General features: G+C 59.8%; 3 protein-coding genes across 9 annotated transcripts; 2 read left to right on the forward strand and 1 right to left on the reverse strand.

The window, feature by feature from the left end:
• Window positions 1-10,157: 10,157 nt before the first annotated feature.
• LOC102445639 (CYFIP-related Rac1 interactor A-like) lies at window positions 10,158-49,843 on the reverse strand. 7 transcript variants are annotated; one of them, XM_075909017.2, is made up of 13 exons: window positions 49,651-49,843; window positions 26,879-26,963; window positions 24,823-24,903; window positions 20,212-20,291; window positions 18,291-18,412; window positions 17,878-17,983; window positions 17,010-17,146; window positions 16,543-16,620; window positions 15,276-15,392; window positions 14,776-14,855; window positions 14,197-14,314; window positions 12,868-12,938; window positions 10,158-10,866 (listed from the first exon to the last, which is right to left on the reverse strand). In XM_075909017.2, the coding sequence occupies exons 4-13, from the start codon at window positions 20,282-20,284 to the stop codon at window positions 10,803-10,805; spliced, it is 966 nt and encodes a 321-aa protein (XP_075765132.2). In that variant the 5' UTR covers window positions 20,285-20,291; window positions 24,823-24,903; window positions 26,879-26,963; window positions 49,651-49,843; the 3' UTR covers window positions 10,158-10,802. The 7 variants fall into 7 exon arrangements, with proteins under 7 accessions (XP_075765132.2, XP_075765125.2, XP_075765130.2 ...); XM_075909010.2 differs by having other exon boundaries at window positions 14,197-14,323; window positions 49,651-49,841; XM_075909015.2 differs by lacking the exon at window positions 20,212-20,291 and having other exon boundaries at window positions 14,197-14,323.
• Window positions 49,844-73,678: 23,835 nt separating this feature from the next.
• Window positions 73,679-86,731, forward strand: HPCAL4 (hippocalcin like 4). Its single transcript, XM_075908740.2, has 4 exons — window positions 73,679-73,835; window positions 82,232-82,401; window positions 83,245-83,460; window positions 84,676-86,731. Exons 2-4 carry the CDS (start codon window positions 82,240-82,242, stop codon window positions 84,871-84,873), a joined length of 576 nt encoding a protein of 191 aa, XP_075764855.1. The 5' UTR covers window positions 73,679-73,835; window positions 82,232-82,239; the 3' UTR covers window positions 84,874-86,731.
• Window positions 86,732-97,256: 10,525 nt separating this feature from the next.
• On the forward strand, window positions 97,257-115,476 carry NT5C1A (5'-nucleotidase, cytosolic IA). The gene is made up of 6 exons (XM_075908550.2): window positions 97,257-97,456; window positions 108,023-108,190; window positions 109,228-109,357; window positions 110,470-110,592; window positions 111,923-112,107; window positions 113,153-115,476. Exons 1-6 carry the CDS (start codon window positions 97,322-97,324, stop codon window positions 113,516-113,518), a joined length of 1,107 nt encoding a protein of 368 aa, XP_075764665.2. The 5' UTR covers window positions 97,257-97,321; the 3' UTR covers window positions 113,519-115,476.
• The last annotated feature ends 224 nt before the right edge of the window (window positions 115,477-115,700 follow it).

The following is a 115,700-nucleotide window of genomic DNA, read 5'->3' on the forward strand; positions in this document are numbered from 1 at the left end:
GGCCCACAGGGACCGTTGTAATCATCCAGTGTCGTCTTCTACACGGCACGGGCCAGAGAACGTCCCAGGATAATTCCTGAGCCATCGTCTAGGAAACCTTCCGCTCGTGATTTGGAAACGATCCATGCTGGAGAACCCACCCTGGCCCTGGGTAACTGGCTCCAGCCCCTGTTGCTCTTGCCATTGAAAGCCAATGTCTGACTGCCAGAAGGCATCCTTCAGCCTCTGGCCTGCGTTAGCCCTTCCTCTGCTCGGCCGAAGAGCCCCAGGCCCAGTGTTGGTGGCCTGGGTACATGCTGCAGACGACAATCGTCTCTTTCTAACTCTCTTCGTGACGGGGCTGAGCCTGCGAGGTGCCCCCTGGCTTCCTGGAGCAGGTGCAAGGTTCATTTCCCGGTCACCGGAGCATCCTCCCCTCGAGCAGACAGGAAACGCCGCTCCTGTAAATTGTCCTGCCGCCGTTCACCGCGGTAGCTGAACCCCCTCCGGGTGGACTTGAGGCTGTCTTGACTCTGGCTGCTCATGTCTCCAGCTGGCCTTGAGGGAAGCAATGCCTGCTTCTCGGATCTTCCTACGCAGCTGTTACCCTGAGAGGCAGGAGAGGAGCAGCCAGCAGCTCCTCCCCTCTGGATTTAACCTGCGCATCGTGCACCTACCCCCGGAGGGGCAAAGCCAACGTCGGCTCGCTTTGTTCCCCGCGTGTCGCAAGTGCCAGCAGACAGGAGGGCAGCTGTGGCGCAAGCCCGGATGGGTTCGTGCTGCGTGACCTCTCCAGCTTTCCCTCGCTTGGCTGGGAGCAGCAAGCCCCCGTCTGCCTCTGCCCCCCAAGAGCACCGTTAAGAGTCAGCCTCCCTGCGAAGTGGTGGTGGTCTCCTGTTCCAGGCTGCCGTCAGCTGGGAGTGGGCTGAGGCTGCGGAGAGCCATTTAGCTCCATCTACCCTCCGCTAATCCCCAGACAGATGCAGCCTTCCCATCTGCGCGGCTGGAGTCTGAGCGCGCCCCTCGCGCAGGCACTTGATCTAAAGGGCTTTGGCCAACGAGAAGGTAATTAATTCCCGTGGGATTTGGAACCCCGCAGGCCCACCTAGTGCCCCCGAGAGATGCTGGCAGGAGGGGCCTGGAGAGGGGGTCAGTAGGGGAGGCAGCTCCATGAACGAGGGGAATTCTGCCTTGGTGCCCTGGTCTGTTCCCAGTACTGTGGCGGAGCCCGCCAGGAAAAGGCCATGCCTGTGCCAAGGGCCGTGGTGGCTTTTTCGTTATTCACCAGGCTGTAGACTGAGACTCCCCAAGCTCGTTTCATGGAAGCCACCAACAACCGTTCATCCCGGTGCTTCCATGGCTCAGCCACATGTTGCTGGGCTCCAGGGGTGGCCTGTGCCGCAGAAGGCCGGGCTAACACCTACGGCTCGGTGGCTTGCAGTCTCTGCATCTGTTCACTCCTGTTCTACTGGGGCTGTCCCGCCCCCTGGGCACCAGCTGACCGAGCGGCTCTTCCCGTCTCGCCATGATACCGGCTGCCCTGGCAGACCCTCCATTTTACTCCTCGGAGGGTTACGTTCCCTTCGAAGGTTTTGCTGGGGTCTTCCTCAGCACCAGCCTCTTGGCCCTGTCACGAGTCCCTCGTTCGCCTGTATGTAGCTCTCATTGGGCCCCAGGTGGCTCCGTCTAGCCCCTCGCCCGTGTCCCCTTGGCCTTGCTCAAGCGGCGCTGCAGTCGACGTTCTCGCTGCGGCGTCTTCAGAGGTGATAATTCAGCGGCTGGCGGCGCCCTGGCGGGATGGAGACAGGCCCTTGGGCGTTGTCATGGCTGAGCCGTCCCTCAGAAACTAAACTACTGACAGCCCCTAAAGCCAACTCGAGGGGGTGCAGGGCCTTGGGCAACACCCCCCCATTGCACCCCTTCCCCAAGCAGTGCAGCCCAGGGGATTACTACGGGGGGCCTGGTGCTGCAGCAGCAGGGGCTGCACCCCTCTCCCCCCCCCCACATGGGCAACGGGGGCTGAAGCGGCTTGGCCTGCTGCACCTCACTTCTCTGCAGGCGGCAGGGCCCTGGGGCAGGCGCTCTGCTTCCTGCCACCTCGGAGAAGTCGTGTGCAGCGGTGCCAGGCCCCCTCATCATCCCCTGGGCTGCCTCACTTGTGGGAGGAGCCAAGGGGGTGGAGCTTGGGAAGGGGTGGGGCCTGTGGTCCGTCAGGACAGCCCTGGTTACCGATTGCTCCTTTGCATCTTTGCTCAGTGAGCTCTGCGGTGCCGTGTTTGACTCTGTGCATGAAAGTGACCAGGCGGAAAGGCAGCTGGGACCTGTCAGCGGGTGAACGAAGCGTCCGGAGAGGGCCCCGCGTTGCTGTAGCAGAGCCGGGCTGCTGGGGGGGCACCTGGCTAGTCTGTCAGGTTTGGGACCGGCCGAAAGTCCACGTCTCCTCCTGTTCCCACCCCCCAGCTGAGCAGCACCGGGGATTCCAGGGAGGAGGTTGCCACGGGACTGTCCTGCCTGCGTCCCCCCCTATCCCTGCAGGTCCTGATGCAGGGAATGAGTGGGGCTTGGTTCTAGCTCTTAGTCCCGGCCTGTGGTTCGGATGGCCCCTTGGACTACCTGGCCTCAGCGCAGCAGCCGGATCCTGTCCAGCCCTGCGGCAGTGCCGGCCTCATTCACAGCTGGTGGCAACCAGCAAGGGGCTCGCATGCTCTTCCCATCCCTCGTGGACATGGATTGTTTTTCAGCTCCCTGGGCTACAAACCCACATGGGGACTAGCACAGCCGTGACTGAGAGGGGGTTGCAGAAACCCCGGAGGGACTGGAACTCCAAACATGGAAACCGGACTAGACCCCGGCTGCCAGCCGTGTCTGGGTGAGAGCCACGTCGTCTGGCTGCGAACACGTGGCCGGCAGAGACACCTTCTGGTCACTACTCCAAGCTGTCTTCTCTCCCCCCGCCCCCAAGGAAAAGACCTCCGGGAAGGTGGTGGCAACAAGTGCTGGAGAAAAGAGGCCAAGAGATTGTTACATAAGCAATGCTCCGGTACCCGGCCGGCGGGTGGAGAACATCTGAAACCGAGAACAATGGAGGGGACCAACAGCTGATGGCTCGCTCCAAGCCGCGCCAGCTGGCCCTCACTCCATGTAACATGCTCCAAAGCGAGGCAGGTGCTGCCCAACGAGCTGCCTTGCTGATTCTGGGGGAAAACCCGCTTCCTTGCAGTCCCTGGGCAAAGGGGAGGGAGACCTTCTGCGTACGTTGTTTTCATGGAGCCGTTGCTGGTTTTTGTTTAAAGGCCGCGCGGGTTGTCGTTTGGCTATCGCAGGGGTCTAGTAGTCAGGAGTCAGCATCCACCCCCATTCTTTGCCACCGACTTGCTGGCTGGGCTTGGTCAAGCCACTTACCTTCTCTGTTCCTCTCTCTTCCCATCTGTGAAATGGGGCTAATACCCACCATGCCAGGAGGTGTACAGGTGGTTAACGTGTCACCACTTCCGTGGATTTTTCAGGCCAGAAGGGACAGCTGCTGAGCATCTAGTGTGACCTGAGCAGGGGCCCCTACCCAGAACTTCAGAGTTGGCAAAGTGTTGGGGAAGGGACGCTGTAGAAGACTATTGAAACACATCAGCTCCTGTGGACACCTTGTGGCGGGTCTCCGGCTGCTGTTTCTTCTGCCCCTCGCCTCGGGCCTGTCTCAGGCCTCCCGTGGGTTCTTCCAGGGAGCTGTTGCCTGCAGGAGGGATCCGCCGCGGCGGGCGGGTTTTGGTTGCTGCATTCCGGGGAGCAGAGGGCAGCAAGCCCAGCCCAGCTGCATGTTTCCGTACCGTACCCTGCTGCCTTCAAAGGAAGGAGGCTGAGAGCCCGTGCCGGTGGGTCTGCAGGAGGGGAGATGGGGCCTCAGGGCTGTTGCCTTTGGGCGCCGACTCTGGTCCTGCGATCGGAGGGATTAGCAGCTAGGGGACAACTCTTCGCTGCTGGAGGCCTTGATCTCTCTGCTGGCTGGGGGTTGCCTCTGAGCCTGGCAGAGGGTGTTTGGCCGCAGGGTCAAACAGCAGCCACCCCTCCTTCCTGCACGCACATGTGTAATCTTTGCTGGGATGTCTCTTGCCTTCTGCCCTTGTGGGAATCCACAGTCCCCAGCACCTGGGGGCAGGGCACCTCTGTTAGCACCAGCTCTTAGTGCTGAGTGAGCTCCACGCTGGGCTGGCCCGTGGTTCTCCTGACTGGCGGCAGGCACTGCTCCCTGTAAGCTGAGCGCTTGGGCGGCCACCCAGGTGGTGAGCAGCACGCCCGCAGCCGGCAGCCTGTGTTTCTACTGGCGGTGCACATCCCCACGTGCCTCGGCGCACATCACAAAATGTATTCCTCACATGGGTGGGAAATAGGGGGGAGGGTCATTGGTGCTTCTGCAAACCGTGCTTCTGCAAACCGTGCTGCTGCGCCTGGAGCTAGGACTGGCCGGGAAGAGCAGCTGCCTTCCCCCAATCAGCCTGAAATAGAGGATGCAACGGGCTGTTTACACAGGGCCGGGGAGTTTTCCGGCGGGTGCCAACTTCCCTGTAGGAACCGCTGCTTGGAGTCGCGCTTCCCCCTCCTCGCGCTGTTTTTCAGCAGCCGCCAATCACGAATCATGGTGGGAGGGGGGTGATCACCCCTCCCCCGAGGCGGTCGCCTTCTGCAGGGTGCCCTGGCGCAGCTCAGTCCCGAGCGCAGGGCACCAACCCACAGCTTGTGGGTGCCCCAGCGCAGCTCAGTCCCCCATGGCCGAGGCCACGGGCTCCGTCCTGCACTGTCGGCATCCAGCCCCCAAGCAAGGCACAGGGCTCTCCTGGCACTTGGCAGCCACAACTGCAGTCACCCCCTACCCCCGCCCTGGCGGCTGCCCAGCGTGGGCCAGACGGGCTGGCCACGATGCCCGGACGGAGGCGGCCGTATCAGTGATGGCTCCGGTGCTTTCTCCACAAGCTTTGTGGCTACCCTGGATCTCGCTGTTTCCGCCCCACCGAGCTTTGCTTCGGGGCTGGAACTTCCCTGCCAGGCCAGGATCCCAGCACCCTGTCTGGGCACTGGAGCTCCGAGTGCTCCGGGCCAGCTGCGACTGGTTGGGATGCAGCAGCAGGGGAGGCGGCCGGAGGGCAGAGTGAAGCGAAGGAGCTCGTGGCTGGGGCAGTTGCCCATCACAGGCGGGGGGTGGGTGCCGCAGTCGCGCTCAAGGCAAGTCCCGTTAGTAATTCAGACTCAGCCGTTACCTCGGTCGCGAATCGCTTTGCCAGTGAGGTCACTGCTGGGGCTGGTGACAGATTTCACCAGGCCCCGGGCAGGTGGGGGGAGAGGCAGTTATGGGGCCCCTGGAAAGGGCAGGGCCATGGCAGAAGGGGCAGGACGGGTGGGTAGCCTCCCTCGCCCAGCCCTCAGGGCTGCCCAGACCACACTATCTGGGGCTCCAGTGGCCATTTAAAGGGGCCACGGCTCTGGCTCCTACAGTAGTAGCAGCAGCTGGGAGACCAGGCCCTTTTAAATCACTGGCAGCCTGGCGAGCTGCTGCCTTTGTCTCTCCTCCCCCCCACCCCCTCACATGCTGCTGTTACTCCCATTTCACAGATGGGGAAATGGGGGCTCACAGCAGGGAAGTGACTGAGCCCTCCTGAGGCCCTCTCCAGGGCTCTGCCCCCTCATGCGCACGGGGGCTCCGGCTCCGTCAGGCCCTGCGCCAAGCATTGCAGCTGTGGCTGCGCGGCGGGGAGCGGCCGTGCCCCCGGGGGCTCCGGGCAGGGCGTCCCCGTGGGGTGTGACGCCGCGGGGGAGGGGTTCACAGAGCCCCGGGCCGAGCAGGGTTTGGCGGCAGAGCCCGCGGCGGGAATGTGGCCGCGCCCCGGATCCTGGCCACAGGCCCAGCGAGCTGCAGTTCAGGGAAGGGCCGTAACGCAGGGATTATTCTCCTCCCCCTCCCAGGGTCTCTGCTCTCCTGGGCAGCTGTTGGGAAACGTCAGCCCCCCAGGAGCCTTCAGCCCCCCCCCGCCCCCCTCTCAGGAACGGGGCCGGTCCCCTTCCCCCGTCCAACGCTGAGGTCGAGGCCTGCGGGCTGAGAACAGGCCCCAGCATTGCCAGGGGCAGTGTCATGCATCGCGGCTGCCCCCCCCCCACTTCCCCCCCCCCAGCCCTGTGCTCGGCCGGCTTTGCCCAGCTCATGCTGGGAGGGGGGGGGCAGAGCTTTGCTGGGTGTGTTGGGATTCATGGGCATCGCCCCCGGCTGCAGCTGCCCTTCCTCAGGGGCCACTAGCAGCTGCCCGGAGTGGAGGGGCAGGGGAGGCAGAACTAGGTTCTCTTGGTTGCGTCTTGCCTGGGGAAATCGTGGGGGCACCTCCACCCACCGAAGGGAGGTGTCGGAGGAGGGGGGTGGGATTCGTCCCCTCTGCTCCTGTCAGGAAGGGATTGGAGGGCATGGGTGGCAGGTGAAGTCCCACCTGGGGAAGGCTAGTCCAAGCCCCGCCCCTTCTGCCCAAAGCCACACCCCTTTTGCCAGAGACCACGCCCCCTTCAACAACCTTCCCCTCCCCCATCCCCATCTGAGGGCCTTCCTTTGCCTTCCTTCCCCGCCGCCCCGCTTGGAGAGGCACGGCGAGAGTGACCGTCGCCCTGGTGACGGGGGCAGATCACCCCTTTGAGCCCCGGGCCGCTTGGGTTCTGCACAGTTCGCACGTGGGAGGTTTTCTGCGCTGAGCCCCTCCCCGAGGATCTCCACCCCACAGAGGTGGGGGGGCTCCCGAGGCCCCCGGCTTGCAGAAGCTGAGCCACAGAGCTGTGGGATGTACGTGCCCTTCAGGTGAACCGGTTACACGGTATAATTGTAACCGGTTAACCGGGATCTGGCCCGCTTCTCCCGCCTCGGTGGGTGGGGGCTGCTCCGGCCAGCTGGGGCCCTGTGGGAGCAGGCTACACCCCCCACCGGTTAACCAGTTACTAGGTAATCATGCCAGCCAGGCTAATGCTTACCGGGGAACTAGTTCACCTTTTACTTCCTTTTCGTTATGTGCCTTGCCGGCCCGAAGACCGAGACTCCTGGTTTCCAGCCCCTTGCTCTAACCACTAGTCTCTCCACTCCAGCTTTTGGGGCCAAGTGGGGCTGGGGCGGGCGGCCGGGCTCTGTATTGGCCCCCAGAGGAACGCAGCAAGAGGGCCAGAGTGGAACGGCACTTGCCAGCCGCAGGGGCCTGGCAGGGGAGCCCGGGGGCTGCAGCTGGGCTCGCTGTGCTCAGGCTGGGGGGGCAGGACGGGCGGGAGGGAATCAGAGTGCCTGGCGGGAAGGCGCTGGAGCTTAGCGCCAGAACTGGCCGGGGGGGAGGCCCGGTTCACAATGCAAAACCTCCTGGAATGTGGACTCTGGCCCAGTGAGCGGCGCGAGTGGCGGTTGGGCGGGAGACTTGGCGGCAGGGTCCCTGGGAAAGCCGCCAGCCCCCCTGCTGCCCAAGGTGCCTGTGCAGGGGGGTGGCAGGGCTCGGGGGGGCCCAGCTGCGTTTCCCGGCAGCGCCCCTGCAGCGCCGAGCCCGGTGCCACATGCCGGTGAATTTTCCAGGGCAAGGGACTTGGAGGGGGCCCCGCAGGAGACGCCTTCCCTCACCCTGCCTCTCGGGGGCACCTGGCTTGGCTAGTCGCACGGCCCAGACAGCGGGGGGGGGGGACCCTAGGCACAGGAGCTGCAGCTGCTGCAAGGTGGCCGAGGGCTTAGCACGTAGGCCCCACGGGCTGTCCCAGCCCCCACTCTCGCCCCGGGCCCGTGGGGCTGGTTATCTGCTCTCATTTCCCCCGTCCGTCAGGGACCCGCTTTGCATGCGCCGGATCCCCGGCTTGTCTTGTGTCCCGGAGCCGCTCACTGCCGGCACGAGGCGCTGGGCCCGCCCGGCTCCCAAACCAGTCCGGGGGCAAGTCGGGGCCCAGGGTTCCCCTGCTCGGCCGGCGCGGGCCCTGGGCAGAGCCTGTCGAGGTGCCCGGACCCCAGGCCTGGTTATCTGATGGCCCATTTGGTCCGAGCCCCCCCCTTCAGCTTTGCAGAGCGCTCAGCCAACGCTGGGGGGGGCTTAGCTGCTTGAGCGCATTTCCCGCCCCAGGAGTGGGCAGTGGGCAGGGGGGGCAGGGATGCACGTGGCAGGCCCGTGGTGCTGGTGTCCCTGCCTGGGGATGGACAGCGAGGGAGGGCGAGGGGGGATGCGAAGGAGCAGCTGGGAGGTATGGGGAGGCGGGGAGCCCCGAGGGCCAGGGAAGAGGGGCTCCCTACCGGTGGATGGTAGGGGGTGGCGTGATGAGGGCAGGGGAGTGGGGCTGGGCTGGGCTGGCAGGGGCTGGAGAGGATGGGGAGGGCCGCAGTGGAGGCGCAGGGGCTGGGGGCATGGAGGGGCGACCCCGCGGGGTAATGGGGGGGTGGCCCCAAGGCTGTGCACCCAGGTGACAGAGCTCATGGGCTGTTGCCAGGCAGGGCGGGGGCTGATGGCGGCAAGTCCTGCCTGAGGTCCCGGGCAGCCAGGCGGGAGCTGGAAGCAGGAGGGTGGGTCCCGCGGGCTGGGAAAGGAGCCGCCCAGTGCGATGAGGGGGCAGGCTGGGCCGAGGCCGGGAACATGGATGGGGTCGGGGTTAAAGCTTGTCCAAGCCCTGCCCCCACCCCTCTTGGGCCCTGCTGGACATCCCGGAGCCGGGGCAGGCTCCACCACAGCCCGGAGGCTGCTGGCTCTGAGGGCGCCGGGCTGTCGTGTGGTGCCGTGGCTCAGAGCTGACGGGAGCTGGGTCGGCTACTAGGCCCGGGGTTCACTGGCTCCCGCCGTGTGGCTGCTGATGGGCCGGCGGGGTGGAAGTTCCCTCCCATGGGTCAGCAGGGAGCAGTGCACTGCGTGGCCGGGTCCCGCCCCACGGCAACGGCCCACGCTAAGGCAGGCCTGTTCCCCAGCCGCTCTCAGGCAGTTGCCCCCCGCTTCGGGGCTCGGATTTCTCTGGCACGGCTGAGACCAAGCCGGGGGCAGAGCCCGGCAAATCTGCGGATCCGCTTTCTCTCCGCAGGTAGCCGCAGCCTCCGGTACGGACGCAGAGAGCCGCAGCGCGTGTGCGGCCGGGGACGCACGTTTGGTATCTAGAGCAGTCTACGGCTCTCGCTCTCCCGCCGCGGGCGCCTGCAGCTGTGGCTTTCAATGCGGGGAACTGCGGCTCATTTTGCAGCTACAGATGTGGATTCGGGTTGAACCTCTCACGTCCGGCAGCCTCGGGGCCAGACGGGTGCTGCACGTCGGGAGGGCAGGAGTGCCTGGCAGCATTGCCAGCATGCCCGCTGCTCGTGGGGCGCTTAGAAGAGAGTCGGGGTAAATTCGAGCTAAATCGCAGCCCAGAACACCGAGAGCCAGGCCTGGGGGCTGCAAACAACCTTTACGGGGCTGCAGGGAACTCAGCCACCCCCAGCAGTGGCCGCCCGGCGAACTCCTCTCCCGCTGGACCTTGGAGGCTGCCGACCGGTGAGGTTGGACCTGTACGAATGTTCTGTCCACGGGGCGGGGCGTGGGATGGGCGCCGTGTCCGACAGTGTCGCGGCGCCACCTGCAGGACAGGAAGCACCGCACGAACGGGCCGTGGCTAGCCGGGAGCGCCTCCTGGTCCCGAAAGTCAGCGGGGGGGCGCCCAGCACGTGGCTGAGGCCAACGCCAGCTGGGAGCCAGGGTTGCGCTAGGCCAGGATCGGGAGAAGCGTTAAGTTCCTTTCACCGCTGGTTCCTGCTCCCTTGCAGCCCTCGCCCGCCTGGGCAAAGGCCCGAGGGCTTAGTGGAGGGGTCCCAGCTGTGATGGGAAGGCAGCGGGTCGGGCGCCGCCCGCAGGAGGAAGACCCAAGAGCCTGGCGTGAGGAAGACCCCAGAGGGTCCAGCCCAGAGGAGGAGGCTGGTGGGACCCTCAGCGTTTTGCCGCCAAAGGGGCCGAGCTGCGGGTGGGTCTGGGCCCTTTTTAGCTGGACCCACGGCAGGGTGGGGAATGGGCAGGCCTGGCTCCCGCATGCTCCGTTGTCTCCCTCTGCTGCACCGGAAGCTATGACCGTCGGGTGCCCCGGGGAGTGTGGCCAGCTGCTCACAGGGAGGCTGCCGGCCATGCCCCCTTCCCCCCATAAAGCGGGCCCCAGGGAGGCCGAGCGACAGAGGCGGCGCCGGACTGGCAATAAACAGAGTAAATGCTATTTTATTTCACACAAAAATGTACAAAATAACAGGTGAGTGGATTTTAATTGTTTCATATTAAAAATCTAACCGGTGTGACGAGCCGTTTCCAGTGGCCTCAGTGCAGGGTCTAGAGACGATGCTCCCTCCGCCTTCTCTTCTTCATCATCCTCAGCCTCGTCCCCGCCGCGCACGTGGTGTGATTCAGACACGCTATTTACATGTCGGGAGGGGCGGCTTCTGGCCGTCCCCACCTGGACCCCTCCCTTGGCACTTGGGGGCAGAGTCCAGGTAAAGACCCTCCACTGCCCCGCAGACACCACCCCCGGCTCCCGCCCCACGTTCAGGCAGGCTGAGAACTGGACATGTCGTGTCACCGCGGATGTGGGGAGGAGGGAGCCGGCCAGAGCCGCTGACCCTTTCTGGGGGGCGGCGGGGGGGGGGAAGGGTTGCTTCGTCGGTTGGTGTATTTCTCTCTCTTTTTATTATTATTATTATTTTTAAAAACGTTTCCCCCTTTCTTTACAAAATGGCGACGGTGATCATGGTTATTTATAGCAACATGGCAACATTGAAAATGTCCTGCCGGCGGCGCGGCGGAACCGCCAGGCCTCAGCCGGACAGGCCGCCCCCTCCCGCCCCCCGGCGCTCACTGCAGCAGGGCCCGGATCTGCTTGGACGTGGTGTCGTCGTTGAGGTGCCGGGTGGTGTACCTGCCAAGGGAAGAGGGGCGGTTATGCCACTGGTGCGGTACGAGCCATTGACCCTCAGGACCCCCCCGCCTGGACAATAAGCGGGTCCTTGACGCAGCACCGAGGACAAGACCGGAGCTGTGGTTTCCAGAGGCCGGCTCTGCCCCGAACTCCCTGTCTGGCCTGGGGCCTTATGGGAGGTGCTGGGCACCACATCCGACATGTTCGGTCCCCCTGGAAATCCCGGCCTGACCCCACGGCGGAGTGTCCCCGCTGGGCAGGGAAAGACGAGACCCCCACGGCCCCGTCTCTTGGCTGGCCGGCCGGAGGCAGCCAGCGGGGCGGCGACTCGCGCACAACCAGGACGAGTCAGGAGTCCAGCCCCAGGGCCTGGCTCCCGGTCTCCTGCTTGCGCCGAGGCCAGGTCAGGCCAGCGTCAGGCTGACGGCGTTTCAGGGCTCTCCCGTCAGGGCCCCTCTGAGCCGTGACCGCCCAGGGCAACAGGGAACCTCAAGGCACAGGCCGGAATCCCAGGCAAGCCCCGGGGTGGAACAGATCATGCGCTACGTGGCTGCTTTCCCCTGGGGCGGAGCCAGGATGGGGCCTGCAAGCCCCGGTGTGACACGAGGGCTCGTCCACGGGCTGGCCGTGGCGCACGGAGCACCGTGTCCAAGCACGCCCGAACCCCGACCCTCTCCCGGACCCGGCAGCCCCCAGAGCCACTCGCCAGAGACCAGCCACCAGAGGATCTCCCTAGTGGGAGTGGATCCCAAGCACAGCTGGGAGCAACCTAACCCCCTCTGGGAGAACGGGCCTGGAGCTTTGGATCAATGCCTCCGAGAGAGCAATTGGCAAGCACCAGAAACAGTCTTCGCTCGGGCTCACTCAGGGAACGCCCGATGGCTCTGTGTTACTGCCCTGTCCGGAGGCCTTGGCCCGTTGTGCTAGGTGTTGCACACACAGCAAGAGAACAGCCTTCCAGTCAGGCCACTGGCCTGAGCTCAGTCTACACAGGTGAGAGAAAGGGCCGTCTTATCACCCCCATTTTACAGGAGGGGAAACTGAGGCATGAAGTAACTAGAAGAGGTAGGAGTTGAACCAGCCCGTGCTTCAGCCACAAGACCAACCTGCCCGTTGAGAGGGACGAGGCGCCTTGAGTCATTAGGTCCCTGGCCCCCACCCAGTCGGTCGCTAGGGGCGACCGCCTTCCGGCTGTGTGGTGACCTCTCTGAAATGAGTTTGAGGGTCTCAGCGCTCAGGCGGCTGTTGCCACCCCAGGAAAACACCCAGCCTGACAGATGAAAATCAGCCTCCGGGTGGGCACGTCCTGCAGAAGAGCCAAGGACTGAAGACACCGTGAAGTCTGAGATGCTCCCCCGCTTCTGGGGACGCTAGGGGGTGGGGGAAGGGAGCGGTGTATCTGCCCCTGAGCCAGGTGCACGCACAAGCTAAGTGCGAGGGGCCTCTACATGCAAAGAAATCCCCCGGTTGTCGTTGCACCCTGGCCTGCGTACCGCACCGCTCTGTGTGCAAACGTCACCATTTCTATTTGCATCGCCCTTTGGGCTGCAGTTCTGCTCTGGGGTTCAAACTCCACCCAGGCCCTACTGCAAGTGGCCCTGAGCCCCCCGACTGTGAGCCTGGCCCCTGGAAAGGTTAAACAAGGGGGGGGGGTCACTGCGGCTGTTGCTGTCTCGGCGTTGAGCCCAGGCCTGGGCGAGTGGCTCACAGCCAGCAGCGCTTCCTTTCCTCGCCCGGGAAGGTCAACTGTGGGGAGAGATGGGGCGGACAAGCACCCTCCCCAGCACGTCCCCGGGGAGCGCGCTTCCTCCCGGCTCCCAGAGCGGGGGTGTCTCTAAGCTACAGCCGCTGAGATCCCTGGCGGCGGGGTGGGGTGCTCCAGCTGGCGAGGCGGCTCCTGCAAGGCGGACGTGTTTCCACGGGGAGAGGCAGCTCCTGTGACCACAGCCCCCCACCCCCCTCACGTGGAACAGGCGAAGGCAGCGGCTGGCCTGTGCCTACCTCAGCGCGTTCAGGAGCCCCTCTGTGCTGTTGGAAGGCTGCTCTTTCAAGACTTTGATGCACCCTTTCATCTGCCGGGATGGGAGAGAGAGAGCCAGGCTGGTCAGAGCGCCCGTGGGACGAGCACGTGGCAGGTGGGTGCAGGGAACGGCAGCCCCCGCCCCCGCAGATGGCACAACTCCCCTGTCCTCCGCGCGGCTTCTCCGCCCCGCTCCCTTCTGGCTGTGTCTGCGCCCAGCGCTGGGGACGGAGGGGTGAGCGTGGCACCGGCAGGCACGAGCACCCGACCCTCCGTCAGGCTAGCGTTGCGACCGCCCCCAGAGAAGACCCCGCCGCCTGAAGGCCCGTCCAGATTCCGTCCTCGCTGCCCCGCCAGGCAGACCCAAGCACCAAAAATCACAGCTGGGATTTCAGAGCTGCCCTGTTTCTGGAATCGTCCCACCGCCGGGGGGCAGCCCTGCAGGGTGGCGCTCTGGGGAAGCGCTATTCCCGAGGAGGGTGGGGAAGCCCTGGGACGGGTTCCCGGGGGGGGGAGGGTGCAGTCTACAGCCCTAGAGGTGTTAAGTTCCGGCTCCACATGGCCCCGGCTGGGCTGATGAGTCGGGGCTGGTCCTGCTTCGGGCAGGGGGCTGGACGCGCTGGCTCCTGAGGCTTCTGTGATTCTAGTCTGATTCTGCAGGGGCCTAGGTGTGTTAAGCACCGTGTCTTCTAAAACCCGGGGGGGGGGGGCAAAACCCCAGCCAGGGGCCATCCCCAGAGGTCTCACTGGGCGGTCCCCAACGGGTGGGCAAAGCTAAGCCTTGAGGCGGCCTTAGCGCCGTCCTCCATCCCTTCATGTGTCTCCGGAGCTTCCTGGGCTCTGACCTACCCCCCCGCCCCCGCCGCTGGGCCTGCCAGCTGCTCCAGTGAGCCCATGTGCGGGGCCCAGAGTCCATGTGCTGGGGCGGGTCTCCTGCACGTCCCGGCAGGCAGGGATGCAGCTGGGGGTCGGACTTCCAGCCTGGCAGGCCGGAAAGCACTGGGCGAGGCTTGGCTCTGGGGGGTGCCCCCCAGTGTCTCGCTGAGAGAGGGGACAGCAGGGGCGGTTCGCGCTCGGCTGCTTGTGACGGGGTCCTCCAGCCGGAAGAACCAGCAGAACTCGGGTGGAGGTTCAGGGTCGTCTTTCCGACGGGGCCTGATCTGGGAGGTGTCTGGCAGGATGGTCCTGCCCACTGCCAGGCCGAGGGCGGGTCCCCCGGCACCCCCCGAATCAGCCTTCCCACCTCCAGTGTTTTGCCAACGCCCCCCTGCGGGGCCCTGTGGCGTGTACTGAGACGGAGAGTCACTCACGTCGATCTTGGAGGTCTTTGCGAAGGCCCCCACGGGATGGACGTGATCGTAGAGGATGATGACGCCAACCATCACTCGCATGCAGAAGAGAAGGGTCTCTGTGTTGGTGAACCGGCTCCTGTATTCCCTGCCGCCAGAGAGGGGTCACAATGAGAAGCCGGGGGAAGAGTTTGGCAGGGTCTGATGGTGTCATTGCTGCTGGCATCTTCCGGGGTAGGGGGGTGTCACTTCTACCTGTACATGGCCCTTCTGCGTGGGTGCCTATCATGCAGCTGGGCTTAGGGACCTGCAAGGAGCTCTCAGTCACTGTGCGGATTTTTGCCATCCAGTGCGGAATAAACTTTTACACGCACCGAGGCATGTGTGAATGTGCACCACCATTGGAAACACAAACCTAGCTGTGGGCGCCCCGCTAATCAGCATGTGACTCTCACGCAGCTTCCAGGGAACGCTGCTCCCAGTGCTCGGGCACGGCAGGGACTCGCGCCTAGTCGGGCGGCTGCTTAGTCCGGCCTTCCCCGTGGCCATTGACTGACTTCCAGCCCTTTGATTTTACAAGCCCCAGGAGGAATTACTCACGGGGTCTCCAGCATCACCCGGCAGACACAGGCCATGGTGCTTAGACAGTCAGTTGTGTCCTCGATGGGGAGGGTCTTGTTCTGCAGCCAGACAAGAGACACTAGATTCGCCTCCTGCTCCCGTGTTGTCCCTCGCTGGGGAGGCATCAGTTAGGAACTGAATAACGAACTCATCTCGTTAGCTCCCCCACCCTCCCTCTGTAAACTCTCCTGCCTATTCTGCAGGGGGCTGCTCTCTCTACCTGAGGCCAGTTTCTTAGGACACAGGATCCGGGCCAGGGATGCTGGAAAAGTGCTGAATTCACGGAGGAGTCCTCCTGGGCCCACGTCCTGTTTTCTCTCGTGGTGAATCTCGGGGCCAAATGACGGCTGTTGGGCGCCGGTGGAGGGTCGCTGGTTTACCCAACAGGAGCATCAAGGGGCTGGGCTGGGTTCCTCTCCACCAGCCCCCTGCCTGCCAGCCTTTGGGGTTCTCTTTCTCTCCCTGGGGGGCTCACTCACCTCGGAAACAAACTTGGTGGTGGCGTTGCTGAGCGTTTTCAGCATGGGCGTGGCCTCGGCGTAGAAGAGCGACATCCGGTTGGCCATTTCGTTGTTCACGTCGCTCTCGGCGTCTAGCTGCAGGACGCGAGATGGTCGTGTGAACCCCAGCAGGACTGGCAAGTGCTGAGCCCATGCTCGTCTGTGCACCAGCCCTAGACTGCCCCCAGCCTGCTCTCCCGGCCCTTTTCCCGCTTGCCCAGAAAGCCCATGGGCCCATTTGCACCTGCCCTTGTTCTGGGAGGCTGTGTCTAGACTGGCCAGTTTTTCTGGAAATCAGCCACTTTTCCGGAAAAACTTGCCAGCTGTCTACACTGGCCCCTTGAATTTCCGCAAAAGCACTGACTTCCTACTGTAAGAAATCAGGGCTTCTTGCGGAAATGCTATGCTGCTCCCGTTCGGGCAAAAATCCTTTTGCGCAAAAGGGCCAGTGTAGACAGCTCAGATTTGTTTTCCGCAAAAAAGACCCGATCGCGAAAATGGCAATCGTGGCTTTTTTGCAGAAAAGCACATCTGGATTGGCACGGACGCTTTTCGGCAAAAAGTGCTTTTGTGGAAAAGCGTCTGTGCCAATCTAGACGCTCTTTTCTGAAAATGCTTTTAACGGAAAACTTTTCCGTTAAAAGCATTTCCGGAAAATCATGCCAGTCTAGACGTAGCCAGAATGTTTTGATAGCACGAGGCTCTTCCTGGCTGCCTGCCCTCTCTAAGGTTGGGCTCGCCGGGGGACGGCGTTCTGCCCGGGGACATGGCAGCGCAGAAGTTCTGTGGTAGTGGCTTGACCCAGTCGGGGTTCAGGGTGGTGCTGCCCAAGCTGTGCGGGTGGTGCAGGGAGTCTCACTCGGCAGGCGTCTGGTTCCTCCTAGGCATCCCACGGGGAGCAGCCCCCACGGAGGTCTCGTTCTGCCACCCCTCTGAGGAGCATTGTGTGACCCCCACTGCCCCTGCTAGACCCACTCTTACTTTGCTAGTGCCCTCTGGAGCTGAGTAGAGGGGCCTCTAGCCTCTGAGCTAAAAGCCAGCTGGCTCCTAGCCTATGCTGGGGAGGTCTCGTGGTCTTATCTGTTGCTGTGGTCTAGGTGTGTGGGTTACACTAGCGGTTTCGGCAGTTTTTTTACCCGGTGCAAACCCAGTTCAGAAGACCTCCAGCCATTCCACACTGGGCAAGCTCTCCACTCGGCCTGCTGAGAGGAACTCACCCCTTCCGGGAGGGGGACCTACCTCTTACCTGCAAATTGTTGATGCGATTTCGGCTGATGGTTCTTCTGTAGTAGCTAAAATCGTTCTGGATGGCAGGGTTGGTCATCTGCAGCAAACGTGGACAGAGAGGGGGTGAGGAACGCTCCCGTACGGCAGAATGGGGGCTAGATCTGGAGCGGTGAGACTGGGGGGCTACGCTTCCAAGAGATGGCTGAAAGAGGCGTGGAGGGAGGCTACCCCCGCGGCGAAGGGTGGGAGTGGCCCAGGGAGCTAATGTGGGCTAGTTTCAGCGCCATTTGCTCGCACGCCAAGCAAAGTGGAGCGAATTCGCCAAGTCCCAACTTAGCCTGAGGCGGCAGAACGGGCCAGGGCGCATCGGCTGACCAGCCTGGTTGGTGCGGGGCTGTTCCGTCGGCACGGAGCAGCGACTCGCTCGGCCGAGCGCCCGGTGCTGCGCATGCCGAGAGCCCAGGCCGCCGGCGCCAACTCCCCTACCTTGAGCTCGTCGAAGCTGAGGGTGAAGTGTAGGATTTCTGCAAACTGCTTGGCGAGGGCTTGTTCTCGTTCTAGGTGCTGAGTCGGGGCGTAGGGCGGGCAGGTCAGCGCTTCCAGCAAGCTGCGCAGGGCGTTCTCTGGGAGCAGCCGGAGAGAGAAGTGACGCGTTGCAGGGCGGCACGTCCCCCCCACCTCCCGCAAACGCAACCCCTCCCGGCCAGACTCAGGTGAATGACCTGGGTCTCGTTCCCACAGAGAGCAGCCCCCCTTGGCTCAGTGAAGGAAGGGAGGGCCGCCCTCCTGGAGCAGGGATGTGTCCTTCTCAGTCCCTTTTAGCCAATAGGCTTCTCAAGGGAGCCTGGGCTGGCCAGCGCCCTACCCTCCTGTCTCACAATCCCCATTTTACAGATGGGAAAACCGAGGCACAGAGCTTAGAAACGCAAGTCAGTGGCAGAAGCAGGACTCGCAGCCCTAACCACTAGACCATCCTCCCCTCTGGAGCCCAAGGACCAGCGCTGCCGTTCAGGCTGAGGCCCATGCTCTGGCTGGGCTGAATAAAGGACAGGTGGGTGCATCCTAGTGACAGAGTTTGGAGGGAGGGGCAGGGCACTGCCGGCAATGTTCCCTTTAGTCTTTTCCAGCCGCGTGTGGAATAATATTTGACTTGCACCGAGGCATGTGCCAATGTGCACCACCCGCTGAAACAAAAACTGTAGCTGTGGGTGCTCTGCTAATCAGGCGGGTGGAGGGGGCATCTCTCCTGAGCGCCCGCCCAAGCGCCCGGCTTCCGGGAGCACGGGCTGCGTGTGGGCTGCGGTCAGCAGGGTCTGGGCACAGAGACGGCGCACGGAGGGGCGTTCGGGCTCACCCAGGCAAAGGGAGAACTCATAGAAGCGTTTCAGCTTTGCCACGAGAGGGCACACGGCGTGCCAGGCCTTCTCCTGCAGCTGGAGGTCGTTGGGGTTTTGGATCGCCTGCAAGGAACCAAGGCGGCAAACTCAGCCTCTGGGCCCGGATCCCGGCTGGTGCTCGGGCCTGCCGGCATGGGGGGCAAAGGGACAATTGCACAGGGGCCTGGCTAACGGCGGCTGGGGCCACGGGCCCCTTTGAATGGCCGTGGGAGCACCGCTCTGCCGCTCTGTGCAGCTCTGAGGGCTGGCGGAGCCCAGCGGTCATGGCCATGCTAAGGGCTGGGTGCCGTAGGCTCTCCCGGGGGTGCGGAGCTGGGCCCCCCGTCCCTGGAGACTGCCAGCCCCATTGCTCCCAGGCCGACAGCCGTACCTCTCGAATCTCCAGGCCTGCGCCCGTGTAGGACTGCAGCTCGGCCAGGATGGTCTGCGCTTCCTCCAGCACCGCGTTGACCTGGTTCCACACGGCTGTCTCGGCTTCGGTGGGCTGCGCATCTGCAGGAGACCCCCCCCAGCAACGGGTCAGTGCACGTGGCGGCCGGCGAGGGAGCTGTGGAGGCCGGTCCCTGGGCAGCGTCCGCCCCGGGGGCCGGCGCGTCTGGGGCGCAAGGGCAGACAGAGCGCCTCCGGGCCGGGCAACCGGGCATGAGAGAACCTTCCAGGCAGCGGTCGAGAGGGCTGGGCTCCGGCAGCGGGGCCAGGCCCTGGCCTGCCCTAGGCCGCGTCTGCCTGCTAGTCGGAGCTGAACTTTCTGGAGGCCTGGCTGCCCTCTCCCCACGGGCCTAGCCCCACACCCAACGGAAAAGAAACGTGTGCAAAGGAAACAACGCAACCAAAACCAAACCAAAGCGAAGGGAGGAAACGTCTCCGGCCAAGAGACCAACCCAACTGGAATGAGATGCCTTGGGAATGGGACTCCCCTCCACCGGCCTGGGGCTGATCCCGGACCAAAGCCGGAGGCAGCGGCCCTCCGGCTGGCATACGGTGCGGCAGGACGGGGGCTCTCTCTGTCTTGACTAAGCTCAGGTCCCAGTCTGACTGCTCCTGATTGGGTCCTTCCCTCCCCACTAGGGTAGCCAGGTGTCCGGGATTTGCGCTTTTTGTCCGGTAAAAAAAATCAGAGAATACTGGACACGTGCAATGTGCAACGTGCAATGTGCAACGTGCAATGTGCAATGTCCGCTATTCTCTGATTGTTCTGGCTGCGCACTGGACGGAAACCAGGCGGGGGCGGGGGGAGTGGCTGGGAGTCCCAGCTGGGAGGCAGGGTTGCGATTGCCGCTCTGCTCGACCAAAAAAATATCGTGTGTCCGGTATTTTTTGGGAGACCATCTGGCAACCCTACTCCCCACGGCCTCCACCTGACCGTGCTCTTTCCTTTCCTGCCATCACCGTGGCGACCGGGGAAAATGGCTCCCCGCTCACCAGCCTCCTCTTGCCGGATACCAGGTGAGCCCCAGCGGGCTGAGGTGGCAGGTAACCGCTAAGAATTCAAGCGGCTGCCTGAGACCCGATTCCGCGGTGGCGCTTCTGTGGGTCAGAATTAGCAGCAGGAATGTGGGACGTCAGGGCATGGGGGGCGTTGCGCCATCCCCATGTTTTGGGCATCCCAGCCATATGCCCCTGCTGCCCTGGGTGCTGGCTGCCACGCCCCCAGTTCTCCTGTGGCTCTGCTTCCAGCCCAGAGGCTTGGCTGCTGGCCCCCTGCACAGTGGCTTGGCTGCCGGCCCTGGGTCCCACTCGGCTGCTGGCCCCCTGCACAGTGGCACGGCTGCTGGCCCCAGGTTCCACTCAGCTGCTGACTCTCCTGCCAGGACCTGGACACGGGACCCTGGGTGGCTTGCAGGGTCTTGGCCTCCAGCCCCACAGGTGGGATCCTGGCTGCTAGCCCCAGCTGTAAGGGCAGTGATGGGCATGGGCAGAGGTAAGCGGGGGTGCAGCTCAGCACCCCCTCTCTAAAAATTGCTCCTGAACCCTGGCAGAGCAGTGACTAGCAAGGGAAGGGGGGGTATCCTCACCCAGGTGTGAAGCTGAGAGAGGCAGGGCTGAGCCCCCCCTCGGCTCTGACATGTCCTGGCCAAGAGCCTGAATAACCAGTCGCCCCTGTTTGACCCCCCCCCCGACACCTGGCGGCTTCCTGCGCAGGGCCTGGCCTCCGGGTGGGCGAGTGGAGGGGGAGTACGATGGATACGGGGATGGGTCTGATGCCGTGGGGGCCTCGCTGAGATGCCAACGTAAAATGACATGAATGGGGGGGTGGGGAGGGGGAAAAGAAAATCAAAATCCCATCTCACGTTCAAAGTCAAGGAAAAAATTAGGGCCTTGTTCAAGCTCGTTATAAGTCAACACTTTAAGAAGGTTCCCCATGTGACACCTGCAAGAGAAGAGACAAGAGGGAAAAAAGTGGGATGGGCAGTGAGGTGCATTCATGGAAGGGAGCAGGGGGAGGACGGGACGCAGGGCAGCAGGAAGAGCCTCCCTGGTTTTCGGCCGGCTGCGTCGCCCCCGAGCGCCGGCGTCTTTGTGGCCGCGGGCTCGCCGCGATCCAGGGCCGACGGGGGGAGGGCCGTGGAGCCCACAGCTCGGCAGCACCCAGCGATCGCACGTTAAAGCCAGAGACTCTCCCAAAATCGGCATCTTCCTGCTCCCCGTGGAGATGAGCGTTGGCGGATGGGGGTGGGGGTGACCAACAAGAACGAGCAAAGCGAGGGAAGGAGCCGCTGTTCTCCAGGATGAGGAGGGAGCAAATTGCTCCGCAGGGCCCAGGGCTCCCTGGAGTCTCCCTGCACAGGGTGGGTGTCGCATTTCATCTCCAGAGCCACCCTTGGTCTGGCCTGGCAGGGAGGGAGGGAAGCATGGAGCAGGGTGGGGCGTGCAGCCGACTCCGGGGCCCCGGATGCAACGTGGTTCCAGGAGACCTCCCCCCCCCCCATACCCAGGCTGAAACGCCTGGTCCAGGCTCTGCTCCACACGGGCAGCGTGTTTGGAAAGGAGGCTCCTGCCTCGCGCCCCGGGGCCCTGCTCTGGGACAACCAGGACCTCCCGGCCCCGCCGCCAGCCTCACGCTGCAGGGGCCCTGTCGGTGCTGCAGAGCCCAAGGGCTATTTTGGGCTCCCCCCGGCCTGCCGGCGAGCGAGGCTCTGTGGTGGAGACAGAGGTCGCGCCTCCGCCCCCGCTCTGGCACTATTTTTACACCCCTGGGGTTTTCCTGAGCACGGCCGCTGAGGAGGGTCCGTGGCTCGCTCGCTCGCAGAGACCCTGGAAGCTTTGTGACGGCTCCGGGCAGGGGTTAGTCGCAGGCAGCTGGAGCGCTGTGGGAGTGATTCCCAGCCTGCCTTGTCCCTCCCACGGCCCTGCCCCTCCAGCGCTCTCACTGCTCCCCCTTACTCCTCAGCCCCCTTCGCGCTCCCTGCTCTGTCCCCTGGGGGTCTCTGCTCCCCTGACGCCTGCCCCCTTCCCACGCAGGGGGTGGGCAGCCCCAGCTTCAGCCCTGGGCAGCTTAGCACTGCTGCCAAGGGACGGAGCCCAAGGGAGTCAGCCTTAGCCTGTGGTTTGACCTTGGGGCTCTACCCCACGGCTGGTGGGGGGGCTTTCTCAGCTGGGTAAGCCTCTGAGATGCTCCCCTTTCAGCCTCCAGCGCTGGGGTGAGCCAGCTCGGCTCCCCGACACATGGGATTTGCCTGTGGTACATGAGGCAGCATAAATCCTTCCTTCCTCCTTCCTGGCAGCACGTGACCGGCCGTTACAGGCAGCCGGGCTGGTGGGGGGCTCGGCCTGCAGGCGCGCCAGGGTTCAGGGGCAAGAGGGCAGAGCAGGCAGCTGCCAAGGGTGCATTTCGGGGGCCGAGACCCTGCGGGCCGGGGGAAGGGCAAAGGCCTCTCCCTGCTAACTGGCCTCCAGGGGAAGGTCACTTCTCCATCGCTGCCAGCAACGGAGCCGGAAGCGGGGAGGAGCCCTGTGCTCTCACACCTGGATCCCAGAGCCGGGGCGAGAGGCTGGGTGTGTAATTACAGACAGCCAGTGGGCTGGGGCCTCTCTGCATGGCAGTGCTGGGGGCTCCAGTGTGGAGGACCCCCCCAGGATAAAACCAGCAGAGCCCCTGAGCATCATGGGCGTGCGGGGGGGGGGGGGAGGAGGGGAGGTCAAAGGGTTTCCCTCCATGGGCCTGGCTGGCGATGGAGATGGGATGTGACAGGGAAATCCTGTGGCTGTTTCACGTGAGAGTCGGTTTAATGCTCCCACCCCATCCCCCCCACTCAGTGGCCACCCGGGGCCGGCCTTAGGGAAAATGGCCCCCCGGGCAAACTTGTAGATCAGCGTTCCCGGCTCCTGCCGCCTCCCTGGGTTCCCTCCCTGTCCCCATAGCCCTCACATTTATCGCTCACCAGCTCCCATACCTCCCTGGGCTCCTTCCTCCTCTCCGCCACCTCCCCCGGCTCTCAACCCATCTATCCCCCCATCCCCACTGGCTCCCATACCTCCCTGGGCTCCTTCCTCCTCTCCCTCCTCCCCGCCACCTCCCCCGGCTCTCAACCCATCTATCCCCCATCCCCACTGGCTCCCATACCTCCCTGGGCTCCTTCCTCCTCTCCCTCCTCCCTGCCACCTCCCCCGGCTCTCAACCCATCTATCCCCCATCCCCACTGGCTCCCATACCTCCCTGGGCTCCTTCCTCCTCCCCCTTCTCCCCGTCACCTCCCCCGGCTCTCAACCCATCTATCCCCCATCACCACTGGCTCCCATACCTCCCTGGGCTCCTTCCTCCTCCCCCTTCTCCCCGTCACCTCCCCCGGCTCTCAACCCATCTATCCCCCATCACCACTGGCTCCCATACCTCCCTGGGCTCCTTCCTCCTCTCCCTCCTCCCCGCCACCTCCGCCGGCTCTCAACCCATCTATCCCCCATCCCCACTGGCTCCCATACCTCCCTGGGCTCCTTCCTCCTCTCCCTCCTCCCCGCCACCTCCCCCGGCTCTCAACCCATCTATCTCCCATCCCCACTGGCTCCCATACTTCCCTGGGCTCCTTCCTCCTCCCCCTTCTCCCCGTCACCTCCCCCGGCTCTCAACCCATCTATCCCCCCATCCCCACTGGCTCCCATACCTCCCTGGGCTCCTTCCTCCTCTCCCTCCTCCCCGCCACCTCCCCCGGCTCTCAACCCATCTATCCCCCATCCCCACTGGCTCCCATACCTCCCTGGGCTCCTTCCTCCTCCCCCTTCTCCCCGTCACCTCCCCCGACTCTCAACCCATCTATCCCCCCATCCCCACTGGCTCCCATACCTCCCTGGGCTCCTTCCTCCTCCCCCTTCTCCCCGCCACCTCCCCCAGCTCTCAACCCATCTATCCCCCCATCCCCACTGGCTCCCATACCTCCCTGGGCTCCTTCCTCCTCTCCCTCCTCCCTGCCACCTCCCCCAGCTCTCAACCCATCTATCCCCCCATCCCCACTTGCTCCCATACCTCCCTGGGCTCCTTCCTCCTCCCCCTTCTCCCCGCCACCTCCCCCAGCTCTCAACCCATCTATCCCCCCATCCCCACTGGCTCCCATACCTCCCTGGGCTCCTTCCTCCTCTCCCTCCTCCCCGCCACCTCCCCCGGCTCTCAACCCATCTATCCCCCCATCCCCACTGGCTCCCATATCTCCCTGGGCTCCTTCCTCCTCTCCCTCCTCCCCGCCACCTCCCCCGGCTCTCAACCCATCTATCCCCCCATCCCCACTGGCTCCCATACCTCCCTGGGCTCCTTCCTCCTCCCCCTTCTCCCCGCCACCTCCCCCAGCTCTCAACCCATCTATCCCCCCATCCCCACTGGCTCCCATACCTCCCTGGGCTCCTTCCTTCTCCCCCTTCTCCCCGCCACCTCCCCCAGCTCTCAACCCATCTATCCCCCCATCCCCACTGGCTCCCATACCTCCCTGGGCTCCTTCCTCCTCTCCCTCCTCCCTGCCACCTCCCCCGGCTCTCAACCCATCTATCCCCCATCCCCACTGGCTCCCATACCTCCCTGGGCTCCTTCCTCCTCCCCCTTCTCCCCGCCACCTCCCCCAGCTCTCAACCCATCTATCCCCCCATCCCCACTGGCTCCCATACCTCCCTGGGCTCCTTCCTCCTCCCCTTCTCCCCGTCACCTCCCCCAGCTCTCAACCCATCTATCTCCCATCCCCACTGGCTCCCATACCTCCCTGGGCTCCTTCCTCCTCTCCCTTCTCCCTGCCACCTCCCCCGGCTCTCAACCCATCTATCCCCCATCCCCACTGGCTCCCATACCTCCCTGGGCTCCTTCCTCCTCTCCCTCCTCCCCGCCACCTCCCCCAGCTCTCAACCCATCTATTCCCCCATCCCCACTGGCTCCCACTACCCCCCGCCCCGGGCTCTCCACCCATCGCCCCAGCCCCCGCCACCTCCCCAGGCTCCCAACCCACCCCCCATACCCCTGCCGACTCCCCATCTATTCCCCCCATACCTCCTTGCCTCTGACCCCCACTGCTTCCCATGGGCACCTCACCCATGCCCTGGGCTCCCATTGCCTCCCCTTGTTTCCCCCCTCGCCCCTGCTGCCTCTCTGGGCTCCCCACCCCACTCATCACTTCAGGGCCTCCCCTGCCCCACTGTGCCCCAAGCTCCCTTCCGCAGCCCCACATCCCAGGCCTGCCCCTCTCCTTGCCTCTTGGCCGCAGCTCCCCGCTAATCCCGGCCCCCGCCCGTAAGGCCGGCCCCGTGTGCACCTAGAGGAGCCGCCCCGGGCCAGGGGAGCGTGTCCCCCCGGTCGCTGGGCTGGGGCCGCCAGCACAAGAAGGGCCTCCCGTCAAACCCAGCGCAGCGTGTGAATGGATTGTCATCCCTCGAGAGCAGCGGCTCCCCCCTGAGCAGGCACAGACACCCCCAGCCCTGAGCGCCGGACTTACTTTCAAAATCCAGGAAAAAATGAGGACAGTTTTCTAAATCTTTGCCCAATACCTTTATCAGGTTGCCCATGGCCAGCAGACCTGAGCGAGAGAAACAGAACAGAATAGAACAGCAGAAGCCCTGAGCGCCAGCGTGCCGCCGCCTGGAGCGTGGCACTCCTCCGCCCCCCGGCCGCCAGCCAGCCCCCGCCTGCACCTCACAGCCGACTGCCCCGCCAGAGGCTCCCCCGCCGCCGCCTTACCTGCTTGCTCCAGATACACCTGGGAGCCGCGCTGCAAATACAGGTGAGTCTCCCTCTGCCTCCCCCCTATGCCCTTTGGGATGCAGGAGCAGGCGAGCGGCGGTGAAAGCCGAGCATGACCGTCTGCAGCACAGCTGTCTGCTCCGCCAGCCTCCCTCTCCCGCCGTCTGTCTGCGCGAGGACGCGGAAACGCTCCCCCCCCCCGCCCCGACTTCTGTTTTTTCTATTTTTGAGGCGGGAGGGGAAGCGGAGCACTCGTTCCGTGCCTCGAATTTCCTGTGTGAGCCTCTCGCATCTTCCCCTCCGCTCGAGCTAGCCTGCCTCTCAGGACTTCCTCCTCACCCGGCCAGACGACTGAGAACCCCCCCGCCCCTCCGGCCTCCCTGCCTCGTGCTGCTGCTCGCTCTGGCACCTGGTCAGCAGCTGGGAGAACCTGTTCCCCAGCTGGCGGGAGGCGGGTGCTCCTCTGGAGCCCAGCCAGCGCCTGTCTGCCAACCGGGGGTGTTGGGAGGGGAAAACACCTGTCCCTGATGCACCAGGGCCTTTGCACTTCCTTAAACAGAGCCGCAGGCCAGCCCTGCAGCGACAGTTCCACAAATGAACGGGAGCAGGCCTCCGGGAGCAGCCTACTCAGGTGTCCCTGGAGTGCGCCAGCTACGCGAGAGGCCTGGCTCAGGCCTGGCATGCATCAGCTGTACAGCTCCGGGCCGCTCTCATGATCCCCATTAGCCCGACGGGGCGCCTGAGCAGTGAAGTGACTTGCCCAGCATTATGCAGTGAGTCAGTGACAGAGAGGGAGTGGTGGCCACATTTCCTGAGTCCTCCTCCAAGGGGCAGTCTTGCTCCCTGTCTCACGGCATGTACGGCCGCAACACCCCCCCCAGTCTGCCTTGAAAGGGCACCAGGCTTGAGGCTGGGCTCCCTGTGGTGAGCCTTGCCCTGGTTTGCTTCACAGGGAAGAAACTCGGCAGAAAACTCCCTCGGGCTGGCGTGGAGCCCGGTGGCCAGAAAACTCCACCTGTGGCTCTCCCCACGTGCTGCAGCCCCTCTCGGGAAACCCTCAACCTCGCTCAGTGGCAGCTAGGGAAACGTAGCGCCTCGCAGCCAGGGGTCTTCGCCGCGCTCCCTCGACGCGGAGCCCCAGCAAGCCCTGGCGACTCCCTCCGTCGGATGACTCGGGAGTGGTTATTGCTGAAGAGCGGCACCGGGGCGCCCGCGCTCCCGCTAGTTCACCGTCACTGGTATTCCCCGAGGAACGCGTGAGCGCAGATTTCGAAATCCCGGGCTGGGTCATGTGGACGCTCCACTTATTAACTCGCCTGGGGGGGGGGGGTTATTTCGAAATACAACCCTTGTGCAGACCAGGGCTCAGTCCCCTTCCTGGTCTACTGCCGTCGCTGACCGCCCCCCGGCGGATGGCTGGGGGCAGAGGAGCAGTATCATCTGCTGGGTTGATAGAGTTGGGATTTGTCCTGCCTCGGGCAGGGGGCTGGACTTGGTGACCTCCTGGGAGTCTCTGATTCTACGATAGTGGGTACCACGGTCCTTCACCGGCAGGAGCCCAGGCTGGACGCTGTGTCCGGCAGTGCTACCCTGCTAGCGGGGCCACGGGGCTGCCTCGCCCGGCCAGTGCGGGAACGGAGGCGGCTCTGTGCGATTCCCATGCCCAGGGAACTGGGCTGACATGACTCCTGCAGGCTGGCTGGGAGCTCCATTAGCAGACCTCCCAACCTCCTCTCTAAGGCTGCAGCCGCCTGTAGCGGGCCTCCCGGCCGGGTTTGCACTGGACAACAAGAGACGATTGGTTTTTTTACCTTGGTTTCTGATGCTTCGGTGACGTCTCCGGCAGGAGCTGGGCGTGGGTGATGCTCCTAAATCACTTCATCAGCTGGCAGAAATCTGCGGGGCGAAGGAGGACAGAGCATCACGGGAGGCTTCTGACACGGAGCTGGGGGGCTGTTTACTCTAGTGGCCCCAGTGGGCATTCGTTGGTTGCTGTGTGGGCTGTGGGTGACCCCTACTGGCCTCTGTCTGTAAGCACGGCCCAGCGGGGGTCGCCCTGAGGGCCCTCATGTCAGGTAGTCCATGGCCCGACCGGTTCTCACCTGAGGAGGAAAGGGGCTGAACAAAGGGAGGGGGTGGCTTGGAGAAGGGAAGTCTTGGCTGGGAAAACATGAAGAGAAGAGACTAAGCTGAGTTCTGAGGGGTCAGGGGCCTGTGGACCCCACCCCAAGGGGTCTGAGGCAGCCTGGCCCTGACTCCTGTAACCACATCACGTCTGTGCTGGGCTGTACCCTGGAGAAGCAATAAGCCCTCTCTGTTCTACTGGCTGGCGGAGTCTCATCTTGCTGCGGACGGGGGTGCAGGATTGGGGGGTACCCGACACGCCGCCTCAGCTTCCCGATTGCATTCGCCATCATGAGCGAAGCAGCCCCCTCTAAAGGCCCCGACCTTGGTCTGTCGTGCAGGGAGCTCAGCCAAGGTCTGTGCAAAGCTCTCCAGACAAGTCAGGAGCGGGTCACATGGAGGAAGATAGTAGGGGAACGCCAATTAGAAATCTGCCAATTCGAAATCCAGGCTGCGTCGTGGCGGTTTGCCCAAGTCGTGGCTTCATTGGGCAGGTCTTTCATTTGTACAGGTTGAACCTCTCGGGTCCGGCACCCTCGGGACCTGCCTGGTTCTGAACCGGAGTATTTTCCAGACCCCGGGAGCTGGGGTCTAGCTATTGTCTAGTGGCATTGCCAGCACTAAGCCGTGGAAGAGGACATTTCGGGGGAAATTTGAGTGAAATCACAGCACAGAACACTGAGAGCCAGCACTGGGGGCTGCAAACAAACTTGATGGGACCCCAGGAAACAGTGCCACACCCATGAAAAGTGGGCGTCCGGCTAACTCAAATAGCTCCGGACGACGGATGCTTCTGGACCAGCGAGTTCTGGACTAGAGAGGTTCAATCCGTGCTCTGGCTCCTCCAGTTCAGATCAGCTTCTTGGCCATGCCTCCGGGCACGATGACCGTGTCTGAAAATGACCTTCCTGTCAGAGGCCTGTGACTCAAAGGGGTGACCCTGCGGTTAAGAGCTTAGCTGCTTTGGGTTGGGGCAAGTCTTTCCGCAGGAACGAAATCCAGGATGCAGGGCGGACGATGGCGCACCAGTGATGGATTTTGTGTCTTTCACAGGCCAGCTTAACTACCAGATTCCTCCTCCTCCCATCGGGACCGTCCCCGTCACTCCCGCCAGGAACTCCTGGCTGGGACCCCATGCCTTCCTACTCCCCAGGGCAGCACGGCCCGTCCGTGATGGGGAGGGCTCGGCGCTAGAGAACCAGAATTCCGAGCGGGAGAGCAAGTTGCAGTAAAGACGCTTTGTCTGCCTGGTTTCCATGCCGGTGCTGAGCTCTCACGTCACTATGGCAACAGCGAAAATCTCTTCTTAAGACAGCCTCCCCCCCCGCCCCATAGCGAGTGCATAAGGGGGCCCCTTGCTCCTCCAGCAGTCAAGAGCCACAAGGGGCAGCTGCCCGAGCTGTTGGCATTTTCAGAGGCCTTTCTCCTCACGCCAGGCCGGGGGTCGCTGCAGTCCAAGCCGTCTCTCTCTCCCCCAGGGCCGCTTCCTATCAGCCATCTCGGTTGCAAGAGGCGCATGGAAAGGCCTCGGTTACCATGCGCCCGGAGAGCAGTCGAGCAATAGTAACCGATGGCTGCCACTCTGCGGGGATGAAGAACCGCCTTCTGCAAGGTGCCCCAACCGCCTGCCCAGAGGCCCCTTCAACATCTTGCCACCTGGTACGCTGGAAGTTTGCTGCATCCGATGCTGACTCTAAAAAAGGGGCAACGGCTGTTCTGGCCTCGCAGTCTGACCCTGAGTTAGAGGCTGGAATGGAGCCGTGACGAGGCATGGACTTTCCTCTTCGCACCGATCTGTTGCTGCCAGAGGATCTGTCTGGTCTCCGGACAGCACAGCAAACCGGCCGGTTCAGCTCGGGACCTTGGCAATTAATAAAGGATAGTGGCCGCCCTGACCAAGAGAAGGGGCTGGGGGGAGGGAGAGCTCAGTGGTTTGAGCATTACCCTGATAAACCCAGGGCTGGGGGCAGAGCCGGCCCACAACATTTTGGCACCGGAGGCGGGGAGCTCAAATGACACCCCCAGGCCGCCTCGCTTGGGCCAAAACTTGGCAAGGTCTCAATTCTGCCTCCTCCCTGTTCTGCTTCTCTCATGGCCCTGCTCTGCTGCCTACATCTGCACCAGCAGCAGACACACTATTCTACACGCTGGGTCTTAGTGGTGCCCCCCACAGTCTGGGGCCAACCCCGGTTGTGAGTTCAATCCCTGAGGAGGCTATTTAGGGATCTGGGGTAAATCTGTCAGGGATGGTGCTTGGTCCTGCCATGAGGGCAGGGAACTGGACTCAATGGCCTCTCAAGGTCCCTTCCAGTCCTATGAGATAGGTTTATCTCTATTAAAAACAAAAAAAGTGATTGGTTGTCAGGAGCGGGCTATGCATGCTCCTAGGCACATTACCATTGCTACACCGGCACCCCTGTGCCCCAAGAAAGCAGCTGGAACATTGGGCCAGTCTGCAAGGGGAGGTGCAAAACTTTCCTTAGTTTTGGGTCAGGTGGGTTCAAAGCTTCCGAGGACCCTTCTGTGGTTTAAGTTTGAATCTGCCCACAAAGCCCCATGGGAAATGCAGTCAAAGCCATCCCTTCCAAGAGAAACCACGCGCCAGGGCTGAGTTTCAAACAGAGCCCGTTCATGGCGCTATGACAGTAGCAGCCCTTACCAGCCAACAGCTGGTGGCATGAAAGTTGCGAAAACATCCTGTTCTGAATACAACCCTCTTGCTGAGCCTGCAGACAGAGTGAGTCATGACTTGAGGAGTTGTGAACCGGCTCCATTCATCTCCTCCCAGCGGCAGATTGATCGTTTGGCAGAAACCTCCAGCCACACTGGGATTGTGGGTGGGACTTGGCTAGGGTTGGAATTGCGAGCAGGACTGTCTTCTACTCTGAGTCTTCTCCCATGATTTCCTCCTCAAACCCTAACTTTGCCCAGCCTTGGCAAACCGAACAGAACGTTAGGTTTGAAACCTCGCTATGAACATATGGCAGAGCTTGGCTCATTGGGTAATGAATTTAAAATACCCTTTTTCTTCTGTTTTGTCTTAAAATCATAGAATACTGGAACTGGAAGAGACCTCGGGAGGTCATCAAGTCCCATCCTCTCATGGCACGGCCAAGCACCTAGATCCCAACGCGGTGTCCGTGGGCACCATGGCACCCACCGGGGCATTTATGTGCACCCACCTAGTGACCAGGGCTGGCCCAAGCCATTCTTGAGCCCCGGGCGCATGTGCAGCCCCCGTCCCTGGGTGCCCGGCAGCCCCAAAAAGGTTGGGGACCACTGACCTAGACCATCCCTGACAGGTGTCTGTCTAACCTGCTTTTAAATATCTCCAGTGATAGAGATTCACAACCCCCCCAGGCAACTTATTCCAGTGTTTAACCACCCTGACAGGCAGGAAGCTTTTCCTAATGTCCAACCAGGGGCGGCCCGTGAGCCTAGGCAGACTCTGCAGTCGCCTAAGGCGCTGCCAGCCCGGGCGCCCGATGATGACGTCACGGCCATTGACAGCCGTGCAGGCGGGGGCGCCGATCGCACCTTCCACCTGGGGCGCCAGCTGCCACAGCCGGCCTCGGGCCGCTCCTGTGTCCAACCTAAACCTCCTTCTATTTATTTGTACCATTCCAAGTTGTCAGGGAGGATTCTACACAATATGACCCTAAGAACAGCTCTACTGGATTAGGCTAATGGTCCAGAGAGCTCAGGCTACGTCTACATTGCAGGCTTCTTGCGCAAGAAGCTTTTTGCGGAAGAGATCGAAAAAGCGCTGTGCTTTTGCATGAGAGAGCGTCCACACTGCATGGCCGCTCTCTCGAAAGAAAGCGTTGATAGCTAGCCGCAGAATGGCCACCAGGGCACCTGTGCTTTTTCCTCTTTTGTGTTTTTGAGCAAAAAAACCCTGTTCCCGTCCCCACACACCTTTCTGCGCAAGATCTCTTGCGCAAAGAGGAGTTATTCCTCATAGAAGGAGAAATACCTACACCGGAAACCCCTCTGTTTTTCATTTGACTTGTGCGAAAGTGCGCTTGAGGTGTGGACGCTCCGCTTGAGTGATCCATCCCGTTGCTTGTTCCCAGCTTCTAGCAAACAGGCTAGGAAGACTTCAGAACATGGTTTTGTACCCCTGCCTACTCCGGCTAATAGCCATTGATGGACCTATTCTTGATGAACCTATCTAGTTCTTTTTTGATCCTTATTATAGTCTTGGCCTTCACAACATTCTCTGGCAAGGAGTTCCACAGGTATGGGTACGGATGTCACTGTTCGCCCCTTGAAAACAAGGCTGCTCCCTGCTCTTTTCCTAAAGGAAATTTCCCAGTCCTGGGGAGTACACGAGCACAGGACTACCAATTCCTCATTCTTCCACAGCTCGGAGGGGAGCAAAGTCTTTCAGACTCCTCTGCACCCCCCAGCGTTTCTAAAGGAAAAAGTACAAACAGATGGAGAAAGAAGAGCTAAACTAGGGATCTTTGCCATCCCATCACACAGAGCAAACAGCTGGTGGCGACGCTTGTACGCTTCTGATCTTCAGCAACACTTTGTCAAATCTGAGGCAGAAATACACTTTGCAAAATGTCAGTCAGAAGCTCAGGCACACAGTAAGAGCTGTTCCAAACCATCAAACCTCTCCAGAGATCTGGTCTGCCACTAGCCACAAACCATCAGGTAATGTGACCCTCCCGGCAACACGTCCCGTTTGGTTTTAAGGGCCTGTGTGTCACCAGATGAATAACCCCCCGGTGAGCCTGAAAGCCAGGACAACCAAACCGTACCACACTCCCCCTTCTGGGCATGTGGGGAAAAAAGCCCCCCCCCCCCCCAATCGAGAGGCAAAAGACAGCCGCTGGCTGCAGAAGGCCGGGTGGAATTGTGGTGGAGGTGCTAGCCTCGTTTCCTAGCCCTGTCACCACCTCCTTTTTTACCTCAGCATCTTAGTTCCCCAGCTGCAAAATCAGGGCTGCCATATTGCCTCTCTCTCACCCTTCCTCTCCCTGGATTGTACATTGGGGGACGAGGGGGAGGACAGGGACTATCTCATGGACGTGTTTGTGCAGCACCTGCCATGAGCTCACATGCAGCCCCTGGGTGCTATTACAATGCAAATAATGTTGATAATGCTCCCTCTTTTCAGGTCGGAAAAGCTCAAGACGCTTAAGTTCGCAGGCTCCATTGTGAAGCGTGTGACTTTCACGGCATGTTAAACTGCAGCCAGCAGCCATGTTCCCCTTCCCAGCAGTTTTACTCCCCCCCCCCTCCCCTTCTCCATTACTTGTCCTTTTGCTAAGTTTTCAGTTTTCATATTAGGAGAGGAAATCCAACACCTATGGGAGTAGCTGCAGCTTCTTCCCTCATGGAAAGCAATAGGGCTATAAACTATCAGCACGACCAGACTTATTTTCCCTACAATTGTTTTATTTCTTATAAAATCAATTAAAAAAAAGTTCTGTGTTTTTACAGCAGCTAGGACGACAGAGCCTGGGATGCCCATGTGCTACAACACTGTGTAGCACTGAGCACTTGTGTTGCAACTTCTTTAGTTAGTGCTGGTAAAAAATACGCCATTTATTTTTTGTGGGAATCATTTTTAAAAATATGTCAGGTTGTTTAATTCTGTGTACTTTTTCTGACAAAAACCCAGAACTGGGAACTGGAAAATATTTTTGGGAACTGGAAAATGCTCTTGAAAACTTTTGTTTATTTTTTAAAATTAGTTTTCAGTAGAAATGCTCAGGCTGTGTCTAGACTACACAGTTCTTCCGGGAAAAGATACGCAAATTGAAACCGCAATGTGCATATCTTTTTCTTCTTTTTTTGGAAGAGGCTTTTCCGACATTTGGCCTGTCTATACTGGGCCAAATGTCAGGAAAAAACCCTTTTTCGGAACATCCCTTCTTCCTCATAAAACGAGGTTTATAGGGATGCCAAAAAACCCGTGTCTACTCTTCTGAAAAAAATTTCAGAAGAGCAGACGTGTTCCTTGGATGCAGCAGAGTTTTTCCAGGATATCGTATCCCGGAAAAACAGTGCAGTCTAGACATACCCTCAGTTTCTGAAACCAAACTGTTTTACTGAAAACCTATTTTTTTTCTGAAAATTGGCCATTTAGAGAACATAAACCAGAAAAGTTTCTGTTTTTCCTTTGACAACTTTGACCAAAATGAAATTTTCTGCAAAAATATTGGAGCAGAAAAGCTGGTTTTTTTCCTAAAACTGTTTCAACAAAAAAGTCAACTCACTCTAACCCTGGTGTGTCTCCTGATCACAACCGATGTGGAATGCGGTAACTCCTATGGAAATGAATGGGACTCGCGCATTGTTACCATCTCTCTTGACCACGCTTTGCAAGAGCAAATTACAAAATGCAGGTATCACATAAGCGCCCTGTCATGCTCGGTGCACAGGAGAAACCGTTTCAGCTCAGTTGCTGTCTACACCTTCCCCTGCATTTGATCCCATTGCTTCCTGAGCGTGACGCCTCTTTTATAAAGGTCACTGCCTCCCCAGGCTCAGTTCCACTCTGAGAAATGGCTCTGTGGGAGCAGCGCTGTGGAATCCGAGTGGAATTTCTCAGCAATTCCTTAGCAGAGTTATTGAGAGCACAAGAACGGCCAGACTGGGCCAGACCAAAGGACTATCCGGCCCAGTGTCCTGCCTGCTGCCAGCGGCCAATGCCAGGTGCCCCAGAGGGAACGAACAGAACAGGGAATCCTCACGTGATCCCTCCCGTCGCCCAGTCCCAGTTTCTTCAGCTTGCAGATTGCAAAGATATTTCTTTTTTTAGCTGCCGGCCCTGCCAACTCCCGCTGGAGCCTGAAAGCCAAGCCGGGTTCTCGGGGTGGGTGTATCACCGCCAGTAAGAATCGCACGGCCACTGGGACGAGCTTAACCATTCCCCGGGTGAGCCGGAATCCGCTCCTCGTCCAGGGGTTTGCAGTGGAAGCTCGTGCCAAAGGATGGTGATTCTTTGTGGCTTTCCAGATGAGTGTTTCCAGGCGCAGGGTCTCCAGGGAGGCCGGCGTGTCCCCCAGAAAATGGCATTTGGCCAGGAGGAAACCGACGAAGAATCTGACATCAGAGCTGGCTTCGGAACGTGGCCTAAGCAGCAGCCAGCGTAAGGTCGCTCTCGTATTCTGTGTTCATTAGTGTGTGTTGCAGGAGAACTCCAGGGCCTGGGACACTGCACAGCCACAGAACACACAGACTGTCTCTGCCCCAAAGAGCGGGGAGCAGTGGGTGGAGACAGACAGGAGCACAAGCGAACCAGCCTTCTCCTAGGCAGGCTCCCCTAGTGCTGTATTGACTTGAACGGGAGCAACATCTCCCTGCATAGCCCCCAGCCTGCTCGCTGCAAACGGGGATGGGTCAGGGATGCGCTGGCGGGAGCCTGGGTTAAAATTCCACCACTGGGCTTGTGTGGGGAATACACCCGGCCGCCCCCAGCCCTAGCTCCCCCCACCCCCGATCTGGATCCCTCGTCCCTGCAGAACAGACGTGCCCCTCAGGCGGCAGTGCTGGCCTACGAATGGAGCAAGCCGCCCCAGGCAGGAGGGAAGAGCGGGGAGAGGGGGGAGGAGGCACTCCCCCGGGGAACAACACTTGGTATGTTCAGCAAAAACACACAGGATGTGGCTCCAAGTTACCCTGAGCCCTGAGTCAAATTCTGCTCTCAGCGACACTGGTGCGAATGGGCTGACTTCAGCAGCATGGCCTCAGGCGGGCGTAGCCGAGGGTAGAGCAAAGCCCTCCCCTCACACCTTCCCCAGAGCTGCTTCCTCATTCATTCATTCTTGCACGCCCGGGGAAGCGGTGAAGGACGCGCCGGCCCCGAGGCAGCGGTTTCTGACTTTCATCCGAGCCACAGCGTTGCCCTCACTCACAGCTCCGCGGTGCATGTCTGAGGCGGGTTGCTCAGGCTGAATGGACGTGGCAGAAACCCCAAAGGGAAAGGGCTTGGGGGCGATCATGCCGTTCGCACCTGGCTCGCCGTGGGGAACAGCTCGCGCCGGCCTCAGGTCGAGTCCCAAGGCAGCTGTTCCTCGAACCGAGCGCCCCCCTCGGTAGACCTCTCCGCGGGCTGCACAAGAAGGGAGCCCTTCACCTCACCCTTCAAAAGCTGCTCCTGGAAAAAAAGCTCTTACTGCAGATCCTCCTTCGCCTCCGCGCCCCGACCCCTCCTCTCTCCCCGACGAGGTGACGCGAGGCTCTGCTGGTAGAGGGGCCTTGCCCGGATTGTGTGCCGGGGGCTTGCCTTAGTTCCAGCCTCTGGCTCCATATCCAAACCGCTCTCGCACAATGGAGCCCGGCTTCATTTGGCCTGGGTGCCTCGTGGTGCTGTGGTGTGGCTGGAGGAGTAAACGAGGACTTGCCAAAACCTTGAAGATGAGGCAAGTGGCTCATTCTTCCGGACACTGCCGTGGGGAGAAGGGCCTCGTCTCTCCCTGCGGTCCGGCAACCGCCTGATGTAGCGTCCCTCAGCGCCACCTGTTCCGATGCTGCTGCAATGGGGGCAGAGTGACTCCCCAGGGCCAGCGCCTCAACAGGTGTAAATGGGTGTAGCTCCGTGGCGGATCAGCCAGTTTACTCCAGGTGAGGCTCTGGCCCCAGGTGTTCCATGGCGCTGTAAGAGCCACGACGAGACGGATGTTTCCCAATCCCGGCGGTTCCTGGGCACCGTTCCGAAATACAAGGGGATCACTCGGGCTGCGCCTCAGTGCTTGTCTCCATACGACACTCTGCATTAATCTCCTTGGAGCCTGATTTTTGCCCCGCAGCCTGGGCAGAAGGCTGGTGGCACCACATTGCATCCTTCCCGCTCGAGAACGAGGGCAAAAGCCCTTCCCGGCACTTCTCTGGCTGGTCTCCAGCCACGTTATCCCAGGCAGACCGACTGCCCGTGGAAACAAGAGCGGTCCCGTAGCACCGTGGAGACTAACAACTATCCTGAGTGTTCGTGGGCGCGACTGCTTCTTCAGATGCCAAATACGGAGCCAGGGGTCAGGCCCACGAACGCTCAGGACACTATTTATATATTTCGGTTAGTCTCTCCGGTGCCACAGGACCATTAGTGTTTTGTAAGTTCCTTTAGTTGCAGACTAACACGGCTCTCCCCCCACCCCCGCTCCGTGGCTTCCCTCAGTCCTCTGCCTTCCGAATGGCATCCCACGGTGAGGGCCGTGTCGTGGGGCAGAGTATGAATGGAGACGCCTATTCCCGGGTCATCTCTCTCGCCTGGTTTTTGGTCTCAGCCGCTCACGGCTTCTTCCCTGCTCTGCCATGAAGAGGTTTCTGGGAGCCTGCGCCGTCAGCCCTTGCCCGGGTGCTGTGGCCTGCCGAACAAGAAGCCCCACGGCCATCCCGCCACCGCTCCCAGTCTCGCGCGTCTCCGTGGCCCCGTGAGCAGCTCTCCCCACGGCGGGCGGCTTTCCGGCAAGAGGCGCTTTCAAAGGCGTTGGCGTGCACCCGGCTGCCCTGGCGACGGGGCGCTCGGAAAGCCACTACGCTAGTTGAACAGGCGCCGGCCCAGTGGCGGCGCTGCGGGAGGTTGTGAATGGTTGTGAATTCTCGTGTGCTCTTGTGGCTGGCAGGCCGGCCAAAGGAATCCCTGTGGCGGCTGCCGATGTTTTGGGCTGACTGGGGCAGCCGTCCCACTTGAGGGCCCTGGACCGTAGACCGGGGTGAGCAATAATTTTATGGGGGAGCCACTTAATGAATTTTGCTATGTGGTCATGGGCCGACTCCACCCTGGAAGGGGCGTGGCCTGGGAGGCAGGGGCGTGGCCTGGGAGGCAGGGGAGTGGCCTGGGAGGAAGGGGGCATGGCCTTGGAGGCAGGGGCGTGGCCTGGGAGTCAGGGGAGTGGCCTGGGAGGAAGGGGAGTGGCCTGGGAGGAAGGGGGCATGGCCTGAGAGGAAGGAGTCTGGCCCAGGAGTAAGGGGAGTGGCCTGGGAGGCAGGGGAGTGGCCTGGGAGGAAGGGGGCGTGGCCTTGGAGGAAGGGGTGTGGCCTGGGAGGCAGGGGCGTGGCCTGGGAGGAAGGAGTGTGGCCCAGGAGTAAGGGGCGTGGCCTGAGAAGAAGGGGCGTGGCTAGGGACTCGCTTCTCCCCGGGGTTGTCTGGGGCTGGAGGCTTTGAATGACAAACATAGCAAAGGGCTCGCCGCTCCAGGCCCCACCCCTACCGTGTTGCCTGGCAGCCGCCCGGACTTGCTACGGCGACGTAAAAGACTCGCGGCTCTGGCCCCTGCCAGGGTAAGGCTGCGACCGGGAGCCCTGAGCCATTTAAACGGGATCCTGCTGCCCCCCTGGACATTCGGAGGCGCGGGACGCGCGGTATAACTAGAAAGCGGCCAGATGCAGTCGGCGGGCTGGATCCGGCCCAGCGCTGCCGCGGACAGCCTGGGGCAGCTCCCCTCCACTGCCGGGCTGCGTCTGGAAGAGCGATTCTGTGACCGAAGAGCCGCCGGCGTTTTCCAGAGTGAGGTCAAATCGAACGGACTTTGGGTTTGTTCCCTGGCCCCCGAGCCACCATCCGCCGCCGCGCGAACCCCGCCCCGTCAGAGACAATCGCACCGGCCAGGTGCCACCACCGCCCCTGCCAGCACTTCCGTCCCTGCGCCTGTGAACTCCGGTCCCTCCCCGCACACCACAACTGCCCTCAGTTACGGAACGACCGGCGCCGGCCCCCAGAGGAAGGGCCCCCTGCCCTGTGTGAAGACAGCCCGGCTGCCTGGACGCAGGCGCCCAACGGACAGAGGATGCTTCAGTGGCGAAGCAGCGCGGCTGGGGAGGAAATATCCTGGCCAGCGTTTTCACAGCGGGGTCCCGTCCGTCAGACCCCTCCCGCTGGGTGTCGTCACCGCCTGGATTTTCAGAGGTGTGGGGCACTTCCAGAGGGAGCAGCCAGTGTCCTGCACTGCTGAAAATCAAGCCCTGGGTTTCAGGACTTGAGTCTGGGGTTAGTGCTGTAAACGGACGCTCCCTGTTTGGAGGACAGACAAGGTAGCCCACGACTAGAGTTTGGGGAACAACAACAGGCAATTTACACACAGGTGCATGTGATTCACCATAAGCAGCACAGCTGAAGTGGGTCTATACAAGGCATTTTAGTGAGACCCGGACAGAGGCTCCGTGGACGAGTTCTTTGTACAGGGGATGGGTCATGTGGAACTAAGTTTTGGCACCAGCGTTCCCTGTAAGCTGTGCACGTGTGCGACTACTCTGGAGAGATTCACATGCCACCCAGCTGAGCACCCACCGCTCGGTTTTTTACTTTCCAATGGTGGTGCACATTCACACATGCCTGGGTGCACATCAGTATTATTCCACACACGAATGGAAAAGGTTAGAGGGAACATTGTCAGGCACCCAAGTTTGAGAAGGCCGGTGCTCTCAGTCCCTGTCTTTTCGTGCCCGAGGGGCGGCGCTTTGGTGAGAGAGACTTTTGGCAGAGCACTAAATTGCTCCATGGCCCTCCACGGTGTTTGGCTCCAAAGGTTCCAGTTCCAAGGGAACTGGCCTGTAGCACTCGAGTCGTCTGATTCCGATCAGGTCCCTAGCTGAGACCAGGCCCTAGCACGGCCAGCCTCACCCCAGCCGGCAGTCTTGGGCCAGCCTTTTGCTTTTGCTTTCTGAGTGGTAGACACTATCGAAACAAACCACAAGAAAAAAAAATAGCTGTGAGGTCTCTGTGTTGAAAGGGCTGCAAGTGGACGCTAGAAAAAGAGCCCAGGATGTCCCGGGTGGTTGAAAACATGATGCACTTTGTACTCCACCCCGCCTGACCGATTCTAATCCTGGTAATTTCCGAGATCCTGCCAGGCGTGAGCGTTCACCCTTCAGCCTTCAGACTGCGCACGAGAGGCCAGGGTGATGGGTGCATCATGGAAACATGACTATCTGATGGGGGGGTGGAAGTTTTCTGTTGCTCTTTCCGGTTTTGGCTTCTTTTCTTCCTCTATCTTTTCCCTTCTGTGCCTTCCTTGCATCTCTCTGAGTTGCAGTTCCCGGGGCTCTTAAAGCAGCTTCCTTGCTAGTGCACTTTTAATTACAGGGCTCTGTGTTGCCAACCAAAGTGGTGCGTCTCTCCAGCTCCTGCCATACATCAGAACGTATGGGTTCGTGAATCCCTCTGCCAAGCAAGCCAGATTCTCCTAGTTGTGCATGGTTATGACACCCTGCCAGCTGCCTCTTTCCCTGGTGTGGGCTCTGCATCTTCTGGTGATGCCCCTCACCCCTTCCAATACAGGGGGGATGGCTGAGTACCCCCTGGGGTTGAGAGGTGCCTGGATGGTTGGATCTAGGGGGAGGACTTTAGGTTTTTCCCAGTTCAAGCATCGACTCCTACTGTTTTACATCTTCAGCCAAGTGGGTCATTTTTCTGCTGAGCGGGTCGGCCCTCCGTCTGTGGTTGGTTCCTCCGGCTGCAGCAGATTTCAGGGCAGCCAACCAGGTGAAGAGCAAACTCCGCTCCGGAGCTTCCTGATCTCCCCAGCCCATTGTCCGAGTTATGAGCCCAGCTCCAAACCGTCTTGCCTCACAGACGTTCCAACCTCCTGCCCTGCGGGGCTAATGCAGCAGCGGGCAGCCTGGGGCCCATCGGGGTCTCTGTGGGGCCCACGAGATGTTTTGTTACCGTTGCCACGCGCAGGGTTGCTGGATTCAGGTGGTTTTTCCCCTCCTGGTGTGACTGGCACGCACGGAAAGCCAGGGCATGTGAAGGGAGGTGCGGGTAGATTGCACCCACCACGAACTATGAGAGCTGGGCGCGCCCCCTGCAGCCCATCCCAGTGTTGCTGCGAAGCAATTGGCACCTCCTGCAAATTCTAGATGCGCCCGCGCCGGGAGCAAATGGCCCTGTCCTGAGAGGCCGCCTTGGTTAGGACGATCTTGCCGCCGCTGAGATGGAGGAGGGCCGTACATGCGGCCCACTCGCTAATCGCTGGGCTGATGGGAAAGCAGAAGATGAGATGACCCCAGTGGTCCTCTGGGAGCAGCTACCCTGGCTTCAGAACAACAGCAGCGGGTCCAGCTCCCGCTGCTGCTCACCGAGGCTAACAGCCTCAAAGGCATTTAGGGGCACAGCCCTCCGCGGAGTTAGGCCTCAGAAGAGCCGGCCGCCCCTGTGGCCCCTTGCTACGCAGCCTCCGTATGCCCAGGGTCAGAGTCAAGCTCCTGGCTTTCATCAGAAACGCGCACTGTGGCATGGGCCTTCCCTACCGAGCAGAACATCTGTCGCTCACAGACCACATCCTCCCCTGACAGCTTTGTTTCACAGCCTCGGCGAAGCTGCAGACCCCGGGCACTGAACACAGCAGACCGAGGGCGGGGCTGTCTTGTGTGCCGGTCTGAGGCTGTGGGAACTCCCTCGGGGGAGGTGAGAAATGACCACAGATCTCTCTGCTCTCAGGGTGCAGAGCAAAGCGGGCTGCTGGGACCGAGCCTTCGCCCAGCGCCCCGCCCAGAACCGTTTCTGAGCTTTGCCAGCTGCCCCGGGAGCAGGGAAGCTGTTCACGCACGCACATGTTGCACAGATGCTGTGGGGATGAACGTGGTCTGAACTGGCAGACAGCTGACACCAGATGGCTGTTGTGCTCCCCCTTGTCTGCTTGTTGGGACCACCGGTTGTCTCTCCTCTTCAGTTATCTGTGCTTTGGGGTAAGGCCTGTCCTGTCCTTATCTGCATGTACAGCGCCTTGCACAGTGGGGCCCTCTCCCTGGACGTGTTCCCACAATACACAGGAGAAAACGTGGCGATCGCTTTCACTTCCTGCAGTGCTGGGCTGTATTTGAACGTGCAACATAGAAGGCAAAGTCTCCATGTTCCTCTCCCAGCCCCTGAGCCATCCGGTTCCTCCTTTGAGGGTCCTTTTTGTCCATCCCCGCACAGCAATTCAGAACCATGATCCTGTGCCTGAGGTTACCATGACAAACGTGGTATTTTCCAGTCTGCAGCTTGCTACGGAGGTAAAACCAGCTGAAAAAGAACAGCCGTCTCTCTGTCAAATGAGAAGCGCGGCTATTCAGAAGCGCTAAATGAATGTGAACCTTAAAGCTCCAAGAGGCCTTTTTGTTAAATCGATCCTCCACAGGCCTGTAAAGTGTCTGACACTCCTCATTAAACCGTACGGCGCCAGCTGAGGCTGCGCGTTCCGTCCCTCCCAGGGCCCGGCCCTAAGCCTTCTGTTTGGAGCTGCAGGGGTGGGGAGGGCGTTACCCGAGCTTTTCTTCAGTCCCCGAGCCAGTGGCGGGGGCTCAGCGCCTGCAGAACAAACATGTTTGGCCCCCTAAAGTGACAGAAGAAGCCCTGAGCGTAAATCCAGGATTAGCGAAACGGGAGAGCCAGGCAGCTTGGCTCCAAGGGGGGAGGCAGGTGCTTGGTCTGCGGGATGGCTCGGAGGGCAGGCAAGGGTGTGACAGGACCACATTTGGATTGTTTCTGGTTCAAAGACAGGCCACCCCCAAATCACTTCATCCAGACGGGCAGAAACCAGGGACGACTCCCCGACCCCGTCTGCTCCCCGCGCTGCTGACACCTAAGGGACGACTCCCCGACCCCGAGATTTCCCCGCGCTGCTGACACCTAAGGGACGACTCCCCGACCCCGAGATTTCCCCGCGCTGCTGACACCTAAGGGACGACTCCCCGACCCCGAGATTTCCCCGCGCTGCTGACACCTAAGGGACGACTCCCTGACCCCGAGATTTCCCCGCGCTGCTGACACCTAAGGGACGACTCCCCGACCCCGAGATTTCCCCGCGCTGCTGACACCTAAGGGACGACTCCCCGACCCCGAGATTTCCCCGTGCTGCTGACACCTAAGGGACGACTCCCCGACCCCGAGATTTCCCCGCGCTGCTGACACCTAAGGGACGACTCCCCGACCCCGAGATTTCCCCGCGCTGCTGACACCCAAGTGAATTCCCCATCGGCCTGGCACCGGGGACTTGCAGGGATTTTGCTGCTCTCGGGGCAGGTCTGGGCTGCTGCTTTCTGCCCAAGTAGCCGTTGAGAGGGGCAGGCGTAAGTCCCTGCTCACAAAACCAACCTGCTCTCTTGCCCACCAGGCTTGGGCCTACGTTAGGCCAGGTGGTTTGGGCGCGGCCCTTCTCTCCTCTTCCCATCCCAACGGGGCCAGCTTTTCATGGCCGCAACCAGAGTTGAATACTAGCACGGAATAATGTATCAGCCATCTTCAGCCTCCATCCGAAGGCAATTCCCTCCTACGCCTCTTCCAATGGACTTGTTTTCTGGAGCAAATACAAACCAGTCCGAATTCCAGCTTCTCTGGGCTTGGTAAAACTGGCCACATGGGTTTGTTTCCCTTCTGTGGTTGGAGCGGCAAGTGCATGGTTCTGTAGGAGAGATGTAACAGCCCATTTAAAAAGTTAACCGGTTGAATGTTAAGTTTAACCAGTTAACCAGGATCCTGCGGGCGGGGGGCCCGCTGGTTAACTGCTTACCCAGTAAGCATGACCCCGTGAGGATGATGCTTAGCGGGGAAGTGGTGAACCCTTTACATCCCTATTCTGTGCGCGTGCAAATTTAAAGTTTGCCGTCTGCAGGTGCTCGGGCACATGGCTCTGAATGCCTGTTCCATGGGCCATTTGTGGCCAGCAAAATATAAATGTTTAAAAGGAGCAAACGCCGCGGAAGCAAATCCCTTGAAAGGTTCAGACGAGCATCCGTGGAAACAAGCATCGGCAAGGTCTCTTTCCCTGTAAGAGACGCCCGGGTCTTTGTGGGATGGAGGGAATTGCTGGTTTGCACGGGACTGGGCTGCTGCCATCTGCTGTCTCTTGGTGGGTAAGACACCATGACCTGAGTGGCCCTTTCTGGCCTTACAACTGGTTCTCAACTCGTTTCAGTCCACGGACCACCAGGCCAATCAAAAAATTTTCGTGGACCACCTCCTTTAGAGACATGCTAAGAAAGCAACCGCTCAGCACGACGGCGGCAGCTACACTGATGCTCAGAGCCTCAGACGGAAGCTACTGGCAACACAACGCGGTGGCGTCCTAGGTGACGCTATGGATGACGCGCCACGTGCTTGTGAACAGTGTAAAACAGCCTAAAGGCAGCACCTGCCCACGCCGTGTGACTTTGGACAATGTTCCTGTGGATCACTGAAAAAGTCACCATGGACCCCCAGTTGAGAACCACAGCCTGAGAAGCTACAATTCTTTTCAGCACTTTTTCCTCGTGGTTTACTTGTTTCCTGCCTGTTAGTCTCCGTGCTTGCATGTGCCCCTCACCATTGCCTCTGGGCGCCAGCAACTGGGCGGGTGCTCGGAAGGTGCGGTGAGGAGGAAAATCTTGAGGCTACTCTGGGGTGGATGAGCAGGGAGGATTATTTATTGAGGCCTCAGGCTCAGTGCCCCCCTCCTCCAAGGTCTGTATGGGTGTGTATAGACTACATGGCTCCGTCGATGGAGGCATGTAGATTAGACAGATCGGCAGAGGGAAATGAAGCTGTGATTAAAATAATCGCGGCTTCATTTAAATTTAAATGGCTGCTGCGCTCTGCTGATCAGCTGTTTGTCGGCAGATCGGGGCAGTCTGGACGCGCCGCGTCGACAAAGAAGCCTTTCTTGATCGGCACAGGTAAACCTGGTTTCATGAGGCATACCTGCACCGATGAAGAAAGGCTTCTTTGTCGACGCGGCGCGTCCAGACTGCCCCGATCTGCCGACAAACAGCTGATCGGCAGAGCGGAGCAGCCATTTAAATTTAAATGAAGCCGCGATTATTTTAATCGCGATTATTTTAATCGCGGCTTCATTTCCCTCTGCCGATCTGTCTAATCTACATGCCTCCGTCGACGGAGGCATGTAGTTTAGACGTACCCTAACTGAGGTGAAATGGGGAAGGGTCGGGCTCCCATGTACAGGAGGCCCCGCGGCCCCGCCCGTCTCTCGGCAGCGCTGTTTCTGTGGTTTTGCTGCAGGCGATTCTTGGGCAGCACAAAGCGATGAAGAAAAAAGAGCCAGCGTGTTCCTTTTTCTTTACAGCTGAAATGTCTCTTCGGCGGCCAGCAGGCTCTGGTCTCTCCTTGGGCCATTCCTCTCGGTTGCCGTTCTTTGATCTCAAGCCGCCAGAAACAAGGGCCTAGATTCAAAAGGATTGAGGCTCCCAACCGCTGGGAATTGGGTTCTTAAATACTTCTGAGGGTCTGTGCCCAGGCATCTACGCGCTGTCCCCCTGCCGGCTCTTAGCGCCGGGTGCTGGGGGATGCAGGAGCCAGCAAGAGCCCCAGGGAATAGACAACAGTGTAAAAGGAGAAGGGGAGAGGGAAGAATGATCTCGTCTCTTGGACGGCCCTTCCGGGCCACGGAGCCATTCATAGAATCACCGAACACCTGAACCAGAAGGGACCTCGAGAGGTCGTCAAGTCCAGTCCTCTGCCCTCACGGCAGGACCAAGCTCCGTCTGGAGCATCCCTGACAGGTGTCGGACTCACCTGCTCTGAAATATCCACAACCCCCCTAGGCAACTTATCCCAGTGTTTAACCCTGACAGGCAGGACATTTTTCCTACTGTCCAACCTAAACCTCCCTTGCGGCAGTTTAAGCCCCTTGAACAGAAGAACGGCCAGACTGGGCCAGCCCCAAGGTCCATCCCGCCCGCCCAGTGTCCTGTCTCCCCACGGTGGCCAACGCCAGGTGCCCCAGAACAGGGAATCCTCCAGTGATCCCTCCCCGGTCGCCCCTTCCCAGCCCTGACAGACAATCCGTTGGAACTGCCCTACCAGTGACTCCCCCTTGAATGATTTTAGGCCCATTCAGTCTCTCCCGATCCCTGCAGGGCCCTGGAAAACAAGGGGCCTCGCTCGCCAGCCCCTCGGCTCTGCTCTCCCCACAGCTGGCTCAGTGTCTCTCCTGAGAGCTCTGTCCCAGGTGGGAGCTGAAGGAGATGCGGCTAGGAAAGCAGGGAGCTGCGGGGGGCAGAAGGGGGGGGTTCGCCACAATATTTGATCCTGGAGCAGCCACCCCCCCCCCCGTTTTCCAGCGAGTGAGCGCAGACGGCCGACTTGGCGAGGGCGGCTGAGACGCTGCGCTCTGCCTGAGGGGGGGCTGGGGGCCGGGCCGGAGCTCCAGCTGCCACGGAGGGGGCAGAATAGGGGAAGCGGGCAGGAGGGCAGCGACAGGGCTCCTCCGAAGGGTGCCCCTGCTTCTGTCCGCTGCCGTTGGGTCTCTCCCATCCTGCCCCCCACTGCCCGGTGCTGCCCCCTTGGGAAGCCCTGCAGCAGCCAGCCGGGTCATGCTGGGCATGGCAGGGGAGTGGAGGTCCCAGCTGCCGAGGACAGAGCAGGCGCCGGGAGGAAGGAGGGATCCATGGAGGGGACAGAGTGGTTTATGGAAGGGGTGTCTGGGAGGGGCAGCGGTGCCAGGTAGGGCAGGTCCTGCCCCTGCGCATGGGCGATAGGGGGGGTGTCCCTGCCTCTGGAGAGGAGAATTAAACCCCCAACGAAGGAGGGGTCTTGGGGCCTGCAGCTGTCAGCTGAGCAGGTCTGCCCTGCCCCGCCCTGCCCAGGGGCCGGAGGCACCTCGCTGAGCCAGGCACACACGGGGGCGGGGGCACTGCAGCAGGAAAGGTGCGTTGGGCGAAATCCTTTTACAAGCCCCACGTCACAAATCGCCGCTTACTTGATTTCAGGGGGTGGCCCGGGGGGACTGTTCCTCCCAGTCCTCGTGGGGCCACTCAGAATTGCTTGTGGGGAGAAGCTGAGGCTGCAATATACAGAGCGGAGGCTTTTGTCCCGGGGAGGGGGGGCGCCTGTCCTAGGAATCGGCTGTACACTGGGGGGCTCAGGACTTGCTGGAAGCTACCTCCTGGAATGGTGGGAGACCTGCCATGCCACCCCCCAGGGCCCGTGTCTGCTCCCCTGCAGGGAGTCTCTGCCGTACCGTCAGTCTGCAGGAAAGGGCTACCCGTGTGGAGTCACGGGGCTCCTCCTGCCTCTTTGTGCAGATCCCATTTTTCTCCCTCTCGGGTCCAGCCTCGCTACAGGGGCTGGATGGCGCGACAAAAAGCACCCAAAAGCAGTGTTCCCTGGAAGCTGGGTGCTTGTGCGGCCACTCAGGAGAGTTCCCAATGCCGCCCACCTGATTAGCAGAGTGCTCACAGCATGTGGTGGTGCACATCCATGTGTGTCTTGGTGCACATAACAACATTTATTCTGCACATGGATGAAAAAAATTCAAGGCACTATTGCCCAAGAACCTGGCTTGGAGAGGGCTCGCTGCAGACTGAGGATGCAGGAGTGAAACTCCCTGGAGGGTGGGGGAGGGAGAAAGAAGGGGGAAGGCGAATGAGGAGGGGGGTGAGTGCAAGAGAAGGAAAAGGGGGAGGAGAGGAGAATGGGAGTTCTGGACAGGAAGTGAGATGGGGGAGGAGCCACAGAGCCAGGGATGGGGAAGGGCAGCGTGACACTTTGCAAACCACCGAGGGATGCAGGGGATGCTCTCCGAGGGGCGAGCAGGACAGCGGATCCCCACGCGCTGCTGGGCGACCGCCCCCCTGTTCTGTCTGAGTTGCCAAACACATGATGAACAGCAGCCCCCCTGCTCTTCCTCGCCTCCAGCCATCGTCCCAGCCCCGCCCTCAGGCCCTGCAGCGAGGCAGAGGGGCTGCCAGTTTTGCAGGGAGGCCGCTCTGGTTTTCCGGGTCTGTTCTGCAACCCGCCAGCCCCAGGCAGGGTCCCCGGGAGCCGACTGCCTGGTGAAACCCTTGAGCGACACCCATGGCTGTGTTGCGCCGGGGAGGCCGCCAGGGCGGTTTCCAGGGATGGGGAGATGCCCAGACCTGCCCTTCGCTACCCACGTTGCCACTTGGCTTCCTGAGAGCTAAACCCCGCAGGGGGGCTCCAGCCGAGGGCCAGCAGCAGCCTGGCTCCCAGGCGTCGGGGCGCAGCAGACAAAGGCGCGTGAGGACAGAGCAGGCGATCAGAGCAGGCTGGTCGGGGGCAGGTCGGAGACAGGAAGGGAAGGCCGGGCATGGGAGGGGATGGGGCTTGTTGGAGGGCCATCCGGCTGGCAGGAGGGCCAGGCAGCTGGCCAGGCGTGACAGCGGGCCCCGGTCCAAGAGCAGGGTGACTTAGGAGCTCCGCGCCAGCGCCGTATGGACTCCATAGGCCCAGTCCCAAGGCAACATCGCGAGTGGGGAAGACCCATCGCCCGCTCCCCAAGGGGCGGTTCTGAGTCAGGCCCAGCCGTGCAAGCCAGGAGTGCCAGCGCCGGTGAATGCAAAGCAGCAGGTGCTGCAGCGGAGCCGGAGGGGTGGGGTGGGAGGGAGCCCCCGGGCCACCCCCTTGCAGAGCCCGAGGGAGCCCGTTCCCCATCGGCCCGGCAGGAAGGCCTAGATGTGCTGCTTGGGACTCAGCTGCCGTCCTTCCCGCTGCATCCCCGCCCGGAGCCGGCCCACTCCCTGCAGATCTAGAGGGGATCTAGCGGAGCCTTGCAAGCGTAAGGGCCTGGCCTGGAGCCGGCTGAGCGTGTCCCATTTCCGTAGTGCAGACCTGCAGCCATTGCTCACGCTCAGGGGCTGCGGCTGGATCCCCTACGGCTGCCCCCCCGCCCCCCGCGCAGCCCAGGTGAGAAGGGACAACAGCCCAGGGCTCAGTCCATAACACTCCACCAAGGACCCTCCTTTCCCGCCCGCGGCAGGGGGCTGCCCGTCCCCCACCCTGGTCAGACCCCGCTGTCCCCAGCTGCCCGGCCCGGCTCCCTCCCTGCACCACCGCTGTCTGCGGAGACCCCTGGCTCCCGGGAGGGGCCCGAAATGCCGCTCCGCTCCCGTCCGCCGGAGCCCCTGCCTGATGTGCCAGCTGTTGTGCTCTGCGGCGCTTTATGGCTGATGCTCAGGGAGATGGTGCATGGAGCCTGCCACACTGAATAGGAAGCTGGATCCCCAGGACCCTGCCAGCCAGCTGAGCCAAGCCGGGGCCCTGGGTGCCGGCCGCTAGCATGTTCCCACCGCCCCGGCGCAGGGGTGCAGAGAATCCGCAAGCCCCGAGCCCCCCGGAGAGGTGGAAGCTCAGGGTGGCCTAATTTCCCCCCGTTGCCCAATATCCCCTCTCCCAGACCCAAGGGCAGACCCAGGCTGGCCCCCCCTTCCCAGGTCTTGTTTTGCAGGAGTTCATTGCCTGCTCCTTGGCAGGCGACAGAGGAGAACATGTCACCGCGTTACCCGAAACGCCCTCCCTGGAGCTACTGACCCAGCATCACCCCCCCCCCCCCGCAAGAAGCCCCTTTGGAGCGAGAGACGCAAACCCCAGGAGGAATATCTTCCACGCTGCAGGACGGGCGGGGCGAGGGGGGCAGGATCCTGGCAGCTCTGACCTCGGGGAAATGCCCGAAAGAGGAGGTAAGGTCACAGGGCTGGGCCCGGGGGCGCTCCCCTTCCCGGCCGGCAGCCAGGCTGTGCTGGGGCCTGCCCCCCGGCCAGAGCAGGCGAAGGGCATCGCCCGGCTGCTGGTGCCCTCCAGCCTGGCCCTCCTGGGAACCTGCCCCTGGGGCCGGGTGGCAAAGCCGCTGTGTGACCCCGGCTGAAAGCTGCCCCCACGCCGGGCAAGCAGCCGGCGCCGGTGCCAAGCGGGCAGCGCCTGCTCCCTCCGCCCGCCCCGCCGGAGAACTTACCGCAGGGGATGCAGCGCCCTGCTGCCAGCAGCCCCTCCTCGCCGGGGGGGGGGGGGCACTGTTTGGGGGGAGGGGCAGCTTGCCTGCCAAGCGCACAGACTCCCCCAGCTCCTCCTGGCAGGGAGTCACCTTCAGCCCCCCCCACCCAGCGCAGGGGCAGCGGGCTGAGAGCCAGGCTTGGGGGCATGGGGGGGGGTGATGCAAGGGGCTCGGCAGTGCGGAGGGCACGGGGGGGGGGACGATGCACGAGGGGCTGATGCTTGGGGAGCAGAGGGGGTCGATGTACGGGGCGCGGGGGGGGCGGGAGTCCGGGGGGCGATGCACCGGTCTCAGAGGTGTGGTGGGCGGTGGGGGGGCCGATGCACGGGGCTCGGCGGTGCGAGGGATCCGGGGGGGGGGGGCGATGCACGGGGCTCGGCGGTGCGAGGGATCCGGGGGGGGGGGGGCGATGCACCGGGCTCAGTGGTGTGGTGGACATGGGGGGGGGGGGGCGATGCACGGGGCGCGGGGGGCTCGGCGGTGCGGGGAGTCCGGGGGGGGCGATGCACGGGGCGCGGGGGGCTCGGCGGTGCGGGGGGTCCGGGGGGGGCGATGCACGGGGCGCGGGGGGCTCGGCGGTGCGGGGGGTCCGGGGGGGGCGATGCACGGGGCGCGGGGGGCTCGGCGGTGCGGGGGGTCCGGGGGGGGCGATGCACGGGGCGCGGGGGGCTCGGCGGGGCGGGGGGGCCGGGGGGGGCGATGCACGGGGCGCGGGGGGTGCCCACGGCCAGGCGAGCTTTGGGGGCTCCGCAAACGCCACATCCCCCCCCCCCCGGCCCCGGGAGGCAACTCACCGCTCGCCAGCGCGGCTCTCGGGCGAAGCGGCCGCAGGAGGGAGGGAGGCCGGTCCCGCTGCAGCCCGGGCGGGGGTAGCGCCCAGCCCCAGCCCCTGGCGGTGCGCGAGCGCGAGGCGAGCCGAGGGAGGCGAGCTCCGTGCAGCTGCCGCGAGCAGTAGCCGGCGCATCACAAAGCCCCACCATAGACCGCGGCCCCCCCACCCGCCGCCGTGACGTGTCAGGTGCAGGGGAGCCAGGGCCGATTAACTCTCTGCTCGCCGGCCTGGCGCTTCTGCTGGCGGGGACGCTGTCAGCTCCGTGCCTCAGTTTCCCCTCTCGCCATTGGCCCGCTGGGCTTAGCTCGGTGGTGAGGGCGGCAGGGACCCAGGCGTCCTCCTCCCAGCTCTGCTCCCAGCCTGTGGCCTCGTGCCAAGAGGAGCCTGTCAGCTCCGTGCCTCAGTTTCCCCTCTCGCCATTGGCCCGCTGGGCTTAGCTCGGTGGTGAGGGCGGCAGGGCAGGGCAGGGCTGCAAATGCAACGTGACGTGGGGCTCGTCTCCAGGCCAGGCTGTGACACGGACAGTGATCGTCCCTCTCACCAACCACCAGCCTTGTCCATGGGGTGAGCAGGCCCCCTTCCGCCTGCCCCCGGGCTCCCTGTCACCCAGAGGCGCTGGGGTGGGGGTGCGTCTGGCATGAAGTGGTTTCCATCCTCTCCAGCATTTCCACTGACAGTCTGGTTCAGTGGCTCTCACCCCCCCCCCAATTGTCCCAGTCCCCTTGCTCGCAGCCAGGCTCCTGGGTCTGTCCCATAGCTTTTCCACAACCTCCCTGCACCCTCCCCACAACTCCCCCATCCTGCACCCTGCTCCTGCCCAGACCCCATCCCGCCCACTTTGCTCCTGCACCCCCTACAACCCCAGAGCCTAGGGGCACCCACAAAATCTACTAGCCTGGGCCCCTCCAGGCTCTGGTGTGCAGGGGAATGTGGAGAGCATCTTTCTGCTTCTCAGTCGGGGGCACATGGGGGGGATATTTTGTTTTGGGGGGTTTTTTGCTTCTCAGTTTGTGCGGCCCCCCCCAACTGGTTTTTCTGTGGAGCAGCAGCCCCCGGCCCAACAAAGTTCCCCACCCCCTGTTTGAAGGGAAGCAGCCACCCGGCTGGGTGTGGTGCCTGGATGCTGGACTTAGCGTGTGACTGTCCCGCGGCCGCCACTCAGCGCTGCCGGTCGCCAGCGGTTGTGCTGGGAACCGTGTCACTAAAGCAGTCACCGGGTGGGGAGCTGTCCCGCTTGGCACTGCCCGTCTGCAAAGCTAAGGGCGAAGGACGCCAGACGTGTGGCCTGTTTTCCATTGCAGGGTCCCTGTGGCTAAGTGCTGGCGCTTCGCTAGGATCTCGAGAGAGACCAACTCCCCCAAAAGCGAAGGGGGTTGGGGGAGAGGCCTGGCCTGTCTGCTCAGGGCCTGAGTCAGCGACACCCCTCCCCCTTGCACCAGATTGCTCTGCTCCGGATGGTGGCCCGGGGGTTCTGATCAGCTTTGGCCGGCCCGCATGGTTCCACACTCTGGCTCTGGCCCCAGCCCGCGCTGCGGCAGCATGCCAGTCCCCATGCCGAGAGGAGGCCGGATCCCTCCGGGCCCTTCGCCCCAAGGGGTTCACAGCCAGGGAACAGGTCGCTCCCGGGCAAGAGCCAGGAGGACACGTGTCTGGCAAACTGACAGATCGCCTCATGGAAAGAAGCCTTAAGGGTTCCCACCCCGATCCCCCTAAGGAGGGAGCATTGGACACTGGCCACACTGGGGAGGTGGAGCCTTTGGACAGGAGGGCCTCGTGCGGGACGGAAGTGCCCAAGACACGGGCCTCGTGCGGGACAGAAGTGCTCAAGGCACGGGCCTCGTGCGGGACGGAAGTGCCCAAGACACGGGCCTCGTGCGGGACGGAAGTGCCCAAGGCACGGGCCTCGTGCGGGATGGAAGTGCCCAAGGCACGGGCCTCGTGCGGGACGGAAGTGCTCAAGGCACGGGCCTCGTGCGGGACAGACGTGCCCAAGGCCCGGGCCTCGTGCGGGATGGAAGTGCCCAAGGCCCGGGCCTCGTGCAGGACGGAAGTGCCCAAGGCACGGGCCTCGTGCGGGACAGAAGTGCCCAAGGCACAGGCCTCGTGCGGGACGGAAGTGCCCAAAGCACGGGCCTCGTGCGGGATGGAAGTGCCCAAGGCACGGGCCTCGTGCAGGACGGAAGTGCCCAAGGCACGGGCCTCATGCGGGACGGAAGTGCTCAAGGCACGGGCCTCGTGCGAGACGGAAGTGCCCAAGGCCCGGGCCTCGTGCAGGATGGAAGTGCCCAAGGCATGGGCCTCATGCGGGACGGAAGTGCTCAAGGCACGGGCCTCGTGCGGGACGGAAGTGCCCAAGGCACAGGCCTCGTGCGGGATGGAAGTGCTCAAGGCACGGGCCTCGTGCGGGACGGAAGTGCCCAAGGCACAGGCCTCGTGCGGGACAGAAGTGCCCAAGGCACAGGCCTCGTGCGGGATGGAAGTGCCCAAGGCACGGGCCTCGTGCGGGATGGAAGTGCCCAAGGCACGGGCCTCGTGCGGGACGGAAGTGCCCAAGACACGGGCCTCGTGCGGGATGGAAGTGCCCAAGACACGGGCCTCGTGCGGGACAGAAGTGCTCAAGGCACGGGCCTCGTGCGGGACGGAAGTGCCCAAGACACGGGCCTCGTGCGGGACGGAAGTGCCCAAGGCACGGGCCTCGTGCGGGACGGAAGTGCTCAAGGCACGGGCCTCGTACAGGACGGAAGTGCTCAAGGCACGGGCCTCGTGCGGGACGGAAGTGCCCAAGGCATGGGCCTCGTGTGCTCACATGGCACTGGGGAAATGTACCAGCCCTCTATGCCCTGCCTCTCCCAATCACCCTGGAGGGACAGACAGAGACTGGTTGGCCTGCGTGTCACTCCCTTGCATGTCCATGGAGACAGCCAATCACAGGCACCGATTCACTTCATGCTGGGCAGGCCCCTCCCTCGTGGCTGCTCCAGCCAGGGGTGTGACGGGAGGGAAAGAACAAATTGCTGCTCCTCACGGGAGCGGAGGAGCCCAGTGAGGGCAGGCAAGGGGCATTGCCTGGGGAGGGTCTGGAGAGCAATGGGGGGGGGGGGGCAGAGGCAGGGAGGAGCAGGGGAGTTTTGCCTGGCTGCCCCGCGGGGGAGCCCAGTGTCGCGGGGGAGCCCAGGGTCGCGGGGGAGCCCAGGGTCGCGGGACTCGGCTCCGCGGGCGATGAGGCTGCGTGTGGCTGTGCCGACTCTCTGCAGAGCTGTCCGGGGTGAGGTCTCTGCGCCGGACAAGGAGGCGCGAGTCCGGCTTGCGGCAGGGCCTGCGGTGCGGGTGTCTCTGGTGAGCTGTGCGGCTATAGAAGTTGAGCCCCAGCAGGGCTGGGGATGCGGATGACTAGATACCTGCCTGTAGGCTCCACCCGGCTGTAGAGCTCAGAGCAAGCGTCCCGGGGGGCTGTACAATGTGCTGGAATGAGCGTGTAGCTGGGGGAATCTATGCAGCTTCCCAGCCCCTAGGACCTGGCAGGTGCTCAGGGTATGTCTGGCAGGGCCTGCCCTTGGCTGTGCTTTCTGTGGGCCGGTTACCTTCGTTTCCCGGTGGGAAAGCCCACAAGAACAGGAGATGGGTGGCAGCGTCTCCTAGGGCCGGGGCAGATGGGTGAGTCTCAGCCCGGGATCGCTCACAGAGGGGAACGCTGCGAGACCAGGCTTGGGGGTTCACTGTATGCTGCTCTGGCGAGTGCTGAGCCTTGGGGGCCGTTCCGCGGTGGGGAGGGCTGCCAGGGGAGGGTCGGGTTACTCCAGGGGCAATAGAAACTGTGTCTCTTCCTTGACAAGCAGCAGCAGATCCTGGAGTTGTCCTGCGTCCCATGGGCCCCGGTGTCCTTTGAACCCCGAAAACCACTGCCAGGCCTTTGGGGACGTCTGCGCTGTAGAAACCCCTCCATGAGCCACAGCAGCGAGTCTCAGAGCCCGGAGCGACTGGCGCGGGCTTGCGGGCCTGCAAATCGCCGCGTCGATGCTCCCGCTTGGGCTCTGACTCGCCCCCCGCCTCCCCACCTGGCTTCCGAGCCCGCGCAGGAACGGCTCCCTGGCTGGTTTTAGCCCCAGAGGGAGCGTTGATGCAGGGTTAGTTGGTGTTTGTAGACACACCCGTCGAGAGCCCCAGGCTATGGGTTTCGGAATGAGAATAAGATTTGCTCATGCTCAGCCGGGGGTCCCCGCGCAGCCCGCAGGCCAAGTGGGGCCCAAGGAGTGACCCACGCGACGCACTGCCATCCCCCCATCTTCGTTAGGCTGGGCCCGGGACTCGGGGGAGGGCACGGGACCAAGCGTGCAGTGAGTGCAGGACAACGGGAGGCTTGTAAAAATGTGTTGTGTTCCTAGGAGTTAATGCAGGGTCTTGCTTAGCTCCAGAGCGCCGTCTCCAGTTCACATCAGGGCACTGAAACTGCCGGCAGCGCGGTCCAGTGGTTAGAACACTGCAACCTGGGTCCCAGTGGTGGTTTTACCACTAACCTGCATTTCTTCTTTCTGTGTCCCTTTGTCTTGCCTATTTAGCTCTGTAAGCTTTCGGGGGCAGGAACCACGTCCCTGTAGCATAACTTGCACAATAGGGCCGCCCTCTTCATGCCCCCCCTCCGTGGTCGTGTAGCAGAAATCATAAGTCCTTCCTGCAGCAAGGGTGAATTTGGCCCATCATCTCTACGATGGACAGCCTGCTTCCAATCTGAACATCGTTAGCCTGACTGACTCATCATGTCAGACCTGGTCCGGTTTTGCCAACGGGCCATGTCACCGAGGTCATTCCCGTTTGGTCCCCCTGGGATTGTTTGGAGAGGATCGGGGTTGGCCGGCTTTACTGGTCTCTGGTTAACCTGGTTGCAGGTTTCCTAGCTGTGCCGTTTGCCTGCCTTCTTATTCCTGTGCTTGTCTGGGCACAAGTGCTAACAAAATACCTTCGATGCGGCAGAGTGTAGGATCCGCTGCTGCTTGCAAAGGCAGCTGGATTCCCTTGTGCGGGGAGTAACTGGCTTTCTCCTGGCACTTTCTCCTTCCAGAGCTGCCCCAAAGGGTCAGCAGCGCCCTCCAGAAGGTCAAATGCGCAACTTACAAATCCCCGTCTCATGCCAAGTGGCTCTTGGGTGGGACTGACCCAGGTGACCCAGGATGCTCACCCAGGGCCTGGGGAGGGTGCACCCCACCCCTCTTGCTTGGGAACCAGCTGATGGTGCCTCGCAAAGCTGCACAGTGACACAGAAAACTGTCCGCCGGAGACCACCCCCTCTCTGATGCTGCAGCTGAGAACAGTTCGCCTTTCACTCTCTCTCCCATATATGGTCATAACTGCACCGAGAGGCGCAGAGCAAAAGCGGCGTTTGTTGCAGTGTAGGCAGCCTATCAGGAATCCGGCTCCAAGGAAATCAGGTCATATCCTGGCAGGGCATTTACCCCATGCAGGGGTAGCAGCTCTCCGGTCTCACCTGGGTGTCACGGCCACCGGCTTGTGCTCTGGGACACAGGTGCTGGGGCGCTCCCTCGTGCAAACCCTGGGCAGAGGGAAAAGGGCTTGTTAAAGGAATCAATAGCCTGGACCAGAAGGGACTCGGGTGAGAGGAGCCCTTGATCGGGGGACAGAGCCATGGGAAGGAATCGACTTCCAGGGCATGCAGGGAAAGAATCAAAAGAAACCAAGGTTCCGATCAAGACGCCTCCCCAGATTAGTAACACTCACAAATCCCGGTTCTCCGCAAGCCACCGCGCCCTGTCGCTTGCGTGTGTGAGAGGGCCAGTCCCTGCGCAGCTGGAACGCGACGGAGCGGCGCTAATTCACACCCGGGCAGAATCTGGCCCCTGTGTGTTCTCCACCAATCCGATTTTGATGCACCAACATGATTTGGATTTTTCTTGCCTGTGTCAAGTTGCTTTCGCCTGGGGTGGCGCCTTTCCCCCTCCTGGAGCTTGGCCCCTAGGGCTCAGTTAGGAAGCTGCCGTCCCGACTCCCCGGGCTGGAGCATTGGGAAGTCACGACTCTCATTGTTTCATCAGGCTGAGTCTGTCTCTGACCCCGTCTCTGCTGATTTTCATCTCAGGAAATTATTTTGCCCCAGACAGCTGCATTCCCTCCAAAGAGCCCAAAAGCCGGCCTGGGGAGAGGGGAGCAGGAAGCCTGCGGTGGCCAGGCCGGGAGGCTGTGTGCTGGAGGGGAGGGGTCTGAGCCTGTGGTGTCTGGTTCATATTCCCTGAGTACGTGTGGACGCGCCGGGCAGAGGGGGTGGTTCTGGCTGAGGTGCCGAATAGGAATGCCCTGGTGGCAGACGTCTGAGAATGTGCCAGAAGCCATAGACCCCTGCGCGGCTACCAAAATTGGTATCCGCGGCCATATCCGCAAAAACGAGCCGGGGAGACGGCTATAAGGCGGAGGGCCCTAGATACAAAACGTGTATCTGCATCTGCAAAACTGAGCTGCGGATGCGGCTACCCGTGGCTATACAACGGATCTCCGCGGATTTGCGGGGCTCTCGAATTTGCCCTGGGGGAGAGGGGGTTGAGGTTGCATCCTAGCGGGTGCAGGCATTGGCTACACGCTCGGGAGGGCACCTGGTTGCCATGGAGTGTATGTCTGCATGGGGCTGGCATGCTCAGAGGTGCGTGCGTGTGCATGGCATGGCGTGTGCTCGGCGGTTTGTGTGCGGGGGGGGGCGCATGGTCATTGCAAAGCTCTGCTGCTTCACAGGGCATGGATTCTGCCATTGGGGCATTTGTGCTTAATTTATCGCCCCCCCCCCCATGCCCAGCTAGGACTGTCCCAGCCGATTTCCCACGAGCGAGGTGCTCTCTGCCTCCTGTGCGCACAAGTGTCCTCTGCCCACCACCCGAGTGTCATCACACCGAGCCTGCGGAGGAGCCTGCAGAGGGATTGCGGGGGCAGGGAACCAGAGAGGGGCTGGTGGGCTTGCACCAGAGGGAGAGAGGAGAGAAAGGGGCCGCGGGGGAGGGGGAGGGATGGACGGAGCCAGGCTGAGGCGCAGAGTGAAGCAGGCAGGCCGTGAGGCCGGAGTGATGCTAACTGGCCCAGTCACGTGAGACGACTCACTGGGCTGGGGGGGACAGCCACCTTGCCAACCTGCACCTAGGAAAATGCTCCAGCCCCTTCCCCCCACTGCCCACCTGAGCCCACCTCAGCCGGGATGGGAGGGACCAGCGAGCAGAGGGGACGGGGCCGAGAGCCTCTCCCTGAGGTGCCGGGGGAGGTGCTCCCAGACCTTTCCAAAAGGCAGGCTGGCGCTTCCCCGGCTCCCCTGCAGTGCAGTGCTGCAGTCGGGGGACACCCAGAAAGCCTGACGCTGCTGAAGCAGCATGTTTCCCTGGGGCTGGGTAAGAGCGGCTCAGAGGAAGCGTTAGGAGGAGGCCAGGGCTTCCGTGGAGCCAGAGGAGGTTACCCTGTCCCTTGCTGAACCTTTGCTGACCCTGTGCCCTAGACAGACAGGCGCTTAGCCTCAAGGATGCACCTCCAGGGGGACTGTGTTAGCTGCCGAGCTGGGCCCAGCCTTGGCTTGGCAGACGCCTAGGACCGGAGCAGCAGAGGGTTGCAGATTGGGATTGAGAGGTGAAAGCTTCTGTGAGACCTGCCTGGTTTGCGTTTAGCTCCAGCTTACGCTAGTAGCCCCTTGCTTGCACCAGTGCTAAATTCACGTGCCTTGAAAAACCAAGGGACCCGTCTGACTTTCTTGCCCTGGGCTGCCGGGTGCTGTTGCGGCGTGCTGTTAAAGAGTCCCTCGTTCCACCCCAGCAGTGGCTGCTTTCCAGGGTGGAGAGAAGCGATTCCTCCGGGTGTGCTGGGAGAGCCTCTGGGATGCAAGATGCTCCGTGATGACAGGGTGATGTAACGAGAGGGAGAAAATTGTCCATCGGGGGGTGCGTACGGCACGACATGTGTTTGTAAGAACTGGAGCTTAAATATTTCATGGTATTTTTTTGCAGTGCCTCAGGGAGCTATTTATAGAATCCAATTAATGTGGAATCTTTCCCCGGTGAGTGGAACGACCAGGCGCTCTGTGAATGGCTTCCTCAGGCACCGAAGCCCAGCACGACGGAGGATGCCGTGATCTCGCGATCAAGTCGGGTTCTCCCGGGAGCTGAATGCCTGGCACTGAGTGTCCACACCTTGAGCCCAGGACAAGTCGCTGAACTTTGAGGGTGGCTCTAGCTCAGGGGTGGGCAAATACCAGGCCCCCACTGCTATATTTATCCCCACAGCCGCAGGTCACAGTCACAACTCCCATTGGCCACGGATCGCTGTTCCTGGCCACTGAGAACAGCAGGAAGAGGTGTCCTGGCCCACGCTGCTTTCTAAACCTCCCTTGCTGCAAGTTAAGCCCCTTGCTTCTTGTCCTGTCATCCAGAGGCCAAGGAGAACCATTTTTCTCCCTCCTCCTTGTAACACTCTTTTGGATACTTGACAGCTGCTCTCATGTCGTAAGAACAGAAGAACATAAGAACGGCCATACTGGGTCAGACCAAAGGTCCATCTAGCCCAGTGTCCTGTCTGCCCACAGTGGCCAGCACCAGGTGCCCCAGAGAGGGAGGACCGAAGACAATGATCAAGCGATTTGTCTCCTGCCATCCCTCTCCAGCCTCTGACAAACAGAGGCCAGGGACACCATTTCTATCCCCTGGCTAATAGCCTTTTATGGACCTAACCTCCATGAAATTATCTAGCTTTTCTTTAAACTCTGTTAGGGTATGTTTACACTACCCCCCTAGTTCAAACTAGGGGGGGTAATGTAGTCATACGGAGTTGCAAATGAAGCCCGGGATTTGAATTTCCCGGGCTTCATTTACATAAAGCCGGCCGGCACCATTTTTAAATGCCGGCTAGTTCGGACTGCGTGCCGCGCGGCTACACGTGGCACGAAGTAGCTACAGATTCAACTTAAGAACAAACTTACAGTCCCTATCTTGTACGTAACCCGGGGACTGCCTGTACCTCTATCATATCCCCTCTCAGTCTCCTCTTTTCTAAACTGAAAAGTCCCAGTCGCTTTAACCTCTCCTCATATGGGACTCGTTCCAAACCCCTAATCATTTTAGTTGCCCTTTTCTGAACCCTTTCCAAGGCCAAAATATCTTTTTTGAGGCGAGGAAACCACATCTGTACACAGTATTCAAGATGTGGGCGTACCATAGTTTTATACAGGGGCAGTAAGATATTCTGTGTCTTATTTTCTATCCCTTTCTTAATAATTCCTAGCATCCTATTTGCCTTTTTGACCGCCGCTGTACACTGTGTGGAAGTTTTCAGAGAACTATCCACGATAACTCCAAGATCTCTTTCCTGATTTGTCATAGCCAAATTAGCCCCCATCATACTGTACGTATAGTTGGGTTTATTTTTCCCGATGTGCATTACTTTACACTTATCCACATTAAATTTCATTTGCCCCTCTCAGTCGTCTCCTTTCCAAACGTAACAAGCCCAATTCCTTCAGTCTTCCCTCATAGCTCATGTTCTCTAGACTGTTCATCATTCTTGTTGCTCTTCTCCGGACCTTCTCCAATTTCTTCACATCTGTCCTGAAATGTGGTGCCCAGAACTGGACACAATACTCCAACTGAGGCCTAATCGGCGCCGAGTAGAGCGGAAGAAGGACTTCTCGTGTCTTGCTCACAATACACCTGTTAATGCAGCCCAGAATCAGGTTTGCTTTTTTTGCAACAGTTACACAGTTGACTCATATTTAGCTTGTGATCCACTCTGACCCCTAGATCCCTTTCTGCCGTACTCCTTCCTAGACAGTCGCTTCCCATTCTGTATGTGTGAGACTGATTGTTCCTTCCTAAGTGGAGCACTTTGCATTTGTCCTTATTAAACTTCACCCTGTTTATCTCCAGTTTGTCTAGATCATTTTGAATTGTGACCGTATCCTCTAAAGCACTTGCAACCCCTCCAGCTTGGGGTCATCTGCACACTTAATAAGTGTCCTCTCTATGCCAGGGCTACTCAACTTTGGAAGCCCTGGGGGCCACAATGCAACTCACAGCACATGCTGAAGGCCGCAACATAAGTGTGGTTGCATATACATGCAAATCTATATGCAAATCTATATGCAAAACTATGCAAATAGCTTCTTTCACACTGACAGGCACGAACACAAAGATTGAGGCAAGACGACACAACACACGGGGTCTATTTAACTCAGTTCTGCTGATATTAATATAATTCAATATTTACCCGATTTCCACCCACCTGACAGCACGTTTCACGAGCAATGACAGTCCAGGAACGTAACTACTAAAACGCACCTCAGCGGAAGGTCGTTAGAGTGACACTGTTTTGTTTTGGGTCCCACCCGCGAGCTGCGTGTTGAGCCCCACGTAAACCAAATTGCACCATGGGCCACAAACAACCAGGCTGCGGGCCACATGTTGAGTAGCCCTGCTTCATGCCATCCTCCAGAACGTGGCTGAAGATATTGAACAGAATCGGTCTTTCCTGCTCAGGGCTGCCTGTACAACAGGGGTGGGGAACATATGGCCTGGGGGGCCACACCCAGCCCCCGGCTTGCCCAGATCTGGGCTCCGGCTTGCCTAGATCCAGCCTTGAGGCTTCTGCCCCCTCCTGCACCCCCTCCCACCCACACCCCAAGCCTGTTTCCCAACAGCCTTCTCCCACACACTGAACCCTTCATTTTTGACCCCACCCAAGAGCTTGGGGGGCCCACAAAATTTACTAGCCAGGGCCTCCCTAGGCGCTGGGGTGCAAGAGGAATGTGGGGAGCGTCTTTCTGCTTCTCAGACGGGGGCCACGTCAGTGACTTGTTCTTTGCTTCTCACTTTTGTGTGGCCCCTGACGAGTCAGCGGCTCTCGACCCAAAAAAGTTCCCCCTCCCCCGTTGTACAACGCTGATTTCCTCACGCCCAGCGGTGCTGGGGCCCACGGCTCCCTGCTGCTAACACTGTGGTTCTCAAGTGGTGGGCTATGGTGACGTTTTCGGTGGTCCATGGGAACATTGTCCAAAGTCACGCGGCGTGGGCAGGCACCAAAAATCTGTTAGTAAGAAATAAATGTCAAACCGAAATCTTCGTTGTCTGCTCTTTTTATCGTGTCTCCAAAAGGAGGTGGTCCACGAAAATGTTTTGATTGGCCTGGTGGGCCGTGGCCTGAAACGAGTTGAGAACCACGGTGCTAACAGCTCCGACAGGCCCTGCCTTTCAGACCCAGTCCCTGATCGGAGAATTCGCTGCATGTTGCCCCGTGCAGCCTGAGCAGGCTCCCTCTGCCTGGCACTCGCCATCAGCGTGTTTCCCTCCTCTGCTTGGCAGAGAGCAACGGGCTCTCCTCGGCTGGAACAGGGACCCGAGGGCGTGGCACAGCTCCGTGTCAGGGCCGGGTTTTCAAAGGCTTGCTGCTCCCATGTGGGCACCCAAATGAAAGCCAGATTCCCCAAGTCCTCAGCACATCGGGGGCGGGGGAGACACCGAGGGAGACCTTTGGGCTTTGCATGGAGCCCCAATCTCTAGTAATGATGGGCAGGATCTTCTCAGTTACTGCAGGGCCCTTTCTTCGTGGCCCGTGTGGCCTGTGTGGCCCTCCCATCACCTGTGCTATTTCTGCTGCAGACCAGCAATTTCTGCAACGCTGCAGCCAGCGGCAGCCTGTGCATGTGGCCGCTCGGCTCAGCGCGCGGATACAAATACAGCGAGGGCACCGGCCTGCTCTTCCTCAGGAACACTTTGCAGAAGGGAGCCAAGAGGGACTGCTCACGGGGGAAGCCCTCCGGGGCACAGCCCGTCCAGAGCCGCGAAGGTCCCAGTGGCAGCAGCTCAGGGACCGCTGGAGAAACCGACCCCAGCGGATGAGATAACAGCTCCTGTTCCAAGAGGCGCGGCAGCATTTGGCACAGGTGAGGCCCGATGGTTCAGATACTGTTGGGGGGGTTCTGTCCCCCGTTTCCCTCCTAAGCTTCCCTGACTGCTCCAGCGCCCGTGCAGAGCCTCTTGGCTGGGCTCCGGCGCTGCTCTCATTCCGCACAGCGGCTGCAAGGCCTTGCCAGGGCTGCCCGGGTGCTGCGTGGCGGCTGCATGTGGTTGCGAGCCCCGAGGCCCGGCTGTTGTGCTGCCATCCTGTGGCTTTTTGGACGATGCCACATTCGCTGGGCTTGGACTCCGCTGCTACAGACTCCGGGGGGTGCTGCCCCAGTGCTGCGGGGCGCTGCCGGGAGGCACAGCCCTGCTTCTCCAGCACTGCTGGCCCAACGCTGTCTGACATGGGGCGCCAGCACCCACAGAGGTACCTCCTGGGACCGTACAAACCCTGCGACCCTGCAGCACGTGGGCGTTCCCCTTCCTGTGCCGCTGGGGCCTCCGTGTCCTCCAGCCTGACCCCATGCTGGTGCCTCAAAACATCCGTGCTTCTTGTTCCTTGCAGCCCCTGGACTCTGGCGGCGGCGGAGCTCGGCAGTTCTGAAAATCGGGGCCTTGCTGTAGGTGGCTCCTTGCTCAGCAAAGAGCCCAGGATCCGGCTTCTGATGGAAGCTCCCAGCCTTGGAGAGACGTGGGGGCTCCCAGCAGGTCAGGCCTGGGCGAAGAGAGAACCTCGCCCGACTGCGCTTGATCCGTGGGGGAGCCGAGGCCTTCAGCATTCAGCCTCGCACCTTCCCCGCCCGGTGAATTCACATTCAAAATACAACCGCGCCGCTGAGTAGTTCACTGTGAAATATGCATGCCCCCTGCGCCCCCTGCTGGCGACAGACTGCACTCGGCCTCCCTCCGTGGGCCTCCCCTGCGTCTCTGGACAAGGCAGCTACACACCCACCTGTGTTCAAAGCCCCGTTTGAACAACTCGCTGCTTGCCCCTTGTCCCGGCTCCCCTTATTCAGCCTGAGGACTCGGTTGCTATGGAGACGGCTGGACTGTCATACACAGACCTGCTAGGCACCAGTCTGCAAAGCGGGGGGAGGAATTCAACCGCAGGGTCTTACGGGGTTAAACATCAAGGCTGCGTCTACATTGGCACGATTTTGTGCAAAAGCAGCCACTTTTGCGCAAAATCTTGCCGCCTGTCTACACTGGCCGCGAGTATTTGCGCAAGAACACTGACGCTGTAATGGACAAAATCAGTGGTTCTTGCGCAAATATTCTGACAGTCCCGCTCAGGGATAAGCCCTCTTGCGCAAGAGGCCAGTGTAGACAGCAACGTTAATTTCTTGCACAAGAAAGCCCGATGGTTAAAATGGCCACCGGAGCTTTCTTGCACAAGAGAGTGTCTACACTGGCACGGATGCTTTTGCGCAAAGGCACATGCCAGTGTAGACGCAGCCCAAGAGTCCAGTTCTCCATGGAAGCCAGTGGAGGCGAATCTTGCATTTGCACAGGCGAAGGACCAGGCCCAGTTATTCCCTCTGTGTGACAAATATTAACACTGTGTCACTTCAGCTTTAAACCAGGCCAGGGCCCCAGAAATCAGAGTTGCAAAGTGGGTGTAAAACTGGAGTAATGTAGTAATTCCTTCTTCATGCTGTGTGTGCTGGGACCACCCCATGGGAGGCGCAGTGGCTGAAGTTTGTGTTAGTTGTGAACACTGACAGCCACTATTCAGGGTGGCCAGTAGGGGGCACACAACACAGAGGTGAGGGCCTGTGTCATTCGGGGAGAGCAAATACCTGCCCCCGAGCCAGACCGGGGTTAGCTCCTAGCCCAGGGATGGATAATAATTTTCATGGGGGGGGGGCACTTATTGAATTTTGTTATGTGGTCCCAGGCCAGCGCCACCCCAGAAGGGGCGGGGCTGGGGACTAGCCTCCCTCCAGAGTTGTCTGGGGCCGGAGGTGTTGAAATACAAACACAGCAAAGGGCTCCTGGCCCCGCCGTTGCTGCTTTGCCTGGCAGCCACCCAGGGTTGCTGTGGCAATTTAAAAGGCTCGTGGCTCCAGCCAGTGTCGCAACCATGAGTCGTGAGCCATTTAAATAGGATCCTGCTGCCTGAGCCGTCGCCTGGAAATTCGATGACACGGGCAGCAGGAGATAAGTCCACAGGCCGGATCTGGCCCAGCCTTGTCCTAGCGGCTCTATTTACTGGTGCCTTTGCAGGTATGGGTGATTGCAGCTCCTGTTGGCTGTGGATTGCCATTCCTGGCCAATGGGAGCTCTGGGAAGCGGTGTTCTGGTCCGTGCTGCTTTCCACAGCTCCTATTGGCCGGGAACAGCGATTTGCAGCCAACGGGAGCTGCAATTACCCATACCTGCAGAGGTGCAGGTAAATATAGTGGTGGTGGCCCTCCAGGAGCTAACCATGGGAAACTGCCACCATTTTATTGCCCCCCCCCTCGATGTAAACAGAAAACAAAATCTCACATTCACCCCACCCTACTGTCCTAGTTCTCTCATCTCTCATGGTGTCAGCAGTGGGATCCAATGAAGACAAGGAAACAGACAAGAAAGCCCAGGGGTCTCTGCAAGTTCTACACACAGCATCTGGGGCTTTGTCTAGGCCTGGATTGAAAGATGTGATGTGAGATCTAATTAGCCAGTTTGGTCTGATCGATGTTTTCTAAAATCCTGGTCAAGGCCATGCCTCGGGCTGCCCTCTAGGTTTTACTTTGACCAGCTTAGCAGGTGCTAAATTTCAACTGCTTTGTCTCGATTGGAGTTTTTGGCTGCGGGAGTGGGTTTGCATGGAGACAGCTGGCGCAGTATACAATCCCAGGGGAGACAAGGCTCAAGTCGTTTTTACCTTGATGTAGCTGGTAAAAGTCAGCACCGTCTCCCATCACCCGGCGCAGAGCTCAGCCAGCCACGTGAAGGGAAAGCCTGCAATGTCTCCTCTCCACTGGGCTTTAGCTGTTCTTTAACTATTTTTGCAGCAAAGACCGCTGTAGAGGATGCTAATTAGATGGAGCTAGTTAACCCACTGTATAAACTGCATTCCAGACAAAGCCGAGTAGAAAAAGTGCAACCTCGTAACGCCAAGCCGCTTTGGCATGGCCTAGACTAGGATATAATGTGTGCTGTTAGCATGGAATCATAGTCACAGAACACGAGAACGGGAAGGGACCTCGCAGGGCCGGACCGAGCCGTTCCGGCGCCCTGGGCAGACAGTTTAATTGCGCCCCGGGTTGGGGGAGGGCGCATGCGCGGCCCCGGCCCCGCCCCTGCCTAGGGCGTGGGGAAGGGCGCGTGGAGCTGGCGGCGGCAGGATGCACGTGCCCGGCCCAGCCCAGCCCGGCTATCGCTGCTGGTGCGCAGCCTGGGGCCATCTGGGGCAGGCCGAGCCTGGCCGTGCAAGGCCCCGCGGCCGCGGGGGGAAGGGCGCTGCTTGCTGGTGCTGCAGGGGTTAATGCAGCCCCTGCCCCAGGCAGGCGCTGCAGGGTGGCCGCTGGGAGCTGCTGCAACCTGCGATCCGGGAGCCGGGCACGCGGCGCCTGATGGCAGCTATAAGGGGTGCTGCACCCCCCTTACAGCTACCATCAGGCGCCCCCCATAGGTTGGCGTCCCGGGCAGCTGCCTGGCTAGCCCATGCCTTAATCCGGCCCTGGGACCTCGAGAGCTCATCCAGCCCAGTCCCCTGCCCTCACGGCAGGACCAAGCACCGTCTAGACCATCCCTGACCAGTGTCTCTACAACCTGCTCTGAAATCTCTCCAGCGATGGAGATTCCACAACCTCCCTGGGCAATTTATTCCAGTGTTTCACCACCCGACAGTTAGGACGTTTTTCCTAATGTCCAACTTCAACCTCCCTGGCTGCAATTTAAGCCCCTTGCGTCTTGTCCTGTCTTCAGAGGGCAAGCATGTGCCATTAACACATTATAAATGTCTAATCTAGACACAGATGTGCGTCTTTAACAATTACTAAACTGGTCAAGGGTCCGGCTGCGTCTAGACTGGCATGATTTTGCGCAAATACTTTTAACAGAAAAGTTTTTCCGTTAAAAGTATTTGCGCAGGAGAGCGTCTATACTGGCACGTGCCTTTGTGAGTGGCAGTGTAGACACTCTCTTGCTCAAGAAAGCGCCGATGGCCATTTTCGCCATCAGGCTTTCTTGCGCAAGAAATTAACTTGCCTGTCTACACTGGCCCTTTTGCGCAAGAATACTTGCACAAGAGGGCTTATTCCTGAGCGGGAGCGTCGGAGTATTTGCGCAAGAACCACTGATTTTGTACACTACAAAGTCAGTGTTCTTGTGCTAATACTCGTGGCCAGTGTAGACAGGCAGCAAGATTTTGCGCAAAAGCAGTTGCTTTAGCGCAATATCATGCCAGTCTAGACGCATCCTCAGAGAGGCAGCTGTGTGAGCCTGTATCTGCAAAAACCACCAGGCGCTCTGGGGCAAATCAATCTGTTTGTCTCTAAGGCTCTTAAAACGGTTCCCACGCCTCTGGGGCCAACGTTCCCAGGGCCGTGGTGGATTTTCCACCTCTGGCAATTTTCAGATCAAGGCTGGAGGCCTCCCTGCAGCTGTGCTCAGCTGGGGCAGGTCTCTGACCTGCGCTGTCCAGGGGGTACTCGATCGGTCCCTCCCGTCCTGGGAACCAATCCCTGCTCTGTGTGCGTGAGAGAGATGGAGGGAGGCAGGCTCCGTACTTCTTGATATTCCTGGGCTCCCTCCCGCTCCCCTTTCCCAGGAGATGGTTCCTATGTCCAGGCGGCTGCTCCCCCCCCCCCCCCCCTCCCCCCCTCCCCCCCCCAGACGTGTCAATTCCTCTGGGCCAGCCCAGGCTGTGCTGCTAATTACCAGCACTGTGGGAGGAGGAGTCTGGCCTTGCCGGTGGAGGGAGGGGGGTCCAGGTCTCCCCAGGGCTCAACCATTACACGGCTGCAATTAATCGCTCATGAATTTTTCAGGCTCTGAAGAATCCTTGGAGGGAAAGAGAAAAGTTTGATGTCTTTTTAATTGACGGCTCCTCTCTTAAGTGGGCTGTAAATGGGCGAGCAGCAGAGGAGCTGCTGCTGGGGGAGACCAGCAGGGGCAGTCCCCTGCCCCTCAGCATGGCTTCTGGCTTTTCTCCCCTCTGCCAGGAAAAGAAGCGCCGCTCTTCAGAGCAGGGACAGGAGGCTTGGGCCAGAGCCCCTGCAAAGGGCTCGGTGCTCACCTCTCACAAGCGCCCTCGTCTGGCTGAGTGCAGGTTCCTGCCTCAGTTTCCCTAGCTGGAAGGCTCTTCGGCAACTCTGGGCTTAAGCCAGTCGATCTTAGGGAGCTTTTCCTACTGTCGAACCCAACCCTCCCTTAACCATAGAACCACTGAACACTAGAACTGGAAGGGACCTCGAGAGGTCATCGAGTCCCGTCCCCTGCCCTCATGGCAGGACCAAATACTGTCTAGACCATCCCTGAGAGACATTTATCCAACCTGCTCTTAAATCTCTCCAGAGATGGAGATTCCACAACCTCCCTGGGCAATTTATTCCAGTGTTTAACTGCCCTGACAGAAAGTTTTCCCTAATGTCCGACCTAACCCTCCCTTGCTGCAGGTTAAGCCCCTTGCTTCTTGTTCTATCCTCAGAGGCCAAGAAGAACAATTTTTCTCCCTCCTCCTTGTGACACTCTTTCAGGTACTTGAAAGCCGAGGGAAGGCAGCCCTGTTGCTGCCTGTAGTGTTTTCTAACGGGGCCCTTTGGTGTGTTGGGCAGACGTACAACCGCTACGCCACATACACAACCCAGGAACGCTCTCCAAGGACTCAGGCCCCTGAACCCGGAGCCTTTCCTCTCCCCTTGACAGCTACAGCAGGGCGGGTTAGATACGGGCACCCTAGCCCCGGGAACACTCAGCAGCATCTGAGGAGGAAGGACACCAGGAGCGGGAGCCGCCTGTTGCCGGCAGTCGCCATGGAAACCACTTCCATTTGTTTCTGAAATCCTTTTGTGTCTCTCTGGTTTTCTTCTCCGCAGTCCTGCTCCTCCCCACCTAAGCTGCTCTCTCCCCAGGGCAGGAAGGGGGCAGGCAGGTTGCGGAGAAAGGGTGTGTCCATCGAGCATGATCCTCCCGCTGCGAAGGTAAAGCAGAGCTACCGGCTGCCCTCTTAGGCCTGGCCTACCCCGGGAATGTCGGTCGGACTCAGCCGCATGCGGCCAGTTTTCTAAACCGTGAGTCTGCGCCACCACAGCCGGTTCCGTCGACTTTACGGGCCGTTGAAGTCGATTCCGGTGCTGCTGAGTTCAGGGGGAGGGACCACTCAGTCGGGGCTTGCGTGGTCCACTTTCCGGTAGTGCAGATGCAGGGCTGTGAAAGTCGATGTTGTTAGCCTCCAGGAGGTGTCCCACAGTGCCCTGTGGCATCCACTCTGGCCACCACTATGAACTCTACTGCTCTCCGGGTGCACAGGAGAAGCCCTGGGAAAATGTGAATTTCATTCCCCGTGTGGCCAGCGTGGCAAGCAGACCTCCGAGCCGCACAGCTGGCCACGAGCTTCATGAGTTCCTGTGGCCGCCGGCGAGCGCCAGCGTGGATCTCATTGCTGTGCAGGGAGAGGAATCTGTTCTCGCAAGGCCAAAGGAGGGCAGCTCTCTGTGCCACGGTCTCACAGGGCACGGAGGAGAAAGGCCACGCCAGGGCTGCCCAGCAGGGCTGCGTGAAAATCCAGGAGCTGAGGCAGTCGTACCAAACAACAAAGGAGGCAAACGGGCCGTCTGGAGCATCGCCGGGTCTATGACCGGCTGTGTGCGATCCTGGAGCAGGGGCGGGGGGCCGACCATCTTCCCCAGCCCGTCTGTGGGTTCCTCCCACGCACTCAGCTCCGGCCTGGCAGCAGCGTTTCAATTCGGGGTTGGTTCCCCCTTACTCCCTGCCCCACTCATCACTCCTGACCTTGAGCTGCTAACGTAGCACTGCACCTCCTGGGCAGGGCAGGGCCCTGCCGGGACTCAGCTAGAACCGCCTCTAGCCCAGGAGGCCTTGGCCAATGCACCTTGGCCTGTTCAAGACCATCCCCGAGCCGGCGGAAGGGCCGGACGCAGCGGAATGGGGGGGCGGGGATGGCCGCAGCGTGAGGCCATCGTTAGAACAAGTCCGGGTGCCGAGCAGCCAAACTGGAATCCCGGCCTCCTCGCCAGCTCGGCTTTCAGGGCGGGTGCGGAGAGCAGACTGAGCGTGACTGGCACTTCCCTGGTGACGGAGGGCAAAGCTGTTGACACGCCCCCGCCGGGCCTGCTGGCTGGGCTGTCTCCATCACGCCCCAGGCTGGGGCGGGGGGCCTGGCACTTGTGCCAATGAGCGTCTGCAGCCCTCGCTGCAGCGGGACAGTGCGACTTGCCCTGCTCCCACCCAGCTTCCTGGAGCCAAAGGGTGCGGCCCCCCGGCTCTCCGGGGGGTGGCGGGCGGAGGCCTTTGCAAATCAGGGCAAGGTGACAGGCCCAGCCTGGAACAGCTCCCAGAACGTGACTCCGAGGGGCACTCTCAACGCTCCTGACCTCAGGGCGCTCGGGGCCTGCCTGGGTCACACTGCATGGGCCTGGCTCAGGAAAGGGCAGCCATAGGGCAGACTCGCTGGTGCGAGCCAATTAGGGAACCTAAGCAGGAATATCCCCCCCCCCCCCAGTATTAAAACATGACGTTCTTAGATGAACAAGCAAAACCAGAGCGCCCCGTTCGGCTCTGTCGACGCTAGAGACCTTCCAGCGGCGCCGCGGGCAGGTCCCCTGTGGAGTCTATGCCGGGGCGAGAACTCCCCTGTTGGCATAATTAAGCCATCCCCATGGGCGGTGGGGGAAGGTAGAGCTGGGGGAGGCAAACCCTAAGCCCCACCTCAGCCCCGCCCCTTCTCCCCATGGAGCCAAGCCACCCCCCTTCCCAGCAGCACCATGGGGAGAGAGGATGGTGCATGGGCCCTGCCTCCCCAGCCCTGTAGCAGAGGGAGGGCAGGTGCTCAGGGGCGGAGTGTGGGCGGGGCCAGTTTGGGAAGGCAACACCTCCCCCTGCCTATGATACCCACCTCCCCGACCATCTCCAATGAGCAGCAGTTGTGATGTCACTGGGAGAGGGGAGCATGAGGCGTGTGCGGTCGCTTTCCCCGTATCTGGCCCCGTTCCTTATTCCTGGCCCCGCTCCAGGTTCCAGTCTCATGTCCTGGAGATTTACACAAAGTATTGTATGACCTGTTCGAACGTGAACGAGGAAAAGTTCAAACAATATTAAAAATGCCCAGGGGCGTGCATTTGTTTTGCAGAAGTAAAACGTTCCTTGCGACATATCAGGTCGGAACACGCATGTCCCTTTTACACCCAGCGCCGTAAGGGCGTCTGTCAGGTGCAGGCTGCTGCGGAAAATAGAGAGAGATGCTCCCGCTTCATGCACAGCTCACGGCCCCATGGACGATTCTGCGTCTTCATGATGTTAATGTGGTGGGACGTGGATTTAGGTAAAGTCTGACAGTGAATTTGGATTTGTTGTCTTTGTCATTTGTTTTTTACACACACACACACACACACACACACACACACACACACACACACACACACACACACACAATTTGTTGTCTTTGTCATTTGTTTTTTACACACACACACACACACACACACACACACACACACACACACACACACACACACACACGCAGACCTGACCGTAGTCTTCAGATGCCTCTTGGCGGCTCTGCACTAGAGGAAGGGTGGGAGGAGGCAGGAAGGGTTGGTGAGGCCTGCAGCAGCAGATGAACAGGAATTGTGTTTATTGCTGTATATTCCCCTCTAGACCGCCCTGGCCAGGACCGTGGGGCAACACCCCAGACTTTCTGCTGCACCAGTGCATGCCGGAGCCGGACTTTGCAGGCGTAGCAGGGATGAGCTATGCGGTTCAGAGGCATCTACCTTGCTAACAAAGTAACTTGATAAAAGCCACTGCCTGTAACTAAGGCCACCGGTGGGTTCACTGCTGAGGCACGGGGGGGCCATGTGAGGTCACATGCTCCCCCAGATGGGTCACTAGCGTGTAATTGCTGAAGAGGGGTGCCCTGTCTCTGCCGGCCTTCCCCCCAGACGTGGCTCGCTGTGTTAGCCCTTTGGAGTATTGAATGCCATGTCCCAGGAATGCAGGTGGCGCTGCTGGCCCAGGCAGACAGAGGGAGATGTCCTGGCAGGCGGGGCTGGGAGCATGTTCGGGAAGGGGGGGGCTTGTAGTTTTTTTATTGCCTCCAGGCAAGCAGGATCAATGGGGAGAGACTGCACGCTGGCGGGGGTGGGGAGGGCTGTCACTGAGAGTGCTGGGGACGGGGGGGGGGGGTCCTTTTAGGGGCTTTGTTGTGAAAGGGGATTAGCTTGAGTTTTGGCTTCTTGTCAGCGCAGGGTGCTACTTTCCAGCGGGCAACCTCCTGGGCCAGCAGGAGGGACAGGCTGTTGGAGACCCCCCTGGGGTTGCTTTGGGCAGAGCTAGTCCATGGCCGTGGAGATTTCTGCTCCCCCCTGCAGCACTTTGGGACAGTCCTTGGTGGCATCAGACAGGCCCGCTCAGAGGTCCGGAGAGGCATGGACCACATCCAGCTTTGGAGGCCCCCTAGCCAGCCTCGTCAGTGGGAGTGGAGAACAGTGATCCCTGTAAGCTGAACGCTTGGGTGACGGCCCAGGAGAGATTCAAATGCCGCCCAGCTGATTAGCAGAGCGCCCAAAGCCCCCCACAGCTGGCAGCATGTGTTTCTTTGGGTGGTGCACATCTGCACATGCCTCGGTGCACATTGCAAAATTTATTGCGCACATAGATAGAGAAAATTAGCGAGAACATTGGTGGGGAAGGGGGCAATTGCACAGAGGCCTGGCGTTTCAAGGGGGCTCAGAGCTCCAGCTGCTACTGCAGGAGCCGTGGCAGCTGGAGCCACAGGCTCCTTTGAATTGCCATGGGAGCACTGAGTGCTGGAGGGGAGGGCCCCGCACCGTGCTCCAGACAGCACTAAGGACTGACTGCCCTGGGCCCCGCCTCTTCTGCCCTCCGGGGGGTGTGGAGCAGGCCCCCCCACACTTTGCCCCTGGGCCCAGGATGGCCGTTGGCCCCACTGCAACAATAGGAATGGCCCACGGGAACAAAATAAGGCCCCTCAAAAAAGAGCGAGACATAATTTGACAATGTTTTTATTTAACAAAAGCTTTGCTAGCCTGAGAGAGGAGGTCCCAGTTCAGTCCCATAGGGATGCGGATAAAAACAAGTTGCAAAACTTACCAAATGCTAAAAGATTAACAGGTGTCTAAATTTGAGGTCCCGTGTGAGCTTGAGGCCCAGGTCAAATGGCCCTGCTGCCCTCCTCCCCTGACTGGCTCTGGCATGGGATGCTGCAGTGGGGGAGCAGGAGCACATGTGGGGGAGCTGCCAGGAGTCTTGCCCACAGAAGAGCTCAGTGTGGGCTAGAAAGCTCTGCTCTGCCACCCCAGAAGTTGGCAGCAGGTTTAAAACAACCCAAAGGAAGTTTTTCTGCACACAGTGCAGAGCCAACCTGTGGAACTCCTCGCCAGGGGATGTTGTGAAGGCCAGCACTTTAACAGGGTTGGAAAAAGAACTAGATAAACTCATGGGCTACGTCTACACTGGCACCCTTTTCCGGAAATGCTTAAAATGGAACAGTTTTCCGTTATAAGTATTTCCAGAAAAAGCGCGTCTACATTGGCAGGATGCTTTTCCGGAAAAGCACTTTTTCCGGAAAAGCGTCCATGGCCAATCTAGACACGCTTTTCCACAAAAAAGCCCCGATCGTCATTTTCGCGATCGGGGCTTTTTTGCGGAAAACACTACTGTGCTGTCTACACTGGCCCTTTTCCAGAACAGTTTTCCGGAAAAAGGACTTTTGCCCGAACGGGAGAAGCATAGTATTTCCAGAAAAGCGGCTGATTTCTTACAGTAGATCGTCAGTGCTTTTCCGGAAATTCAAGGGGCCAGTGTAGACAGCTGGCAAGTTATTCTGGAAAAGTGGCTGATTTTCCGGAATAAGTGGCCAGTGTAGACACAGCCATGGAGGTTAGGCCCATCAATGGCTATTAGCCAGGATGGGTAGGAATGGGTTCCCTAGCCTCTGTTTTTCTGGAATTGGATTACAGGGGAGGAGGGTTGAGAATTACCTGTTGTGTTTCCCTCCCATTGGACATCTGGTATCGGCAGACAGGACACTGGGCTAGATGGACCTTTGGTCTGACCCAGTCTGGCTGGTCTTATGGTCCCATGAAAGGTATCTCCCTCACCCAGCTTAACATCTCCCTGAATCCTGGGCCATGCATACTAGGGATGTCAAATAACTGGTGTAACATATTGTTTAATCCAGGGGCAGGGACCTTTTTTTGGGATAGGGGCTGCTGACCCACAGAAAAATCATTTGGGAGCTGCACACAAGAAGTACCCTCCCCCCCCCACAATCCTCTAGTACAACAGAGCCTAGGGGGGCTGGGGCTAATACATTTTGTGGTCCCCATAAACTCTGGGGTGGGGCCAAAAATGAGGGGTTCGCTGTGTGGGAGGGGGCTCCTGGGAAGCGGGCTTGGGGTGTGGGCTCTGGGCAGGAGGGAGGGTGCAGGAGCAGAGTGGGGGTGCGGGATCGGGGTGGGAGGGGGCCCGCAGAGCTGGAGTACCAGCTCCCAAATGCTGGAGGGGGAGCGCCGAGGCAAGGCGGGGGCCTGATCCGGCCCTCGGGCCGTAGGTTCCCCAACCCCGGTTTAAAGGAGGGCAAGCGGGGGGAGGAGGGGGACTCCAGCCCAGATGGAGCAGCCCCCCCCCCGCCAGAGGCAGGGGCTGATCCAGCCCCCCCCCATTAACGGGTTAACCCTTCCCATCCCCACTGCTACCGCCCCCAGCCCTTATCGTCGAGAAGGCAGAGCCCAGCCCCCCCTTGCTAAGCCCGGGGCGTGGATCGCTCTCAGCAGCGCCCCCAGCAAAGCCAGGACTGGCCCCGCGGGCCGGATGCAGCGCGGCCCGCGGGCCAGCCCGCGATCTCGCTCCGGGGCCCCACCTGTAGCCCGCCCCGCTGAGTGACACCTCCCTCTGCCAATCGGCCGGCCGGCGGAGCCAATCGGGCGCCTCCCCGCGGAGGGGGCGGGGCACCTAGTGGTACAAGAGCGGGGGCGACGCGGCGCCCGGGCACATCAGGTGGCGAGCGCGGGGCTCTCGCCGGTGCATGGGCAGCAAGCGGCTTCGCGCGACCTCGCTGGGCCACAGAGACCCGGCAGCTCCCCCTGCAGCCTCCCAGGTAAGGGGGGCCGGGGGCCAAGCGGGGCTCCCTGCAGAGTGGGGGGCAGGGGGTCCGAGCCGCCAGCTGGCGCTCTCCGGGGGTAGCTCTGGCCGCCCTTGCTCAGCTGCGGCTGGTCCCGGGCAGGTGCTGGAGAAGGAGCATCAATTGCAAAGGGGGGGGTGTGGGGGGGCGGTTACGCAGCTTCTCCCGAGGGGGAGCAGAGAGACTGGGGCTCTGGTTCACGTGCCCTGCTGCTGCCAGCTCCGGCGGCCGGTGCAGGTTGCCCTGGGCTGGCGTTGGCCCAGGACTTGTGCTGCGCCTCCTGCAAAGTTTCACACGGCGTGGGTGGGGGTGGAGGGTTCGTGCCTCATCTTATTAAATCCGTGTGGGGCTAGCAGGGATGGGGAGCCCTGCTGCTCCTGGGAAATGGCAGAGGGGCAGGAGGTGGGGGCTGGCCTGGCTCTTTGGGGGGGGTCTGGCAGGAAGCCTGGGGGAGCCCTCCAAACCCAACCTCAGTCAACCCCCCAAAGGTCTTTGGGGAGGTGTGTGCAGAGACACCCCCCCTCCCTTTGTTTGCCTCCAGGCCTGTGTGGCAGGGAGCAGGACCGGGTGGTGCTGCGGCGCCCAGCAGAGTGCATGTGGGGGATGAGGGTGGCTTGAATTGATGCTTCATTGGGGGGGGGGGGGTGAAGGAGGCTGTAGGGACCTGTTCCTGCATGTACATTAGTGGGTGCAAACACTTGCTACTGTCTATCTAGTCCCTATGCGTACCAGAGCTTTCGGTGCTCTCCCCTAGCCTCAAAGCAGCCATCTTGTCACTGCTGGGGGTGGCCGTGTGTGGGAGGGGTCTTGGTGAGTCTCCTGTGCGGCAGTTTGGGTAAGAGGGTTTGGGACTGGCCCTCGTGAGTGGCGGTGTTGCGGTGCAGGAGGCCGGTCCCTCCGGAGAACTAAGGGATTTGCAGTCCAGAGCCCCCTGTTCGGTCCCAAGAACAAGTCAGTTCCCCAGGGGTTCACCCCACCAGGCTGTCTGCCACTGTTCCCTGTAAGCTGAGCGCTTGGCCAGCCAGCCACCCCAGAGACTGAAATGCTGCCCAGCTGATTAACAGAGCGCCCACTGCTGGCAGCATGTGTTTGTCCTGGTGGTGCACATCTGCACGTGCCTCAGTGCACATAACAAATTATTCTGCACATGGATGGGGGGAAAAATAGAGGGGACGTTTGTGCCTGCCATGGGTTTTGTTTTTGTTGGGTTTTTCCTCTACTCCTCCACCCTCCCTCCAGCCTGCAATAGCTACTGTGCCCTGCTGTCTAGGCGCTGCTCGTGGGGTGACATGTTTTCATTAAGGTTTGGTCATCTTTCTACCAATCACAACTCTGGAGGCAGGCAGGGGGGAGGGGGAGGCGGTTCTCCTTCTCGGAGAACCTTCACAAAGTGCCACCGCATGACGGAAAACTAACAATACAGCACGCTCCAGCCCACGGAATGAAGAAGCCCTTTCCGAATGTCAGCCTGTGCGTGCATCGCTGTGTTGCATGCGGGTATAGACACACACTAGGCATGCGCGGTGCTTGTGTGGACAGTACACTGTGTGTACACACAATGGAACACACACGGCACGCAAGCGATGTCTTGCGGTTCTGGGTTTTGCACCGATCTGTTGCTATGGTTCTTTAACTGTTTGCGTGGCAGCTTGGGTGGGATATGGTAAATAATTCGGCAGCTCTTTTCATCCAGCTCAGGCCACCGGGAAGGTCTCCACTTCATTCCTTGTTCCAGGGATCGAGATTCCCTCCCATTCCTGGGACGATATGGGATTATCCCAGTCAGGGATGCCTTTTATCCCCTGGCTCCTAAAATTATTCAGGGAGCATGAACTCGATGGCATCAAATGGCGTCCTATATCTGAGGCTTTCAGCATCCCTCCGTGTGTAAGTGTTCTGTGTCCCCACACTCCTCTCTGCGCACACACAATGGATGAGTGCACAAACTGAGCAGTGTGGCGCAGGTGGAACTGAACCTGGGACCTCTGATGCTTAGTCTTGAGACTTAGTGACTCATCTTAGGTGCTAAGGCTGTAGAGCAAACGCACTGTTCTCTCGGAAATGGTCTAAGGGCCACTCACCCCACGGACAGTACATCACACCCACCCTTCCCTGTGTGCATGTAACTGTCTAGGTGTGATCTACACGGGCATTGGCTTGTGACTGGCGTTCCCCTCTGCCCCAGCCCACACGTTCCCCTTACAGGTTCAGGGCCCTTTTTTGCTGCTCCTAGGGCATTGGCTCTGCCCCAACCATGCAAATAACAACCGTTCCCCACGGCATCCCTCACAGCTCTCGCTGTTCTCTTATGCAAAGCGTGGTCACTCCGGCTGACATGGGGCCCTGTGTGCATCTGCTGGGAAGGCCATCCTTCCTGTCCCTGCACGCTGGTGGGGCCCTACCTGGTGCCCGGCTGTTTTTCTGCCTTTGGTTGTAGCCGTGGCTGGTGCACCAGGAAAACCCTGCCTACTCTAGGAGCACAAAGGATTAATTCTGGAGCAGTTGGAGAGCTGCCTGTGTCTAGAGTCAGTCGGACTTGTGGTGCTCTGTAGAGGATGCTGTCCTGCGAACTGGAAGGCAGAGGGACCCCAGGAGACCCCCTCTGATTGTGGGGGTCAGAGGACACTGGGGAGCAGAACAGCTGTAGCCAGGCCATGCTGTGAGGGTCAGAATAATAAATCTTTGCAGCAAGTCAGGAAAACAGCAGAAGGGAGAATTTCCCTGCACCATGTGAGTCCCAGAGAATAACTCTGGTGCTTGGCTTCTTGCGTCTAGCAAATCCTTGTGCTGCATGAGTGCAGAGGCTCAGCCCACAGCACTGCAGAGTTTTAAACAGCGTTACCAGCTGGAATGCAGCCGCTTCTGGGTTGGAACACTGCGATTCTGTCACAGCGTCCTCGTGCCAGGCTTGAGGAGGAAAACGGAGGCAGACTGGCATCTGCCCATTGTACAGATGGGAGAATTGGGGCGTGTGGCAAGGAGATGGGCCGTGCTAGTTCCAGCGGCGCAGTCTCAAGGATGGCGGAGGCCTGGATCCCAGCCGTGTGGTGTGGCCTCGGCTCTGATTAGTGCTGTGGGGAGCATTGTAAGTGGGAAGAAAGGGGCTGACCCAAATTCAGGGCTAGGGGTGTCCATGCTTAACCAGAAAGCATCACCATTACCGGGTAACTGGTGAGCTGGAGCAGCTCACCTACCCCACACCTGGGGGCTGCTCCAGCCCAGTGGGTCTGGAGGCCCCCTGGCCTGTGGGATCCCGTTTAAGCACTTACACTCATATCCTGACTAGGGATATGAAACCCCATCTAATACGTGGGGTGTGATATTTAACTGACGACTCAGTCCCCACCAGAAACCACTCGGACTCTACTAGTACAAGGAATTGGGACATCGTTTCACAAGACTGCACGTGCAAGGTGGCATCTCTCACTGCAGGGCCAAGCTGGGAGATGGCCCAGGCCAGTCCTGCTGAGCGCGTGCAGCCCTCTTAGCATCCCAGGCCTGCAGACTCGTTTGGTTTCCTGGTTCACAGAGCCCCCCCTTGTTAACTGGGTCTGGTTGCGGAGCCACAGTACCAGCATCTAAGCTTTGAGCTTTGCTGGCTGAGCCTTGGCATGAGGGGGTGGGGGTAGGTGGGATGCAGGGAGCTTCCTCTGACCCTGCTGGGCATGCAGGGTGTGACATTAAGTGCTGCCAAATTTGCCCCACTTGATCTTCCTCCTCAGGCCCAGGGGACCCACTTCCTGGAAGTGTGGGGCAGGCAGCTCTAGCGCGAAAGGTGCAGACAACTCGATGGGAGGGAGCCTAAGATCTCCAAAGTCAGATACTGCCCACCAGGGTGGGGAACCTACCAGCTGGGAGCTGGATCTGGCCCTCAGCTTGCCTGGATCTGGCCCTCAGGTTTGGGGCTCCCCTAGCATTGAGGAGCTTGTACTGGTGCTCCAGTACCCCCCACTAGCCTCCTGGAGGGCTGGAACAGTCTCCCAACCTGGGCCCCCCAGGTGGTGAGAGGAATGTGGGGAGTGTCTTTCTGCTTCTCACTCAGGGGGTGTCTCGTGCTGTGTTGCTTCTCACTCACGTGTCCCCCACTGACTCCTCTGTGGGTCAGCTGGCCCGGCCCAGGAAAGGGTTCCCCATCCCTGCTCTACACCAAGTCTCGGGACACACCCTGCTGTGGGATGAGATGGACCCTGATTTTTTTCTTTGCCCCACGTGGGGACCACTAGCCACAATGACTTCCCCTTTCTTCCCCGGAGGGGGGAGATCTCTAATCCGTTTTAATCCTGTGGGGTTTGGCGGCCACGCAAAGGCCTGCGGAAGCAAAAGGTGCAGGGAAGAATTGGCCGGTCGCTTCGGGGATGCTGCTACTGTTGGCAACCGGCGCTCCACCGTGGAGCTGTTGCCATGGCAACTCCTCAGCACCAGCTCCTAGATGTACCAGGGTAATGAGGAGTCTGTCCCTGCCCCCTCCCCTTCGGCACGAGCACAAACAGGCCTGGGGGGAGGGGAGCGCTGGGGGGCACTCAGCCTCCACCCCTTGCAGCCGGGGCTGCGCTGGGCAGGGATGTCGGAGACCAGGAATTGGGGCCCTTGGTTCTGGAGGGACTGGCTGCAACTATTTTGGGATGGTGAGGGCATCAGTTGCCAAGCTTTGGAGGGCCCCTGGCAAAGCAAGAACTCGGAGGCCGGGGTATTTTGTTGCAGCCCATTTGTGCGGTGAAAGGGTGGGAGCCAGCCAGGCCAGCAACCAAACCTCCATCCGCAGGGCGGGGTAAACGAGCTGTGAGGTGCAGCTCGGCCCTGAGGGAGATTCCCCCTCCCCCCCCCCCCAGAGCTGAGTAAACTTGCATCCTCTGGTGCCAGGGCTGGATCCCTGCCTGTCCCATGCTGCTAGCAGCTCCCCGGAATGGGTGCTCAGCCAGTGTCAGGGCCAAGCCTGCAGCTGCTGGGGTTCTGCCTTCCCTTCCCGGAAGGGGCTGCTGAATCCCCGTGTCTTCAAGCCTGGGCCCAGCCGGTTTAGTGCAAACGTCACCTCGCCTGGGCCACTGGCTAAGGTCCAAGGGGGGCCTTAAAGGCAAGGGCTGGGTAGAGCCTGTGCTCCGTCAGCAGCCTTGTCCTGGAAGCACGTGCTCTGCAAAGTGGGGCTGGGCTGCACTAGAGTGAGATTCTGGGGTGGGGGTGGACTTGGCCCCGTGCAAGTACTGAACACAAGGCGGCGATCCCAGTGGGGCTGCTCTGGCACCATCCCCAAACAGGACCCAGTGAAATCTCTCCCCGGCCCTGACCTCTGCCGGTTGAACGGGCAGCTCTTGACTCCCAGCGCTGCGACTCGCTGGAGGAGAACACGCCTGACGCACCTTCTCTTGTGCGGGGTGGGAGGGTCCCTCTGCCGGCCAGCTCTGCTCACGGGGCGCGCTCCCTCCCTGCATGCCTGGCTGCACGGTCTCCAGGACACAAATTAACATCCCAGCCAAGAGACTTAACAACCGGCCTGCGATTCCCACGGCCTGGTTCGGCCTCTGATCGTCACTGAAATCCATGGCCAAATGGCTGTGGCTTGGGCCGGGGTACTTAGTGGCTCTGTCACGTCTCTAGACAGAAGGCTGCAGGTTCGAGTCCCACCCTGGAACTGGGGGCTTGTAATTGGTGCTGGTGGCACTGAAGAGAAGCGCTCATTCTGGATGAGCATTTGGGGGGGGGGGTGGTGGTGGTGGTGGTGATGTCTCAGCCTTAGCCTGGCACAAAGAACAGGATGTCCTGGGGAAGCCATGAACAGACCAGGACGAGGCAGGCATGGAGGGCAGAGTGGGGTGCAAAGCAGGTGTCTGTAAGGACACCAGCACATCGTGCCATTAGCAGAAGCTCGTCTGTCTCCTTTTGAACTAAAATATCCAATTTTCTTTATCATTTTTTCTTTTTTGAGCTTACAAGAGAACACCCGTGTCTTCCTGGCCAGCCATCTGCCATTCAATTAACAGCAATGAACGGCCCAGGCTGTGTGGGAGCATTGCTGAAAGCGACACAGATTCTTTCTTTGCCTACGCAGTCCCTGGCTTGCCAGCGTTTGGCTCCCCTCGACAGGGTTGTGGGAGAGTCAGGGGATGAGAGGCGCTGCTTGAGGAAGTGCCTTTAGAAAAGGGCTGCTGGATGCAGACGGGCAAATGTCAGAGCTGCCCCAACAGCACCCTTTGCAGCCCCAGTGTAACGTGCTTGCTGAATGTTGTGCCCCAACCAGCAGGGGGTGGTGATGCAAGTCTACTGCTGCTACTTGTTTGTGGATTTACTCCTTTAGCTCCAGGGGTAGAAGTCTCTGGTTTAGACTCCTGTCTTGGGCACCATCCCTAATGTTGAGCTATGTCTGGGTTTGTTGTGCTGAGACAACCCTCTAGAGGTCTGTCCCTCTCCTCTTAGCGGGGGCTTGGCATCCATCGCTGGAATTCATTCCACAGGTTCCTCACTCAGGAATTCACCAGACAGTTAACACACTGCCCTTATTGCACCTGTCTTACAAAAAGCTCTTTCCAGGCACTTGTGAAAACTAACAATGTTCCACTCGGAGGGATAACAGCTGTTCTATAGATGGTGAAACTGAGGCACAAAGGCCAACCTGTCACTTGCCTGAGCTTGCAGAGAAATGCAGTGTCAGGCATCCTGCCACCTCCCCTCCTTGCTCTGACTCTTGTTCCCCTAACCGTGCCCTCTGGATCTAGTCCATTGACACCTGCTGCAAGAGGAAATAGCAGCTGAGCTTACAGGTGTGAGCTGGGTGGGGAGTGGTCAGGCTCAAATTGCTCCCTAGAGCAGTGGCGTGTTGCCAGCATGGTCCGGCATTCCTAAATGTGGCCCGAGCGCAGGTCAGTTTGGCCAAGCTAAGTGACTTGGGGGGGGGGGGGCGCTCAGGGCTGCCACCGTGGATTGTTCAGAAATCACAAATTGGCTTATACCACCAGATTTTTTTCTCCTGCTAAACACGGGCTTCTGTTCCTCTGCCGCCTTGCTTCCCTGCCTCTTGGGCACTGCTCCAGGGATGCCTTTTCCTCTGCAGCTGTGAGTTAGAAACTCTTCCTAAACTTCCAAGCAGAGAGAGCTGTGACTTCAGGCACCTGGGCTGCAAACTCGCCCTCCAATATAGTCCCCTCCCCCCCCCCCCACCCCGCCCCTTAGAAAACCGTGGGAGTAGCACATGGACACTGCTGACCATGTATCCTCGGTGGGGAACCTCATGGGTAAGACGGTTCCAAAAACGCTCCCCTCCTCTCCCTCCTGGCCTCTCCCTGCCCAGGGACTTGCCCCACTGCTCTCTTCCTCCATAGCATTTGATGCTCTGATTTTCCCCAGCAGCCCCCCCCATGCCTCCTAGCCATGCCCCAGCACCGTGACAAACTGGCCCTGTGGGAGGATCCCTGGAGACTTCCCTGCTCTGCAGATTGGCCAGGCAGCACCTTCCCGACTCCACCCCCAGCGGCCAGAGTGGGGGTGCTAGAGCACAGCATTGGGGTGCTCCCCCTGAGGAAGGGGGGAGGGGCGTCCTTGTCACTTGGTAGCCGGCTTGGCCCTCTTCAGCCGGGGAAAGCGGAAAAGGCTTCCCAGCGGCTGCTACGACTCCCCGGCAGCCAGATGTCTTCAGAACCCCACCTTGGGCGGGGGCTGGGGAATCCATCCAGGAGGCGCTGTGAACGGGACGGTTCTTAGGGGCCTCGCGGTTCCCGCAGGCGTGGAATGTTGAGCTGTCTCGGTGGTGCCTAAAGCCTGTCTTAGTGCCAGGGCCCGTGACGGGGGGAGGGGGGGGCATGACTGGCAGGCAGGGTCTCGGCAGGGGTCTCCCGAGGGGAAGACTGGATGAGTGAGCGGCACTCCTGGGCCTTCTCTCTAGGGCTCAGGGTGCCTTGGTCACAGACGCTGCTCCAGGTGTCTGGTCCAGGCCCAGCGAGGCACAATTTGTATGGCAGCATCCAAACCTCACAGCCCCCTGCCGTTCTGGGGGCGGGGGGAGCAGGCAGGTATGCGCCAGGCTTTGATCTGTAGGAGAGGTGGCTAGCGAGTCCCATTATCCACCACTGGCTCTTCCAGCAGCACTTTCTCTCCTTTGGAGTGTGGCTAATAGCGATACTTGGTGTTTGACCATGTCAATGCTCTGTGCAAAGCATACCCAGCAGAACCTCCCATACACCCCCCCCCCTGCCCCTGGCACGGCTGGTCAGTGTGACAGTGAACCCCCTTCCTTTTTGCAGAGGAGGCACAGGGGAAACTGAGGCACGGAGGTGGAGAGGCTTGTGGCACAGCTGGGAAGAGAGCCCACGAATTCCTGGCTCTCGGCCCTCTTCCCCGAGCGCTCCCAGTTCTTCCGCCTGCAGGAACTGTGCTGTTCTTTCCAGACTCCGCGATGGGGAAACACAACAGTAAGCTGGCCCCGGAAATGCTGGACGACCTGGTGCGGAGCACAGAGTTCAGCGAGCAAGAGCTGAAGCAGTGGTACAAGGGCTTCCTGAAGGACTGTCCCACCGGCATCCTCAACCTGGATGAATTCCAGCAGCTCTACATCAAGGTACAGAGGTGGGAGGATGGTCTGTTTGGGCGGGGGGGGGAGGGGGGGAGCGGTGCTGAGCAAGCTGCTGTGCTGGAGCCGGGGGAGGGGAGAGTATAGCTGTTTAAAAAGCTGCCTTTGGTCATTAGCTGAGACCACTCACTGACCTGGGGAAGGCAAAGACCAGCTAGAGATCAAGAGCCACCTTGAACTTCCCCTTCACGGCTGGTGCTGTCTGTTCCCTGACCTCTCAGACACGCCTTATGGCTGGGGTGAAGTTGGGCATCTCCACTCGCTGCAGCTGGCACCACAACCCTCTGGCTTGTAGGGCACCTCTCTGCTAGCAGGGGCCTCGTCCTGGGGCCTCGAACCCCCGACCACGCTAGCAGCAAACTGGCTCTGGGGCTCTCTGGTGTAGCATGTTTGACTCTTCCTCCCACGTCCAAGGGCAAGATCTAAAACCACCTTTAGCTGCCCCCTCCCAGCAGGCTGAGACGGGCCCTGAATGTGTCTCCTGAAATGTGTGACTGTCCTGGTGTCTCTTCCACACCCCTGTCCCTGTAGTGAGAGCCATTGGCCATATTTAGTGTCAAATTGTCTAAAATGTAGACAAGCCTCTTTCTACAGGGGTGGGGGTAAAGACGTCCTCTGGAATTCTTGGTTCTGCCAGGCCTCCGGACTTGTGGCTAGAATACATAGGTCCACATTTTACTCCTCTCACCTCTAGATATATTGAGCATCCATGTTTATTTAGAAAAGATACTGATTCTGTGTACAGTTGCTGCAAGGGAGCATGTGGGATTTACTCCGAGCCTGGCAGACCCTCTCCGCAGATCTGTCTGCTACCCTCTTCTCTCCCTGTAGTTTTTCCCGTACGGAGATGCTTCCAAATTTGCCCAGCATGCCTTCCGCACGTTTGACAAGAACGGCGACGGGACGATTGACTTCCGGGAGTTCATCTGCGCCCTGTCCGTCACCTCCAGGGGCAGCTTTGAGCAGAAGCTGAACTGGGCCTTCGAGATGTACGACCTCGATGGGGATGGGAAGATAACCCGCCTGGAGATGCTAGAAATAATCGAGGTACCGAATGCAGTGTCGCCTCTAAGGCAGCTGGGCCGGAGGGGCTGCAGCAGGCTGGTTTTGATGACTAGCCTCGGGTGCTGATGGGAAGCTGGCGCACGAGCCCAAAGGACTAGAATAGAAGCCCCTCCCAAAAATGGTAGTTCGTGTTTTTTCCAAACTCAAGTGCCCCCAAGCCTTAGGACAGTAATTCATACCCTCGGCTGCTGCTGGTAAATCCGTGTTCCCTGCGGCATTGGCCCTTTCCACACTGCTCTGCCCTTCCTCTGTCCCTCCCAAGAACCGGGTCCTACAGAATCCTGACCCCCCTCGGACAGACTGGGCCCTGAAGGCAAGTGGGGCCCATCAGGTGTCCATGGCCGCAGCTTTCTGCACAGAAGTGGGACCGCCCCAGTGGGCCAGACCCTCCACTGCCCTTGCAGCAGGGAGAAGAGCTGGCTGACTGTCTGCAATGCTGCCTAGGGTGTAACTCTTGGGCACAGGTATTGCTTAGTGCTTGTGCACTGCAAAATAGCAGCATAACCAGGGCCTAATGAGGGGTGGTGCCAGTCCCCCCCATACAATCCCATCTGCCCCCAATATGCCCTTGGGCAGCCTGCCCTGGCCTCCACCGCCATGTGTAGACAGGCCTCCACTGCTTAGTGCACAGCTCAGCCCCAGCTAGTCAGCCACAAGTCACTAGGGGTGTGGTCCCCTGCAGCTGCCCATGTCTCTGCGCTGCGCTCGGGTGAGAGTGCAGCCCGCCCCCACCCCCAGCTAGACCCCACTAGCTCCAGGAACAGCAGGCGGGGCTGCAGCAGCTTGCCTGGGGCCAGGCGAGTAGGGGAGCAGGGCCCTGGGCTGGCAGGGCCTGCCCAGCCTCATGCTCTACCAGCGGAGCTCGCCAAGCTCTGGGCTGCAGAGACCTGGGTTAGCAACTGAGGACAAGGCCGGTTCTGGCTGTGCATGGTACCGGTATGAGCTGGGCTAAAGGCCGCTGGGGCTACAGCTAGGCCTGCGGGGTGGGGCAGTTGCCCTGGGGCTCAGCAAATCATAAGGACCCAGGACTGCCACTACTGCAGCACCCTCATGGTGCACTCCAGGCCCCGCCCCTGTGGCCTGAGGCCCCGCCCCTGAGGCTGTCAGTCCTAGTAGCTACAACTGGTCCATGCTGTGCATCCCCCTCAGTCCTGCCCCTTGAACCTCACCCCTCTTCCTCTGCCCTTCCTGCCTCAGGCCATTTACAAGATGGTGGGCACGGTCATCATGATGCGGATGAACCAGGACGGGCTGACGCCCCAGCAGCGGGTTGACAAGATCTTCACCAAGATGGACAAGGACAAGGACGACCAGATCACCCTGGAGGAGTTCAAGGAGGCTGCCAAGAGCGACCCCTCGATCGTCCTCCTCCTGCAGTGCGACATGCAGAAATAGCTCCCCCCAGGCGCCAGCTGGACTGCCCGAGGCAGCCCGCCTCCGTGGGCGGGTGCCCCTCCCCCCACCCTTGCACCCTCCCAGCGCTGTACACGCCGCTCCTGGGCCCGAGTTTGCTCTGCTTGCAGCCCTCCCCTTTTGAAGGCCCCCCTCCCGATGGGACGGCCTGAGCCACATGGCATGTCCAAACCTCCACCCCACAGCAATCCCTGGAGGGCGTTTGGCCCTATCGAGCCATATGGGGTCCCTCTCTGACTCATCCACCTTCTCTTCCCCACCCCCCAACCAGCTTAAGCCTCCTTGGTACCCAAATGCCCCCTCGATCTGAAGTGGATTGTCCAAGGCAGTGTTCACCCCATAACCATCATCAAGCCTTCTGGCTCCCCCACAGCATCCCCCTCTCTTAGCCCCCTGGGCTGTCCTGTCGGGCTGTTTTGAAAGCAGCAAATGCCACCAGACCCCCTCCCCCACCCAAAGTCATTCCTGGGGATGCCCCACGCTGCCCGACTAGACCCTCTCTGCCCTCCCGCCCCCTGAGAACATCCTCCTTGGAGCCCCGAAGGGAACCTGCCTACAAGGTGACTCCCCCATAGCCCCCACCTCTGCAGCAGCCCATTCCGCTGCCGTGAGCAGGCGGCGTTGGTTGCAGGGTGCCCTGCGGGAGAGGGAGGGGGGGATTGTGAGATCTTTAGAAACCCCTGACTCTGCCTTCTCCACAGCCAGGCCTGCCTGTCAGCCCCCAGCCGCCCGCCTTCTGCCTGGCTAGCGAGCAGCACTGCGGAGCAAGCTGCTGCAGGTTTGAGTGGTGCCCTGCGCCTTTCCGCGTGGAAGGAATGTGGGTTTCGGCTGCTCCCTGGCCAGCCAGAGGGCGGCCACCCTCGAATGCAGGCATGGCCTGGGTGCTACGTGCTCCAGTCAGAGGCAGCCCTGGTGTTCACCGAGCCTCGCAGTTGCATTTTCTTGTCGCCCTGGCAGGTTAGAGCCGATCGGGGTTCGAACGGTTCTCGTCTGCCTGGGGTGGGGGGAGGGCAGAGCTGGGTCTGACTCAAACATGAGTGCACACGGTTTGTGGAAGCAATTTCCGTCGGCGGGAGGGGGGACTTGTGGCGGTAATCGAGTACAGGCGTTGGACCTCTGCTATGGGTGGAATAGGGAGATTCTGCCCCTTGGAGGCAATGCTGGGGATGGGCATTTTCTGGCTTAACCCCGCCCGGAGTTTGGGGCTGGCTGAGCTGGTTGCATGCTGATGGCAGAGACTAGCTGGCTTTTGGGTGGAGTCCTGGGGGTTGCGCCAAGTGCTGCAGGGCAGAGGGGCGGCCTGCCACGCAGTTCTGGGCCTCTGTGGGGCCCTTGCCACAGGTGGCAGTGGGGACTGTCTGCAGAGGGCAGCTCAGTGGGAGATGGTCAAGCGAGGAAGGAGGGTTAAGGGTGACGTTGGAAGGGGCCAGTCTGAAATGGGGGGACAAAGTGGGGGGGGGGGGGCCAAAGCAGCAGATTGAGGAAGACCTGTGGGTTTGGGATCTTCTCTTGGAGATGTCAAGGGATTTGGGGGGGGGGGGGAGAGGAGTGAGCTGGGCAGTAGCAGAACAGCTGGGACTGGGTGGTGACAGGTCTGACAGGCAGCACCGGCTGTGCTACAGAGCAGGCTTGAGGGCTCAGTGACCGATAAGGGACATTTTCAGCTGCATCTCCCCTCCCCGGCCTGTCGCCACGGCCCTGGCCCAGCCCCTGCCCAGTTGTCTGTTCCCAGATGTGGATCTCGTCTGCTCGTCGTGGTTTGATTGTTGTGATCACTGTTAGGACCCCGTGGAGTTGTTTATATATTTTTTTAAATGGAAAAATAAAACGTATCCCACGAGGGTTTCCACAGAGTCGTTATTGGTGCCGCCAGGGCAGCGTAGCCTCTCGTGCTTCCGTTGGCCTGCTGCTGTGATTAACGGCGGCTTAACTTCCCCTGGGCCTTTATTGCTTCTTGCCACAAAATTCTGGCACCGGCTCCAGCCTGGTGCCCATTCCTGCAGCTGCTGGTCCACCCCCTGCCCAGTCTCACTCTGTCCCTGGGCAGGAGACTTATGATGGATTTGTGGGAAGGGCTCCTGTGCCCACCTAGAATCCTTGCTGGGTTTGTCCGGTGCCAGGAGCTGCAGCCAGCTATAGGCCTGAGGAGCATCTCCTTAACGCCCACCAGGGGAGGGAGGAGGATATGGACAGCCAGAAATCTAGACAGGCCCCAAAACACTTGCCTAGTGCCATGGGAGAGAGGCAGAAACAGTGATCGGCGTCTGCCCCTGCCATGGAAGCTTGGGTCCAAGGCTCCTTTGGGGGGGGGGGGTGTGCATGTGTGTGATAGGCAACTTTGGGAAAAGCAGCCCGGCTCACCCCCATGCTGTGAGTACAGGCAGTGGCAGCTGAGGTAAAGGACAGTGTCTTCCCTCAGGTGACATGCAGTTTGGGGGGGGGTGGGTGTTGGCTTTGTGTGCCATGGATAACTCCTCCTCCCCATTCAGCAAAACTGAGGAGCCCTGGGCCCCTTAGACCCACATTGATTGGGCACCAGCTCCCCTAGGTCACAACCACTTTGCCGGAGGCATGGAAGGGGCCCCAGGATGCCTCATTATTTTGCAGCTGTAGTCTAATGTCGCTGGGACTCGGCCCCATCCACTGTTCAGCGTGAAATGCCCCTAAAAACTCACCCCTGCCTTTACCTAGGTCCTAGGCCAGGCAGCTCCTGGGTGAGCTGGGCCCAGGTTTCCCCTCGGGCCTGCTACCAAGCCGAATGTGGGGCCAGGGATTGTCTACCTGGGGAAACTGTCTAGAACAGCTCATTCCAGAACAGCTCCCTGGGCTATGTCTACACTCATGGTTTCTTGCATGAGAAATATGCAAATGAGGCAAAGGGTGGCATATTGCCAAGCCTCATTTGCATATCTAAATGGAGGCTCATTTTGCAGAAGAGGCTCTTGCACCAGAAGGAGCTGTCTACACTGCCCCTTCTTGCACAAGGAAAAACCCTCTTGCGCAATGCTGCTATGCCGATTTTCAGGAAGAACGGCATTGCACAAGAGGGTTTTTCTTGCGCAAGAAGGGGCAGTGTAGACAGCTCCTTCTGGCACGAGCCTCTTCTGCAAAAATGGTGGCTCACTAGGTATGCAAATGAGGCTCAGTGATAGTCATGCTTAGCCTCATTTGCATATTTCTTGCGCAAGAAGCCGCAAATGTAAACATAGCCTCACAGTGCACCTACCCTGCACCAGTAACTCAAAATAAAACTCAATTTGAGCTACACAAGTGACATATCTTATGCAATATCTACAGTGCCAAATTTGAACTGCTGTTCTGAAACATCCCTTTAACCCTCGGGGAACGAGGGTTACAGAGATCGGAATAGCAAGCCTGTTATTTTGAAACCTGTTTTGAAATAACAGGCTGGTTTAAAAGACACGGAATAGCTATTTCCAGTATCCCCAAATAGCACCACAGTCTAGACGTACCCTCCGTGGACACTCCACCATGGCTCTAGGTCTACATGGCCGAGAAGATCGAAGCCACCAGTCAATCTTCCAGTGTTCGAATGAGCGGGTCTAGTGAAAATGCTCATTTGAACTGAGGGGGTGCACCCCTCAGTGCTGCTGGTCCTGCTCCTACAAGGAGTAAAGGAAGTTGAAAGAGTGCATCCCCTTGACTCCCCCCATGTGGACAGTGCCAAAATGTGATTTGAGGTTCTTGGACTCCGGTGATGTAATTATTGTAGCTGGAGTTGAGTATCTTAAGTCGACTATAGTGTAGACCTAGCCTGGAAGAAAAGTTGCTTTATTCCAGAATAATTAGCATTCATCTGAAGAAGGGGGCTGTGCCCATGAAAACTCATGACCCCATCTGCAGGACTATTTGCTGGTTTTTAAGTTTTTCCTGCTACAGACTAATGCAGCTCCCCCTCTGAAGAGCAGAGTAACCAGTAGGGTACAAAATCCCCTGTATGCTGGGCTCAAGCATCTGCACAAGCAACTACTGTAAATAGCTTATTCTGCTGAGGCTAGACTGGTCAGTTTCCCCATGAGGCCAGACCTGCATGGGGTTCCTGTTTGCTATGGGCTTCTTCCCTTCACTGATGCTCTCAAACACTAGAACTGGAAAGGTCATCGAGTCCAATCCCCTGCTCTCATGGCAGCACCAAGCACTGGCTAGAGACCATCCCTGACCGATGTCTGTCTGTCTTGCTTTTAAATCTCTCCAGTGATGGAGATTCCATAACCTCCCTAGGCAATTTATTCCAGTGTCTCACCACCCTGACAGGAAGTTTTTCCTAATGTCCAACCTAAACCTCCCTTGCTACAGTTTAAGCCCATTGCTTCTTGTCCTATCCTCACAAACCAAGGAGAACAATTTTTCTCCCTCCTCCTTGTAACACTTTTAGGTATTGAAAACCACTATCCTATTTCCCCTCACTATCCTCTTTTCTAAACTAAAGCCCAGTTTTTTAAGTCTCCCCTCATAGCTCATGTTCTCTAGACCTTTCATCATTCTTGTTGCTCTTCTCTGGACCTCCTCCAGTTTCTCCACATCTTTCTTGAAATGTGGTGCCCAGAACTGGACACAATACTCCAATTGAGGCCTAATCAGCACAGAGTAGAGCGAAAGAATGACTTCTCCTGTCTTGCTTATTGCTCCTGTTAATGCAGCCCAGAATCATGTTTGCTTTATTTTGCAACAGCGTCATGCTGGTGACTCCTATTTAGCTTGTGGTCCACTATGAGCCATAGATCCCTTTTTGCAGGACTCCTTCCTAGACAGTCGCTTCCCGTTCTGTACGGCTACGTCTATACTGCATTGTTCTTCCATAAAAGTAGAATATCACTGCGTTTTATTTGCCTAAGCTTTTGTGGAAGAAAGGAGCAATATCTAGTGTGAAACTGATTGATCCTTCCTAAGTGGAGTACTTTGCATTTGTCCTTATTGAACTTCCTCTTATTGACCTCAGCCCATTTCTCCAGATACATTTGAATTATGACCTTATCCTCCAAAACAGTCGCAACCCCTCCCAGTTTGGGATCATCTGCAAACTTAAGTGTCCTCTCTATGCTAATATCTAAATAGTTGAAGACATTGAACAGAACCGGTCCCAAAGCAGACCCCTGCAGAACCCCACGGCTATGTCTACACTCACGGCTTCTTGTGTGAGTAATATGCAAATGAGACTAAGCATGGAATATCGCTGAGCCTCATTTGCATACCTAATGAGTCACTTTTTTTTTTTTTCAGAAGAGGTTCTTGCGCAAGTAGGAGCGTCTACACTGCCCCTTCTCGTGCAAGAAAAACCCTCTTGTGCAATGCCGTTACACCTATTACTTTTCAGGAAGAACGGCATCGCACAAGAGGGTTTTTCTTGCGCAAGAAGGGGCAGTGTAGACGCTGCTTGCGCAAGAGCCTCTTCTGGAAAAAAAAAAAGGTGGCTCATTAGGTATGCAAATGAGGCTCAGCGATATTCCACACTTATCCTCCTTTGCATATTATTCTTGCAAGAAGCCGCGAGTGTAGACATAGCTGTGGGGTTCCGCAGGGGTCTGCTTTGGGACCGGTTCTGTTCAATGTCTTCAACAATTTAGATAGCCCCCTTGTTCTGCCCTTCCAGCAGGACTGTGAACCGTTAAACTGAGATCAATTATCCAGCCACTGTTGCACCCACCTTACCCTAGCCCCCGTAAAAGGGCTTCTCTGTAAAAGAAGGGCTGAGGCAAAGTCTCCTGGCAAAGGGAGCCCCGTTCCCCACCCCCAACACTGGGCCCGAGTTATTTCCGAGGCTAGGGGGGTTGCAATGCTTATGGAGGTGGCTGTTGTCGATTACAAACTAGGAGGCATGAACACATCGGTCCAGGTCAAATAAAGGGCAGGCCGAGATGCAGCCCTGCACTTCTATGAGCCGGGGTCGATCGGAGCCCGACTGCCGCCCAAGGAACCACGGAAGGGCCCATGCTGCTCTGTGCAGTGAGTGCCGGGGGGTGAGGACAGAGCTGGGACAGCCGAAGGGGCCCGGCTGGTTCACTCGTGTGCGGCTGCAGGAGCCGGCACAAATAGCTATCGCAAGTGAAGGGGAGGACGGGGGGACCCTCACACGCCTCTGGCAAGTAGGGGTGTTTCATCCCCATTTCACACATGGCAAAACTGAGACCCGGAGAGATTAAGGCAGCAGCGGACCTAGGATTGGACCCCCCAGCAACCCCGACTCCCTGCTCTAACCGTGCTTTCTCCCTGGAAAAAACAAGACCTGGGGGGAGAGGAGCAACGCCATGAGGGCCCCGGTAGGTTTCACCCCCCTCTTGGGGGGGGGGGAGGTAAGGCCTGGCTGCTGGACGAATGGAAGGAACCCCCCACCCCCTCCATATACCAAGTCCAGCTCATGGGGCTGTCGTGCCACTAGAGGGCGGTGAAACCCCCCGAAAGGGAGGCTGCTTTCTGAGTCAGGCTGCCTGCAGCCCCCCCCCCCCCCCCTTCCTGGGCTGGGCCAGCTCCTGGCTCTGTCCGTCCCTTTCGCCCGCCTCCGCTTTGGGCTTGCAGCCAGTGATCTGCTGCGACTCTGTACTTCCTGGGGTGGGGGGCTTGTCAGTGGGTCCCTGGGACCTGGCTGGAGACCCAGCAAACTCAGCTCATGTGAGGACCAACACCCTGCCCTTGCTAAGCCGGGCTAGATGAGAGCAGAGCTCTGGGCCTAGCACCACGGAGCCTGGACTGTGCCTGGAACGCCTAGACATGTCTATAAATAGCCATAATAACCTGGGGGGGGGGCCCTCCTTCTCCAGCTCCCCCTTTCTGCACCTTCTTTTCAGACGCCTCCTCTTGCCTGCTTCATTCCGCCTGGTGTGTGGGTCGCCCTCCCTCGGATCCACCCCCCCCCCCCATCGCAAACTTATTAAGATAACGACTGATCCTGGGTTGCTAGGGAACCGCTGTCGGATCCACCTCTTCAAAGACTTTCCAGAAAAAACATAAAAAAGGTCCCGTCACGTCTTCCACGGCAGCGCGGGGGCTCAGCCGGGCGCGGAGGCAGGAGGCCAGCGGTGACTTGGCAAACCCGGCTCGCTCCGTCCTTTCTCGCTCGGTTCCTGCCGCCCCCAGGGTGCTGGGTGACACGAGCCTGGTCCTGAGAGGGGCTGAGGGGGACCAGATCCCAAGCAAGGCCCTGCCCCTGGTGTTTATGGTCTAGCAAGGGGACAGCCAGTGCCGGTAGTCCCAGGGGCAGCCCTTGAGTAGCCAGGGCGCAGGTGTCTTTCCCGTGGTCCCCCGTGCCTCAAGGCGGGGCCGTTGTTTTCAAGCTGGGTGCTGCGAAGCCCAGGGGGCTGCAGATGAGGCCTAAGCTTTCCACCAGGGGCCGCGCCTCCATCTGAAACGTTTGGGGGGCCTGGGAATGAGAAACGGCTGAGAACCCCGGAGCGAGATGCCACGTGGCGAAAACCACTGGTGTCCTTGAGTCACCGGGGCGCCCCCTAGTGGAGCGGCACAGCGGCTAGGGCAGCGGAGGGAGACGGCTCGCAGGGTGCCACCGTGGACGGGGCGTTCACCAGCCGTCGGCGTCCCTGAGGGGGCAGCCCCAGGGCGAGGCCAAAGCCAGGGTGCAGAGCTGGCCTGCCACGTGGGGAACTTGGCCCTTTGTGTCCTAGGCTCGGGGGGCCCCGAAGGGAGGTGACAGAGACCAGCCTGGCTGCAGAGATGTCCCCTGGAGCTCCACGTTGTGGGTCCGGGCTGACTGACGCAGGCTGCTTGCAGGTTGCTGTGGGCTCAGGGCCGTCCTTGGGCCTGCGCTGAATACGCAGCTGCATAGGGCACCAGGAAAGTTGGGGTACCAGGTGCGTGTGCCATGGGGGATGGGACAGCAAGGGGCAGGCTCTGGGGCCCAGCCCCACTCTGGTGGCACCCGCTTGCCACTCATCCGACCTCCTCACTCGGGTCAGGAGCAGGGCCATGTCTCCAGGAGGCGGGGACCCCGACTGGACTGGGGGCCGAGGCTCGGGGCTGGTGTGGGGCCGGCAGCAGAGCCCCAGGCGGCAGCCAGGATCTCGGGTGTGGGGCCTACAGATGAGGGGCCAGTGGTGGAGCCATATGCAGCACCCGGGACCCCGGCCACAGGGCCAGCGGCAGCTGGGAACCCACGTAAAATGTGGGGGTGCTGCAGCACCTCTCCAGCGGCCACACCTACGCCCTGCTCCTGCCCCTGCAGCTCTGAGCGCAGCCCCACCCCATGGAGTGGCTGCTCCTCCACGTAGGGCCCGGGGGTTCCTTCGCCGGCCTGCTGCCTGGCTCCCGGGGGGCGGGGGGGTTCACTTACAGAAGCTTTGTGCATGAATATGAGTCGGGCATGGGGCCAGGGGCTGAAAAGCTTTGCCCCGACCAATCAGCCTGCAGGGCGCATGGGGGGTGCGGTCGGGTCGAGGGGGCTGCCTCGGCCTTGCCCATGTGCACAGCTCCGCAGGGGTCCAGGAGAAACTGCGCAACCCCCCCCCCCCCGCCCCCGCTGCGCTGTTCTGTGTGCAAGCCCCAGCACTGGGCCCTGGTAAGGAGCCAGAGCCGCGATTAGAAAGGGCCTGGGCCTAGCCCAGCTGGCTCTGTTCCGGCGGGTGGTGAAGCAGCTTCTTCCCCCAGCGGCTGCCTCCTGCTCATGCGCCGGTGCCGTGTCATGGGCCTGGGACTCCTTGTCCAGGGCAGCTGCTAGCGAGCACCCGCAGAGGAGCTCCAAGGAGTTCAGGGGCAACACGGCGCCCCAGCCCCCTCCCAGCCCCACCGGAGCCCTGGCCCAAGCGATGCTCCAGCCCCCTCCCAGCCCACCGCTGCGCTCCAGCCCCACCGGAGCCCCAGCCCGAGCGATGCTCCAGCCCCCTCCCAGCCCACCGCTGCTCTCCAGCCCCACCGGAGCCCTGGCCCAAGCGATGCTCCAGCCCCCTCCCAGCCCACCGCTGCTCTCCAGCCCCACCGGAGCCCTGGCCCAAGCGATGCTCCAGCCCCCTCCCAGCCCACCGCTGCTCTCCAGCCCCACCGGGGCCCCCGGCCTGAGCAGCAGCTCAGAACACAAGGGGCGACAATGTCCTGGGTTTTGTCCTTTCCCTGCTGCTCGCTAAAAATAAGCCATCAGGCACCTGCTGCTCTGATTAGCCCCTGGGCACTCAGCTCAGCTAATTAACCCCTGAGTGACTGTGCCAAGTGCGTCTCTAACGGCCGTTGCGTCGCGCGGGCAGGAAGGGAGTCCTGGCGCTAGGGCCGCGTCCCGTTCTGACAACAGCCCCTTGCTCCCGCCAGTGGCTGTCCTGACCCTCGGGGCTGCCACAGTGTAACCAGGCCAACGCCTTCCTCTCTGGGCCTGGAAGAGACCGATACGACCAGCCCAGCATCAGCCCTGCATGGGGCTGCCCACTGGGACTGGGGCTTAATCCCCTGGCTCCATTTGCCCCCAGCTCCCATTCCCGGTCCAGCAGCTGGTGGCCGTGTGGTGGGGTGTCATCTCTCATCCTGGTGTCTTTCTCTCGGAGCTGTGCTTTGTGTGCTTCAGGGTGTGTCCACACTGCACCCTTAGCTAGAAATCAGCTACACAGTTTGAGCTATGCAACGTGCGTAGCTTATTTGGAGCGTATTTCGAAAGAGCACCAAATGGCCAAATAAGCTGTCTGCACAGCGCCAAATTTTGAAATAAACGGCTATTCCGAAACGTGCCTTAATCCTTGTGGAACGAGGGCTACAGGGACGTCGGAACAGTGCACCCGTTATTTCGAAAGATATTTCAGAATAACGGCGCGCTGTCAAGACGCAGAATAGCTATTTCGGGATACCAGAAGTATCCCGAAACAGCCCCGCAGTGTAGACGTACCCTCAGTTCTCAGCTCTACTCCATGGTGGCTGATTCTGTAGTTGGTCTGAGTTCTACACATTTTGCTGGGCTGGGAGGTGTCCCTAGCCACCAGGTTTACTGGGTTTGATCAGTTCTTGACTTGCACATTGGAGATTTACAGGCCTTGATTTAGTGCCTGGAGGAACATTTGGCTTAGGGGAGGTGGCTGGCTCCACTGGTCTGAAGTGGAGCTAGGCAGAAAATGTTTCAAACATTTTGAAATTGGTTTTGTCCCAAATCTGGACGAAAAGTTGAAATAATCACAGAATTAAATCGGTGGAAGCATGTTGATTTGGAAACCTTGGAATGACTGCATTGCAATGAAATGGTGCAGTGTAATATACGTTAATCTACAACATATATTAGGAGCCTTGTCTGTCTGCGAGCCTGTCTGTTCAAGCACGCCTCCTAAACAGTAAGATCTAGGGCCACCACATTTTTGTCTGCAGCTTCCTCTTGTCATAACTTAAAGCAAGGCCAGGGTTTGGTTGTGCCAGGTCAATGGGATGTGTCTGGAATGCGACTGTCTCTCATAAAATGGGAGTTATACTGTAGAATGACCACAGGGGAGCAACAAGGAGCCAAAGATGGGGACTGGGACAGCTGTCACCCCACTGGGCCAGCGGGGAAAGCGGTGGAGAAAGGGACAGCTATCGAGTATATTTCAGAGAGTTTGTCTGTGCCCCCCACCAGGGGACATGCCCCCCTCCCCCAGCTGTGCCTGCTGGAGTTGCAGTGGCCATGGAGAGGTGCTTTTTACCTGGCCCCGCGCTGCTGCGGTGAGAGAGGGCTGGGGTGGTCCTCTCTCCCGGGGCAGCCTGCAAAGCGAACCCCTCCTCCCCAGCCTCAGCCCAGAGCAATGATTTTAATGAAGAAAAACAAAAGTGAGTTAAGGACGCGAGCAGCGCGGGGCAAATCTTCTAGCGAGTCTATACATCTAATAACTATCAGAGAAGGAATTGTTCCAACAAAGAAGCTGGAATGAAAAACTCCACTTGGATTTTGAAATGTTTCCGTCTAAAGTTTCAGCAAAGTGCCTTTTAGGGTGTGTCCCACATGGGGATTTTAGCCATTGAAACTGGCCCTTGAACGTCACTGTGAAAAGCCTGGCCCATCCCTGGGCCTTCTCATGCTTTAACTGGCACAACCTGCCCGCATCTCACCTCCCCTTCGATCATCTTCCCTTCTGGGTGCAGCAGCCACACCTGTCCTGCTCTGCAGCACCATCCTGACTCAGGAGGTTGCACAACTTCACCCTAAGTGGTTAAGGCCCTGGCTCAGGACTCCGCAGACCCAGGCCGAGTTCCCAGCTCTGCCACAGATGGCCTGTATGATCTTGGGCAAATCCCTTAGCCGTTCCAGTCTCAGTTTCGTATCTGCGCAGTGGGGGTAGTAGCCTTGCTCACCAAGGCGGTGCAAGATCAATATCGTAATGACTGTGAAGCATTTTGGGGTCGACAGAAGCACTCTTCAGAGTTAGGGTTTATTATTTCCCACTTCACAGTCCGCTCACATGCTCCTTAAGCTCTCTTCTAACTGCTCCTCTGCCTCCTTACCCCACCCTCCGGCCTGCCCCGTCTTTCCCTGCATCCTCTTGTTTGGGCTCCCCTGCTCCAGGCACCCTTCCTGCCTGACTTGGGACCCTTCCTGCAAGCAGACTCCATTCTCCAAGCCTCCTTTCTCCATCCTCGGTCCCTTGGCAGCCCCTGGGAGTTGTCCCATTTGTTACCGCCATCTGAGTTAGCGCCTCGGGCCAGGGGCCTGGGCTCAGCTCTTCAACGGGCATCGAGCCCCAAACTCCCCTTGGCTTCAACGGAAATTAGGAGCTCAAATGTGCACATCTCGGTCTTTGTCTTTTCCTAGTCCCCCCCAAAACCCTTGCACTCCCCTCCCCCCGAACAAGAGTTTTATTGCTGTAGGCGCCAGCCAAGGCCCCTGGCTACTAGGTGCCGCGCATCCGGCTGGCTAGCAGAGCACCCGGCTGGGATTTGTGTTTCTATTGGTGGTGCACATTCCCACGTGCCTCGGCGCATATAAAAATTTATTCTGCACATGGCTGGGAAAAAATCTGGGCATGGGTGGGAAAGATGGGAGGGAAGGTTGTTCGGGGTGACTCAGGCGGGTCCAGAGGTGGGAACTCGGGCCCCTGGTTCTGCACGCTCAGTCGCAGGGCGTTTGGATCCCAGCTGCTGCAAAGAGCCGCAGGAGACACCGTCGAGAGCCACGTGGGCTGCGGAGCCTCAGTCTGAGCGTCGCGGAGCTCAACCCGCGAGAGGGGAAACTGAGGCACGGAGCGGCAGGGACCAGCCCCAGGACCCGGAGCCCTTCCCCCGCCCGAAGCGCTGACGGGCCCGGCGCCAGGCGCGTCCGCAGCGCGTCCAGCCCAGCCTGGCCCGGGTTGCGGGGCTGGGCTGGGTGCGAGGCGCCCGGCGCCGCGCGGGTTAAACCGGCTGCCCCCTCCGCGCCGGGCGCCGGGCGGCTCATAAAGCGCCCCCGCCGGCTGCTTCCCGGGGACGCCTCGCTGCGCAGCCGCTCGCTGCGGGCAGGCTCCGGCGCTGGCGCCCGCTGCCAGCCGGGGAGATGGAGCCGGCCGCGGCTGGGAAGGGCGCGTCCGCGGGCGCCGGGGCGCAGGAGGCCGGGCAGCCGCAGCCGCAGCGCTGGGAGGAAGCCCGGACGTTCTATGACAGCCTGACCCCCAGGAAGAAGCCCAAGCCGGTAAGAGCCTGGTTCTTGCGGGGGGGGGGGCTGCAAACCTCCCCATGCTGGGTCCCAGCAGAGCCCCCAGCCCTGGTGTCCCCCCTGCCCAGCCAGGTGCCCCTGGCCCCCTGGGGAAGGCCGTGGCGCTGAGCCTGGCTGTGGGCCGCTGACCCTGCAAGAGCCACGGGGTGGGTGCCCGGCAGGTCCCGTGGCCGGAGGGTGGGTGCCCAGGCCGTGTGGGGGGTGGGCGTTGGAGGGGTGGCAGCCTTACTGCTGACTGCCCCCCTGCCTCTGGTCACTCTGGTCTGGCAGGGCCAGGGACCCTGCAGCCCCCGGGTTAGTAACAGGCGCTGGGTGCTCCACCCTCTGGCTGGGGCTGGCAAACAGGGCGTAGACACCCGGTTGCCTGGCGTGCTCGGTGGTTGGCAACACCCATCCCTGGGGTGCTTGTTCTGCACAGGCCTCCCTGGGGCTCTTGCAGCTGCCTCGGGAGGGTCAGGGACTGGCTGGGGCAGATGAGGCCCTGGAGCTGATCAGCTGCAGGGCTGGTCCTGCCTGGCAATCTCTGTGGCTGTCCCCTGGCCAGCCCTGAGAGCAGGGTGTGTAGGAGACTCCCAGGTAACACACCTGTCTCCCGCCTGGCCCCTCAGGTGTGAATGTGAACAGAGACTTGGGCGGCTGGCAGAGGGAGGGTTATCAGTGGTTTCCACCTTCTCAGCAGTAGTGGGAATGGAGAGGGGACGAGCTAGCCTGGGTTAGACTAGTGATCCTCTGCCCCTGTCATGCCAGCCTCTCGGGCTGCTTCAGCCATTAATGTGACTCCGCAAAACCCCCAGAGGTGGGCAATTAGGGAAACTGAGGCATGGGGGCAGTTAAGAGAGTTGCCCATGGTCACACAGTCAGTGGCAGAGCTGAGCCCGAAAGCTGGGAGTCCTAATTCCTAGTCTTGGACTCTAGAAAATACCCCTTCCTCTGACTGTGTTGCTGTGACTCATTTCTATGGGGTCTGCTGTAACTTCACGGCCAGCTCCTCCTCCATCCCCGGGGGCTGGTGTCAGACCTGCTGTGAGGTGCTGGTGCCAAGAACCACACAGAGCGCTGCACGGCACTTGGACGCAGCTGGGCACACCCTGGGAGGCAGCTGTCACGGCCCATGATGAATGGGTGCGTGGCATTTTCCTGTATTATTTATATAGTGTTCTGAAAACCCCCAACCATCTCAGCCATCGCGGTGAACTGTCATCTGATCCGTGAGCGCCGGGGCCCCAGGGGCCTGTGGTGCGTTTTAAGAAATGGTTCTAGGGATCAGTCGGTGGGTCTGCCCCTCAAGCCACCCGCTGCCTTCGTGGGCCCCTGCCTGGCCTCTCTGCGGGGAGGGGGGCTCCGTGTCCGAGCTGGCACCTGGCACGCTGCCAGCTGATTCCACAGCGTTGCTGCTGGTTGGCGCCGTGACCCGGCGAGCGGGCCGGGGGCAGAGGCGGGGTCGTGTTTGCAGAACCGTCCCGGGAGCGGAGCGGGGCGGGCGGGAGGAGGCCGAGGATGCTAATAGAGAGCTGGTGATTCCATCGTCTCTCTGCATATGTTCTGCTTCTTGGTATTTCTTTGCAGGTTTTATGTCCCTCTGGGGTCTCGTATTTTACATTGCTGTATATATCTGTGTTGTAAGCCGCCTCGAAGATTTTAAATAGAGAGGTGGGGTAAAAATGTTGCAATAATCTAGTCTGGGAGAGCCCTGGACGTACATGGGGGTAGGTAGGAAGCGAGCGATCTCACGAGGCTGTAAACAGCGGATGGGGACGCGGTTGGGTTACGCTGGGCCTGGGGCACCTTGAGTTTGAGGCCTCCCATAAAGCATCATTTCAGCCAATCCCTGTCGTTTTCAGTGCTCTCTGCCCCCTTCCTGGGGGCCCCTGTCAGCCCCTCCCCAGCCCCCAGCCGTGCTGGTTCTCTCTGCTGCTTGGGGCTTCCTTCCAGCCACTGGGGCTGGCTGCAGAGAGCTGGCTGGAATCAGCCCCGTCCCTGCGCAAGGCTTAAATGCCTCTTCACGGCCTCAACACCCTCCCCAGGGACACCGTGCATGAGAACCAAGGGGAGCATGATCCAGTGGTGAGCAGAGAGATCTGAGGCAGCCCCTGGGAAAATGAGCTCTCTTGTCGGGTGCTGCTTCCCTCCCATGCTCCTTAGCGGTGCCCCCCATAGAACTGTCCCCTGGCCCCAGTCACACTGCCTGGCCACTGCCTCCTCCTCAGAGGGCGGATCCCTTCTCCATGGCTCCAAAGGGGCGGAACCGGTTTTGGATTTGCTGCCCATCTCCCACCCAGAGCGGCTCCCAAAAGCCTCCGGACTGGCTGCAGAAGGGGCTGGAGTCCAGCGCTGGCGCTGAATCCAGATTTAACCCCTGATCCCAGTCTCTCGACTGGACCAAACCAAAATGCCAGGGCCAGGGCGTCTCTGAACTTGGAGGGGGGGGGAAGGTCAGACTCCTGAGCCATGTCTCAGGTGGGTTGGTCTGGTCCAGCTGCCCAGAAGCCTTGGAGACCGGCTCCTGCAGGGCCGGATGGGAGCCAAGTGTCTGGAGAGGAGAGAGAAACAGGCCCCCAAGGTCTGGGGCGCCTGATCCAGGTGCACTGTAGCTTGTGGCTGGGCTGTGGGACGGCTGCATCTGACATCTATGGGTAATGGTAGGGCTGAGGAGGCAAGCCCCCAGCCCCGCCCCTTCTGCTAAGGCCCCGCCCGCATGGGAGCCAAGCCACCAGCCGCCCCCACCCCACTAGGCATTCTGGGGGTGGCCTGTGGGCAGGGCCAGGCTGGCAGTTGCCTATGATACCGGCTGCCCATGCGGACGTCCCATTGAGCGGGACTTCCCGGGGGTGCATTTGCGCTCCTGGGCGGGACACAGGCCCAGGCAGGCTCCAGCCTCAGGAAATATTAAATATTCGCCCCTTTGTGTTCAGATGTTGGCCCAGGTTCTCTGAAGGGTCCGTGGCGGTGGCGACAGTCCAGTCTGGGCCGACACAGCGATGAACCGGCAGCCTCCAGAGCGAAACGCCGGAGCTGCTCCGGCTTGAGCAAAACCCTTCCAAGGGGCAGTGACAGGCTCCCCGTGGCTCGGCACAGCCCGGGCCCTGTAGTGCGCGCTCGTCCGTGCTGGGACCTGGCGGCCCCGCCCCACCGTGTACACGTGCAAGCCCGGTTCATCGAGGGATAATAAGAAATGACTCGGTGCCCCTCGCAGGGTGGCAGGACCCACCGTTCATCCCCCTGGGGGTTGCGGCGCTCACTGCTGCACGGTCGCTCCTCGCGAGCAGGTTTATCGACAAACCGGGATGTAAATGTGTAACCACTCCAGCGCCTGGCGGCTCTGCGTGCACCGTGGGCCCGGCTCAAGCGCCTGGCAGCTCCGTGCACCGTGGGCTCAGGCTTCAATCCGCTTTATACTGCAGAGCCCACAGCGAAGCCGCCCTGGAACTGCAGCCGGCAGCTCTCTCCGGCCGCCCCGGACGTGTTGGGATTTCCCCTCTGTTCCTGGACGGTTCAGAGTTCGTAGGATACGAGGGAAAACGATTTCCCTAGGCAGGTGGGGAAGCCCTGGGATGGATCCCTAGGGAGGGGGTGGAATCTCCATCCCGAGAGGTTTTTATGTCCCGGCTTGACACAGCCCTGGCTGGGATGGTTGAGTCGGGGCTGGTCTTGCTTTGGGCAGGGGGCTGGACGCGCTGACTCCCGAGGGCTCTGCCAGCCCTGGGGTTCTATAATCTCTGCCCTTTCCATAGGACCCAGCACTAAATGTGCCCCAGACTCCTGTTCCTCTGCTCACTGGACGTCGATGCTCCGGTCTGCGTTTCTGGTGGCAGCCGGGGTCCGATCCCAGCGTTGTAACCACGGTCATGCGAGCGTTGCCGGATTAGAGGGGTGCCATCTGGTTCAACCTTTGGAGCTGGCTTTGCCAGAGGGGGTCACATGCAGTTCTAGATATCAGCCTTGAGGTGCAGAGACGGTCTGGAAATCCGGTAGGAATTGTCTTGGCCCTTCATCCTTTCGAGGAGGATAAACTGTGCTGTCTTTCAGATGAGGCCTTTGCTCTGCCTGCCCTCCAAGGATGGGAACACTCCCTTGTCTCTGGCTTTAAGAATAGCTGTCCCCTTCCTCCTCCTCTGGGAGGCTGGCCAAGATTCCTGCACTGTGTTCCAGTTGGCTGTCACACTCCACCCCAGAGTTGGCTGCATTTCAGCAGTGCACATCATCTGTGAAGTACAGTGGTAGCAGAGGCACCACTGAAACCTACAATATTCTTAGTTTTAATCATTCCCCCATCGTTTATTTATTTTTCTTGCTGTGTTTTTTTTATTTTATTTTAATGCAGCTCTTTGCTCAGGGGCAAAGTTTCAATAAAAAACATGAAGACTGCATGGGAGAGGGGGAGGCAACTGATAAGGGATTACAGGAGCTGGCTCTTTCACTAGAGCATCCACAGAAAGGGCTGGTATAGTGTGTACAGATGAGATTAGACTAAGCCCAAAGCTGGGCTAGTGGTGTAAAGGACGCGGGTACTTCCCAGACCTCTGGCCCAGTGTCTGCTTGGGAGGAGGATTAGAGCTGTGTCCGCACACCCCAAAGTACAAACCACTGGTTCGCATCTTCCCGTGTTGCATGGCTTGCTGAGGGCGGGTGCTTCCTACCTGGCTGGTCCTTGTGTTAAGATGCTGACTCCAGATCTGAACAGAGCCCTAGAGAGCCTTGCACCATCTTCCCCTTGGCTGCCCGCCTATCCTGTTTCTGCTAAGCTCTTTATCAATCCTCTGTGGAAAGGGGCTCGCTGGAGATCCCAGGTGACCCTCCAGCCGCAAAGGGAGCGGGTGGAGCCGCTGCTTTGTTTGGTTTTCGGTTCCAAAATGTAAAATTCAGTTTGCTTCGGCTCGGTGAATTCCTGGAGCTGCTTTGCAGACACCGGGTTTGATGCTGACCTTGAGTAACCTTGAGTGCTGCTGTGAGGATAAACAAGGCTTGTTCTGAAGTCCCCAGTCCCCATGCAAGACCAAGGATGCTGGGCTGGGATGCGGCGCAGGGTCCTGTGTGGCCTGACGGCGACTATAAAGCATGGCTAGGAGGTCACTCCAGCTGGGTATTCGGAGGCGAGGCAGCATGGTCTAGTGGTTAAAGCACCGGAGTAGGCGTGTGGACTCCTGGGTGCTTTTCCTGCCTCTGCCCCAGGACTGCCACATGACTGAGGGCAAGTATCGTACACGCCAAGGCTTCATTTCCCCCAGCTGTCAGGTAGAGAGAATAGCTGGCTGCCAGCATAGGGAAGGGTTGTAAACAGAGCAGGTAATAAAATAAAAAATCAGAGGCTGGATCTCTGTAAACATGCAAGCGGTGTATAGACCGCTCCTGCAGGTTTTCAGCATTGGCCCCAAACCAAAATGTAGGGGTATTTTTGTCTTGTGGGAACATCAACATTTCTGACTTTGTTCCAAACTAGGGCCAAATTGTTTTGTAGCTGTTGGAATTTCCAACTGAAGGGGAATTCTGCCAGCTGACCAGTACGGACTATGATGCTTAACTCAGTAACGTGGATGGTTCTCCTATAGCAGGTGGGATCAAGAGGCGCTAAGTGTTATTTTGCAGGTTCTGTATCCCCAGAGGGTGATGCTGGACAGCTCTGCCTGCCTGGTGAAAAGCTGGTATAGCACTAGCAATGGAGGGCGGGTTAGAGGTGGACAACAAGCTTGATTGACTTCTTGCTGCGTTTATTACTGCTGAAATTTACCCTAGGGGGGCTCTGTGCCTTTAAATGGCAAGGAGAGAACATGGAGGATCTTGTAAACAGTGCTGCAAGACCAGGGCATACGTGACACAGGGACATACATGCAAGCTGCATGCCACAGGGCCGTGCATGCATGCGTGACAGCAGAGCCCGATGTATCCGTGCCGCACCACGCCAAGGCCAGTGGCTCTGGAAAAGCGTCTCCAATGGGCTCCCATAGCACCCGATGGGAATCGGATCAAACTAAGTGTTTGTGACAGTCACAGCACTGACCCAGTTTTATCTTGCAGGAAATTCTTAAACAGCTGTAGCTGGAGAATGTGCGTCCCTGCTGGCCATCGGGTACGAGGGCATGGAAACCAACGTTGTAGAGTGTGCACGCACAAACACGTGTGCACACACGCACACACACACACACACTGGGACTTTTCAGCTTAGAAAAGTGGAGACTAAGGGGTCATAGGCTACAGCAGTGTTTCTCAACCTTTTAAAAAAAAAAATAAAAGTACCTCTAGTACCTACAGTTTTCAGATACACAAAAGAATTGTGTATGGTGACACATTTGTTTAAACAACTTAATCATAGCCAGGCGGCTGATGAAATTTTTGGGTGTAAAAAGTACAAAAATAATAAAACGCTGTAAAACTTAACACACAAATTCAGTTTTCTCCAAATTTCAGTTGTTGACGTACCCCCCCCCCCCCCAGCCTTCTCTGAAGTACCCCTAAGGGCACTTGTACCCAGGGCTGGCCTTCCCATGAGGCGAACTGAGGCGGCCGCCTCAGGTGCCAGACGGGGGGGAGGGCACCACTAGGACCCAGAGAACTGAGACCTTTCCAAGTTTTGGCCTAAGCGAGGGGCCATGGGGGCGTCATTTGAGCTTCCTCGCCTCAGGTGCCGAGATGTTGTGGGCCGGCCCTGGTTGTGCCACGGGTGGAGAATCCCTGGGCTCGAGGTCTATATTAGGGTCTGACAGGGTCCCCCCCCCATGGCTGTTGTAGCTCAGATCCTGGCTAGCCATGCCCACGCAGCCCAGGATAAGTCATTTTGGGGATCAACAGTCTGTCCATCCAGACTCCCCTGCGGCGGCTCTGTGATGCACACGGGGGTGCTGGGGAGACCTCGCCCCGCTGTGTTTGCTCGGGGAAAGGGGGCGGGTGCACGCAGGCTGCCAGGGACCCTTCCAAAGCTTGCTGTCCACAAGGCAGCTTGCTGGGCTGTAGATTTCCCATGGGCCACTGTGGCCGCATCTGCCTGGCTGGCTCCGTCGCCCGGCGGTGGTGCTGCCAAGAGGAGCCGGAGGGCTGTGCTCAGGCACTGAGGCAGGGGACGCTTCCTCTCGGCTGGGTGCCCGGGAGGTGGGAGTGACTCTGGGGGTGTTGGAGGATCAGAGCTGAACAGGCCGGTGGAAGGCTCACGCCGAGCGGGTGGAGAATGGGTCTCGTGTTGCTGGTTGTAATAAAGCCAAGCGCTGGGGTGAGGGCGAGTCTGGATTTTGCGGGGTGCGTGGGCCGTGTTTGTGTAGCAGGTTGGGAAGGGCAGCAGCTCACCTAGCTACACAACCACAAACTAACACCAGCGCCGGCCAGGGCGGCCTAGTCACCAGAGAGCCTAGAAACCCCAGTGATGACACAGTGTTTCTCAACCTTTTTTTAAAATAAGTATCCCCTTTAAAAAAAATTAGAAGTACCCCCACTACTTATAGTTTTTTAGACACACACATTTTTTTCCCCTGCCATTCCAACACATTGGTTTAAATAACTTAATTTTATCTGGGCGTGCGATGAAATTTTTGGGTGTAAAAAGTACAAAAATAATAAAGCGCTGTCAAACTTAAAAACAAAAATTCAGTTTTCTCCAAATTTCAGTTGTGTGGATGTACCCCAAAGATGTCTCTCAAGTACCCCTAAGGGTACTTGTACCACTGGTTGAGAAACACTGATAAACCAAGAGCAACACTGAAAATTGGACTCTTAGGTGCTTCTGAGAGAGTTATTTAGGCACTTTGGTGCCTAACTCCCATGGGACGTACTTTTGGAAATCTGGCTCGTGTCTGTCTGCATCGCTAGATATCTATCTGGCCTTATAGCACATCCGCTTCTAAACTCCACTGACTGTTAATAAGACTTAAGCATCCACCTGCCCTCTGAAAAAATGGGATGAAGCACCTAAATCACTTAGGCACATTTGAAAATTCTGCCCCAGTGAGGCTGGCCCCATCTAATACCTGGTTCCATACCCTTTGGCCACTGGTATTTAGTTTTCATTGTCTCGGCAGACTAGCCCCCGCTCTTGGATGCTCCCTAATCTTAAACTAACTTCGGTTTTAGGGTCTTATATGGTCCCGAATCGACCCTCAAACCTCTCTACACGAACTCGCGGGAAACCCCAGCAGGACTTGCTGCAGTGCATGGTGCTCGGGTTTCAAACTGGCTCGGGTCCTAATGGGACCGGGCCCTTTCGCTGGCGCCTTGGGCTGAGCAATGGGCTGCGGTAGCCCAGCCGCATCATCGGCCTTGAATAATTACTTAACCTAATAATCCCTAAGTAATCCAGCAGAGCGGGATCAGCCCAGCCAACGCACTCAGCAGCGCACACCAGTAATACCCCGCAGTCCGCTGAGCTGCTGTCCCAGAGCAGGACACCCCCGGCCTACGGTTTTACTGGCCACAGGCCGCTGTGTGCGCAATAGGTGTCGCATCCAGACTTGAAAACCCTGCGGGCTTAATTCTGCTCCCGGCTACGTCCCTGTGACTCCATCGATGTCACTGGGGTCACACTGGTGCAATTGGCCGCAGGATTTGGCCCCATCTTTCTCCGGCCAGAAGCCCCCAAGAGGCTAGACTCGTCCCCAGCATTAACCTTATTTATTGTATTTGGTTTGTTCCAAGGAGTGGGTCAGAAGGTAGGGCATGGGGAGGTAAGCCCCTAGCCCTGCCGTGTCCCCCCCCCCCCAGGTTAGGGAGGAGGTGGGCGGGCACAGCCAGAGCCTCCCCAGCCCTGGAGGGTGGGCACTCAGGGGCAGCAACGCTCTGCCCCCAAAACACCTACAGTCGGCATTCTGGGGGGTGGAGTGTGGGCGGGGCCAGGCTGGCGGTTTGGGAAGGCGACGCCTCCCCCTGCCTAGCGCACCGGCCGCCCCTGCCTGGCACCGTCACTGTTCGGGCTGACTGAGGATTCGGGGATTCTCTGCTAATTCGGGCCTTCCCCCCCCCCCCCCCCCCCCCGGCCCCTGCCAGAAGGCTCTGATGTGCTGGAGGGTACTTTGGGGGGCAGGGCTGGATTTATGCACAAGCTACGTAAGCTCCAGCTTAGGGCCTCCGATTATGAGGGGCCTCTAAATACATTTACTAAATGCCCTGGTTTCGGTAATGCTGTGAGGGCTTAAACACGATGGGGCTTAGGGCCTCGGCAGGTCTGAATTCGTGTGTGTGTGTGGGGGGGGGATGTGTGTGGGGGATGTGTGTGGGATGTGTGTTTAAAATTCCCCCCAAATCCGAGGGAGATCAGGCAGGTTTCCCTGTCCCAGTGGAGTTCCCCTCCTCTCCTCTCCCCGGACCTGCAAACTGGCCACCGGCAGAAACGGCTTCTTCCCGCAGCCTGTTGGCTTTGTGAGCACCCCCCTCCCCCCGAAGTGCCGCAGGCAGGGAGCGAACAGTTTTGCTCGGTTCTGGCCGGTTGCCTGCCGAAGAGTCACCCTAAAGGTAGGTTCCGAAGAGGCTGGAGAGAGGCTGTTCTCAGTGGTGACAGATGGCAGAACAAGGAGCAATCATAGAATCCTAGAATACTAGGACAGAAAGGGACCTCGAGAGGTCATCGAGTCCAGTCCCCTGCCCTCATGGCAGGACCAAATACTGTCTAGACCATCCCTGATAGACATTTATCTAACCTGCTCTTAAATATCTCCACAGATGGGGATTCCACAACCTCCCTGGGCAATTTATTCAATGGTCTCAGGTTGCGGTGGGAGAGGTCCAGGTTGGATATTGGGAAAAACTATTTCACTAGGAGGGTGGTGAAGCACTGGAATGGGTTCCCTAGGGAAGTAGTGGAGTCTCCATCCCTAGAGGTGTTTAAGTCTCGGCTTGACAAAGCCCTGGCTGGGTTGATTGAGTTGGGATTGGTCCTGCCTAGAGCAGGGGGCTGGACTTGCTGACCTTCTGTGGTCTCTTCTAGCTCTAGGGTTCTATGACACCAGGAAGCAAACCCCCATCCTGTTCTCTGCCAGATGTCCCCATCGATCCTTCAGCGGGAAACCCGGAGGGGGTTTTCGCCAGCTGGGTGGATGCCAAGTGACCCCTAAGGGAATGGGATGGTCTCGGCTCCGAGAGGCCACGGGACGGCGGATGCTCGTCCTAGAAATCTCCGCTCGGAGATGCCCCAGAAAGCCAAGGACGGAAATGTTCTGGCTCAGAACGCGCTCGGACATGAAGGGCTGACCGCTGAAATGTGGGCTCCCTGCCTATGCCCTTAGAGCAATATAGACCTCGAGGGGGTTCCCAGCAGGCCGGGTTCCCCCCACGTCCTCCCTACCATGTGACGTGACGGCAACAGGGAAACCTTTCCGTGTGAATCTCGGGCCCAGAGAGCTTCACTAGATGGAGTTTAATGGGGAGTGAGAGGACTGGGAAGGGTTTGTAATAGACACGTGCCCAATCCCCCCTATTCAAATCGAGGGACGTCGGTTCCGGATCCATGCCTAGACTTTGGGGGGGAGAGGGGCCTGGCGCGCCATTTCTGGCCCATCGTCTGGCCCGACCCGATGGAACAGGGTCCATCCTCGCATGGCCATTGCTGGGAAATGTCTCCCTCTCATGCAGCCAAAGCCTGAGAACGCGATAACAATCGCCGTCTCCTCGCGGGCTCTGTTCCGCATGGAGGAGGAGCAGAAAATTTACTCTGACCAGGGGGTGGAGGCCTATGTGAAATACCAGCTGGACCATGAGAGTGAACCCTTCCTCCCCGGAGCTGCCTTCCCCTTCGTCAAGGTAAGCCCATCGCTCCAGCCCCCAGACTCTCCCCCATTCCCAGGTCCCTCCCCACGAGGGCCTAGGTGAAACTGAACGTAAACACAAACCTTAGTGAATTCTGCTCTCCTCATTCCGGTGTCAATCCAGACTAGCTGCCACGGGGCGACTCTGGGTTCCTGCTAGTGTAACCGAGCAGAATCCAGCCCAGACAGTCGAGAGACCCTTTGTGGGGAGGGGGGAGCGAGAAAAAACCTGGGGGGAACTTCAGTAGGGCGGCGACTTCCACTGACCAGCCTGGATCCGAACTGAAGATCAGCTTCTTGTGTATAAGTCTTCCATGCTGCTAGCTACTTAGATGTGCCCCAGGAGCCTGTGGGCTGTGTCATGTAGATTGGATTAGACTGTTCCTCAGCCTTTTGAGGGCCAGGGAGGAAGGAGCTATGGATACTCCTGAGCATTGGCATGTCAGAGAGAATGGAACAGACGGGTGGGTGGGTGGGTGGCTGGCTGGCTGGCTGGCTGGGGGTTGGTGGATGGATGGATGAGTAGATGGGGTGGGTAGGTGGGTGGGTGGATGGCTGGCTGGATGGGGGTTGGTGGATGGATGGATGAGTAGATGGGGTGGGTAGGTGGGTGGATGGCTGGATGGGGGTTGGTGGATGGATGGATGAGTAGATAGGGGTGGGTAGGGTGGGTGGACGGATGGGCAGACGATGGGCAAGAGGGGGCAGGCACAGGAGTAGCTAGTGATGTCAAATTTCTTTTAAAAGCTAAGTATTCAGGAGACCCCTCCCATCATGGGGATACACATTTTTAACTCGGTGTGAGGGGCAGACCTAGCTGGGTTTCTCCCAACTTTCAGTGCCCCTGATCATAGCCCCAGAGGTATTAGTAGGGCACAGGGGGGCGCACGGTGACTATAAGCAGCCCCCCGTCAATGGGTGGGCATCCGGTTTCCGCTGGTCCCCTTCCACTTCTCTTCCGGAAGTTCAGCTCCAAGGCGCATGGGCGTGCGCTGGTGGCAGGTGACCTCTCCTCTTCCCTTCGTCTCGTAGGCCCTGGAAGCCGTCAACGCTCAGTTGCGCGAGCTCTACCCCGACAGCGAAGAGCTCTTCGACATTGTCCTCATGACCAACAACCACGCCCAGGTCGGGGTCCGCCTGATCAACAGCATCAACCATCACAGTGAGCACCAACCCCCCCCCCAGCCAGAGCCCGTGAAACGCCCCGGCAGCCGGTGGCCCCTTCGGCCGGGCTCAGTGGCGGGGCTGGCGGGCCAAGCTTTCTCATCTGCGCCCCTGCTGTTCCGTCAGCCGCCCACCCCGCCCCCGTCTCCGATGGCTGCAAAACGAACCCTTGTCGGTCTTCGAGGAGCCCTGTAACGTGGGACCCAGACCTGAATCAGCCTGGGCTCCGGTTGGTTAAATGGGGGGGGGGGGTACATGTGTGGGGCAACATCTCCTGGCCTGGCTTTGATGCAGCCGTCCCAGCGTGTGCCGTTCCTGAGCACTTGGGTGGAAGAAGGCCTGGGTCAAACTGTGCTTGGGGGGTCAAACCGTGCTTGGGTACTTCTCAGGGTCAAAAGCCAAACTCAAACTGACCTTGATTTTGCCCTGTTCCTAGCTGAGAGCTTGGTGTGGCTACCCTGGGGAAGGAAGGAGCAGTGCACTATTCCTTAGCTAGCGCTTTGCATCAGTAGAGCTTAAAGTACTTGACATACAATACTTGAGTGACCTGATGGGGAAACCGAGGCAAGGAGCAGTGAAGTGACTTGCCCCCAAATCACTCTGCAGGCAAGAGGCAGAGCTGGGATTAGAACCTAGGTTATCTGTGTGAGATATTAGTGCTCTAGCTGCTAGGCCACACTGTCTCTACAGAGCCGCTGTATTGTCTCACTACCACTTGCCCTTTGGGGTCTTCCCTGTGTCTGGAAGGAGGCCGGCTCCCGGGAGGAGGATGCTAAGTGTGGGGGGCACATGGTCTCTAAGGGGATTCCTGGCAGGGGTCGGGAAGCAAATGGCAACCGCTATGAAGCAGACCCGTCCAAGCATCTGAGGCAGGGCTGGCCTGGGCCTCACTGACTCCAGCAGGCCCAGGGCCCCCGTCTTTCCAGAAGCCAGGCCGCCCTGTGCTCATGAGCTGTGTCTGGCCTGGCACTCGGGGGTGGAGGGAGCAAATTCCCCGTCTGGTCCACTCCGCCCCATGCAGTGCTGGGCTCCAGGCCTGCTGTCGGGCTGCACAACCGCTCGGCCCTGGCGGGGCCGGCCTCGCTGACTCGGTGCGTCCGTCCTCCCCAGACCTGTTCATCGAGAGGTTCTGCATGACGGGAGGCAACAGCCCCATGTGCTACCTCAAGGCCTATCACACCAACCTCTACCTCTCCTCCGACGCCGAGAAAGTGAGTGAGGCCCTTGAAGAGGGTGAGTCCGACCGGCCAACCCTGCTGGGCGGTGGAGGGTGGAGGGTGGAGGGTGGCGGGCCCGGCCCACCTTGCGTGGCTCTAGGAACGCTGGGATCTCCATCCCCTGGGTCTGTGGGGCGTCCCACGCCCTGGCCTCAGCCCATGCCCTGCCCTCGCTGATGCCACGGGGTGGGGAACCTTTTTGAGTCCAGGCGCTGCTGACCCACAGAAAAATCAGTCGGGGGCTGCACGGGGGACACCGTGGTGGGGGGTTCGGACACCAGCCTGGGCTCTCCAATGTGCGGGGCGAGTCCCGAGCCTCAGAGGCTGGATCCGGGCAAGACGGGGGCCGGAGCCTTCGGTCCCCCACCTCTGCTCCATAGTTTCCATGGAAACGACAGCATCCCTTGCGATCTGTAGTGTCTCAAAGTGCAGGGGGGGGGGGCTGCTTTCTCAGCTGGGTGGAAACCGGCTCCTTCAGCGCAGGCGGGAACGGCGGAGGGGCTGAGAGCCCCCGGGAAGATGTGCAGAGGCAAGTGTAAGTTCTGCACTGTGCACCCCCACCCCAGTAAATACTGGACCCTCTCGGGGGCGGGGAGGCAGCCAGGGCTGGAAGCAGAACACTAGACCAGTGGTTCCCAGTGTGGTCTGCGACCATCTTCAGGTGGATCGCAGGCTCTGAGCTGGGCTGGCGCTCCAGCCCCTCCTCTCCCCGTGAGGTTGGAGCACCAGCTTCCGGCGGTGGGGGAGGGGCCGAGCCACACGGGCCTGATCCGGCTCACGGGGAAAGAAAGCGGCTTCACGTGCTGCCGTTTCCCCTCTCTCCGGCTGGGGGAAGAGCAGTGCGGGAAACGGTTTTCCCCGCTGCTCCCATTGGCTGGAATCATAGCCAATGGGAGCAGCAGGGGCGGTGCCTGGGAGCGGCGGGAGGCTTGGAGCTGGGTAAGTGCCCCCCCATCCTCCCTCATGCTCAGACCCCCCCCACCTTCAGCCCGCTCCTGTACCCCACTGACCTCCCCACCCCCACCTACTCCTGTGCCCATTTTGTCATCTTGGGTGGCTGGCTGGTGGCCCACGGAAAGGTCTGCGTTGAGCAGGGTGGGCTGTGGGCCAGGAAGTCTGAGAACCGCTGCTCTAGATCCTTCGGAGAGGGACTCAAGTCCCCCCCTGGGTGTCCCGGTGCCTCCGGCTCGTCTACATGCTGAGGATGCGAGTGTCCCAGGCCTGGTGTCCTTTGAGTCTCTCTGCTCTGCACATGTCAGTTCTGTGGCTTGGCCCTGCTGGCTGAGGGCCTGGGAAACGCAGCAGCCGGAGACGCCCCCCCTCCGTCCTTCTTCTCATTCCCCAAGGAATCGCAGCCGCCACCATATTCAGCCCCAGCAAGGACGTGAGTGTGTCGGAGAGCCAGCTGCGGGTGGCGTTCGACGGCGACGCCGTCCTCTTCTCGGACGAGTCGGAGCAGATCGTGAAGGAGCACGGCCTCGACATGTTTTTTGAGCACGAAAAGGCTTATGAGAACAAGCCGCTGGCCCAGGTACGGCCACGAGCCCCCCGACCCGCTGGCCCTCGTTCTGGGACGGGCAGCATAGAAAGTGGCCGACGGCCGTGCCCGCTCATGAGAATAAGCCAAGCGGGCGGAGAAGGGTGGGGCTGGGCGTCCAAGGAGACACAGGTTTAGAGGCAGGGGAGTTGAATGCGAGTTAGGAACCAAGGCCCGGATCCTCGGAGGTAGCTGGAGAGTTCCCACAGCAGGGACAGGCCTTTCCACTCCGTGTGCAGCGGCAGTCAAAAAAGCAAACACAGTGTTGGGAATCATTAAAAAAGGGATAGAGAATAAGACAGAGAATATCTTATTGCCTCTGTATAAATCCATGGTGCGCCCACAGCTTGAATACTGCATACAGATGTGGTCACCTCATCTCAGAAGAGCTATATTGGCATTGGAAAAGGTTCAGAGAAGGGCAACACACATGATTAGGGGTTTGGAATATGACGAGAGATTAAAAAAACTTTTCATCTTAGAAAGGAGATTAAGGGGGGATAGGATAGAGATCTATAAAATCATGACGGGTGTGGAAAAAGTGAATAAGGAAAAGTTATTTACCTGTTCCCATAACATAAGTACTAGGGGTCACCAAATGAAATGAATAGGTAGCAGGTTTAAAACAAAAGGAAGTTTTTCTTCATGCAGCACACAGTCAACCTGTGGAACTCCTTGCCAGAGGATGTGGTGAAGGCCAGGACTTTAACAGGGTTCAAAAAAGAGCTAGATAGATTCATGGAGGTTAGGTCCATCAATGGCTATTTGCCAGGACGGGTAGGATTGGTGTGTCTATCCTCTGTTCATCTGGAAATGGGTGTCAAGGGAGGGATCACCTGAGGATTATCTGTTGTGATCCCTCCCTCTGGGGCACCTGGTATCGGCCACTGTGGTCAGACAGGATACTGGGCCGGATGGACCTTTGGTCTGACCCCGCCTGGCCGTTCTGATGTTCCCTGCTGCTGGAATGGACCCAAGTCTGGGCGGTGGGGAAGGGGTGGAGGTGGCGGTGAATGACTGTGTCTCTTTGCTTGGGTAGGGGCCACTGAAGGGCTTCCTGGAGGCCCTGGGGAAGCTGCAGAAGAAGTTCTACTCCAAGGGCCTGAGACTGGAGTGTCCGATTCGCACCTACCTGGTCACTGCCCGGAGCGCAGCCAGCTCTGGGGCTCGCGCCCTAAAGACTCTCCGCAGCTGGGGACTGGAAACAGACGAAGCCCTGTTCCTGGCCGGGGCCCCCAAGGGGCCGCTGCTGGAGAAGATCCGCCCGCACATCTTCTTTGACGACCAGATGTTCCACGTGGAGGGGGCCAAGGCGAGCGGCACCATCGCGGCCCACGTCCCCTACGGCGTCGCCCAGAAGCCGAGGCGGGGGGTGCAGGCGAAAGAAACCAGGAACAGCAAGTAGCGTAGCCGGCGGTGTGGGCTTCGCCGGCACCTGCTGGCTGGCTGGGCGGCCCTGCCACGTGGGCCGTGCATTGATTCATATCAGGGTCTTCGCTGGGTAGTATTGAAGTTGCAGGTGCCTTGTCTGGGTGGGTTGAAGGAAGGTTTCCTTTTGCCTGTGTGTGTTGCACTTTATTGACAGTCTCTGTCCCCTCAGCCCTGCCCCTCCGGCCAACCAGCGCTCAAGCCCAACTCCGTACTTTTGCTCCCGCAACGCGGCCTCTACCCAGACTGACTTGTGCCACATCGGCTGTTGCCTCCTCTCCATCCCCCCTTCTCTGCCCTCCTGCCTAAGCCCCTGCCAGCCGCCCCGCTATGGCCCCCTGAAACACAAGGGAGACATAAGAATCCAGAGGGGCAGGCACTTACATTTTGCACCCCATGTTCACTCCAAAGCTTGGAGAACTTCAACCCAAACTCAGCCTGCTCTTGCTCCAGGCTTGGGCTCCCTTTGTATGTTCAAGGTTCTTGTGGGTCAGTCCTGGTAAAGTGGTGTCTCCTTTACCCTGCGATCTGCAATCATGACATCAGTACCCCAGCAGGTATTTCTCCTTGCCCGCACGCACCCATACCCCTGCTGCTTACAGCCTCCAGCAGGGGCATCCCGCGTTGGACAGGGTCTGTGAGAACAGGGCTCCCCTTCTGTGGATCTCATCTTGACCCAACTGAAACTTTTGGCGCCCACTTTAAAAAAACAAAACCAGAAACGTTCCCAATCCAAGAACCTGGATATAATAAACCCAGGGCAACGCTCTGTTAATATTTATGAAAAGGGGGAGGAGGAGGGTGGGGTCTAAACCGCCGGACGGAGCCCTTTCCTGTCGGGATCCATGCACGGCTTCCATGTAAACATCCCCAAGCTGTTTCCTGTCGATTTGTCTTTGGAAGCGCTGCCACGTGCCAGCCGTCCAAGGCTGCATCTTCCCCCAGCCTGGAGATGCCTTTGTCACAAGGAGCAGAGCAGTCCGTTCACATGTAGGAAACTGGATCTGGCTGGCTCCGGGAATTGTGGCCATTGTGGCGTGGGGGCTGGGGGCGTGTGTGACGCAGCCCAGCCCTGCGGGGGGGGGGGGGGGGTGAAAGTGAGCGGCTGTACAGGGCTGCGGGTGTGTAGCGGGGTGCGTGCATGTGCACAGGGTAACGTCGCGTGGGAGGGTGTGTAGGAGAGAGAATATTAACAGCACTGTGAAGTAGCGAGTTTGTCACTCTCCAAAAGGAGCCCCAATAAGCGGGCTTTGATCTGCCGGGCGAGCAAACCTCAGGTCGAAGAACCCCCTCCCTCTCGGAAAGGGACCGTCCCCCAGTTCTGACCGACGAGGGGGAGCACGGTACAATGCCGGCTGGGATGCTGTGTGACTTGCACTTTCATTTTGTTTCCGAAGCTTAAGACAAAACAGAGAGAGAGGCCGAGGGCCCGGAGCAGGCGTCCTGGTCTGCTCCCCTTGGCCTCTTCCTGCCCTGCCTGGCGAGCAGAACTCCCTGCCCTGTTCACGGTGGGACTCAGAGCAATGAAACCAGGAACGCGTGGGTCCTGTCTGCACGGCGTGGGCGTATTGCCTGCTGTGTGTGGCAGCCACCCGCCGGGCCGGGCCCTATCTCTTCCCGTGAGGCACCATCGATATGCACTGCTTCTGTGGCTGGCTTGTGCCCATCTGTTACTGCCTACTCCTGGCTGGATTCCCCAGCCTGCAGCCCGCCAGCCACCCCCTTTGCAACGATCAGCGGGACTCTTGGTCCCAGCTGATCGCGCACTAGGATTTCTGGGTGGCCTGCCTCTGCCTTGAACCAGCAGCTACCGCGCCCCTCTCCCCCTGGCTCGCCTGTTCCTGCTGTGTCCCCTGATGGTTTTATCTGTGAATGAACTGGTGTTGCGGTGGGAATGCCAGTGCGGGTCTGGAATAAACGACAGCTGGTACCGCTTGTCAGGCTGTGCTGCAGTTCTTGGAAGGGGCAGGCGCGCAGTGTGGCCAGCCACGGAAGGTCGACGTGGCTGCCAGGGAGGGGAAGGCTAACTCCCTGCTTAGCCCCTCGCAGGTGTTTTTAGAGCGGGAGGGGGGCTTTTTGGGTTGGGGGGCCCCGCTGACCCACAGAAAAGTCAGTTGGGGCTGCACGAAAGTGAGAAGCAAAGAACCAACAACCACAGG

The sequence above is a fragment of the Pelodiscus sinensis genome, chromosome 26, assembly GCF_052426305.1.
Source record: "Pelodiscus sinensis isolate ZL-2025 chromosome 26, ASM5242630v1, whole genome shotgun sequence".
Taxonomy (NCBI): domain Eukaryota; kingdom Metazoa; phylum Chordata; order Testudines; family Trionychidae; genus Pelodiscus; species Pelodiscus sinensis.

Bases quoted from the DNA above. Each gene is read 5' to 3' on its own strand.
- LOC102445639 (XM_075909013.2), bottom strand. From the start codon at position 20,284: ATGGGGAACCTTCTTAAAGTGTTGACTTATAACGAGCTTGAACAAGGC. The intron at 17,984-18,290 runs GTACGGCTGTCG...GGTTCCTTGCAG, and splicing joins CAGGCCTGGAGATTCGAGAG to GCGATCCAAAACCCCAACGA. The intron at 12,939-14,196 runs GTGAGTGACTCT...CCATCCCGGCAG, and splicing joins CAAAGACCTCCAAGATCGAC to ATGAAAGGGTGCATCAAAGT.
- HPCAL4 (XM_075908740.2), top strand. From the start codon at position 82,240: ATGGGGAAACACAACAGTAAGCTGGCCCCGGAAATGCTGGACGACCTG. The intron at 82,402-83,244 runs GTACAGAGGTGG...CTCTCCCTGTAG, and splicing joins TCCAGCAGCTCTACATCAAG to TTTTTCCCGTACGGAGATGC. The intron at 83,461-84,675 runs GTACCGAATGCA...TTCCTGCCTCAG, and splicing joins AGATGCTAGAAATAATCGAG to GCCATTTACAAGATGGTGGG.
- NT5C1A (XM_075908550.2), top strand. From the start codon at position 97,322: ATGGAGCCGGCCGCGGCTGGGAAGGGCGCGTCCGCGGGCGCCGGGGCG. The intron at 97,457-108,022 runs GTAAGAGCCTGG...CCTCTCATGCAG, and splicing joins CCAGGAAGAAGCCCAAGCCG to CCAAAGCCTGAGAACGCGAT. The intron at 110,593-111,922 runs GTGAGTCCGACC...TCATTCCCCAAG, and splicing joins GAGTGAGGCCCTTGAAGAGG to GAATCGCAGCCGCCACCATA.